This window comes from Erythrolamprus reginae, chromosome 1, assembly GCF_031021105.1.
Source record: "Erythrolamprus reginae isolate rEryReg1 chromosome 1, rEryReg1.hap1, whole genome shotgun sequence".
NCBI classification, from domain to species: Eukaryota; Metazoa; Chordata; class Lepidosauria; order Squamata; family Dipsadidae; genus Erythrolamprus; species Erythrolamprus reginae.
This window is the reverse complement of record NC_091950.1, coordinates 206,852,326-206,996,504: the sequence shown is the minus strand read 5'-3', so window position 1 is coordinate 206,996,504 and position 144,179 is coordinate 206,852,326. Positions and strand designations below refer to the sequence as shown.

The window sequence follows — 144,179 nt, the reverse complement described above, 5'->3', positions numbered from 1 at the left end:
GCTTAACTGGATAGATGGTGATTCACTCTCCTTTTCTCTTCTGAATTGATTGGGGGGGGGAACCTTTACAAACCTGCTGTTTTTCTTGATAGAACCAAATGAATCCCCTTTTTTAAAGCAACAAATTATTCTCTGAATTGGCTTCCTCATGGAAACTTAGGGGGTAGAGCAGGGATCACATGCTATTTGGAGAAGGAAAACAAAATTCCATATTAATTATAAACACAAGAAAGCTGTTGCAGCCAAGTGTTCATGTTCAGTTAAAAAAAAATTCTCCACCTTAAAAGAATACATACATAATTAACACATATACAGTGAATAACAATGTTCATGTTCTAAAGACTATAATTGCACGTTTTCTCTAAAGTATACACAGTGCTCAAAATAATGCATCATTTTAAGCATCTAAATTTCTTTAAAGAATAAAATACATTGCAATATATGTATGTATGTATGTACAGTGGTACCTCTACTTACGAATCTAATTCCTTCCCTGGCCAGGTTCTTAAGTAGAAAAGTTTGAAAAAAGAAGCAATTTTTCCCATAGGAATCAATGTAAAAGCAAATAATGCATGTGTTTGGGAAAACCACAGGGAGGGCGGAAGCCCTGTTTCCTCCCAGGATATTCCTAGAGGCCCCACGGAAGCTTCTTCCTTTTCCAGCCGTTTCCTTTCAGGAGATTCCTAGAGAGGCCCCACGGAGGCTTCTCCCTGCCTTTTCCGGTTACAGTTTCGGAGGCTTGGGTTTGTAAGTGAAAAATAGTTCTTGAGAAGAGGCAAAAAAAATCTTGAACACCTGGTTCTTATCTAGAAAAGTTTGTAAGTAGAGAGGTAAAGGTAAAGGTACCACTATGTATGTACAGTATTTATAAAAGGATATGTGTCTGTGAAGCAGTTGTTGCTCCAGGGCATAGATAGTCCTACTAACTCTCTAAGCACAAGTACACTCGGGTGGGGAAAACAATAATGGGAACTACAGGAGACAAATGTTATTCTTCCTTGTGAAAAATTGGGGTTGGGGGGACAAGAGGCTTCTCTAAAAGAAATTCTTGGAAATACTTTCAGGCACACGTTTGGATATGTTCAATAACCATGGTTATAAACAATTAGCGACGCATGTTTTAGGTATCTACTCTTTGTTTGGTTTTTAACACCTGGTAAAATAAATTGCTACATTTTAAAATTTCGGGGAGGATTCTTAAAAACCTAATGTGAGGCAGTACAAGTCAAGTAATTTCACAATTTTTTCTCTATAAATTAGAATCCTCTTGTTTCCATCCAATTATATTGAGGTCCTGAATTATATTATGGAGCAGAGCTTTTGCAGCAAACGTGCCTAGTAGTTCATCAAGCTCCTGCCCCATATTGCTTGCAGAAAATATTTCCCTGTGGATTTGAATGGGACAGAATTTTCCCAGAAGGTTGGGAGTTGTGTTTTTCTCCTTGGAAGAGGAAATGCGTCAACAAATAGAGATGTATAACATAGGTAAGTGCTAATTACATGTAATTACCTAGGCGCACCAGGCTAAAAACAGGGAGAGTGAGTTCTAGTTTTGTTTTAGGCATGGAGCCAGTTGGCTGACTTTGGGCCAACTGTTCTCAGCATTAAGCAGGGGCAAATCTGTTGTGAAAAACTTTGCTAAGAAAATGTACGGATGGCCGGAGTTGCCAGTGGACTAATGTGGCTACTGTACTTTAGTTGTTTTCTAGCTACAAATAGCAATTTTAGGACTTCTTCCATCTTATTTATTCACAGCCTGCCTTTATTACAAATAATTCAAGGCAGTGAACATATCCAACACACCATCATTTATTTTCATAACAACAACAACAACCCCGTGAAGTGAGTTGGGCTGAGAGGAAGGGAGTGGCCCAAGATCACCCAGCTTTGTCTTTAGGTTTGTCTTTAAAACAGGTCATACAGTACTTCAGTTATTTGTAAAATTGACACATACTGTAGAAGTTAGTCATATTTATCTTCCTTGTTTGGGTGTCTATCTGAGAAAGGGAGGCCAGGAACTGCTTCAACTGAGCAGGCAGCACTTAGTTCTATAACCAAAATTCTAAAATATTTGCAGGGAAAAGATCCCAAAATAATAGGCGTTTACACAAATTGCAACACAAAAAAGGAGAAGGATAAGTACAAGTTGGGAGTAGTTTCTGAATGGTACTGCAATATGTCTCAAGCATGGGGTCATTTTAGCACTCTTTCAAATGTCTTAAGACTTGATTCCTGAGATGGCTTTGTTCAGGGTGTTTATATAAGCAACTGCAGTGCAGTCAGGCAGTAGGGAAAGCAAGTAGGATGCTTGGCTGCATAGCTAGAGGTATAACAAGCAGGAAGAGGGAGATTGTGATCCCGCTATATAGAGCGCTGGTGAGACCACATTTGGAATACTGTGTTCAGTTCTGGAGACCTCACCTACAAAAAGCTATTGACAAAATTGAACGGGTCCAAAGACGGGCTACAAGAATGGTGGAAGGTCTTAAGCATAAAACGTATCTGGAAAGACTTAATGAACCCAATCTGTATAGTCTGGAGGACAGAAGGAAAAGGGGGACATGATTGAAACATTTAAATATGTTAAAGGGTTAAATAAGGTCCAGGAGGGAAGTGTTTTTAATAGGAAAGTGAACACAAGAACAAGGGGACACAATCTGAAGTTAGTTGGGGGAAAGATCAAAAGCAAGATGAGAAAATATTATTTTACTGAAAGAGTAGTAGATCCTTGGAACAAACTTCCAGCAGACGTGGATAAATCCACAGTAACTGGATTTAAACATGGCTGGGATAAACATATATCCATCCTAAGATAGAATACAGAAAATAGTATAAGGGCAGACTAGATGGACCATGAGGTCTTTTTCTGCCGTCAGTCTTCTATGTTTCTATGTTAGTTGGGTCATCGGGGAACGGGGAGAATGAAATTAAAGTGGCACTCCTTGAAAACCTGGGTCATTCATTCATTCATTTATTTGACTTATGCAGCCCCTCTCTGAGGAGTAGTATTTAAAAAATGTCTTAATTGTGTTAATATGCTGTAAATTGGGTGTCAAACTCATAGCGTCACATGACATATCAGGACATTCTACCCCTTTGCTAACAGTCCGCAAGTTTAACACACACACAGACACACCACTGTAAAGACACGAAATGGAAAAATCTCAGTACTTTTAACATCTAGTTGGCTTCAATATTGAAAACTTACAGAAATATTTAACTTGTTCACTTTAAAACCAAGAGAATAATAGTTTTGACTGGATTGGGCCTGAAAAATTATACAACTGGAAAATGATGACAAAGTATTTTTAAAAATCCACATAATCTACATTGCACAGTACTTTTTAATTATCAAACAACAAAATAAATCACCTTTTGATAGAATTAGATTATTGCTAAGATTTCAAAATTGGCATGAAGAAAACCCCCAAAGACCATTCTGTAAATTGTCCACAGCATCTCATCACTGTACAAAAAAAGGGAGGGGAATGGCTACTTTTTGTTCAGTAAATGTATTATAACACATATCAAGCAGTAGGGTGATATAATTGTGTATATTTTGCTGTCTAGTATAGCCTTTAGCAGAATATGAGATGGAAGGATACAGGTTTTCTTCATTTACTGACAGCCTAATTTAGCAACCATTTGCAGTTTACAAATGTGATGAAAAAGTAACTTTGTAATCAGGTCTGTAAAGCAAAAGAAAGCTGAAGTAAAATGGTAGGTGGGGGCTGCTTCACTTTGCACTAGTTTCAAAGGCAGCCACATCATGGGCCTGTTTCACCACTACATGAGATATTGCCTAAATTAGAAATATGATCCAATGAAAATTATAACCAAGTCAGAAGGCATTAAAATTAAAAGGGTATGGGAAGTTGAAGCTGCCTAATCAAGAATAATAATTTATCCAACATATTTCCAGGGACAAATTTTAACGCACTCAGGAGTTAATTCAATATTATTATTGAAAAATAATACAAAGTCGTAATATCCGTTCAAGGTCCAGATTCTAGACTATGGCTTCTTGTTGCATCTCTGTTTGTGTCAGACTTGATTCTGTAGTTCTTTTGTCTCCAGACAGATGTCATCAATGACACATCATTCTACAAAGCTCAAATGTTTTCCCTTACTGTTAGCTGTGTTTTCCATGCTGATTTTCATAACATCAAAAAGATCCATTGTTTTTCACATACTAATTCAGCTGTTTGCACGCTGCAGGGTGTCTGGGCTGTCTTAGACTAAGTTCTTACATGCTGGGTGAGGCCTAGGAGAGAGAGGAGTGGATCAGCCAATGTTATCAAGAGTGGAAAGTCAAGATTCATCAGGATCTCTAATGATCAGCATGTACCATCCACCCTACTTCTTGAATAATCTGTTCTGAATTGGTTCAAGTTTGATCAAATAGAAAGCCATACAGATGATATTAGGCAATCAAGAGAAGGATGTTTAATGGCAAGAGTAGGTGGCATTAATAAATGCTTAACGGTGTTACACTACACATATTGGCACTGATACAGCCCTAAAACAATTCATCCTTCCATTCCAAAAGAGTTTTAAAAATCAGTACACTGAAGACAATGAAAGGAAATATTTTACCATGTTGATGTCATGTTTGAGATTCCTTGCCAATAGTACATTTTTTTAAAGGGAGGATTTACTATCTAATACATAGTTAAAACAATAAAAAACCTAAACAAGGCTAAATTAAGGCTACATTAATATAAAATTTTCTCTCTCTCTCTCTTTCTCTCTCTCTCTGTCACACACACACACACACAAACACCAAGTCTGGGAACAAAGGAAAGTTTAAGGACTTTCCAAAACTCCAGAAGACTATGCAAACATAACTCTGGAGTCAGTGTTCCAGAGGGTGAGTCCATAACAAAAAAAGCCACACTTTCTTGGCTTTTGAGTATTAAATTGCATTGTTTAATACTGGAATAGGAGCAGACCTACACTGCTTGAACATATCAGGCAGGTAGAAATTTATTTATTATTTATTTTATTATTTATTTATTTATTGGATTTCTATGCCGCCCCTCTCCGGGGACTCAGGGTGGCTCACAACACATAAAATATACAGTACACAATATCTTAAATCCAAATTACTAATTAAAAATCTTTAAAAACATCACTTCCACTGCTTCACTGAGTGGACATGGGGTACAGATGTACAACTGGATGTCATCAGCGTACTGATGACAACTCACCCCATATGCTTGAATGATCTCACCCAGCGGTTTCATGTAGATATTAAACATCAGGGGGGAGAGGACCGACCCCTGAGAAACTCCACAAGGACCTAGGAGTCGACCTCTGATCTCCCACTAACACCGACTGCGACTGACCGGAGAGATAGCAGGAGAACCGTCGCAGAACGGTGCTTCCCACTCCCAACCCCTCCAGTTGGTTCAGAAGGGTACCATGGTCGATGGTATCGAAAGCTGCTGAAATAATTGAAGATAGACAGTCCCTCTAGTAATCTGGCCCTAAACCATTATGAGCTTTAAAGGTGAGGATTGCATCTCCAAGTTAGATAGCTAGATAGTTTTATAACCAAGGCAGCTTTTGTAGCCACAGTGACACATGAGCACAGTGAGAATTGTGCCTTACTGCTTGTGATGCTGCATTTTAAACCAGCTTTAGCTTCTAGTTGATTTTCAAGGCAATTTCACCAGAGACTTACAAGTTGTTTTTTGATCACAGAATCATAGGATAGAGAGATTTTAAGGACCCTTCACTTCAAAATTATTTGGTACAAGTGCAGTGCAAAATTAATTGCATCAAGTGCAGAAATACACAACTTTTGCATCTCTGAGACATGAGCCTCTGCTTAAACACCTCCAATGAAAAGAGACACTAAACTCCCAAAGCAATTTGGTCCACTGTTGAAAAATTCTTAGTGTCAGGATGTGGGGGGGTTTTCTCTAATGTCCAACTGAAATTTATTTTCTTGCAATTTAATCCTATTGTCTTTTGGCCTGTTTTCTGAAATAAGTGAACAATTCTGTTTTATTTTTTTCTGTGCCATTCAGATACTTGAAGACTGATTAGATCTCTGCAATCTTCCCCAGCTTAAACGGAGTGCCTCAAATCATTCTTTTTCCGCCCACTTCCAAGTCATTATGTTGATTGATGTCCTCTCAGGATGCCCCAATGCCCTTCCTAAAATGCACTGCCCCAAACTGGTAGTAAAGAAAATGACTTTTGATCTAGACATCATGGTTTCCTTGATACAATCTACAATGGCATTTATTTATTTTTATTTTATTTATTTATTCATTTGTCCAATACACAAATACATAGGAAGAAAAATAGACATGTGATAATATAAATGAGGGTGAAAGTGGACTTAGAGGAGAGGATATATGAAAGGAAGAGAATATATAAGATAGTTGAAAGAAATGAAAGACAATTGGACAGGGGACGAAAGGCACACCAGTGCACTTATGTATGCTCCTTACTGGCCTCTTAGGAACCTGGAGAGGTCAATCGTGGAGAGTCTAAGGGAGAAATGTTGGGGGTTAGGGGTTGACACAATTGAGTCCGGTAATGAGTTCCGCGCTTTGATAACTTGATTGTTGAAATCGTATTTTTTACAGTCAAGTTTGGAGCGGTTCGTATTAAGTTTGAATCTGTTGCGTGCTCTTGTGTTATTGCGGTTGAAGCTGAAGTAGTCATTGACCGGTAGGACGTTGCAGCATATGATCTTGTGGGCAATACTCAACTCATGTTTTAGGCGCCGTAGTTCTAGGCTTTCTAGGCCCAGGATTGTTAGTCTATTTTCTTTCTTAGCAGTTAAGCACAACCTATTTCTGAGGTGCAGATATTAATTCTGTTTCAATGTAAGCATGTGCCAGGATGTTGTTTCAGTGAGGCAATGTGAAATAGAAATTCTGTGGGGAGGTGAGTGCTGACCTAGAAACCAGTAAACTGTGACCTCTGGGCATGAAAAACAGCTGGGTGACTTTGGGCCAGTCACTCTCTGTCAGCTCAATCCACCTTACAGAGTTGCTGTTGTGGGGACCATACAAGGCAGGAGCATTTTGGGGTAGACCTGGAGTAAGCACATGGACACAGAACTGGGATTTATTAGTCACTTTATTAATTCCACCTGGACCTGCAGAGGTAACCAAAAGGGTTAACATCCATTCCCAACACTCCTGGGCAACTCTTGGGCGAAGGCTTCCTGCTGAGCAAGGGAGGGTCCCCTTAACCTTGAACTTGACCTTCCCTTGCTCTCTGCCATGCCCATGCATGTGGGAAGGCTCACCCACCCAGGTTGTCGTCTCTGGGCATGCAGTGGGTGAACCCCAAGAGCATCTCGCCGGCCCAGCCTTGTAATCATGACGAGGAGCGGCCCATCACCTTCCAACAGGTGCCCAAAGGAGATCACACAGTTGCTGTCTTCCCCATTTTTAGCCCCTTACCATTTATTCCCCATGACCAAAGGGATACGAGCTTGAATTAAATTTCTGAATTTAGCAGAATTAACCTAACCCTATTGCAACGAGATGCTAGACACCCCCTAACCGTCCCCTCCCCAACTACCAGTGTGGAGTAGGTGAAAAAACGCCCAGAATCTAATAGTGTTATGGCCGCCAAAAATTCCTACTCAGCCCCCGGAGGCAACCACCAGTCACACTGCGGCCAAGGAGGGGGTGGGTGGGTGTCTGCAAACCAGGCCGGCGATATTGCCGAAAAAGGGGGTGGCGAGCAGTGAGCCGTCCCCTTTGTACTGGGAATCGCCATTCTGCCACCTTAAAGCGCGTCCTGCCCTGCGACAAGCGCAGGGCATGCTGGGGAGGGGGCATGTTCTCAACTCACGTGCCGACATCCCCGCTCCCCTTGCATCCAGCCGCCGCCCTCCGTCTGCTTCCGCCAACACCACAATCTCCATCCAGCCTAGAAGCGGCTGGCCGGTCCTATATGTAGCTTCAGTTCCTATACACCAATACGAACAATTTTTCTTTTCTGGTAAATTGCAAATATTATTAAAATATTTATAAATTATGTACACAGAGAGGGAGAGAGACATAAGAATCTATTGGGAGTATTCTATATTCACCAAATGTGATTGGACACACAAGTAATTTGTCTCTGGCGCATAAGCTGCCATATGCAAACAACATGATAAATCATAAAATATTAATAGAAGAATAGAATAGAATAGAATTTTATTGGCCAAGTGTGATTGGACACACAAGGAATTTGTCTTGGTGCATATGCTCTCAGGGCACATAAAATAAAATACAGTATACATTTGTCAAGAATCATGTGGTATGACAATGATTGTCATAGGGGTCAAATAAGCAATGAAGAAACAATATTAATAAAAATCTTAGAATACAAGCAACAAGTTACAGTCATACAGTCAACATGGGAGGAAATGGGTGATAGGAATGATTAGAAAAACTAGTAGAATAGAAGTGCAGATTTAGTAGAAAGTCTGACAGTGTTGAGGGAATTATTTGTTTAGTAGAGTGATGGCATTTGGAAAAAAACTGTTCTTGCGTCTAGTTGTCTTGGTGTGCAGTGCTCTGTAGCAACGTTTTGAGGGTAGGAGTTAATAGAAGGTAATAGAATAGAATAGAAATGTTTATTTTTACGTGAAAGGACCGCCCTTTGCTTGCAGCGCCGCTGCGGCGTCCTTTTTCGTAAAAATAACAATGTTTACTTTTACGTGAAGACCTCCCTTTGAAGGAGCTGGGGAATCCCTCCCACGAAGAGATTCCAGGGGCGGAGCCTTGACGTCACCAGCAGGTTGCTAAGGACACCAAGGTGATCACTTCCTGGATTCCATGGAATTCAGGAAGTGATCACCTTGGCGTCCTTAGCAACCTGCCGGTGATGTCAAAACTTCGAACGCCGAACGCAACCCCGAACTTTGCCCGAAGTTTCAAAAAATTTCGGATTCGGGTTTGGCATACCAAACACCGCAAAATTCGGTATGGACCCGAATTGTGCAGGTTCAGTTCGCCCATCACTAATGTGCACGTGTGGGATAGCGTGGGCACTCGTGTCCACATCCATAATGCAGTGCCCTCCCCTGTGTATGTGCACAACCCCATGCTGTCCCTGCGCGCTGGCACAATCCCCTCCCCGTGCTCCCCCCCCCCGCAGATGCACACAGGCCTCACTAAGGCCTCCAGACCTCCACTAGGCCCTTTGGGCAGTTTTTCACTCTCCCCAGGGTTCAGAAAAGCCTCTGAAATCCTCAGAATGGTGAAAAACAGACCAATGGGCCAACCAGAAGTTCATTTAGGCCATTTTTCACCATCCCCGGGCTTCAGGAGGCTTTCCTGAAGCCTGGGGAGAGCAAAAACAGCCGGAAAAAAGGCTGAAAATCAGCTGGCCAGTGCGCGTACGGGCATTGGAGCTAGCATAAGTTTAATCAGATTTAAGTTTAAGTTTAATCAGATTTGTATGCCGCCCCTCTCCGCAGACTCGGCAATGATTTGTGTGCCCTCAGATATGGTACTGTGTGTCACTTGTGGCATGCGTGCCATAGGTTCACCATCACTGACATAAGATAGTAGTGTTGGAATTGGAGAGTGATGGCATAGAGGAAAAACTGTCCTATAGCAGCATCCTGAGGGGAGGAGTTGAAGGAAATTATGCCCAGGATGGGAGGTCTGTAGGTATTTTCTCAGCCCTTTTCCTAGCTTGTGTAAGTACAGTAACTTACAATAGTTAATTTAATGACCGTTCGAAGTTACAACAGCACTGAAAAAAGTGATATGACCATTTTTTACACTTATGACCATTTCAGCATCCCCATAGCCATATAAATCAAATTCAGACAGTTGGCAAATGACTCATATTTACAACAGCTGCAATATCCTAAGGTCATGTAATCCCCTTTTTGACAAGTGAAGTCAATCGGGAAGCTAGATTCATTTAACAACCGTGTTACTTAACACCTGCAATGATTCACTTAACAACTATGGCAAGAAACGCTGTACAATGGAGCAAAACTCTCTTAACAAATGTCTCACTTAGCGACATAAATTTTGAGTTCAGTTGTGGTCATAAGTAGAGGACTACCTGCATACAGGTATTCCATGGAAGGTGCCTATGGAGATTCTCAGTCATTAGAACAGTGTTTCCCAACCTTGGCAACTTGAAGATATTTGGACTTCAACTCCCAGAATTCCCCAAATGCTGGCTGGGGAATTCTGGGAATTGAAGTCCAAATATCTTCAAGTTGCCAAGGTTGGGAAACACTGCATTAGAACATGCATTAGTTTTTATTATTATTTCCCATGTTAGTGTGATCAGCTCTGAAGAAGCTTCTTAGATAAGAAGCGAAACCTGTGTTGGGTTCCAACCAGTATGGTCCATTCTGCCACCAATTACGTAATTTGCAGACGATGGCTCCAGTACCATCTTTGTCAAGCTGTCACGTATGCCATATTTTCCCCCCGAATATTTTGCTTTTTTTTTCCTTTTCTTTTTTGCTTCTTGCACATGTGCGGAAGGAAAATTTCGTGAGGGGATGCTCATGAGATTTCAGTGATTATTTGCTCCCACGCATGTGTTCCCCATGTGAGATTTTGCTTCTGCATATGTGCAAAAAGCAAAATGATACTTGCTTTTTACGTATTTTGCAACTTTGAAACGCCTTGTACTTCCTTAAGAGGGCTGTTCAGATCTTGCATGACTTTCTTTGATAAACTGTTCTGAACCTTTTGCGCAAAATAAACCGAGCTTATTTTGATTCTGAGTGGTCTGAGTATTTCATTCCTGCAACAGGAGAGTTTGATAAAATCCTAATTAGGATAAATAAATTCCTAGTATCTTAGGTAGGAAGTAAAAAATGATTGGCCGACTTTTGTGCCATTTTGCTTTCCATCATCTTCATTTTACTTTTCAGTGATTGTACTAAGAAAAATGGATTCTATCAAATACAGTACTTGAATGTTAATGTATCTATGCAAGAAGAATTTTGCCTTACAAACAGGGAAGGCTTATGGCAGGGCATGAAGCCACTCGGCAACTTGACAGCTTTTGCTCCATAAGTGGACTGCATTTCAATCTGTTTCATGAATAGGAGTCAATCTTTTTCTGAAATAGGCAGGGATTTCTAACAATGCTATGGAAATGAAAGTAAGCCATTCCAGACTGCCCGACATTTTGTCACTGTACAGTTCAAACTGTTTAACAAAAATAGAGGTCTTTCTAATCAGCCTCTAACAAAATGCATCTGTACTTACTGTCTTCTCTATGAAGAATAGAACCAATTAGGTTCAGTAATCTGTCTGTTCAAAGATATTATAAAACTTGTATAGGTGACTGGTAAATTACCAGAACAGTCTGAAATCTTCTTTAGCAAAAGCTCCTTATACAAACCCCAGGATTTAGATTTACATCTAATAGTAGTCTCAGTCAGTTTTTACCAAGTTCTCCTAGGAATGACTGTCAGTCTTCAACACAGGCAATCAGCTCAGGGAGGTTGATTCTAGGACCTTCTAAATCTTTCTGAAACACATCTTATCTCTCAGATCTTCAGCTGTTGTCAGCATGACTAATAGTGAGAGAAGGTTACAATGTCTGGAAACCACAATTATCAGCAAGCCATGCTATTTCTTCTGAGCCTATTAAAATAAACTGGAATATATTTATCTTTTAAAAGAGTCATTTGGGGAGGAATGAACCGACTATATAATACATATGGGTTAAGGTAGATAAATCAAGCTATTTTCCCCCACTGGGCTCATAATGAAAGAAGCTTACAAATGTATGATAATCTCTGCAGTGCCAGCTGAGAAAGTAAACAAATTGAGGAACGTTACAATCATATCCATGCCAGAACAGAAAAGTGACAGTAAATACTCTGCTAAACAAATAATTCCCTCACCGCTTTCAAATTGTTCACTAAGACTGCATCACTCACTATTAGTCTTCTCATCATTCCTATCACCCATCGCCTCTCACTTATGACTGAATGACTGTAACTTGTTGCTTGTATCCTTATGATTTATATTAATATTGTTTTCTGATTGCTTATTTGTACCCTATGACTATCACTAAGTGTTGTACCTCACGATTCTTGACAAATGTATCTTTTCTTTTATGCACACTGAGAGCATAATATGCACCAAAGACAATAAAGGATTCTATTCTATTCCATTCTATTCTATAAAAACAAGAGCTGCTACTGGTATTCCAAAACAGCAGATTAAGGTATCTTTGATTAGGAAAAAAAAAATCCAAATATTTCAATATGTACCTCCAAGAATGTTTGAAGAAAGAAAAAAAATTGCATCTCTAACAGCTGTTAGAGAGTCAGAGACAAACAAGAATCAAACAGAGTCAAACAAGAAAGTTATAGGTGGAGAAATCTATTTGTATCAGAATTCTTCCTGGAAATTGTAATGTGATCTCATTCCTGGAAATTGTAATGTGATCTCATTACAAGCAACTGTGTTCTCTTTGCAGATGATGTAAAACTCTTCAACACCACCGATAACACTACTACTCTCCAAAAAGATGTAGACTCTGTTTCTGATTGGTCTAACACATGGCAACTCCAAATCTCAACCAACAAATGCTCTGTCCTACACATCGGCAAAAAGAATCAGAACTCCAAATACTAACTGAATATAATCAAATTATCACAGATAACCCCCATTTGGTTAAGGACCTCGGAGAACTAATTACAAAAGACCTAAGTGCCAAAGCCCACTGCAACATCACCAAGAAGGCTTCAAGAGTTGTAAACCTAATCCTACGTAGCTTCTGCTCTGGAAATCTCACACTACTTACCAGAGCATACAAAACTTTTGCCAGACCCATCCTAGAATACAGCTCATCTGTTTGGAACCCATACCGCATCTCAGACATTAACACCCTCGAAAATGTCCAGAGATAATTCACCAGAAAAGCCCTGCATTCCTCCTCCTGTAACAGAATACTATACGAAACTAGACTTACAATCCTGGGCCTAGAAAGCTTAGAACTAGGACACCTTAAACATGATCTAAGTATTTCCCACAAGATTATATGCTGCAATGTCCTGCCTGTCAACGACTACTTCAGCTTCAACCACAACAACAAAAGAGCACATAACAGATTCAAGCTCAATATTAACCGCTCCAAACCTGACTGTAAAAAATATGACTTTAGTAATAGAGTTGTTGAAGCATGGAACTCATTACCGGACTCCGTAGTATCATCCCCTAACCCCCAACATTTTACGCTTAGACTGTCCACGGTTGACCTATCCAGATTCCTAAGAGGTCAGTAAGGGGCGTGCATAAGTGCACTAGTGTGCCTTCCATCTCCTGTCCTATTGTCTCTCCTATATCCCAGATATCTTCTCTTCTATCTTTCTTCTATTCTCTCATTGATTATTTTATTCTATACTCTCTCTTCTATTCTTTCTCTAATTCTATTTCCTCGAAGGTGTCCTCTATTACCTTCATTGTGTATTGGACAAAATAAATAAATAAATAAAATAAATTAAAAGGGTCTAATTACAAAGAGCCTCAGAAGCTTTCTGTTTCTACAAAGAATGAACTATTAAGAACACTGTTAAAAGAAACAGCAGAGGGAGCTCATTTTAGATGTTAAGTTTATTAAAGCTCAGACTGTAACAGGAATAAGAAAAACAAACTTCTGTACTGCAAAATATAATCATTCCTCCAGTTTGTGTTTATGAGAATCCCAAAAGGTAATAGCATTCTTAGCATCTAGCAAGGCAAAAATGGGGCTGTGAGCCTCTGTGCACAAGCTGAAAGCATTCTTCCCCAACATGATGGTCTGCTAAATGTGGATAGTCCTTGATTTATGACCACAATTGAGCCCAAAATTATTGTTGTTAAGTGAGACACTTGTTAAGTGAGTTTTGCCCTAGTTTACGAAGGTTTACCATCTTTCTTGCCACAGTTGTTAAGTGAATCATTGCTTCTCCATTAATTTTATTTGCTTGAAGGTCCCAAAAGGTGGCTACCATAACCCTGGAACACTGCAGCCATTGTAAACATCCGTCAATTTACCAAACATCTGAATTTTGATTGCATGATCATGGGGATGATGCAACAGACATAAGTGTAAAAAACTATATTTTCAGTGCTGTTGCAACTTCAAACAGTCACTAAATGAACCATTGTAAGTCGAGGACTGTGTATAGAAATCCCATGATCTACAGAAAGCAAAGGCTTTGAAGAATTCCAATCCGATGCAAGTAATGGAAGATTTTTCTAAAATAATAATGTAGAAAACTTTAGTAGTAACATTAGGGGGAGCATGTATAATGTAGGCAACAGCACTGCATGTTGGAGACTGAAGTATTACAGAGAATAGGATTCATCTCTATTGATTTAGTTCTTGAAGTGTAACATGTTTTACAAATTTGAATGGGTTTCAAGTAGATAGGAGGGACTAAATAGGATAAATGTTCATTACTCTTAAGCCTGAAACTGCACTATAGCAACAACAGTGATAACTCAAGTCCTAAGTGTTCCTGGCTACTTAATGACATGGCAAAAAAAAACATTTTCAGACATACTGAGACTGTCCTGACTGCCTCTGTTTTGTCAAAGCATAATCTTTTTCTGTACCTTTTTATCTGACTACCAACTTTCATTCACTTCTCATCCGTTCATCTATTCTAGTAGAAATTCATTCAGAATATATATTTCCCCCCACCCCTGCAAACTCCATTACCATCATTCACTGGATTGTAACAAGTTACTACCATCAACCTATGAATTCTTATTTTCATAGGCACTCACAACAATATCATCAGTAGATATCATCAATTCATATTTTAATACACATTTTAGTCATTTCATTCATAATTAAACATACACTTTCATTTTCCCTCATGAATTAATCCATTCTACAAGATCAAACCAGCTTCATTCAGGCCTATTGTATCATCCTTCTCTGCCTCTTGTTTCACAAACATGTAAAATATCAGTTTTCGTTTCATTCATTTCATTCTGACTAACTTACACTTTTTGTTTCTTCCTTATCAGGTTGAAGTCTTCCATATTTTATGGTCATTACCAGATGAGCCCAAAGATATTAACCTCCAGTGCCAATCTTGGTTTTGACTAATTGAGTTTCAACATTGTGCTTTTTTAAGTACCGTAAGACACAGAAATGGACTTTGGTTGCCAACCTTAGCTGTATTCACACTACATGTGACCTGCACACCATTGATTTGGTTAGAACTAGTCAGTTCTGGGAGAGAGAGGTTCGGGCTAATGGCAAGAAGTTTGATGGTGCTAGGGTGCTGGAGGTCCTGGGGTGCGCTGGGCAGATTGAGGCTTTGTGGTGTTCAATGGCAGTAGGAATCAATCACTTACGGTTTGATGTCTTGCCTTTGTCTTGCCTTGTTTCCTCGTGGAACTTTCTCTTCTCTGCTCTGCTCTGCTCTGCTCTGCTCTGCTCTGCTCTGCTCTCCCAGAAATGCTGATCGAAAATGTTTTTAAAATATTTATATTCAATAAAATTACTTTTAAAAAAGAAAGAAAGAAAAGGAAGGCGAGGAGCTGGCTCTGCTCTGCTCTGCTCTCTCTCACCCTCTCACTGATGCCTTCCGTCCCCTGTCCTATTGCTCTCCTATATCTCCTATACCTTTCTTCTATTCCTATATCTCTTCTTCTATTCTTTCATTGATATGTTCTATTCCTATATCTTCTTTTCTATTCTTTCTTAGATATATTTTACTATGAGAATCTCCTCTATAACCTTCATCATGTATTTTACTATGTGTGTGTGTGTGTGTGTTTGTGTGTGTGTATATATATATATATATATACACACACACACACCCCTAATAAAACCCTTATTGTATATTGGACAAAATAAATAAATAAATATAAATAAATAAATAAATAAATAAATAAAATTTTGCCCACTGGACGCCAAATGCAACCAAAGCCCCATTTTGCCCCATGCTACTAATACTAGCCTAAAGACTACACTGAAAGCCAAATTAGCATTCCTCACATTCCGTCAACTCCAAATATATGTTGTGTATTATGGAGGATGTAACACAGGAAACAACAAAGATATGTTCAGTAAAAGACCAGGCCTATGAATTATAATTTCTTTTTATACAAAACGAAAGCAGTTGCCTGTATGATGAATATTACATAAACTAAGTTACCCTTGTGAAGATGTTAAAAAAACAAACTGCCAAGCTTTTGTCTTAAAATCTTATGTCAGTTTCTTGGAATGGCACTTGGATGTGTTAGAATAGATGACTTGTATTTTTCTAGTAACATGCATCTTGTTTGCCTGAAGTTACAGGAGCCAAAAAGAACAAGACACCTTGTACGAACTCTTGCTGGCTGGAGTCTACATTGCCCCAAGTTTGCTACTGGTGACGCCTGAAGTGGCATAAACTGCAACTCACACAATTTGCTTGCTGGAGCAGAATAAAGTTGGGCATCGAAGTATCCCTTTTAGTTCACCCAACAGAACGCCTCATTAATTTTTGTTTGCATGATACGGAAGCTATTTCATTTCCAGAGCAATGTATGTTCCTCACTCTCCGTTCTTTTCTGATCAAGTTAAAAGGTATCAGAATAGAATAGAATTTTTAAAAATCATATTATACTGTTAAAAATCGTTAGTACAACAGTTAGAACATGAGGAAGTTTTACCAGGTTTCTGCATTTGCAAAATAATATCTTCATCCAGCGGAAGGAATTTTTACCATGTTCAAATTTAACCATTTCAGTTCCGTGTGAAATAGCCATAGCAACCACAAATAACATTGAACATTCTCACGTTTGCTTGATGTCATTGTATTTGGTCTCACTGTTCTCATTTGCCATTGTGATGGGGGAGGATATCAAAAATGCAAAGGATTCCAGTGCTCATTTGCCACCATGCCAGTTACAAAACTCGGGCTACTGAAACTCTCAAAGTGCAGGCTTGCTACCATGACAACCGCAAAGGTTTTTAAATGTACAGTATCTATTTACAAATTCTACCAACAATCTTCCCTCACCACTGTGCAACAGGGCAACCTTTCGGAATCAGTATTTTACCCATCCCTGGAAAAATGTAGACATTACATGCAGAATATTACATGGATAAGGCAGTAACAGTGATGGAAAAATGCCTGAAAGTCCTTTTCTTTTGATAGTGTAAGTGAAAGTAGTTGTGTTAATTCAGTGGTTCTAAACCTGAGGATCAGGACCCCTTTCGAGGTTGAACAACTGTTTCACAGGTGTTGCCTAAGACCATGGGAAAAGATAAATTTCTCATCGTGTTAGGAACTAAAACTTCTATTCTGGCAGCGTGGGAACATATTTTTATAATCCGACCAATCAGGCATTTACAGTGGAGGGTGTCCCTCTGACCTTCCTGCCAATCAGCTTAAAGCTCTGTTCGGAGAATTGGTGCTAGTCTTATGGTTGGGGGTCACCACAACATGAGGAACTGAATTAAGGGGTCGTGACGTTAGAGAGATTGAGAACCACTGTGTTAATTGATAGTTTCTGGAAGCTCAGAGGGGGAGCACAGCTGTTAACCAGGTTGGAAGCAATGGGGGTGGGTGCAGACTGGTTGACCTTTTCTGCAAAAAATGGAGACTATCATTATAGCATTTGAAAAATGTAGGTTAATTCAGAAGTTTTGTTTCTAAGTTCTAGAGAAAGAGGTTGGTGGTCAGGAAGGAGGAGGTGGAAAGTAGTTGTCTCAGGAATATTTTTGTGGGTTTGTCTGTTGTGCTAAGTTCATGTTGCTGAAATCTTGTTTGCCAGACTGAATAAAAACAGTTGTTCCCACATAATTAGTTGTTTAAACAAGCATGGAAGGCAACTCAGACTTCCAAACTGGAGCCTTGGTTTTCCTGATGAAGCCTGAAATCAAATCATAATCTAAAAGAAGATCATATGAACCATCTCATGGTTCCTGGGAGTGTGTGTGATGTTTTCAGATGATGAAATCACAGAGATGCAGAACTCATTGTTATATGACTACATGCTAGTCTAGGAAAAGGATGTGTGTTTTTGATTTAAAGTATTTTCCTCCCCTCCCCCCCTTGCAAAAAGCTGTCTCCTTCGAGCACAACATCTGCTTTCCATAGTGCTAACACCCAAACCGGGGACAGCAAAGAGGCTGATTGCATGCTCCTTGACCCATGATCCCTTCCAGTCTATTTTTCCCCCTTCCCCTGGCAGCGGTTTAGATTCTGCCAGCTTTGTCTGCTGTTATGGAAGCAGCAAAACCCTGAGAATTGGCTGACAACCACTCTCTCCTTCTCCAACTTCCCAGATCCCTTAGTTTTGAGACAAGGAGTAAATAGTGTTCACAAGAATATATTTCTCAGCCAGAACCTATTAAAATTGTTTTAACTGATAATGAATGGAATGAAGAGGTGTATCGTAAGTGCAAGGATCGCTTTGAGCTGGCACATTAGGAATTTCTGAGCAGGCATGTAAAGGCTTACCTGTTCATAAAATGTCTACTAATGGAAGACATTGCAAGTTACAAAGCATTGGTTCTCATACCTTCTAGCCAGGGCTGGGTTCTAACTCCACTTACTGCCGGTTTGCTTCTTCTTGTGCTGTGTGGGCGTGCTGCGTGAGTGCAAGCACACTTTGAGAATGCACACATGCGCAGTGCCGAAAATTTTTAAAAAGAGCCAAAAACAAGATGGCGACCACATGCACAGAAACTCAGCTTCTGCACATGCTCAGAAGAAAAACTTTTTTAAAAAAGATGGCGGTGCTCATGGACTGGCACCAACCAAACCAGTTCCATGATGTCATCATGATATCACCAGCAAGTCACTTGGTTTGGGCAAAAAGGTCCAAACCAGGAAGAACTCACCTCTGTCTTTAGCCCAGTGCTTCTCAAATGTTCTGTAGATGCAATGTTATTTATTTATTTATTTACTTACTTACTTACTTACTTACTTACTTACTTACTTACTTACTTACTTACTTACTTACTTACTTACTTACTTACTTACTTACTTAATTGGATTTATATGCCTCCCCTCTCCAAGGACTTGGGGTGGCTTACAACATATAAACCTTATTAAAGCCTTAAGTACCTTTATAATGATTTTATTCATGCCCCTTTGAGTTTTAAAAGTTAATAATAATTAGCTCAAGACTGTAAACTATCACAAATGCAACTTTGTGCTTTTAAGTTCTTCTTTCCTATAATCTGTTTGCTGATGGAAAAGATATTGCTTATAGAAACATGCATAAGCACAAGAATATGAGAAATGAAATTTGCAGATGGTGTAAAGATACGAATATAGCTGCCTTATTCAATTTACGTGTACTGATGGAATATGTATTTGTTGAACTTCTGTTTTCCCTTAATCAATTTCTACTTTTTCTTTATAAGGACATATTATTCTGTATTAACTATAACACTGGGGAACAATTTGTAACACAATTTCTGTTGAGTTTGATTTTTTCACCTTTTTAAGGTGAAAGTCTTCGGAGAGGGGCGGCATACAAATCTAATAAATTATTATTATTAAATTATTATTATAGTTAATTAGGCATGCTGGTTTCAAAACTGTAGTTAGTTTTCTTCTACCATGTCAAGGTTTTTTTTCTCTACACCTTATGAGAATTATGAGGTTATGAGGTTGCAACATGAGCATCAAATGCATTTTTTATGTTGCCATCTTGCTAACTTCCTGGAAAATCTTGGTGCAATCAGTGATGAGCAGGGTAGCGATTCCTGTCAAATCCGGTCAGATCCTGAAGATGAAACTTAAATATTTTGGCCATCTAATGAGAAGAAAGGACTCAACTGGAGAAGAGCCTAATGCTGGGAAAGATTGAGGGCAAAAGAAGAATGGGACAACAGAGAATGTGGTGGCTGGATGGAGTCACTGAAGCAGTCGGCATGAGCTTAAATGGACTCTGGGGCATGGTAGAGGACAGGAAGACCTGGAACAACATTGTCCATGGGGTTGCGATGGGACAGACACGACTTCACAATTAACAAAAACAATCATAACATTTAGAAATGGGCCTAATCTAGTGATGGCGAACCTATGGCACGGGTGCCACAGGTGGCACGCGGAGCCATATCTGCTGGCACATAAGCCATTGCCCTAGCTCAGCTCCAATGTGCATATGTGTGCTGGCCAGCTGATTTTTGGCTCACACAGAGGCTCTGGGAGGGTGTTTTTAGCTTCCAGAAAGCCTCCAGGGGGATTGGGGAAGGCGTTTCCAGGGAAGCCTTTGGAGCCTGGAGAGGGCGAAACGCGAACCTACTGGGCCCACCAGAAGTTGGGAAACAGGCCGTTTCCAGCCTCCAGAGGGCCTCCGGGGGATGGGAGAAGCTGTTTTTGCCCTCCCTGGGCACTGAATACTCACGCATGTGCGATAGCACACGCACATGCTTTTTCGGCACCCAAGGAAAAAAAGGTTCGCCATCACTGGCCTAATCCTGCTTGAGAAAGTAATCCTATTCATAAATAATCAACTTCTACCTCATTTTCTTCCACAGAACAGTGGCCATTTTCTCTTTTGCAATGGCCATGACAGACAAAAGCTCAGTGCTAGCTTCATGGCTGAGTAGGGATCTGAACTGGAATGTAAATGTTTAATAATTATTCATTTAAAAATGCTTATCTGAATTCTTTTTAAAAGCAGTAGTATATTCTCCTCCAGAAAAAGCTCTTTCGTTGAAACTAAAACAATCTGCTTTTGTATTAAATGTTCTACATTCAAACTACTGAAACTGGATCAAGGCTCATAGAAAATAGTTGCAGAGCAGCTGCCTTTTCTGCTCTGCAGAAATAACCAGCTGAACATAGCTTTATATTTGTGGAAAAACACAGTAGCTGATTACTTGGATGCAATCACTTTCTGAAATCCCACTGCCGCTGCCTGGAGGTCATGAAGACCTGGATAAGCGTTTGCCACATATCAACAGAAAGAGATTGCAAGGTTTTTCGGCAGAATGCCCACGTCTCCTATCTAGCCAACAACACTTTCTGGCTTTATAATTCTGTTCCCCTATGTTAGTTACATATACAAATGATGTAAATATTAATATCAACTTACTTATGTCCTGGGGTCTGACTGGAGGGGAATAAAGTCTCCATATTTCACTTTTAGCAAAGCTTAATTTGTCCATCAAGCCGTATCACTGGAGGGAAGCTTCGTGATCCTTCGGGTTTCCGATAGAGGAATTTATACACAAGACACACAGTTTCTCTTAGTTATCTCCAGAAATAAATATTTTTTAATGTTTACATTTCTCTTGATATAAAATGACAGTCAGTTGCTCTAAGATCAAGGTTTTCATTGCCAAGGATTGCGCCACCCTCCTCCCAGCTCTGAGCATTTGGTTTTATCTGGGGCCATGTCCCAGTGGGATTTTAAGAAAGAGGACTAAAGGGGAAAACAAGAAATATAAGTTCTCATAACAAGTTGATCATAATGCACGTTCTGACTACTTGAAGTCTTGTATCATAGGAAATAGTGAATGGCACAAGGTCAGTAATTTTAAAAAGCAGGTCCAGTGCAGAGAGGGAAAGTGTGATAGAGGCAAAGAGACTTGTGAAGCACGATCACCTATATTCCAAAGCATGGAAAACAAAAACACATTTAAAAACAGCTTGCATTCAGAAGCATTCCCTTTCTCCAACTTGGCATTCTCTAGACGTGCTGAGAAGCCAGTTCCAAGAAGTCAGAGGCAGGAAGCCTGGTACTCAGCTTGAAAGGATAGCTAAATTTAGCCCCAAAGATGAAGAAGTCATCCCTCTAACAATGAAATTCAGGGAAATGGGTGTTAAATATCCGTTGGGACATTACATATTAAACAATGGGAATCGGAAATACCTGCCAGATTATATGTTGCATTCTTTAGCAATACTGTAACTGGGGTAAGGCAACAGAGTCATGATATCACTGATATACAGTAATGGGCAGCCACATTTTTTACTGCCACACTGTGGGTGTGGTTTATTTTGTGGGTGTGGCTTGATGGTCATGTGACTGGGTAGGAGTGGCTTACCAGCAGTGATGGGCTACCAAAATTTTTACTACCACACTGTGGGCGTGGCTTATGCATTTTGTTTCAACATTTTTCAGTGCAAATTGGGTGCTCTGGGGTGGAGCTCTAAATTTTGCTACCGAAACTGCAACGCTGATTAAATGTGAAAAATTGTTGTAAATCACTTTTTTCAGTAGTGTCATAATTTTAAACAGTCATTAAACAAAGAGTGGCAAGTTGAGGGCTATATGTATTTATGGTCAGAGCCAGCTGTTTTTACATTATGCCATCAAGAAAATAATAAAAATTCTTAGAAATATAGCCAGTATATGATTAGTTTAGTCTTAAAATTATTTATACAGGTATGAATTTAATGACTACTTCTCCTAATATCAAAATGCAGAACAGCATCAGAAATCTTGTGGGCCTGTTTAATAACAGATTTTGTAATTTGTTCCTTCTAACCATTAAACAATTGAAGGGTAACTCCCAAATCATTTTTATAATGCAGGCAACCTTCCAATATTTAAATGGTTCTGCTTGTGATTCTCATTTTGTGAAGAGAGATTGCTTGGAGGAACACTAATAAACAGATACCATGTGCTCTTCACACTTCTAGACAAACTGACAGAATGACTTAAGTTACAATATTGGAAACAAGCACCAGTAAACCAACACAATTCTGTCCCCAATAAATATGAAGTTATGTAGTACTTGAAATATGCATATATGTTTCACATATCTGGCCTACTTCTTAATTTTAATTAACATATAAAATATATTTATATAAAAATATAAAAATACATATACATTTGGTTTTCATTTTTATACCATTTCCCCTTTAATTTTATAACTTCTGAATTAAATGCCTCAGTGGACTTTTTCTAACAAACTAATGGAAAAAACAATTCCTTGTTTCAGAAATGATTCTAAAAATAATTGCGTCATAGTCCAGTATAAACAGTAGGAAATAGTGCTTTGTGTTTTGTGAGATTTAAAAGGAATAAATCGGATTTAATCATGACTCTGCAATGAATTATGACAACTATATATGTGTATAACAAGGCTTCATGTCACTATATGTATGTTTACATATACTGATGCAATTAAAATGTAAAAACCCCTAGCCAAGGATGATAAAAATATAACATTTTCCTTCAGAAAATTAATTTTGAATTGATTTAATAAGATTATTGATAATATTATTTGAACTTAATGAATAAAGACTGACAAATAACCTAGTAAGAAAAAAAAACAAATAACCTAGTAAGGAATTTTTTTTTTTACCAGACTAGCCTGCAAGGGGGGCATTTGCTCAGGTTCGCCTGGTATACCAGTTGCAGCCCTACCTGGACCGGGAGTCACTACTCACAGTCACTCATGCCCTCATCACCTTGAGGTTCGACTACTGTAACACTCTGTACATGGGGCTACCTTTGAAAAGTGTTCGGAAACTTCAGATCGTGCAGAATGCAGCTGCGAGAGCAGTCATGGGCTTCCCTAGGTATGCCCATGTCACACCAACACTCCGCAGTCTGCATTGGTTGCCGATCAGTTTCCGGTCACAATTCAAAGTGTTGGTTATGACCTATAAAGCCCTTCATGGCATTGGACCAGAATATCTCCGGGACAGTCTTCTGCCGCGCGAATCCCAGCGACCAGTTAAGTCCCACAGAGTTGGCCTTCTCCGGGTCCCAGCGACTAAACAATGTCATCTGGCGGGACCCAGGGGAAGAGCCTTCTCTGTGGTGGCCCCGACCCTCTGGAACCAGCTCCCCCCGGACATTAGGATTGCCCCCACCCTCCTTGCCTTTCGTAAACTCCTTAAAACCCACCTCTGCCGTCAGGCATGGGGGAATTGAGACATCTCCCCGAGGCCTATATAGTTTATGCATGGTATGTTTGTGTGTATGTCTGGTTTTTTAAATAAGGGTTTTTAGATATTTTTAAATATTAGATTTGTTGTACATTGTTTTTTGTTATTGCTGTGAGCCGCCCCGAGTCTGCGGAGAGGGGTAGCATACAAATCTAAATAATAATAATAATAATAATAATAATAATAATAATAATAATAAGGTGCTGCATATTTCTTTTAAGGGCCTTCATACAACATTACTATAAATAATTACAATAAATCATGTCCTTTTAATATCTTTAATGTCTTTCAAGACATTATAATAAAATAATCTACTTAATAAATTGAAATTACTATTTATTGATTAAAGTTAAAACAAACCATAATAATTTCAAAACTGAAAATCAAATTATATTCCTAAAGTAGTATGTTTTAATTTAGAAAATATTGAGATCACTCAGAAAAAAACATACCTAAATGAAAACTTTGTAACATTTATAATCCCAGAATGCACAAGAAATCTCTTTTCTTAATTTCATGATTTTATTTTTATTCTGTTTTATTTTTTTAATTCTATTTTATTTTATTCTACAATTCTATCAATATTTATTTCAGCAATATATAAAAACCTTCCAGAATATTTGGCTTGCTGTTAAACTTTACTAGAAGGAATGAAATAATTTAAAACAATATGCATGCAAAATATGCATGCAAAACCCAAACCCAGAAAAATCAGATTGTTTTCTAATTTTAAACATCCTTTCCTCTGATTGAATTATTGTATAAATGTGCTGCCATGCAATATAAAATATTGTAGGTCTGGGCCAGGTTTGCACGCAAAAGACAGAGCTGAGGAAAACTTGGCTGAAACTCTGCCAGTGACTACAGAACAGTGTTGGGCAATAATTGTTCTTTAAATCTTACTGTTCTCAGAAATTCCAGGCAGTCTGATCATCTACAGGGAAACGTGGTTTAGCAACATTTGAAGGACATATAGAAAGTCCTTGATTTACAACCATAAATGAGCCCCCAATATTTGTTGTTAAGTGAGACAATTATTAAACTTGCCCCATTTAATGACTTTTCTTGTCAGTCATTAAGTGAATAACGGCAGCTGTTCAATTAGTAACACGGTTGTTAAGTGAATCTGGCTTGTCAGAAGGTCATAAAACGTGTTCACATGATTCTGAGACATTGCAACCATCAAAAATACAAGTCAGTTGAATTTTCATTATATGACCATGGGAATTCTCAATGGTCATAAGAGTAAAAAACAATCATAAATCATTTTTCTTAGTGTCATTGCAACATCAGGCACTAAATAAACCATTGTAAGACAAGGACTATCTATATGTTCTTTGCCTGACTTAATGTAAAGTAGCTTTCTCGATATAATTTCCCCATACAGTGGTACTTCTACCTAAGAACACCTCTACTTACAAACTTTTCTAGATAAGAATTGGGTGTTAAAGATTTTTTGTGTCTCTTCTCAAGAACTATTTTCTACTTACAAACCCGAGCCTCTGAAACTGTAACTGTAAATTGCTTCTTCTTACAAACTTTTGTACTTAAGAACCTGGTCATGGAACGAACTAAGTTCGTAAGTAGAGGTACCACTGTACTTTTCTGACTCTCAGGCTGAAGTTAAAATAAGATAAAGGTGCCATCAATTACACGTATTTGGTGCCAATTTTTGACTTGTGCTGCCAATGCTTAATGAAAGAAATTTTGCTGCCTCAGTTACGGTAAGTAATGTCTTAGGTCAAGAATTTATATGCATAAGGCACACAATCCTCTTTGAGAGCCAATCTGCTCTAATGGTTAAGGCATCAGGCTAGAAAGCAAGAGATTGTAAATTCTAGTCCCATTTTAGCCATGAAAACCAGGTAGGTGATCTTGGGCCAGTGACTTTCTCTCATCCCTTCACAACAGAGTTGTTGTTATTGTGGAGAAAAATAGGAGGAGCAAGTTATGTTGAATATGTTTGCCACCTTGAGTTATCTGTAAAAATAATAAAGGTCGGATCCAAATAAATACATCTCCAATTTTCCTTTTGGTAGGCTACAAGAGACATCTTTCACTGAAAAGGTAGTGAGGACCATCCCTTTGCTCCCAGTGAAAACTCACTAAAGTATGCTGACAGTTTCATCTGTTTCACTATATACTTTACGACTCTTTCTTCCAAATGAAAAAAGTCTGTGTGTTTGTGAGAAGAGCCTGTGTGGGGGTCTCCTGAAAGAAGCAATAATAGATGTAACTATAGACATTGTATATATCATCATCTGTGCACTTTGATTTCCAAAGATGAAATCTTTAAGCTGATTGACTGGTGATTTAACTCCATATAGTTTCTGTACACAGTACGGAAGTGATACAGTACCTGTATGTCATTGCTTTCCTGTAGGGATAAGAGGAATGATAAGAAAGCAAAGAAGGGGCTATGAGAACATTGGTCTAGATATTTTAAATCCAGCAAAATGCTTGTAAGTGTGATTCTGTTGATCTTATTGCCTAAAGCAGAAGCATCTAAGTTAGTTGGCTAAAAGCCTTAATGGGGTTTTCTGTCCATTATTTAATCAATTTTAGAGATTGCATTAAACTGATTTTAATATTTATTGAGCAGAGATTATTTTTCTTCTTCTGCTGATAAAAATAATCTTAACCAAGATGTTTGATACAAAACTTTAGAATGGTGAGTGAACAATATTAAAGGAATTTGTCAATAATAACTGTTAATGGAATTTGTCAACAGTTTCTCATTTAAAAAAAATTGGAAAGGAAATTATAAATATGGGTGGAACCCAATGTCTTGCCCGGTCTTCTAATATCTTTCCTTGGGTATAAAAGAAAAATAATACTTGAGTTAATTAAGCAAAATTAATTAATCTCCATCATTCTACCCAGGGATCATAACTAATACAAAGCTATACAGAATTACATTTTTTGGGAATTTTCATTACATAAGAATAACAGCACTGTCTCTATATAAAAAGAAATAAACATTCCATTTCCATCCAAGTATTAGATGTTTCAAATCATCCTAAAATCATAAGGTGACTCTCAAGTTGATTGCACCAGTGAATTTGTTTTGGTCATTGTTAAAGTATCAATTAGCTTTCATTATGCTTCCCAATCTACCTCAAAAGGCTAACATCATTAACTATAGTAATGTATTAAGTGAATATTTATGCTCAGAAATCTAATCGTTATGGTTACAAACTAGTGTAAAAAATTACAAGGTTCACATTTAAAATTATTAACATTTCTAGTATCAGCAAAAGAAAATTGCTCATTATAATGCAATAAATGTGAATTATAGACTACAATCTTAGAGAATCATTGATAAAACTTCCCTAAACAATGAAAAGGATTTAAAAACAATTTTGAGTAAGTTACTAAAAAGTTTACTTAATAACTTATTAAATATGTCTAAGCAAGTATGAGCACACAGGTGTGTGTGTGTGAATCAACAATAGGTGTAGTATAAATTGGATTATAAAATTGTGGAGTCCCAGGGTTAAATTTCCTGCATATTTACGTCTAAATTTGCTGCATAAAGCATTATGGTTGAAAGAAATTTTCTCACATGCCAACAGAGAGGGCACTGCGTGCCACCTCTGAAACACATGCCATAGGTTCACCATCACAGCTCTATGGGCTCCTCTGCACATCCTCTCCTCCTTGATCTTGCTTGAGTACAGCTCACTAGAGTAGATGTTTCTCGAGGACAGGAATGCACAACGCGTCAGCCTGCTCTGCGTCTATTGTAAAGGCATCTTCCAATAGTCTTTTCTTGATCTGCATCAGAGGTAGCATTTTCCATCTTTTATCAGCAAGAGTGGGGCTATAGGGTCAGCCTGTTTGGCTTCACTGTAGACAAATATCTATGTTCCAACTAGCTAAGGCATCCTTCTTTCCTTTCTCCATCTTTTAAATCAAGTGAAATAGACAATAGTTCTAGCATTGCCCTCCTAGACCAGTGATTTTCAACCTTTTTTGAGCCGCGGCACATTTTTTACATTTACGAAACCCTGGGGCACATTGAGCAGGGAGGGGGCGGCGGCTAAAAAAAGTTTGGACAAAAAAATCCTCTCTCTCTCTCTTCCTCCCCTTCACTCTATTTCTTTCTCCCTCCCTCTTTCTCTCCCTTCCTTCCTTCCTCTTTCTTTCTCACTCTCTCCATCCCACTTTCTTTCTCTTCCTTCCTTCCTCTCTCTTTTGCTCTCTTTCTCCCTCCCTCCCTCCCTCTGTCTTTCTCTCTCTCTCCTTCCCTCCCTCTCTTTCTCTCTCTCTCTCTCTCTTTCTTTTTCTTGTTTTCTCTCTCTCTCTTGTTCTCTTTCTAGCTCTCGCGCTCTTTCTCTCTTGCTTTCTTTCTCTCTCTCTCTTGCTTTCTTTCTCTCTTGCTTTCTCTCTCTCTTGCTTTCTCTCTCTTTTTCCCTCTCTTGCTTTTTTTCTCTCTGAGCTTCGCGGCACACCTGACCATGTCTCGCGGCACACTAGTGTGCCCCGGCACACTGGTTGAAAAACACTGTCCTAGACCATGTGATAGAAGCAATAGGAAAACTAATTGTTCCATTTCCCTCTCCCCCCACCCCATCCTGTCAGAATTAACTTTCAATTCCTCCCACCCTCCACTCAGAACTGATGAAGTGTCTTCGATGAGAAGTGAAATTATTTCCTCCCCAAGGCAAAAACATAGTCCAGTTAGCTTTTGAAAAGAAACCACTTTTGATACAGTATTTAGAAAGTGTTGGTATTTTTAATTACTTATAAGCTGACTGACCACAGATATTTTTTAAAAAAACACACAAAACAGAAGTGGGAATGACATAAAAGTGGCAAGCTTTGTATCACAAGAAAACTGTACTGAATATAAAGCAAGGCCACCAAGTACAGGGAATGCCACAGCAAACAGGTTCTGCACGTACATACATGGTTTACAAAAGCTGAGGAATAGTTTGAAATTCATACAATTATTTTTCAAGCTGGATTCCTTTCCACGCCATTTCAGCAGAAGAAACTGAGCACCTGAAGGTTGTTATATGGGACCCTATTTGGACAGTCAACCATGAAAAATAAGGGCAGATATTCTGAAACCACCTGCTTATCATTCTTTTACAATTACAGTATATGTTTAATAAAAACACCCTACCACTTTTGTTTTCTTGGGTTTTATCTTTCTTAACCATGGGAGCTGTCAGTCTGACCAGGTAGACCACACAGGCAACACAAGCAGGTAAGCCAATGATACTTTATTGCAAAGCAACCTTAAGAGAATTTTACAAATCTGAAAGTACAAGCCTCCCAACCATCTCTTTTACAGAAAATACTATAGGGAGGGTCGTTTCTAAGCCTCTTGCTCTGCCCAACATTCAGTTGCAGGCTAGATAAGCCCTCTTATCTGAATGATACCTAGGCAGCATTTCTCCCGCCCTTTGTCCCCCCTCCCTTTTCCATATGCCATTAGACCCTTGCCATTTTTTCTTTAGACCGGGGTAGGCAAAGTTGGCTCTTGTATGACTTGTGGCTTTCAACTCCCAGAATTCCTGAGCCAATCATGCAAGCTCAGGAATTCTGGGAGTTGAAGTCCACATGTCATAGAAGAGAGCCAACTTTGCCTTCCCCTGCTTTAGACTAATATGTTTCAGTCTCAGCAATTTTAAAGATGTGCCAGGTTTCAACTCCCAGAATTCCTTAGCCAGGCACACTAACTAGGGAAAGCTGGGGGTTAAAATCTCACATCTTGAAAGGTATTGAGAAACACTTGCAAAAAGCCAAATGCCAAGCTTCCAGGGGTTTTAAGTTCCCCAACTCTGCTCACCTTTCTGAACTACAGTAATACAGTATTCTGATTGTAAGTCTCTCTCTCCCTTTTCCCCTAAATAAAACATGCTGGGAAGGGCTTAATTCAGAGCCCAGCTCGTTACGATAAATCGTTTAAAGGCTTTACTCCCGACGAAGGAAAATACGCCCAATTTCAGCGTTTTATTTTATTTGGCTTCGCTAGCCGTAAAAGCATTGCCAAGACCACAGGATGGTCGAGCGATTCAGCCAATAAAGCCGAGCAGCAGCAGCAGCAGTCAGTCGCCAGAAATAAGAAAGAAGCCAACGTTCCTCGCCTCCTTCGCTCCCTCCCTCTGCCTCGCGCAGCTGGGCTGGGGCCGCCGAACTAGCCTGTCTTGGCAACATGGCGGTGAAGGAGGGGCGCCGAAAACCTCCTGCCGGGCCCTTCTTTTTCGGCTCCCCCGCAACTCCACAGAGACGGCCGCCAGATTCGGCCGGGCCGAAGGGGTCGCTCTAGCTCGGGCGGGAGAGCCGTCTCTATGCTCGAGTCATCCAGAGGCTGCGCCGACAGGCGCGCGAGGCTCGGAGAAGTCCCGGGAAGGAAGGAAGGGAGGAAAGGGAGGAAAAAGAAGGGCGAGCTGGAGCTCAGCAGACGGGCGGAGCAGCGGCGGCGGCAGGCTAGGGCGGGGCGGGGCGGGGCTTCGCGGCGCCCACGGGCCAGGCGCTCAGACTGGCAGTTTAGCAGCGACTCCCCTTTGTGTCTGGACTGAGAAAAGGGGAGCCGCTGCCAGCCATCCAGCCAAGCCCAGCTGTCGGAGGCGGGGAGGCGTCGCGACGTCGAGAATCTCCCCCCTCCCCGCGCTGCCTGCGTGAAGCCTTCCCTCCCAGCCGGAGGGCGATAGGAAGAGCCGGGCAGCTGAGACTCCCCGGTGTGGGGTGGAGGAAACGGGGCAGGGTCGCGAGCGAGCGAGTGAGTGAAGGTGCAGGAGGGCGAAAGGGCTTGGCCGCCGCGCGAGCGCTTGTCACGGGTTCCCCCTCTCGGCTTTCGGACCGTTGACGAAACCGGGCTCTTGCGAGGGAAGGGAAAAGTGGTGGGGGTGGGGGGGAGAGAAGTGGCTCCTCCCCTCTTTCCCACTGGGGCCAAGAAAGGAGGCGAAGGGGGGCAGGCGAGAAGAAAGTGCATTTTGCCAAGGGCTGCCTGAGGGGAAAGACCTCTGCGCCGGGAAGCCTGGAACTGCGAAGCCCTGATTTACTGCTGCTGCTTCATAGGAACGCCAGGACTTCCAGCCCTTTTCCTGGGTTTGGAGTTCCTTCCTTTTCCGCGTACTTGCCTGCCGTGTGGGCGCGCGTGTGAAAGCGAAGTGGGGCGCCGAGCGTGTTCAACTCGAGTGCTGGTGACACGCAATGGGGCAACGGGCCCTTCAGATTCCCTGTAGAAGAAGACGCCTTGTTGTTAAGTGACGGGAAGATACAGGCGCAAAGATTTGGATCCTGTTTTCCTGTGTCTTAAATCCCGGCCTTTTAAATCGGGCCGCATCTCTCTGCCCTTTGGTGGCGACAATCGATCATTTATTTGTGCGCGTGTGTCCTTTTCACCTCTGGATATGTTTCATTGGAAACCTGAGTGGTGTGGTGACCCACATGGGAATTAATTTCAACGTGAACAATGATGACCATCATCTTAAGAAAAAAAGAACATGCGTGTCGGTTTGAGAAAAACTCACCTCATGAGGCCAAGCCCTGAACCATGAAGGCAGATTTGCTTAATGGAGTAAAAGCTCAAACAGCTCCTCTTATTTATCAATTGCCCCTTTCAGACTGGATTGTAAACTGAGAAATTTAAGACACTGGGAAGACAAGGTTTCCTCTTGTCAGCATTTTTTAAACTATACACAGCTGGATTCCTCCAAATATGACTGACTTGCTGCAGCACCTTTTACTGGTGCTCTTGTTCTCCAGTGCCACCTTACAACTCAGCATTGCGGCTGGTAAGTAGCCAGTGGGTGTAACATGACAGCATGTTCTGCAAACAGATTAAATTGGATTACTTGGATTTAAACCTGTGGATTTCTGATAAAGTCCATAGGAATAAATGGTGGATTTGAATAATTTGATTTGGTTCTGGGGATCACATTCCTCCTTTTTTTCTTTTTTTTTTGCTAAAGGAATGTTGTGTGGCTCAGGGCTTTCAAAAATGCCTTGGAAATTGTTGTGTTCAAAGGTGTGTACTTGTCTTGCAGTATTTTAGATGATCAGTCTGTGTTCATTTAAAATATTTTTTATTTGAAAATATTTATCAAGATACATATTTTCAAACCAAAGTTTCTAAAAAAACAACATGATTAAAATTGATTAGTTGTGCATAAATCTTTGTTCATAACCATTGGACATGATCAGTGGTTTTTCAAGATCATTAACATATACAAATATAACAATATATACTCTAGGCATATTAAGTGAATATGTCAGTGTGTTGAATGAAATACCAAGAATGAATCTATGTTCTTATAGATAAAATATCAGATACATTTTGGCCAATTTTTGTTGGCATGTGCTTTGTTAATTGCTAATCATATTTTGGGCATTTTAAAAGAAATGGAAATTCTCTTCATATGTGCTTCAGGTATAATTTTGATTTTGGCATAGTCTGGTCTAGGAGTGTCCAAAATATTGTGTCTTCACTTTTTTTAATTTCAAGATTTTATTACAGCTACTAGGATGCATTACATTATTATGAATATACTGTACATGGTTTTCATTACTGGAAATGACAACCTCTTTTTATTTTCCTCTTAGCATATATAATTGTTGTATAGGACAAGAGATACTTCTTGGGAAATTTTTGCAACAATATTAGAAGGCTATTATCTTTTTCAAATACTATATATTGAACTAAAATGATATGGAATACAGTATTTGCTTATGTGGAATATTTCATGTCATTGGCATTTAAACTTGATGTTCACTATTCCTATCTCTGCTAATTCTATAGGCTTTTTCTGTGAAAACTGGCTTTATAAAACTTAAATGTTTATTGAAGTGATATAAATAAAATACTTAATTTGGAAAAAAAAATATTGTCAAATTTTCACAGCATTAGCAAAATGGTAAGATTTGTTTTTGTTATTTTGTAGTAAATGAACAAATATAATATCATTGATCTGTTACATTTGTGTGTTAACTGTGTTAACTGTTTACCTGCCACAATCTATAGACATATACAGTATTATCAAACTCCGAGTTGGGAAATTTCCAAGCAATTCTTACATAGATACAAGTATTTTCTTTTGAAACTTAGCCAAAACCACCATTCAAAATAATTATTGACTTTCTACAGAGTAGTTTTAATATGTTTAAATTCACAATTTTGAACACTGAATAATCAATATAGTTTTACAATATTTGAAAATATTTACAAAAGTGATGTAAAGAAATTAATTTTTAATTTCATAATATATATTTAAAAAACTTCTGTGTTGTTTACCATATGATGAAAAAAGGAAAAAGGGATTGAGGATTTAAACAGAAGTAAAAGTTTAGGCAAAAGTTCTTAATTTTCTCAGATTCTTAATGTTCTAAGATGCCTAGAATATTCAAATGTAATGCAGACTGATGTTGGAATTTTGGTAATCAACTGGAGTAGAAATAGGTCAAAAATGCTGATCTTTCAGATGAGCTCATTGAATTCTGACACTTCCTATCCTTTTTTTACTGCTTTGTTGAAGGAAAAGCCTGATGAAATGGCCCTGTGATTTGACTAATCTATCTATTAATTTTTTTAAAAAAGTGAATGTGCTTTAATATATATTTACATGAATAACATCTGCTTTCCTCTGACTTTACTTTCTCTTACCCAGATGTTATTTCATGGAAGGTTTTAGTTCTTTTGTTGAAATTTAGCTTTCTGTCATTGAATCACATCAATGCAATATGTTCTGTATCAATCTTATTTGAGAAAAATATATGTATTTAGACGTATTTAGGCTTACATTTATAATCTATGTTCACAAATATTTCTACTTTGGATAACATAATGTAAATGGATGTTTTAAATTTGCCAAATATAGATGTTTATATATGTTACATTTGAGGAGCCAGAAAGAAAAAAACTAAAATTTTATTAATTGAATTAAATCTTCAAACTAGAATTCTTACTTGTAAGATACTTCTCCACTCCTGGAAATCAATGCAACTATAAACATGTACAATACTATGTATTTCCTGCACTAGAGGGACATATTTTCATATTAATACATTTTGCATTTAAAGAATAACACTGATTATCTTTTAAAATTGGGAATATGTACTGTGTAAATCAGGAACATTTGTGGTTTATGTGGCATCTCTGATTTAGAAAAAAGTGAAAAAGTAATTTTTTTTCATCAATTCTGAACTTGAAACCAGAAGTAGCTTTTGTATGAATACTAATTTAGCAATTTTATCATAATATATACATTTAAAGTGATGTAACCTTTCTTTCTGATAGCTTATTTTTTGAGTACATGTTATATATAAAAATGTAATGCATCCAGTGAGCGAGAAAAATTTAAATTTCAGGTATTTCTCTAAGTGTTTGAAAAAAGAAAAACCTTAAGTTTATGTATTGAAATGAAAATCAGTGTGAATCTGGAACATTCAGGGTGGGTTTTATCTAGAGGGAGAGCAGTTACAGTTGATTTTAATTTTTAAAAATCTATAATTATTTTCATAGTCATTGACTAACATTATGTATACAGTATAACAAACCTAAGTGAATTCACACCTCATTTTCCTATCTTAGGAAGCTGAGGTATTATGCTGTGTGATAGCTGCTAGAGAAAATAGCTTTATGTGAGATGTAAGTGTAAAAAAAGGGTCATAAATCACTTTTTTCAGTACTGTTGTAACTTGAAGTGGTCACTAAATGAAAGGTTGCAAGTTGAGGACTACCTGTACTTCATTCGGGGGGAAATTGAGTCTTAGAATGTTTAGAGTAGGGATATATACTTGTGACTCTACTAGATTTGCTTCTTAATAATAGATTTTTAAAATGAAAGACCGGCATTGCTGCCAAACTGAACTTCTTAGTACATAGCAATGAACCGAACACAGGTAAATGAATTTACACATTATGTATTCTATAAATTGTATTGTATGCATTACCATAAATATAACTATGTATTCCAATTCAGTTGTTAGACTGCTAGAATCACTTATATTTTAATTGAGAATGGTTTTAATTACCATTTGATAAACCATTTGTCAAGATTGTACATCAAAAGTTATTTTATCACATGTAATGTAATCCTTAAAAATTCCATGGTATATATTTACTAAGTCAACAATTTGAAGGGATCAGTCTTCTTTCACTGTTTCCTAATGTTATTTTTCAGAGCTATGCACTGCTACTAGAAAGGCTGTTATTTTAATGTTTCTGATCCTTGTCGTCATAGAAATGACTAAGTTGTTATTGCCTTCCTGGGAATGATGAATTTCCACTTTAATTTTTTAGTGCGTTGCCTATCTTTTATCTATACTTGAGCTCAAGAAAATAGACTGATCATCACCTTAACTTCTTACCATTACTTCTTAGTTTATTTCACTAAATTGACATTAGCATTGTCTTTTCAAATTTTTAGCATTCTTAGAGGTTTCGTTTCTGACCTTTCTTGCATAATGCATAATAATATTTCTTTACTTTCAGTTAATGAAATGTTGTTACCTGAGTGTTTTAAATTATTACTCTTTCAGCATCCTGTTTTATTTCTATCATCTCTTCTGTTATAAACATTCTTATAACATTTGCTCTGTAAATCGAACATATACTACAATAGAAATTGTCTCATTCCTGTTCTCTTTCTGAACCAATCCAATGCCCCAAATTTGATTACTCTAGTGCCTTATTCATTATAAATGTTAATTAGAAGAATATTCAGATATACTGCACTAACACACAAATAACTTGAATATAGTCCACATTTAACATGTTAAGTATGAACTCTCCTCCTTATAACCTTTTAAAAAATTTCTATCTTCTATTAGGTAGCTGGTTCAATTTCCTTACATTTTGTTTTTTCAAAAACTTTCCTAATTCGTTTGCCATTGTTATATATAAAATCTTACATAAAACGTGGTGTGAGGAATCCGAATAGTGGTTCAGTAATTTACAGATTCTCTTCCCTGTTCCTTCTGTATTTGTCTACTGCTGTTTTTGAATTCATAGGTCACACAATCTTCCATGTATGATTATATAGAATGAAGGTCACTTATTGGACCGGTCTTTGAAGTTGTATCCACTGAAGCATCCCCGAGGTTATATGATCATGATTCAAGCATTTGGGCAGCTAGTTCGCAATTACAACAGTTATAGCATCCCATAGTCATGTGATCACAATTTGCAATCTTCTTTACTGACTTCACACAGAGTTAGTGGGGATTCCAACGGGTGGCAAATTAGTCCTGCAAGTTGCTCCTGCCACTTTTGAGGATCCCCAAGTTTATGGGAATATTGTACTCTTCATAGTACCCATCCACCTGCCTGTACTCTTTAGAACCTGCTTGCTATTACTCCATTGCGTTTGCTTGCATGCCAGTGTGCTTGTTTGGGACACTTTTCAATGATGTGCTTCTGGATTCCCTCCATTTGCCATATCACAGTCATGTAGGTCCTCATTAAACAAGCTGTGCGCTCCTCACTTAACAATGGTAATGGATAGCTGGGTTTGCTGTTGCTAAGTCATTGTGTTGTATAACTGCATTGCTTAGCAATGGCAATTCCACTAGCTGTCTTAACCAGAGGATACTGCCATGAAAACTCCATTTGTAAAATGTTTCATATAATCTTTCCACTTTCCTTTATCTTAATTTGTAGATTTGGTTACTAATGTAGTAATGAACACACAGTTGAGAGATCACACAATAAGGTTGGGGATGGAGCATCATGGAGAAAGTCTATATGATTTTTGTCAGCATTTCCCCCTGCTCGTATAGTTTTAAGCCAAATGCTCTAGTATCATCAGTTTTAAGCCAAATGCTCTAGTATCATCAGCGTACTGAGGTATCATCAGTACGCTGATGATACCCAGCTTTACATCTCCACCCCATGTCCAGTCAACGAAGCAGTGGAAGTGATGTGCCGGTGTCTGGAGGCTGTTGGGGCCTGGATGGGTGTCAACAGACTCAAACTCAACCCGGGTAAGACGGAGTGGCTGTGGGTTTTCCCCCCCAAGGACAATACCATCTGTCCGTCCATTACCCTGGGGGGGCAGTCATTGACCCCCTCGGAGAGGGTCCGCAACTTGGGCGTCCTCGATCCACAGCTCACATTAGAGAACCATCTTTCAGCTGTGGCGAGGGGGGCGTTTGCCCAGGTTCGCCTGGTGCACCAGTTGCGGCTCTATTTGGAACGGGACTCATTGCTCACAGTCACTCATGTCCTCATCACCTCGAGGTTCGACTACTGTAATGCTCTCTACATGGGGCTACCTTTGAAAAGTGTTCGGAAACTTCAGATCGTGCAGATTGCAGCTGCGAGAGCAGTCATGGGCTTACCTAGTTCACCATCACTCCGCAGTCTGCATTGGCTGCCGATCAATTTCCGGTCACAATTCAAAGTGTTGGTTATGACCTTTAAAGCCCTTCATGGCACTGGACCAGAATATCTCCGAGACCGCCTTCTGCCGCACGAATCCCAGCGACCGATTAGGTCCCACAGAGTGGGTCTTCTCCGGGTCCCGTCAACTAAACAATGTCGGTTGGCAGGCCCCAGGGGAAGAGCCTTCTCTGTGGCGGCCCCGACTCTGGAACCAACTCCCCCCGGAGATTAGAACTGCCCCTACTCTCCCTGCCTTCCGTAAAGTCCTTAAAACCCACCTCTGCCGTCAGGCATGGGGGAACTGAAACACCTCCCCCGGGCATGTTCAATTTATACATGGTAGGTTTGTGTGTGTGTTTGTTAGTAAATGGGGTAATTTTTAAATCTTCTTCAATATTTTAAATTATTTGGATTTGTTATGATTGCTGTATCTTGTTGTGAGCTGCCCCGAGTCTGCGGAGAGGGGCGGCATACAAATCTAAATAATCAATCAATCAATCAATCAATCAATCAATAACTTACTTACTTACTTATCCAGATAATATTTAGAGCCGCCCCGAGTCTGCGGAGAGGGGCGGCATACAAATCTAAATAATAAATAAATAAATAAAGAATAAATTGCTGCAGATATTCTAATGTTGGTACTTTTGCTTTAAGCTAAGTAATATACATCTTGGAAGAGTTTGAATGTAATTCAGTATGCTTTTCATTTGAATAGGCCTACTTTCTCATCTAATTAGAATTTTGTCTCCCCAATTGGATAATTTATTTTAAACCCATAGAATGAAATAGTGACTTACTTGTCCTTTCCCTATTGTTTTGCCAAAAGAGCAAACAATAAGAGGAGGATAAACAATTAGATGTTGATTATGATTTGGTTTTGGTTTGGATTATGATTTGGTTTCAAACATTGTTTGAAAATAATCATTTTGATTTTTTTTTTAATGTCAACTTCAACAAAACCAGAAATTAGTAATGTAAATTTATGCAGTGATAATCAGTATTTAACATGTCTTTTATTGCTAGTTGAATCCTAGTCCTTCCTTTCCTAGTTGCTGCATGGAGTCAGGAAGATGTACATGGAAATATGCAGGAACCATTACCTAGGCAAGAGAGGCTGAATCATTTTTAAAGTTCAGAACAAGAAGGTAATATCAGATTTGGCAAACATCGCCCTAATTCATTAGAATAGGAGGGGGGAAGGGAGGAGATTTGGCACAAGCAGAAGCACTTTTTATAGCCAATCTTAAAAACAAAGTAGTTTTACCTTTCTCTGTACTGTATCTAGAGTTGATTTCCTGGTCTCGCCTATCTAGTGGGGCTGACCTCATTTGTGCAACAATTTCTAAATGTTATCCTGTTGTTTTGGACTTTAAAAATGCTTCAGCCCATTTTGCCTACTTAATGGTTCCTCCATATCTCATCAAAGTCATCTTCTGTATTCTTCTATTCATGCCCTTTTAACCTTACTGCTTTTCTGAAGCAACGCATCCTATGTGAGGTTGCTACTGAAAACCATTCAGAAGCTTCTACTAATCCAGAATTTAAGAGATGTGGGTAATGAGGTGTTTGTGTTAGCATTCTCAAATGACACCTCGACTTTGTGAACCAAGCCAATGATTGCCATTGTGTTTCTAGGTGCAATTCAAGATGTTGGCTGTCAACTATATATGATTATATAACATAGGGTCAAGTGATTTGAGGTACTGCTCATCTCCTGTGATTTCTGCCTGGCTAGTACTACCCAATGGAGGGAGGATGGTCCAGATCCTCTCATTAATCAATATCACCTTTCAGAATCCAGGAAATAAGTTTTCTCTGTAGTGTTAATTGCTTTCTGGAATGAAATCCCCTCTGAGATGTAGACAGCTCCTGCTGGGACAGCATTCTCAAAGTCCCTGAAAAATTGGCTGTACTCCTAGGCCTGATGGCAAGGTGAATAAGGATCACCTTTATGAGATGTCATCTGGACTGCTATCTTGTCATTATCATATGATCCTTTTTTTGAATTAATTTCATTATATTCCCGCTTCCTGATTTTTCTGTTCTTTATTTGGTAAGCCACCCAAAGTTGGCTGGAATTAGGCAGCATCAAAATGAAATAAATAAGTATAATAAATATTTTATTAAATAATAGATAAATACTGCAGTAGAAAAAATGTTACTTTTCAAATGAAAAAAAAATCATTTTCAAATAATTTAATATTTTTGTCTTATTAAAAGGACAAAGTTTCTTTTCTTTTATTTATTTACCTAATTTATATGGCCACCATTTCAACAAGTGATTCTGAGTGACAAAATTAAAATAATATTATAAATGTGTTTCCTAGTCATTGGATATATAAAGTACTGAAGAGGAGTTACTAGCAAAGTAGCAGCAGGATTGCTTTAGTTTAAAACAAATATTTTTATTTTGATGTCACTTTGGTATCCTTGTAGGGTTGTCTTGCTTGACAATATTATACTGCAATCTATTGCCATTCAATGGCAGGAAGCGGGTAATTGGCTACAATGTAAAGAGAGAGTATTTATTTACATGAGATTGATTTGTTTTTCACATTGGAGGCTTGGGCTTTAAAAAGTGGCTTGGGGTGAAAAGATAGATGAACTGAATTATGAGCCAATTTGTAATTTCAGAATGGTTTGATTGATTTGATTTATATCTCTGCTCAACTCACAAAACTGTAGACATCTTATTTTTGATTAGAAGCAGAGGTGGTATTCAGCAGGTTCTGACCAGCTCTAGGGAACTGGTAGCGGAAATTTTGAGTAGTTCAGAGAACTGGTAAATCACCTCTGACCTCTGCCCCATCTATTCTCTGCCTCCCAAGACACCAGCTGTTTGGGAGGAAATGGGGATTTTGCAGTAATCTTCCCTTGGAGTGAAATGGGAATGGAGATTTTATAATATCCTTCCCCTACCATGACCACCAAGCCATGCACTCAGAACTGGTAGTAAAAATGTTTGAATCCCACCATTGGAAAAGCATAGAACAAAACCTAAAACAGAATAACTAACTGAGTAACCAAGGACAGCAACTGTATCAAGGATCTTCCATTTCTAGATAGGGCCATCCTATGCTCTGGCCAAATGCTTCTGTGAAGCATTCTCACTCTGTCCCATGAGATAACCAGAAATAACTGAAGACAGATAGTGGTGCCGATAACCTGGCCTTGTGCTGTGAAAGTCCAAATAGATAATAACTTGAATTATCATAATATTTCTCTGACTCTTTCTACCCCAGGAGAGTGACTCCAAACAAGGTCACTGGATGGCTAGTTGAGACAATTGTTTTTAAATGTAATTGCAATTAATGAGAGACACATTAAAAAAAGTGATTAAAGATTTTTGCCATAAAAATTGGGTGCTTGATGCATTCAATATCTAAGAATTCATGAGTTCTCTTTCTCATTCTGGTCATGAGTTGCTGTTTCTAGTAATTTTATTTACCGGTATTTACATTTTTAAATGCATTTAACCACTTAGAAACATTAGATCTGTAAAATATAATTTGTGCCTTCAACACCATAAAAACTAAGATGGAATAAAAATGTCTCTATTCAAATTTATTGTATTCTAGTTGGATATAAACTAGTGAAAATAAACTCAGATAAGAGCAGTGTGTTGATAAACAATGTTGCCTTTTGTACAGCAGCTGATGGCTTAATAGATTTGTGCTGTTACTCACTGTGGAAGAGCTGAAGCAAAACAGAAGCTTCTCTGTATTCTGACCAATGAACTTTGATCTTACCGTGTTTCCCCGATAGTAAGGCAGTGTCTTACTATCTTTTTACCCCCAAAAGCCCCACTGTGTCTTACTTTGGGGGTATGTGTTATATTGTCCCGGGCACCGGGGCCGGCTCGTCTTCGGGCTTCGGCCCGGGCGAGGCCTCTTCTCCTCCGGGCGGGCGGCGTTAGGCGGCGTTGCGCGGCAGGCGCGGCTGCCCGTCGGGCCCGGCCTCCATCCCTCCTGCGCCGTGGCGGGGCCGGTCCGCGATGCACGTCCTGGGGGCGCCCGGCTGGCCGGCTCCGGAGGCTGCGGCTCTTCCCGCTGCTGCCCAACGCCGAGGATGCCCCGCGCCCAGCCCGGCTACGGCAGCAGGCAGGCAGGCAGCCCCAGGCGCGGCGGGGAGAGCAAAGGCGGCTTCGGCCCAGGCGAGGCCTCTTCTCCTCCGGGCAGGCGGTGTTAGGCAGCGTTGCGCGGCAGGCGCGGCTGCCCGGAGGAGAAGAGGCCTCGCCCGGGCCGAAGCCGCCTTTGGTCTCCCCGCCGCGCCTGGGGCTTCCTGCCTGCCTGCTGCCGTAGCCGGGCTGGGCGCGGGGCATCCTCGGCGTTGGGCAGCAGGCAGGCAGGCAGCCCCAGGCGCGGCGGGGAGAGCAAAGGCGGCTTCGGCCCGGGCGAGGCCTCTTCTCCTCCGGGCAGGCGGTGTTAGGCGGCGTTGCGCGGCAGGCGCGGCTGCCCGGAGGAGAAGAGGCCTCGCCCGGGCCGAAGCCGCCTTTGGTCTCCCCGCCGCGCCTGGGGCTGCCTGCCTGCCTGCTGCCGTAGCCGGGCTGGGCGCGGGGCATCCTCGGCGTTGGGCAGCAGGCAGGCAGGCAGCCCCAGGCGCGGCGGGGAGAGCAAAGGCGGCTTCGGCCCGAGCGAGGCGTCTTCTCCTCCGGGCGGGCGGCGTTAGGCGGCGTTGCGTGGCAGGCGCGGCTGCCCGGAGGAGAAGAGGCCTCGCCCGGGCCGAAGCCGCCTTTGCTTTCCCCGCCGCGCCTCGGGCTGCCTGCCTGCCTGCTGCCCAACGCCGAGGATGCCCCGCGCCCAGCCCGGCTACGGCAGCAGGCAGCCCCAGGTGCGGCGGGGAGACCAAAGGCGGCTTCGGCCCGGGCGAGGCCTCTTCTCCTCCGGGCGGGCGGCGTTAGGCGGCGTTGCGCGGCTGGCCTCCATCCCTCCTGCGCCGCGGCGGGGCCGGTCTGCGATGCGCGTCCTGGGGGTGGCCGGCTCCAGAGGCTGCGGCTCCTCCCGCTGCTGCCCAACACCGAGGATGCCCCGCGCCCAGCCCGGCTACGGCAGCAGGCAGGCAGGCAGCCCCAGGCGCGGCGGGGAGACCAAAGGCGGCGGCGGGAGTAGCGGACGCCTCCCTCGCTTTTAGTACCGTATTTCCCCGAAAGTAAGACATATGTCTTACTTTCGGGGTATGGCTTATATTAGCCGACCCCCCTGAAACCCCCATATGTCTTACAATCGGGGGGGTCTTACTATCGGGGAAACACGGTATTACTTAGGATAAGTTCTTACTGGGTTTATTTTAATACTATCAAGTTACTTAATTATTTTTGAACAAAATCATTTGAGTTAGCAAGCCCTTTATGTGCATTTTGTCATATCTTTCTATTCAAAACTTGCTTTAATAGATAAAGCTAATAAAATGTAATAAATGGAGGTAGATTTAAAACCTGTGATATTAATATAATAATGTTGAAGAAAATTCTAAAATAATAGTAGGCTTAGATTGTTTTTGTAGTGTTGATTTTAAATCAGATAAGCAATTTATTTTGGTCCTAAATCATTTTGGCCTTATGATACTAGGCAATTGGCTAAATAACCCGTCCAACCTCAGAATATTTAACAATAATAAAAGTGAGGATTTCTTGGGACAGACAGACATATGGGACATGAACTTACCTTGTTAAAGAACTGCTTACCTCTGTTTATGTTAAGCTACCATGTTCAGAAGCTTATTTCTTTTCACTGTAACATTTTAGAGACATTTCCTGTATGTGTTCGAACGTGCCATTATTCAAATAATTATCCATCTTTCACAGTGTTCCCTGGTACTGACATGTACAAAGAATGACCTGCTGCTCAGAAATATCACTGCCATCAACAGAGGCTGCAATTGGGCTATAACTATATAAATTTCTATTTTTATTAAAGTTTTAAATCTTTTTAAAAACTGCCTGCCTGCCTGCCTGCCTGCCTGCCTGCCTGCCTGCCTGCCTGCCTGCCTGCCTGCCTGCCTACCTACCTATGAAAAATAATGATTGAATGATAGAATAATGAAGAAAAGTATCTGCCTACTTTTGAATTAAGTTCCGACCATCTCACCTCTATTTTCTTTTGAGGTAGTAGAAAAAACAGCTTTATTTAAATTTCAGCACAGAAATATTTACAAACTTTTTTTCTTTTTGAAAGTTCCCAGGAACGCATAAAATTTAGGGATATAGTTGGTGCTTAAAACTTTTGAATTTCTGCTTATATGGCAAGCTCCCTTGTTTAACTATAATACTGGTTTTTCACATAAGCATTACCATATAAAGTTGTGAAAGTACAGTACTACTACATTATTGTAAGCTAGTATCATCCCTTGGATACAATCATATTTGGGGTATAATATTGTGTAGTACAGATAGTCCTCAACTTACAACCACAATTAAGTCCAAAATTTCTTTTTTGGGGGGTGGGTGGGTGTATAAATGTTTTATTGTTTTTCACACCTTATAGAGATTCCAATTTACATACCTCAAATTAAAATACAATACAATACAATACAATATAAAATGCCAAATTCTTAATCAAATTAAGTCCAAAATTTCTGTTGTTAAGCAAGACACTTAAGGAAATTTTGCCTCATTTTATGACCTTTTTTGTGACGGTTGTTAAGTGAATTGTTGCAATTGTTAAATTAGTAACGTGATTGTTAAGTGAATCCAGCTTCCCCATTGACTTCGCTTCTCAGAAGGTTGCAAAAAGTGATCACATGACTGCAAGATACTGCGACTGTCATAAATACCAGTTGACAAACATCCGGATTTTGATCACGTGGCCATGGGGATGCTGCAATGGTTGTAAGTGTGAGAAATGTTCATAAGTCACGCTTTTCAGTGCTATTGTCACTTATGAAATATTACTAAATGAACTGTTGTAACCCGAGAAGTACCTGTACACTTGGGTGCAGCTTGTCTGAATTGTAGTTGTGGAAATTGATTCAGATACAGGAATGAATATTTATTTATTTAAACTATGTAAAGAGCCACCCATCTCACAGCAGTGACTTTGAGTGCATGCCATGATTAAAACCACAACAGTATAAATCCATTGCACCATGGTTAAAGAATAACCTCCAAGGCAAAATGCCGCATCACCAAGAGAGATCGCCTAAATGCCTGGCCTAAATGCCTGAGCAAACAATCAGGTCTTGAGAGCTTTATGAAAGGCTAACAGAGTCAGGGCGGATGGTATCCACTATAAATTTTACAACATTCCTTAGCAATCAATTTATTTTCTTTGCTCATTCCAAGACTGTCGCAAAGCTGAAATGCAGCTATTTGTAATGAACTCGTTATGAATTAGTGTCTGATACAGTGATTATCTAAATATGCTTAGATGTGATGGGCATAGAAAAGACATTATAGTACTGATATGGTGGCAGTAGCATCCTGAGAATAATTGTATTAGTTTTCTGGGCATATCTAATTAAAATGATTTCTGTGCAGTAATTTACTCTCATAGTATGGAATCTTTATTTAAAGAACATGTTAAGTTGCAGGAAATCATGCAACTTCCGTGTTAATTATAAAGAAAATATTATATTCCTTGTATTATAAGAGATATTGATATAATGGCTAATTACAAAATGTCTGTTTTAGCTGAGAGAGAATTGGTAAGCTTGTTTCATAGCAGACCATATAACTTCCCAGCATGTCATATATCTCCTCAACATTCCTTTGTAATTTATTTCTTTTTTTCTGTGGAGGTGAGCACACATTCAAACAAGGCTGAAGCTGCCCATTCTTTTTTATTTTCTAAGAATGTTTGTGCCTAGTGTCAAGTGATTAACTTTGCAGCATTCTATATTTAACTTCTTGTTAAATTAATGTTATTACAGCAGTTCATTTAGTGACCATTTGAAGTTAAAATGGCATTGAAAAACTGATTTATGACCATTTTTCTCACAACTAGCTTGGCAACTGACTGTGTAGCCTTCATGAATAGAATGTCTGGAAAGGTCTAGGAATCTTACTTGTTCTCAATAAGAGAACAATAGATTATTTATTTATTTATTTATTTATTTATTACTTGGATTTGTATGCCGCCCCTCTCCGAAGACTCGGGGCGGCTCACAGCATGTAAAACAAATCATAGTAATCAGACAGATTTAAGATATTTAAATATTTAAAAAAACCCAGATACTAACAGACACACACACAGACACACCATGCATAAGTTAAACGTGCCCGGGGGAGATGTTTCAGTTCCCCCATGCCTGACGGCAGAGGTGGGTTTTAAGAAGTTTACGGAAGGCAGGAAGAGTAGGGGCAGTTCTAATTTCCGGGGGGAGTTGGTTCCAGAGGGCCGGTGCCGCCACAGAGAAGGCTCTTCCCCTGGGGCCCGCCAACCGACATTGTTTAGTTGACGGGACCCGGAGTAGGCCCACTCTGTGGGACCTAATCGGTCGCTGGGATTCGTGCGGCAGGAGGCGGTCTCGGAGATATTCTGGTCCAATGCCATGAAGGGCTTTAAAGGTCATAACCAACACTTTGAATTGTGACCGGAAACTGATCGGCAGCCAATGCAGACTGCGGAGTGATGGTGAAACATGGGCATACCTAGGTAAGCCCATGACTGCTCTCGCAGCTGCATTTTGCACGATCTGAAGTTTCCGAACACTTTTCAAAGGTAGCCCCATGTAGAGAGCATTACAGTAGTCGAACCTCGAGGTGATGAGGGCATGAGTGACTGTGAGTAGTGAGTCCCGGTCCAAATAGGGCCGCAACTGGTGCACCAGGCGAACCTGGGCAAACGCCCCCCTCGCCACAGCTGAGAGATGTTGTTCTAATGTGAGCTGTGGATCGAGGAGGACGCCCAAGTTGCGGACCCTCTCTGAGGGGGTCAATAACTCCCCCCCCAGGGTAATGGACGGACAGATGGGATTGTCCTTGGGAGGCAAAACCCACAGCCACTCCGTCTTATCCGGGTTGAGCTTGAGTCTGTTGACACCCATCCAGGCCCCAACAGCGTCCAGGCACCGGCACATCACTTCCACCGCTTCGTTGACTGGGCATGGGGTGGAGATGTAAAGCTGGGTATCATCCGCATATTGATGATACCTCACCCCATGTCCTTGGATGATCTCGCCCAGCGGTTTCATGTAGATATTAAATTATAATTTTTGGATTCTGAATTGACAATTCTTAGAAGTTCATTTTATGCTTTGCAAATAGATAAGGTCTAAGAGATAACAATTTTGCCCACTGAAAGATTGATGTGCACAGCTCAGGCAAGTGGAAGCTCAGCTAATCTAGAAAAACCCATGAACTTCATTCTAGGTGAAAGATAAAATATTTGGTTTCTCCAGTTTTGATAAATGTTATGCAGCTAATTTGTGGCTCATATTTTACAGTCTAATACCGTATGTCTGGGAAACAGTAGATTGCTAAGACATTGAATCAGTCTTTTATTTAAAGAGAATAAAATTTAGAATTGAAAGTGTTTAGAAAAAATGAATAAACGGCATAATTCAATTTATGTTGTGCATGGTATTTAACAGTGTGAATGATTGTGCTTAAAAATACATATTCATTATTTAGCTTGAGCAATTCTTGTTTAAAAGGTTTGTGTATTTTCTGTATTCTGATAAGAGTGCATCAGTTGTGCCCTATTTTATGACCTTTTTGCCCCAGTTTTTAAGTGAATCATTGCAATTACCGTATTTTTTGGAGTATAAGATGCACCAGAGTGTAAGACGCACCTTAGTTTTTGGGGAGGAAAATGGGGGGGGGGAATCTGCCTACCAGATATTCATCTGGCTAATGTCCTTAGTCTGGTCAGCTTCAGCACATTATTTTATCCCGTCTAGGGCTTAAAAAAACTTATTAGGAGAGAGTAACAATGAAAGAGCTTGCAAGCCGGTAAGAGCTAGGAACATTGTTAGCATCTGGTTGGGGCTGGAAAGAAATATTTGGAGCAAATAGAGCAATGAAAAAAAACCTGGAAAAAACTTAGGGCCTGGAAAACATTATTTGTAGAGAGTAACAATGAAAGAACCTGCAAGGTAAGAGCTGGGAAGATCATTAGCAGCTTGTTTGGGCTGGAAAAAAGCTTGGAAAAAAGCTACATTCAGAGTATAAGACATACCCAAATTTTAAGCCTCTTTTAAGGAGGAAAAAGATGCGTCTTATACTCCAAACATACGGTAAATTTGTAATATGGTTGTTACGTGAATCTGGCTTACCACTGACTTTGTTTATCAGAAGGGTGGAAAAGATGATCATATGACCCTGTGATACTACAACATAAATATTACTCAGTTTGCCAAGCATCTGAATTTTGATCACATGACAATGAAGAGGCTGCAGTGATCATAAGAGTGAAAAATGTTCATAAGTAACTTTTTTTCAATACAGTTACATGCTTCAAACAGTCACTAAATGAAGTAAGTTGAGAACTATATTAATATATATAATCGTAAATGTTTATTGACATATACTACACAGAAAATAATTGGCCATTTTTGTTCAAAACATTTGTCTAATTCTTTGAAGTTAAATTATTTCACTTCTGTGTAAATTTGTGCATATATGATTAGATTTCTTTGCTTATTTCATTTCTTATGAAGAAAAGAAAGCAAAATATTGCAGTATTTTAGTTATATCTACCATATTTCTCAGAGTGTAAGACGCACCCTTTTACTTCCCAAAAGAGGGTATGTCTTATACTCTGAATGCTGCACCAGACATATCTGGGGGAGGGGGAGGGGGAGGGAGTTGGCGTGATGGCGGTAATAGCCATAATGAGTGGTAACAGATATCTAATTGGCGGTATTTCAGGAAATTGATCCATCCGCCAATCAGAAAGGTGAAAGGGGTCTGCAGAATTATTAGCTGAGGACTGAGGACCCCTAAGGACGTCTAAGCTATCTCACCGCCCCTCACCTGCCTGGGGAAGAGCAGCCGCTGCCACGTTGCTGCCCGAAGTGAGCCCTCCCTACTACTGCTGCATGAAAAACGCAGCTGTCCTTCCTGCACAAAGCCTGCTCCCGGACCACCTGAGGAGCTGCCGCCCCCATTGCTGCCCTAGTGAGCTGACTAACAGGTAGGAAGGAAGGAGGAAAGACAGAATGACTCCCTGGGCTGCAGCTAGAGTCAGCAGCAGTATGACCATGGGCACACTCATTTAGATTACTGGTATATCTGGCACAAGTCTTAAAGTTGCCAAGTTTGAAGACCCTTGCGGCCCTAATCCCTAACTCAGGGGTCTTCAAACTTGGCAATTTTAAGACTTGTGGACTTCAACTCCAAGACTATCCCCTCCAGTCATGCTAGCTCAGGATTGGGAGAGAAGTCCTCAAGTCTTAAAGTTGCCAAGTTTGAAGACCCTTGTAGCCCTAATCCCTAACCCAGAGATCTTCAAAGCTAGTTCCAATCTCTTGATATTTCCATCAACAAGCCATTCAAAGTGTACATGTGAGAAGAGTGGAACAAAAAATGGATGGCTGCTGGTAATCATGATCTGACACCCTCTGGTCTAATGAGGAAGCCCACTATCACTGAAGTTTGTGAATGGGTGAAAACAACATGGAACTCAGTGAAGGACGAAATTGTTACACGGTCCTTTAAAAAAAAGGGGGGCATTAGCAATGCCTTAGATGGAACTGAAGATGATATCCTTTATGAAGATAGCGAAGAAAGTGATTGTGAACAACTGAGCTGCCTAAATTCTAACACCAGCTATGATGAGGAGTTCTTGGGGTTTCCAGAAAATTAGAGTGCTTGAACCTTAAAAGTCTCTCCTCATTTGTTAATGACAGTGATGATGGTTCTTAATACCTCTGTTGACTTTATATGGTTGTAAAAAAGTATTCTGCTATACTGGTATTTTATTAAATAATATATTACTACACCATTTGGCTCAGAATGCTATTTTTCTTGTTTTCCTCTTCCAAAATGCAGGTCTGTCTTACACTCTGATGCGTCTTATACTTCAAAAAATTTGGTATATAACTTAAATACTGCATTGGCTTTTTTATATGGAAGCACAATGCAGAAAAACGTTCTATTAAGCACCTCTCATTCTTTTGTGTGAGGTTGAATTGCTAAGCTGATTTTGATCCTGTGGACCACAGATATGTTTTCTATCTTGAAGTAGCAAACCATAATTGTTGAATACTCTGTAAATAGCTGTAACCAGGGAAAATATGTAAATAAGGTTGCGCCTGATTGGTTGAGGCGCTGACAGCTCGTTTTAAGCGGGAACCAAAAATGTATAAAAGGAGCGGTTTTCTCCTTGCCCAGCTGAGACGCGTTCCAGCTGAGAGTCACTTCCTAAAGAGCTGAAAATAAAGAACCGTCTCGTTTACTTGCTGTCTCGAGTCACTTCACCTGGCGACGACGGAAGAAAGAGCCTTCATTTGCCGCTATGGATTCCCTGCCTGTCGGGAGAGCTCCGGAGTTCTTCGACCCGGAGAAATCTACATGGGACGCCTACCTCGCGAAATTCAAAATATTCCTCGAGGCTGCCGGCATGAGAGAAGCCGACAACGATCGGAAAAGAGCGATCTTCTTAAACTACTGCGGCTCGGAGATGTTCGATCTCGCCCAAACGTTGACAGACCCGGTACCGGCCAACTCCATCGCCTGGGACTCGTTGAAGGCAAAGCTGTCTGCCCATTTTAAACCCACGAAGCCGGCGATCGTTTTCAGGCACCAGTTCTCGCGAATGGGGCAACTAGAGTCGGAGAGCATCAATCAATACGCTACGCGCCTACGAACGGTGCTGTCCAAATGCCGTTTTGACAACCCGGAAGCCCGCCTCATAGATGCACTCATCTTCGGGATTAAAAATTCCACCGTCCGCAACAAGCTCCTCACCGAAGAGGAGCCTACACTACAAACTGTCATCAAATTGGCCCAGACTGCTGAGATCGCCGAAGCCGCTGCACGAGAGCTTAAACAAAACGACAAAAACGAAGTCGTTGCTCAAGTCACTTCACCTACTCGCCTCGCTGAGTCTCCTAGCAACTTAGCTCCATCCACACCTTCCGAAGACGACTGCTTCCTACTCTTTAGGAAGTGACTCTCAGCTGGAACGCGTCTCCAGCTCCTTTTTAAGGCAACCTCGCTCAGCATTTCCATGCCCAGGCTGCCGTGGAAACCATCCCCGCCAACGCTGCCCATTTCAGGATGCGATTTGCCACCGCTGCGGCCGCCGGGGCCACATCGCCAAAGCCTGCAGAGCCCCCGTGCCGGAGGAAACTTTCTTCACACAATGGGCACCAAGATTCCAAAACCAGCAGCCTCCACACTGCGATAACAGGGGATTTCGATCTTTCGGCCGAAAGAATCACTCAAACTTTAACCGTGACTACTCAAAAGGTAACTGGGACTTTTCAATCAATCACACGGTAACGGCAAACAAAACCAAAATTACTATTTCTTTACTCCTAAACTCTCACCCATGCCAGATGGAGCTGGACACGGGGTCTCGGTATAGTATAATGCCTTGGGAAAAAGTCAAACTATATATGCCTAATGTTGTCAAAAATGATTTAATATCTACTAATTTAATTATTAAGGATTTTCAAGGGGGGTCAATTCCAGTATTGGGAAAGCTAATCGTGCCAATTGTGTTTAAACATATAACCACTAATCTTCCATTAGTCGTGGTATCTGGTTCTAGGCACTCCCTTTTGGGATTAGAGTGGATGGCTCCCCTAGGAATAGAAATCTCGGGTGTTTGCAAAATAACAAATAACCTTGTCCCAAACTTTTTAAAGGAATTTCCGGAGGTGTTTAGCTCAACTTTGGGGTCCTATAAAGGCCCACCAATCTCATTCTCTCTTGATCCAAAAGTGCCCCCTGTTTGCCTCAAACCGAGGAGGGTTCCCCTGCCACTACTTCCTAAATTGGATATTCAATTAGATAAACTTATACATCAGGGCATTCTAGTTCCAGTAGAACAAGCTCCTTGGGAAACACCCATAGTAACTCCTCTCAAACCAGATGGCTCCTTACAAGTCTGCGCCGACTATAAATCCACCCTAAATAGAGCCTTACAACATCACCCATACCCCATACCTGTAGTACAACAGCTATTACACTCCTTGGGGGACGGGAAGGTGTTTGCAAAGATCGACCTGGCGCAGGCTTACCAGCAATTGCCTGTCGATGGGCCTACATCCCTGGCACAAACCATCGTTACCCATAGAGGGGCTTTTAGGTGCACCCAGTTACAATTTGGAGTAAGTGTAGCCCCGGGAATTTTTCAAAGTCTAATGGAGAGGTTATTGACAGGAATTGGGGGAACCATACCATACTTTGATGACATTTTAATTTCTGGGGAGGATCAGACACAGTTAAACCTAAGAATAAGGGAGGTTTTAACAAGATTACAGGACAAGGGACTTAGGATCAAGCCAGAGAAATGCATATGGGGAACCAGTAGTGTCGAGTTTCTGGGATATCGAATAGATGGCGAAGGTATCCACCCCACTAAAGAAAAGGTGAAGGCTATCAAGGAAGCCCCCGAGCCCAAAAGTAAGGCTGAATTACAGGCATTTTTAGGCCTTCTAAATTTTTACTCTATTTTTTTGAGACAGAAGGCCACAGCAGCGAAACCTCTACACTGGCTGCTTCAGAAAGGAGTTCCTTGGACGTGGGGGAGAATTGAAAGTGAAGCGTTCTCATGAATAAAGAATCTGTTAACATCCACAAGTGTAGTAGTACAGTATAGTACGTTGCTTCCCCTACGTCTGACGTGCGATGCTTCCCCCTATGGCGTGGGTAGTGTCTTGGCTCATGTGCTGCCTAACAACACAGAGGCCCCTATAGCATTTTTTTCAAGGACTTTGTCCAGCACTGAACGTAACTACAGTCAACTGGACAGAGAGGCTTTAGCATTAGTAGCGGGAGTAAAAAAGTTCCACAACTACCTTTTTGGGAGGAGGTTCGAACTTGTTACAGATCACAAACCCTTGTTGGGCCTTCTGGCCCCAGACAAACTGACTCCCCCCTTTATGTCACCAAGATTAATTAGATGGAATATATTCTTGTCAGGTTACCAATATGGATTAATGCATAGAGGAGGAACAACCATAAACCATGCAGATGGCCTTAGCAGGTGCCCCATTCCCGAAATAGTGGAGGACCCTGCCCCTTCCGCTGATGTATTACTTATAGAGTTAGAAGATAACCCCCTGACCACTGCCAAGGAAGTGGCCGAACATACTAAACAAGACCTGAGGCTAAGGAAAGTAATAAATTGTGTCCTAAGAGGGTGGACTAATGAACCTGATGAAAAATACCTGTCTGAATTTAAGTGTAAGAGATTTGAGTTGACTTATGTTTAAAGGATGTCTTTTATGGGGTGACAGGGTCATAATCCCTGACAGTCTGAAGACTAAGGTTTTAAAAATGTTGCATGTGGGACATCCGGGCATTGTCAGAATGAAGGGGTTAGCAAGGGGCCATTTCTGGTGGCCGGGACTGGATGCTTTCCGGTTCCGGCGGAGCAGCGAGAAGGAAGGGATACCGCTGCTCCGCTGGACTACGGCGATAACATCAAAAATATAGGTGGTTTTGAACTAGTTTGAAGGCCAGTGTGCATGTCCGGGAAGCTGAAAGTTCCTTGTCTCGGTGTCCGGTTCCTGTGCGGCGTCCTCTCCTTGGTTTGGCCGTGGGAGAGCTGAGAGCTGGGAGCCCCGATCAGCTGGGGCTCGGAAGATGGCGGCCGCCAGCGTGCACATTCTTTGAGCCGGGGTGCATATTCAGCGAGCCGGCGTGGATATTCAGTGAGCCGGCGTGCATACTCGGTGGGCCGAAGGTTCTTCATCTTGATGCCCGATTCCTGTGCGGCGTCCTCCCCCTGTTTTTTGCTGTGGGAGAGCGGAGAGCTGAGAGCCCCGATCAGCTGGGGCTCGGAAGATGGCGGCCGCTGTGGAGTGAGTGAACTGCCCCGCCTCCGAGTTCTCTCCCTGAGTTCCTCTCTCGCTCCGGGAATGTTCCCACGCCGAGATTGAGGCTGGGGGGACGAGTGAAGGAGTTTGGGGTGAGATTCGCGAATGAACAAGCTGGTGAGTCGGGTGAGCCGATCGAGTTGACTGTGTTGGAGGAGGACACTCTTGAGGACAATGCGACCAGCCAGGCAGACCGGGACGCTGAGCAGCTGTGCGGTGGGTGCGCTCGGCGCTGGAGGAGACCTGGCGGACGGAGGACCGACCATTGCAATAGGAGAGAGGAGACTGAAAGGAGACCAAGGGAGGAGGACTGGTAGAGCAAGGTCTGGTGGTGGGAGAGTTATACAGACATGGACGCCCCCTCCCTATTCTGGGGGGGGGGGAGAGAGAGAGATGCTGAATGATCCTTGACTTTTGAATAACCTCTGCCCCTGAGAACTTGGCACTTTGAGAAACTTGGCACTTTTGAGAAACTTGGCACTTTGAAAAACTTGGCACTTTGGGAAACTCAGCACGTTGAGAACTTTAGCACTTTTATTAGTTGCTGCTGACTGGATTCCCTAAATGAATTGAATCATTCACTATTACCTATATTTGTATTTTCTGTATTTTTATTGTTATTTTTATTCAGTTTTATATTTATAGGTTTTTTAAAATTTGATAAATTTAGATATTTTTCTTATTGTATTTTAATAATCAAGTTAATCTATTTTAATTATTACTAATTTAATCTTAATATTATTGGGGGGTTTCTTAATGAATGGATGACTGGGGTGTATGTAATATTGTGCATAGGATGAATGATTGGTGTGACTGTGATGGTTGGAGTGGGTGGGGTTGTGGTATGCATGAGATGAATGAAAATAGTATGAACGACAGATTTGGCCCACCTGACGCTCGGGAGACAGGAGAGGAAGGGGCACTGATCTCTGGGGTGGCAGAGGGTCGGAATATTCCAGTGTTGCTGGGGAGAGGCAGATATGGCGGGGGCCACAGAGTTAGCCGTTCCAGGGGAACGGGGGATCGTTGCTTAATAACGATCCCTTGTTCTGGCTCTGTGAGCCCAATCTTGGGTACTGGTGATGAATGTAACTCTGGCCCTGGGCTCAGGTTGCTGCTACTCAATGCCAGGTCGGTGGTAAATAAAGCTCTCCTCATCCGGGATTTGATCCTGGATGAGGAGGCCGACCTGGCATGTATTACTGAAACCTGGCTGGGCCCAGAGGGGGGTGTTCCTCTCTCTGAAATCTGCCCAGCTGGGTTTCAGATATGGCATCAACCTCGACCCCAGGGAAGGGGGGGAGGAGTGGCTATTATAGCCAGGGAGAGCCTTTGCCTACGTAGACTCATTGCTCCGGAAATTGCGGGTTGCGAGTCTCTCTTGATGAAGTTGGACTTAGGGGTTCAGGTGGGCTTATTTCTCACGTACCTGCCTCCCAGCTGCGTGTCAAAAGCCCTGCCTGTGCTACTCGAGGAGGTAGCCGGGTTGGCGGTGGAGTTCCCCGGACTCATTGTCCTGGGGGACTTCAACCTGCCGTCACTCGGCGAAACCTCTGGGCTGGCACAGGAGTTCATGGCCACCATGACAGCCATGGACCTGACTCAAGTAGTACAGGGTCCGACTCACGAGGGAGGACACGCACCTGACATGGTATTCCTTTCCGAGCAATTGAGTAATGGTCTGAGACTAAGGGGCTTAGAAACATTGCCTTTGTCATGGTCAGACCATTTCCTACTACGGCTTGACTTCCTGGCTCCAATCCTTCCCCGCAGGGAGGCAGAACCAATTAAGATGTTCCGCCCCAGACGCCTGATGGACCCAGAGGGCTTCCAGACGGCGCTTGGGGTTATTCCAGAGGCATTCGTCCACAGTTCGGCGGAGTCTCTTGCGGAGGCCTGGAATACGGCTGCTGCGGAGGCTCTCGACCGGATTGCGCCCTTGCGACCTCTCCGCGGCGCTAGACCCCGTAGAGCCCCATGGTTCAACGAGGAGCTCCGGGAGTTGAAACGCCAAAAGAGACGTCTAGAGAAGCGATGGAGGAAGAGTAGGTCTGAATCTGATCGAACACTTGTAAGAGCTTTTATTAAGACTTACAAAGTGGCGCTCAAGGCGGCAAGATGCGCGTACCATGCCGCCTTGATTGCATCAGCGGAATCCCGCCCGGCCGCTCTGTTTAGGGTGACCCGCTCCCTTCTTAGCCAGGGGGGAGTTGGGGAGCCCTTGCAGAGTAGTGCCGAGGATTTTAACACGTTTTTCGCTGATAAAGTCGCTCAGATCCGGGCCAAACTCGACTCCAATTGTAAGACAGAGTCGACTGACAACGAGTCAGTCGAGGTGACTGGGGCACGTACTTGTCCACCTGTCTGGGAAGAGTTTGATCTGGTGACACCTGATGAAGTGGACAAGGCCATTGGAGCTGTGAGTTCCGCCACCTGTTTACTGGATTCGTGTCCCTCCTGGTTGGTTTCGGCCAGCAGGGAGGTGACACGGAGCTGGGCCCAGGAGATTACCAACGCTTCCTTGGGGAGGGGAGTTTTTCCATCACTCTATAAAGAAGCGCTCGTGCGCCCCCTCCTCAAGAAGCCCTCCCTGGACCCAGCCGTACTTAATAACTATCGTCCAGTCTCCAACCTTCCCTTTATGGGGAAGGTTGTTGAGAAGGTGGTGGCACTCCAGCTCCAGCGGTCCTTGGAAGAAGCCGATTATCTAGGTCCCCAGCAGTCGGGTTTCAGGCCCGGTTACAGCAGAGAAACCGCTTTGGTCGCGTTGATGGATGATCTCTGGCGGGCCGGGACAGGGGTTTATCCTCTGTCCTGGTGCTCCTTGACCTCTCAGCGGCTTTCGATACCATCGACCATGGTATCCTTCTGCACCGGCTGGAGGGGTTGGGGGTGGGAGGCACTGTTCTCCAGTGGTTCTCCTCCTACCTCTCTGGCTGGTCGCAGTCGGTGTTAGTGGGGGGTCAGAGGTCGGCTCCTAGGTTTCTCCCTTGTGGGGTGCCTCAGGGGTCGGTCCTCTCCCCCCTGCTATTCAACATCTACATGAAACCGCTGGGCGAGATCATCCAAGGACATGGGGTGAGGTATCATCAATATGCGGATGATACCCAGCTTTACATCTCCACCCCATGCCCAGTCAACGAAGTGGTGGAAGTGATGTGCCGGTGCCTGGAGGCTGTTGGGGCCTGGATGGGTGTCAACAGACTCAAGCTCAACCTGGATAAGACGGAGTGGCTGTGGGTTTTGCCTCCCAAGGACAATTCCATCTGTCCGTCCATTACCCTGGGGGGGGAATTATTGACCCCCTCAGAGAGGGTCCGCAACTTGGGCGTCCTCCTCGATCCACAGCTCACATTAGAAAACCATCTCTCAGCTGTGGTGAGGGGGGCGTTTGCCCAGGTTCGCCTGGTGCACTAGTTGCGGCCCTATCTGGACCGGGACTCATTGCTCACAGTCACTCATGCCCTCATCACCTCGAGGTTCGACTACTGTAATGCTCTCTACATGGGGCTACCTTTGAAAAGTGTTCGGAAACTTCAGATCGTGCAGAATGCAGCTGCGAGAGCAGTCATGGGCTTACCCAGGTATGCCCATGTTTCACCATCACTCCGCAGTCTGCATTGGCTGCTGATCAGTTTCCGGTCACAATTCAAAGTGTTGGTTATGACCTTTAAAGCCCTTCATGGCATCGGACCAGAATATCTCCAAGACCGCCTTCTGCCGCACGAATCCCAGCGACCGATTAGGTCCCACAGAGTGGGCCTCCTCCGGGTCCCGTCAACTAAACAATGTCGGTTGACGGGCCCCAGGGGGAGAGCCTTCTCTGTGGCGGCACCGACTCTCTGGAACCAACTCCCCCCGGAGATCAGAACTGCCCCTACTCTTCCTGCCTTCCGCAAACTTCTCAAAACCCACCTTTGCCGTCAGGCATGGGGAAACTGAACATCTCCCCCTGGGCCCGCTGAATTTATGCATGGTATGCTTGTGTGTGTGTATGTTAGTATAGGGTTTTTTTAAAACTTTTCATATTTTAATTAATTGGATTATGTATTGGATTGTTTTTTCACTTGTGAGCCGCCCCGAGTCTTCGGAGAGGGGCGGCATACAAATCCAAATAATAAATAAATAAATAAATAATAAATGCTGAAATTGAAGGGTGGGTGGCCAAATGTGACCCCTGTCAGGAGTCAAGGCCAAAGCCCCCCAAAACTACACCCATGGATTGGGAGCAACCCAAGGGCCCATGGTCCAGAATACACATTGATTCGCAGGCCCCATTGGCTCACAGTATTTCTTAATTGTTGTAGATGCTTATTCTAAGTGGCTCGAAATAATTGCAATGCATAACATCACCACATGTGCTACTATAAAAGCGCTTAGCCATCTTTTTACAACCCATGGCTATCCAGACGTATTGGTATCGGATAATGGGCCCCAGTTGACAGCCAGGCAATTTGAGCTTTTCCTAGACCAGCTAGGGGTCAGGCACGCCCTCATATCACCTTTTTCGCCGTGGGCTAACGGATTGGCGGAGAGATACGTACGTGTAGCCAAGGAGGCCTTACGTAGGGCTGGTCCTGGGGAGGTACAAGCCCATTTAGATAAATTCCTATTGGCCCAACATATAACTCCAAATGCAGCAACCCACATGAGTCCTGCAGAAATTCTCATGGGGAGGAAACTCAGGTCAACCCTTGATAGGTTACACCCTATGTACAGTAGAACCCCGACTTACGAGACTAATTGGTTCCGGAAGGAGGCTCGTAAGTCGGAACGCTCGTATGACGAAACATTGTTTCCCATAGGAAACAATGTAAAGTCAATTAATCCGTGCAACAACAAAAAAACCCGCTGCCGCCGAACGCTTCCCCCCGAGCCCCCCAGGCTGGCTGCGATGTTTTAAAACACCCGCGCCGCTTCGCAGCTGTCTCCTGAAGCCGAACGCGGAAGTTAGCGTTCGGCTTCAGGAGACAGCTGCGAAGCGGCGCGCGTGTTTTAAAACATCGCAGCCGGCCTGGGGGGCTTGCCAGCACCCCCCCGAGCCCCCCAGGCCGGCTGCAACCTTTTAAAACACGCGGGATACGAGCGCCAAGGAGCTGTCTCCTGAAGCCGAACGCGGAAGTTAGCGTTCGGCTTCAGGAGACAGCTCCTTGGCGCTCGTATCCTGAATGTGAGCTCGGGAGGCGAACAAAAATGTCGCTCCCCTCCCAGCTCTTATCTCGAGTAGCTCGTAAGTAGAGCTGCTCGTATGTCGAGGTTCCACTGTATTGTAAAAATAATTTTATGTCTGAAAACGCTGAAAGGCATATGTTTTTAGGGCAAAGTATTCTAGCACGAAATTTTGGTGGAGGCCTAAGCTGGCTAAAGGGAACCGTGGTCCAACAAAAAGCGCCTAAAACATATTTAATAAGATTAACTGATGGCCGGTTATGGACTAGGCACATTGATCATTTAAGAAGGGGCCCGGACTCTGAACCTAACCAAAATCTTAGGACCGACTGTTTTACCCCGCTTGAAGTCGACGCACCACCAGCTGAAATAGATTTAAATATGGACTTACCACAAAGAAGCTGCTCAACCAGCGCCGCAGAACCATCTTCGTCAGCAGAGGTCGGTGATGTGCCAGCCAGCTCGACTCTGGGGGCCGGAGCTCAGCCTCGGCCCTTAGAAACCAGAGGAGGTACCAACGAACCGACCTCCTCTTCTGCCGACGACGAAACCCCAACTGAACTGCGCAGGTCAGCAAGGAACATACAAAGACCGCACCGATTGGATGACTACATCACATGGCTTTCCGATTAAACTTTTTTTTTTCTAGAGAGGGAGGGGTGTTGAATACTCTGTAAATAGTTGTAACCAGGGAAAATATGTAAATAAGGTTGCGCCTGATTGGTTGAGGCGCTGACAGCTCGTTTTAAGCGGGAACCAAAAATGTATAAAAGGAGCGGTTTTCTCCTTGCCCAGCTGAGACGCGTTCCAGCTGAGAGTCACTTCCTAAAGAGCTGAAAATAAAGAACCGTCTCGTTTACTCGCTGTCTCGAGTCACTTCAATAATGAAATAATAAATGTTGTTCTCACTTCAGCTTCTCTATCTAAATGCATATTAGAGCAAGAAAAAGAATAGATATCCAAGTAATTTAATCATTAATGTTTCTTTCTCAAAAAAGTGGGGCAAAGATCACATTTATAAATGGTAGGTATGAAACTGATATACTTTGCTTCTTTGATTAATAAAAACGTTAAGAGAGAAAAAATGAAATGCAGCTGTTAATTATATTTATTGGACAAGATTCTATTTTACACACAATATTGCTCAGGACTACAAGTAGGTGTGTAGCATGATATAACATTCTGATTTGAAGATAGTAATTATGGTTTGATTTAAAACTAAAGATAACAGAATTAGAAACAGAATAACAGAGTTGGATGGAACTCCCTACTCAGGCAGGAAACCCTATACTATTTCAGACAAATGGTTGTCCAATCTCTTCTTAAAAGCTTCCAGTGTTAGAGCATTTACAACTTCTGGAGGCAAGCTGTTCCACTGATTAATTGTTCTAACAATCAGGACATTTCCCCTCAGTTCTAAATTGCTTCTCTCCTTGATTAGTTTCTACCCATTGCTTCGTGTCCTTCCCTCAGATACTGTACTGTGGAGACTAGTTTGACTCATATGTGGCAAACCCCACAAACACTTCTGTCATGTCACCTCTAGTCCTTCTATTCATTAAGCTAGACATACCCAATTCCAGCAACCGTTCTTTATATGTTCTTTATATATCATTTGAGAGTGGAGGCGGTAAAGAAAGTCAGTGATATTTTAAGACAATACTGGCTTGTAATGTTCATAATAATCTATTTTGCTAATTCTGTTATTATCCAAAGAGTAATAAGAGGTCAAGAAAAAATAGCCTTCTTGCAATTCAGACATTGTCTTGAATAAAAAGTTGAACTTAAATCAAGAATGTGCTATATTAGATTGCATTCTTTTCAAAAGCCAGGAAATAAGGGCGGTGCTGTTATGACTCTAATAAGAATCTAGTTCTTTTACTCAGTTTTAATGGTTCAAGGCTTGATCCACTAGAAAAAGTGTATAAAAATTGTATATATCAGAAAAGCATGAAGCTGAGAGAACTCTATTTTTTAGTAAAATAAGTTAGTAACACACTGCTGTTTTCATACATTTTAATGGTGAGAGACACTGATGTCTATCCTCTGACAAAATAGAGGATCCCTGTTCTTACTAAATATTAGCTGGAACCTTGATGAAAGTTTCAGATTTGAAAACATGTGGAGCTATAGAGAAAAAAGAGGATGCAAAATATTGTTATTTAGGGGAAATGTACTGGATATAACCAAAATGACTGATAGAAAAAATACAACATTTGCTTACATGATCTTATGAAAACCATGCAAAATGTAAAACAAAAACAACCAATTTCTTCAGCTTCAGTGTGTGAATAGAATAAGCAGAATTGTTGGATTTCCTAAAGGTAGACCAGGAATTGCCCACGTACATCTGATCATTTCTTTGTGATCATTTGTTTGAGAAAAAAATCAAGGAAGAAACATATAAGGCCAAAGTTATAAAACTTTCATTTATTTTCATTTCATTCATTTATTGGATTTATATGCCGCCCCTCTCCGAAAACTCGGGGCGGCTAACAACAATCATGAACAATGTACAGTAAAAAATCCAATACTAAAAGACTAACTTAAGACCCCTTAAATGTATAAAACCAACATACGTATAATTATAATTTGAAGTGATTATAAAAATCTGGGATCAGTTCACATGGTCATTTTCTCAATGTGACATCATAACAGATCAGGAATTAATTGTGCAGGAGTTAATATTTGATGAGGTTTATTTATAGATGAAATCTCTCAGAAGAACATTTCACATGATGATGAAGTAAATCCAATTGCTATTATAGGATGAACTTCCAAGAGATCATTAAGATTACAGTGTTAAGGTTACACATTTGTTTTGTTCTTTCTGCTTTGAAAATTCTGAAACTCTGAATTGACCTTTGTAAATACCAGATTGCAGTTTATATTTTGTGTGTATATAATGGATTTCCATACTATTAATTACAATCTAACATATATCATGACATGTAGCATGTTTATCTGAATTTTAATTACAACATCGTAAGTTCAAAGGTAGTACAGTGGTACCTCTACTTATGAACTTAATTTGTTCCATGACCAGGTTCTTAAGTAGAAATGTTTGTAAGAAGAAGCAATTTTTCCCATAGAAATCAATGTAAAAGCAAATAATGTATGCAATTGGGGAAACCACAGGGAGGGTGGAGGCCCTGTTTCCTCCCAGGAGATTCCTAGAGAGGCCCCATGGAGGCTTCTCCCGGCCTTTTCCAGTTACAGTTTCGGAGGCTTGGGTTTGTAAGTGGAAAATGGTTCTTGGGAAGAGGCAAAAAAATCTTGAACACCCGGTTCTTATCTAGAAAAGTTTGTAAGTAAAGGCGTTCTTAGGTAGAAGTACCACTGTATATAACTAGTGAGGATTTGTAGGGATAAGAATTTGTAGGGGACACAAACACGTAACAAGAATATATAAATCCTCACTTTTCTTTTGAGTCACATCAGTTATATTTATGTTTAGATTCAAGAAATGAATAGTTTTTGTCATATCCTGTCTTTGTTTGTTGTCTCTTGCCAAGAACCAGAAAATACAGGGAAGCCGAGAGTTCCAGTGCTTCTGAGAATAAAACTGTATAAGCAATTCACAATTGTTAATCAGATGAACAAATGCTAGCTCCTTTGTCTTTAAAGATGTCTGAAAAATTCTCATATAGTATTGTCTCTCCTGCATATGCTGCAAATAAGCGAATAAAGTACATGGTGTTCACTCATAGTTTGGATTGATTGCTCTGAGATTTATGTCATGGTGCTCATGAGACAGTACAGAGTTTTTCCCCCCCTCATAGGCATGAAACAACTTTATAAATATTAACTCCCCACTTTTTAAAAAAGTTGTAAATAATTGCAATTTAGGTTATTCAATTTATATCCAAACTATGTTTTAAGAAAATTGTATGAAAAGTAATGAGTTATTTATAAAAATAATATAGATGGGATAAAAAAAAACCTTTAAAAAATTATACATTGTGGTTTAGTGACTCCTATTAAAACAGGAATACTTGTGTCCTTTAAAAACACAAACAATACTTATTACCACAGTGCAGAATTAGATGAATCCTATTAGAATAAGATGGTAACCATTTTTTCTTAGGAGAAGTGTGCTTTGAAAACCGATTGTTAAAACTTTCATTTGATCTCTTAGTCCTCAAGGCTTTTTTCTTTGTAATGAAACTGTTCCAGTAATCTATTGTAATCTCATCCCCACAACCCTTGTGCCTGCTCCCATCCCCCCACCCCCGCAAATTGGGTATCTGCAGGCCTTTCTCTCTGTCCCATCTCTGCAGATGGTTGCAAGAGGTTCTTCATGCTCTCTGCGCATGGTGGTTTTTTTTACAAACATTTCATTACCTAAATTAGGTAACATTTCAGTGCTAGTAGGGAGTTGGATTTCAGTCTTGTTTACAATTTACAGCCCAATCAAAGAACTAAGACCACTCCCACCAACACTGACAAATATAAATTGAGAGCAAACATCACTCCTCACAAGCACTGATGATGTTACTTAGTTTGGATAGTGAAATGTCTGCAATAAAACAACCAAGCACAGAGAGCACCAAGGACCCCTCATTTCAACCCTGAGCTACAAATATTCTCTCTCTTGTCAGTTGGTCGTAAGGGTGGGCAACCTATAACTCTGGGACTGGGTCATACATATCTTTGGGAGAGTGGTCTGCTACAACTTCAAATGGCCACTAAACTATTGATTAGAGAAGACTACTTGTACACTAGGCTCATAAACAAAGTAAACATACATTTATACGCAAGCCAGAATTGTAAATTTTGGGTTGCCCTCCTTTTCTCCATTGTGGGTGGAACTAGCACTCAGGATGGGTTTTCCTCATCCATTCAGAATGAGGACCGAGTCTGACAATTTTGACAGGATCTGCCTTGCCAGTGCAACCCAGCTTCAACTTAGTTGTCAGATTGGACAAACGTGGCTAACATTGGCTCTTTCCTATTTTGCTAGTTCTACCTGTTACCAGCTGACATATTTGTTTCTACAAGTGTGGGTTGATTTACCAAAACCCCCAGATACATTGTAGAGGAGCGGGGAAGTTCGGCAGTGGGGCTTCTGCCAAGGCAGTTTCTGCCATGCCTTCGTGGCATAACGCAAGATGCTGTGGCCCAGACTGTCACTTGAGCTTCGCGCTCGATGGGACTTACCAGGCACTTGTTTATTGAGATTCAGGTGCTCTTTGGCTCTGAGCTATTGAGCAGCACCTCAGTGGTCTGGGAGCATCAGCTCCTTCCTCCTGGCTTTTTGGACTTTTGAGCAGCCAGTTGAAGTGTTTGGGCGCCTGATCGAACGTACAGGCTCTAATTGCTGCCACGGTCCTATAAGCATTGACAGCTAATCCTCAGGCCCAGGGCAGGCCTCCTTTGGTGGCAGAATGGCCATTGCCAGGCCATTTTCAGGGCGAGCGGGCTAGCCAAGGTTCTAGGCAATATAGCCCTCCAATGTTTCAGATTCAGCTACTCAGAATTTTCTCCTGGCTAAGGCTGATCGAGTTGACCTTGCCCTATTGGAGGACGAAGAACCATTCCCGGAGCTGCCAACCTCTTCAGGTTTGTTTTTCCCAGGGCTTTTTAAGTCCCTTCTTTCCGAGGCTCACAAGGTGGGTGGCCTTGATGTTCCAGCTCTGTCCTCCGTAGATGTGCAGTCAGCGTGGACAGACCCTCTGTTTGCCAAGTTTATGCCCGAGATGGACTATATTCCAACTGCACAACTCTTCTTTGACAATGTCCAACACCAGTGGTCATCCATGTCAGGATTAGTACTGATCTGACGTAATATCCCAATGCAGGAAGGATTGTAATTAATATACGGTAATGATTGTAACAAGTAAAGAATGTTGAGTCATCGTGAATCTACAGAATGTGCTACAACCTGATTGGTGCATAAATGTATAAAATGTAATGTACCTTTGCATAGGTGTGGTTTGTTGCTTTTTGTGGGTGGTTTGTTATATGTAGCTTGTTGAATTGTGGTTGGCTTACTGTCTGCATTGTACAGTGATCCCCCGAGTTTAGCGATCTCGATCTTTGCGAAACGCTATATCGCGATTTTTCCACCCGATGACGTCACTCCCTTCCTTTCTCATCTTTCTTTTTCTTTCTCTTTCTCTATCTTGCTTCTTCCTCTCTCACACTCTCTTCCTCCCTCTCTCATCTCTTTCTTTCCTTCTCTCTCTTTCTCTATCTCTCCCCCTCTTGCTCTCGAGTGGCGGGCGGCACCCAGGGAAGGTTCCTTCGGCCGCCCACCAGCTGATATGCTCGGCAGCGCAGTAGCAGCGAGGAGCCGAAGATGGGGTTTCCCCTTTGCGTGGGCAACGGGGAAACCCCATCTTCGGCTCCTCGCTGCTACTGCGCTGCCGAGCAGATCAGCTCGTGGGCGGCCGAAGGAACCTTCCCTGGGTCTTCAACTCCCAGAGCGGCGGACAAGTGGCAGCCGGACAAGCGGCGGACAAGCGGCGGGCGGACAAGAAAAGTGGCGGCCGGACAAGCGGAAAAGCGGCGGACAAGTGGCGGGCGGAAAAGCGGCGGGCGGACAAGCGGAAAAGTGGCCGGACAAGCGGAAAAGCGGCCGGACAAGCGGAAAAGCGGCCGGACAAGCGGCGGGCGGACAAGCGGCGGGCAGACAAGAAAAGCGGCGGCCGGACAAGCGGAAAAGCGGCGGACAAGCGGCGGGCGGGCAAGCGGACAAGCAGCCGGACAAGCGGAAAAGCGGCGGACAAGCGGAAAAGTGGCGGACAAGCGGGCAGGCAGGCGGCTCCTCAGCTGCTGGGTCTTCCCAGGTGCGGAAGTAAAAACACCATCTGTGCATGCTCGGCCATGGAAAAAGGGGCGCGCATGCGCAGATGGTGTTTTTACTTCCGCACCACTACATCCCGAAAAATCGATTATTGCGAGGGGTCTTGGAACGGAACCCTCGCGATAATCGGGGGATCACTGTACTAGTAAGATAGTTTTTGCTATGAAGAAGTAAAATATTTTCTCAAGAACTCCTGCTACATTGTACGTCTTCAAGACTTCAATCTTGGTCTGTGGCTGGCTGGTTGGGCTGTATATCTTCTGCAAAACGTTACTCTAACAATCTCTGGCATTGGGACCCATGCCCTCTTTGGTAGACTGCAAGTATTTTAATGTAGCACCCGGGTTGTTTTCTCTGCTGGCTTCCCCTTTGGTTAATGCTCCAGTGGTGGCGCTCCAAGCAACCAATGCCATGCCAGGGGAGGCGCAAGAATCATTGAGTTGCGCCGGCCTCTGGGATGGTGGGGGCCCACGGGGGGTGGGGAGGGAGGGAAAGAGAAAAAGAAAGCAGGAGACAGCAGGAGAAGGGAGAAGGTGCTGCCTGGCAAACCCATCCACTGGCTCTTCAGGCAGGGACACTTTCTCCCTCCCCCCCACGGCCCCCACCATCCCGGAGACCGGCACAGCTCCCCAGATTCTCGCCCTGACGCTTCCTAGCCCACAAAGGTCCCGGAGTTAAGCCGGGAAGGCACAGAAAGAGTGGCTCCCTGCCTCCGTGCAGGCAGCAGTGCCTTTTAAAATGCTGCCACAGCAGCCAAGAGGAGCGTCCCAGTCCTGCGGGGAGTGCACGTAGACACCTCTCGCTTACTCTCTCTCTCCTGGCCAAAAGAGTGCCCGCTGCAGAAGGACCAGCTCCTGGCCAGGAGAGCAAGAGCAAGCCACTTTGCCTCTGTCTCCTTTGCTCGGCTCCCCCACCAATTTGCTTTAAAACGTGTTGCTGCCTGCACGGAGGCAGGGAGCTGCTTTTTCTGTGCCTTCCCGGCTCAGCTCCAGGATCTTTGTTGGCTGGGAAGCATCAGGGCGAGAATCTGTGGAGTTGCGCTGGCCTCCAGGATGGTGGGGGCCGTGGGGGGTAGGAGAGAAAGTGCACCTGCCTGAAGAGCCAGTGGATGGGTCTCCCAGCGCCGGCCAGAGCACGGAGTGGCAGTCACATCCCACAAACTTTCATGAACTCGTGAACCGATTTTGTCTTTGACCTATTTGCAACCCCAGAGAACTCCCAGCTGCTGATATTTTTCTCCCGATTCTACTCCTGAGGGATGGAGAAGGTCAATGCCCTTCAGGAATGTTGACCGTAGACCCTCTTGTATGTCTTACCCTCCTTCCTATCCTGCACAAGGTGATCCAGAAGGTGTTGGAACATTGGGCAGAAATCATTCTTCTGGCCCCTTACTGGCCCTGTGAAGCCCAGTTTGCAGATTTAAAGGTGCTGTCGGTAACTTTACCTTGGTCATTCCCCAGAGCAACTTGTTGCTCAGTCAGGGATCATTGGTAAACCCAGATCCAGAATGATTCTAACTGACTGCCTGATGATTAAGCAGAGCACTCTGAGTTGTCAACATTTTGATCCTGATATCATTGCTACCATCTAAGCCTCATAACTGCCCTCCACGGATCTTTATTCCCCGACATGGGCCAGGTTCTGTGAATGGTGTGATTCTGAGGGCTGTTTACTTCTGCAGGTGCCACTACTTAAAGTCCTCAAGTTCCTCCAACGAGGATTGAACAAAGGACTTTCTCCAAATACCATTCATTGACATGTAGCAGCTCTCATCTTCAGGGCTGTTCTGTGGGCACTTCAGGTCTCTGGGCCAGGTACCCACAATTCATCATTTTCTCCAAGGGGTTACCAATACCTGTCCATCAGCAGTTCAACACTACCCCACCTGGAACTTTCTTCAGGTATTACATTCGTTGATGGGTGAGCCTTATGAACAATTGAGATCAGCCAGTCTTAGGTTCCTGTATTACAAAGTGGCCTGCTTTGTGGCCATTATCTCTGCCCGGAGGTTTTCCGACCTACCCGCCTTGTCTGTTCGCAATGATTTGTGTGTATTCCATCAAGACTGGGTGGTTCTATGGCTTGGCCCTTCCTTTATTGCCAAGATTAATACTGTGTTCCACAGAGCACAGGAACACATCTTTCCCAATTTTTGGCCAAATCCCAGTCACTCTTTGGAGAGGAAGTGGCACACCCTAGATGTGCAGAGAGCCCTCCAAGACGGCTCTGATTCCTAAGACTGAGGCCCTCCTGATCACCTTTCAACTGGGATCTTTGGATCTCAAAGCTTCCTCATTGATCATTGGTCACTGGATTAGAGGCACGATTTCCAAGGCCTATGAGCTCTCTTCTGTCAGATGGCATCACAGCGTACACTACGAGGAGCACTGTGACTTCCAGGGCCTGAGCTACTCAGACCTTTCAAGGCAGTCTGCTGGGCAGCAACCTGGGCGTCTCCATCGCAATTCATCCGCTACTACATAATTGACCCTTTGCCTCGGTAGAGGCGGCATTTGGTCACAGGGTTATGGAGAGGGTTCACAAGGAGGCCAGTTAGATGGAGTACGACTGTTCCTGCCTGAAGGGACTTTTATCTTGGGTATGTCCCATCCTGAATTCTAGCTCCACTCACAATGGAGAAGGGGCATTGGTCTTACCTGATGCATCTTTTCTTGTGGGGTGGAGCTAGCACTCAGTCCCGTCCTTGTCCTGTCCATCTGTGAACTTTTCGGACAGTCATCTTGGTGGGGATCTGGGGGTTGCCAACAGTGACTGCTTGCTGTTCTAGACCATCAGAGTTGGTGTCCAGGAGCAGCCACATTGAGTCTATGTCTTTGGATTCATCAAAGCTGGGTTGTATTAGCAAGGCAGATCCTGTTAGAATTGTCAGACTCGGTCCTCATTCTGAATAGATGAGGAAAACCCATCCTGAGTGCTAGGTCCACCCCAACAAAAGAGGCGTATCAGGTAAGTCCAATGATCCTTCTTACACTGAAGAATAATCTTGCTATCTTCTTTCTGTTCCTTATAATTTAATGTTCTTTAAACCATTGTTTTATCAATACAGCATGTTCCAACTGTGCTATCCAGTTGTGTCTGGACCATTGTGAAATCAAAGTTGTTTTAATTGAATATGCTGTCACTTTGCATTTTAAGCAAACCAGATTCATCTTGTAGTCCTTCAAATACTTTAAAAACATAATTGGCAGTAAACTGATCTAAACCTTCAATTGAAGTCTTTTATTTTAGTAGTTTGTTGTCTATGTATCTGTCTATATGTCTGTTGTTATTTTAAATGTTACTCATTGTAAGATTATTTTTTCATTTTGGGGGATTTTCTGTTTTGTTTGGGGTAGTTGAATATAATATTTTATCTTTTCTCATCACCATATTCCCCCTTCTGTGTTCAAAATACGTACTTCCCAGTGGCACAGTACATGAAAAGTAAAGCAATCAAAAGCTGAAGGGATTTCATCACTTAACTGAGTAGTGATCCAGAGTGGTAATTCAACACATCATTTGAAACTGGAAATTAAGCTCGATTCTTTTTATCATATTCATAATTTAATATGCTTCAAAACATTGCCATTCGGGGAGTAATAGAATGTTTATAAATAAAAAGGAATTGTACATAGTGTAATTTTCAAGGAAAATTATTTTGTTCACACTCAAATGGATTGTACTTTTCCTTTTGCAGATAAATTCTGAAGTACCAAAATTGTTCTTCTGTTTTGTCGGCTGTGTCTTGTTTTAAATCTTGACATAATCTTAATAATAGTTTTAATTTTCTACTTTAGTTACACAAGATGAAGAGAAAAAATGTGCATATAGAGACTCCTACCAAAATGAACATGGAATTAGTGAAAGTCAGATTTCTCAAGAGAATGATACAATTTTATGTAAGGAAGGAAGTAACTGCTTTGGTCTCTGGGAGAAAACCCGAGGAGAAATACGTCTTGTGAAACAAGGTAATTTTAATCATAGTGGTGTTATTTTATTTTTTCTATGTGGTTTGATGTAATATTGTTAATGAAGATCTGCTATGGATTACTAACCTTTTTGTCACAGGAGGTATTTGAAAAATGCAGAGTTTATTATGGGAATTTCCCCAGAAATGGCTGCTGTTAAATATTAGCTTATCCCAAAACATCTATTTATCAGAAACCTGTAACTTCTAGCCTCCTGCGATATTTTCTGCTTACATTCTTTTTCCTGAGCAGATATACAGCTTCCAAAATTTTAAGATTTTATATCCAGGTGAGATATAAAAGGAACAACAACACAGTATTTATAACAATTTACAGTACATAGATTATACAGTACATGGATTATCTCATCTATTGTTACATTAAAGGCTACAGTCTCTGGACCTTTGATAATTTTTAGTCAGACCCACATTGCTCATAGTTTTGGCTCTTGTTCAAGAATCACTGTTCAGTTTGTAATATCATAAGCCAGGAGCTGATTTATTAAGGTATATAATGAAGAGTGTTATGCTTAGAGATTCTACTTACTCTTGTTTTGCACAAATGAATAAACATACCAAGCAGGGAATAAGGAACTTGGATTATAACAGAATCAACAGAAATGATTTCAGCATTCATAATCATAATCCCAAACTGATTGTTATTTAATGTGCTTTCTACCAAGCTTATATGCTTGTACAAAGGATATAATATATGTTATATATGTTCCTTGTTCATATTATAGCTTAAGATTCCTGGTTTATTACAAGCTAATAAGGCCGCAAATGAAACTCTATACTGCTGATGTACATACAATTTGTCATTTTATACTTATTGGTATTTTATTTACTGTTGTTAAGTGGTAACGTAAAAAAAAAAATCTGATTGTCCCAGTGGATTGTTTTTCAACTTTTTAAAATTTGGTTTGACTGGTTGGTTTTGTAAAGGAGCAAAGGATACATTTTAAACTTTACTTGATCTAAATTGGTAGACAATTAAAGTCTTGAAGAAGGAGGTTTTTATGGTTATATACCGTGTATATGTTTACATAGACATTGGCATATAACAGATCATCAAAGATCAATATATATGTATATTTTTCAATTATATTAATTAGGTTTTATTCTCTATAAAATTAAATAAGTTAGTTTAAAACGCATATTATATTAATTGAGAAAGTCATTTAAAGTGGTTGTTTAAAAAAAGTTGTCAAAACTTTTTAAAAAATGATTTTAAAATTTGTAAGGCTTTGAGACTGGACTTTGAACCAGGTCCATTTCCATGAAGATATTAGGTGATGGGGATTGAGCAAGCTCCCAATGTACTTAAAATTTGTAAATTTCTTGGTATCATCTAGTTCTGGTTCCTTGATACCATTTAGAATAAAATTGGACGAGTTTGGTTCTTGTTCTCCTTAGAGAACAACACTGCAGAATGAAACAGAGAAGCAGCCGCTCCATTCAGCATTCTGAATGGAGAGCTTTTGAATATACTTAGCCAGTGAGATATTGTCGTCTTTCTCCTCCTGGATAGAAAAAGGTTGTTTATGCAGAATAAAGTATGAAGTCTTACCTTCAATATATCAGGTATAATTACCCAGCCTTTTCTCTCACCTTGGGAAAGGTGACTCACAATATGAACTGAATGAAACTGATGTACTATTTTATTTGCCATTTATTTTAGGATGTTGGAAACATATAGGAGATCCCCGAGACTGTGATGCTGAAGAATGCATAGTAACAGCCACTCCTTCCTTGATTCAGAATGGTACATATCGTTTCTGCTGCTGTAGTACCGATCTGTGCAATGTCAACTTCACAGAGAACTTTCCACCACCAGTTCCTATAGATCCAACACCTTCCGGTGAGTTAGCCCAGACTGAATTACAATTAGTACTGAACAGCAATTGTGATTTAAGGAAGAGTATTTCTGCTATCTTTATGGAGTTGAGTTTGAGCTTAAAAAAATCCTATTTTTTTTGTTGATATGTAAATGATCCCATATTTATTTCATTCAGAAAAGCAGTGAGACTTCTTGGTTTCATCTAATACTCTTCATAAAAATTCATGATGCTGTGCTACAATGATGTAAGATTTCCACTTTAAATATAGGTTGCAATAAATTTGTTTCACGGTCATGTGGAAGAGTTCATCATATAGGTATAGAATTTTACTTGTGGGGGTTGGAATTGTATTTTAAACTTTAGTTTTAAATATGCTTTATTAGATATAATTAATTGTTACCTAGGACAGGGATTGGCAAAGTTGGCTCTTCTATGACATGTGGACTTCAACTCCCAGAATTCCTCAGCTAGCATGATTGGGCTCAACTAGGGCTCAACAGGTCTGCCCCGAAAGTGGACGGGCAAAACTCTTTAGTTTAAATTGTAAATAAACAGGAAAAAAATAACATTTGGGAAAAACTTCCAGGGAAAACATTTACTCTCTGGAGCCCTCTAAAATGAACCTTTGGATTGCCCTGCAATCTGAAGCTAGCTAGAGTGATTTTGCTTTGTGGGTTTGGCTAGACCCGATTTCTTTTTTCCATCACACAAAAACTGGATGCATATTTGGAGCGTCTCGTGCTGCTGAGGTGGGGGAGGGAACAAAGATAGCTCCTGCCATCCATTGGGCGATTTTGCCGCCTCTGGGGCTTCAGGGATGCTTCCCTGAACACTCCAGAGTGCAAAAAACACCACAATGGCAAACCCGTGTGTTTTTCCAAACTTACGGTTTGTCTATTGGGGGATTTTGGGGGGGGGGGGCGTGACTTAAGGGAAGCTTCCCTGAAGCATCCAGAGGGCAAAACGGTATTTCCCAAGGCCGAAAATCAGGAGCTGACATAGAGCAATGCTTCACGTGCCATCACAGTACTAGGAGATTGCCTTGTTCAAGTTAGGAATGTAATGGAGCCTGACAATTAGATTTGTAACTCAAGGATTGGTTGAAGTGAATCATGTCAAATGAATGTGATCACTCCCTGCTTTTGACCACGCATTCGCTAGTCAAAGGCATGGCTTGTCTGTGCACATGAGGTATCTCAGGGTGGGGAAGACCATTGGGGGGGGGCTAGCCTTGGAACCATCCAAGGCTTCCCCTGACCCACTGAGATACCTTATGCTCCTCCCCTGGGGTCCTCACAATTGCTCCCCCCCATCTTGCCACGTTGAGTCACTTACCTTGTGAAAATCTAGTGAGCTGTCTCGTCTCCAGCCTCTCTGCCATGGTTTCATTGCCTGCTTGCAGTCTCAGCGCTAAAAGCATTTTCCTGTGGAGACCCTGAGGCAGGGGGGAATAGTCAGGGCAATGTTGCAATGCCTTTGGAGTCGTTTGTAAGTGTGAACGACAGCTGTAGTGATGCAACATTCATAATTTCGGGACTGTGTCATAAGTACTTGGGGTGAGGTTATTTTGTAATTTCAAACAGACTTTAAATGAATTGTCATAACTTGAGGATTGCATGTACTTTACCACAAGATTGCTTATTTTCAAGGCATATTCTCATTGGCCATGTTTGTGTCATACTTTTTAATTACAAATCAGCATTTTTCTTCATACCTTTCAGAGCATGCTAAGGAATCATCACAGGCCTACCAAACTAATTATTGGTAGAAATGTAATAAAAGTACAGGCATTGGCCTGAGGATAATGAAGACTGTAGTATATTGTACATGATGCTTGTGATAAGAATAGAAATTGTCTTCCTTTTATTCTTATTCCCTATTCTCTTTTGTTTTAATATTTACATTATTAATGATAGTGGAAGAAACTGACAGTAAATGATATTGACCAGTACTATGGGATAATTCAAGTTTCAGCTGAAAAAAATTCAAATCAATATTCTTACTGTTCCCTCTTGGAAACATAAAGACGACTTTACAAGTGAATAATAAGAAAACAACAGAGTATATGCCCCTTGTACATTGATCTAAAATACATTAATGTATTTGAGGATTGAGTTCTCAGATATGCTTCCTGCATTGTTAATCTTAATCCTAAAAGCCCTTGGCAGATACATCCTGAATACTAATATGGCCTATTTCTTCTATTCCACGCTCTAGGAGAGTATTATCAGTATATGAGTAAAGAAAAGGCCATAGTGTTAAACAATTGTCGTTCTTAACCAGATAAAGAATTCATATTTTGAAAATCCAAGTTGATAATATTCATTTTTATGAAATTTGCTAGTTATAACTGAGAGAATGGTAGTGGAAGTGAATATATTTATTTCTAGTTTTTATTATTATTATTATTATTATTATTATTATTATTATTATTATTATTATTTTATTATTATTTTATTATTATTATTTATTAGATTTGTATGACGCCCCTCTCCGAAGACTAAGAGCGGCTCACAACAACAAAACAGTACATATTCAATGATTAAAAAAACAATTTAAAACCCTTAATATAAAAAACAGTCATACATCTCAGACAAACCATACATAAAACAGAAATGGCCCGGGGGAATCAATTTCCCCATGCCTGATGGCAGAGGTGGATTTTAGGGAGTTTGTGAAAGACAAGGAGGGTGGGGGCAATCCTAATCTCCGGGGGCAGTTGATTCCAGAGGGTCAGGGCTGCCACACAGAAGGCTCTTCCCCTGGGTCCTGCCAAACGATATTGTTTCGTCGACAGGACCCGGAGAAGGCCAACTCTGTGGGACCTAACTGGTCGCTGGGATTCGTGTGACAGAAGGCGGTCCCGGAGATATTCTGGTCTGATGCATGAAGGGCTTTATAGGTCGTAACCAACACTTTGAATTGTGACCGGAAACTGATCGGCAACCAATGCAGACTGCGGAGTGTTGGTGTGACATGGGCATATCTGGGGAAGCCCATGATTGCTCTCGCAGCTGCATTCTGCACGATCTGAAGTTTCCGAACACTCTTCAAAGGTAGCCCCATGTAGAGAGCATTACAGCAGTCGAACCTTGAGGTGATGAGGGCATGAGTGACTGTGAGCAGTGACTCCCGGTCCACGTAGGGCCACAACTGGTACACCAGGCAATCCTGAGCAAACGCCCCCTCGCCACAGCTGAAAGATGGTTCTCTAATGTTAGCTGTGGATCGAGGAGGGCGCCCAAGTTGCAGACCCTCTCTGAGGGGGTCAGTAATTCCCCCCCCCGGGTGATGGACGGACAGATGGAATGATCCTTGGCAGGCAAAACCCACAGCCACTCCGTCTTATCAGGGTTGAGTTTGAGTCTGTTGACACCCATCCAGACCCCAACAGCCTCCAGCCACCGGCACATCACTTCTACTGCTTCATTGACTGGACATGGGGTGGAGATGTACAGCTGGGTATCCTCAGCATACTGATGATACCTCATCCCATGCCCTTGGATGATCTCGCCCAGCGGTTTCATGTAGATATTAAATAGCAGGGGGGAGAGGACCGACCCCTGAGGCACCCCACAAGGGAGAAACCTAGAGGTCGACCTCTGACCCCCCAATAACACCAACTGCGACCGACCAGAGAGGTAGGAGGAGAACCACTGAAGAACAGTGCCTCCCACTCCCAACAGTGCCTCCCATTCCCAGACTGGACGATAGTTGTTAAGGATGGTTGGGTCCAGGAAAGGCTTCTTGAGGAGGGGGCGCACAAGTGCCTCCTTGTAGGGAGCCGGGAAGGGCCCCCTCCCCAAAGAAGCGTTAATAATCTCCTGGACCCAGCTCCGTGTTACCTCCCTGCTGGCCAAAACTTAGCTCTTCCTTAAGGGTCAGAAGAGAGACAGTCTGCTACAGCATGAAATGTTTCAAATATGATTATCCAAAAGATGCTTTGGAACACACAGAAGCACCTGTTTTCATTTTACCGCAACTATGTCTTTAAAATGTCACAGATAAGTGTGCTCAGTTGCCTATTTAGAAATCAAATCCAAAATGCTACCGCAGCATCGAGATGTGTTCTATTAATTGGAAGAGGAGAGTGTTCCTTTATTGTCTGCCAGTTTTCTTCTTTGTGTGCAGCTCTGAATGTGTCTGGCAGTGACCCTGGTTTTTCTGGCTAGAGAAAAATGGTGTGTATATTTGAAGTCTGGGAAATACTTCAAATATAACACCACAGTTTATTGAATGGGAAAATGGTATCAGGAGTTAGTTTGACTTTTCTCAAAAGGGCAATTGCTGTTGCAAGCAGGATGCAGATTATATAGTGGAATACATTGCTTCCCTAAAAGATTTTTTTCAAGCTTTTCACATTCCTTGTGCAATAAAAATTAAATGAAATAAATTGATTATGAAATGTAAAGTGTTTAAAGTGTAATTAGTGGTAAAGATACCTCTAAGGCAGTGGTTCTCAACCTGGGGTCGGGACCCCTTTGCGGGTCGAACAACCATTTCACAGATGTCGCCTAAAATCATGGGAAAAGACAAATTTCCCATGGTGTTAGGAACTAAAGCTTCTATTCTGGCCCCTGGGAACATATTTGTACAATCCGACCAATCAGGTGTTTACATTGGGGGTGTCCCCTTGACCTTCCTTCCATTCAGCTTAAAGCTCTGTTGGGAGAATTGGTGCTAGACTTATGGTTGGGGGTCACCACAACATGAGGAACTGTATTAAGGGGTCGTGGCATTAGAAAGGTTGAGAACCACTACTCTAAAGGTAGAAAAACATTTGATAGTAGAACTAATCTAAAACATTTATAAATGTAATTGCCACCATAAGGTATAAATATTTGCCATTAATATAAAAATAATCAAACATACAGTACTTATTAAATTTAGCACCTGTGTACAACCATGACTAATGATCTCCATTTTATGAGATGGCATTACATAGGAAAAGTCAGCAGCATAATTGTCATGGATGCCAATTACCTGCAACACTGCTAAGTGGTATTCAGAAATATCATACATTAGAAAATACAGTATATTAAAATTTTCAGAAATCAGTAGATGGTGGAATTTTAGGCAAGATAACAAGAGATCAATACATTTGATCAATCAATCTAGAGATAGCGACCTAGAGCAGAAAAGATTGATGTTCAAATCATTACTGAGTTTCATGCAGATTGCAGTTCAGCCTTTCACTGCTAACTCAGAGCATTTACAATATTCATTTGGCAACTCTGACAGGCAAAAAAAAGCCGTTGGCAATACAGGAGGATCTAAGTTCATTTAGAAATGCATTTGATGTTCATGAAGAACGATGAAAATCCCCAAATGGTAAATCAGTCACATTCATGTTGGTTTAATTTTGAAATATTCTGAAGTACTGTATCCTAGAAAAAAACAAAAGAGCTCTAGTCTTTTGAACCAATCTAAAATCTTAGAATAGTTAATGTTCTGTTCCCACCCACCCCTATTTTCCTAATTGTTGGAAAACAAGCTTCCTGTTGCACCATAGCCACATGGAGAAGAGGCAGGATTTTTCTGTCCTCCTCTGTTCTCCTTGAAACAGAAGAAAACCTGGAAGCCCAAGAAATAAAATTCTCCTTACAAATGCTACAATAAATAGCCAAGAACCTTTTTTTTCTCCATCATGGGAGGAGCCAGCAGTCAGGATAGGTGTTATTACTAGTCATATCAAAGGACTGAGTCTCTTATTTAAAACAGGATCCGCCCACTGGACTCCCAGTCCTGACTCGGTCCTCAGCATAACAGGACATCATGAACACACCTCATCTCGATTGCTAGTTCCTTGTCTCAACAGTTTGTCTTAGGATATGTGAGTGTACTTAAATTTACACTTCTGGACATTTTCTCCTTTTGGTGGACAGTGGCATTGACTGAGGGCTTTCAGCCCAGCCTGCCATTGAGAGGTAAGGCTTTTGTCCTCCTTGGAGCATATGCCAGATTATTCACCTAAATAGCGGCTATAGCTCAAAGCACTTATCGCTGTCCTTCCCACTCAAGCTTCTGGCTGACTTGAGTTTCGAGGGTAGGAAAGTTCTGTTGGCCATAAGCACAATTGCTATTGCCTGTGCCACTGGGTCTCCAGCTGATTACAGCCAAGAGGCTCGGATTTCTCAGCCATGGCCCGCCTGTTCACTGGAGTGTGACATTGCTGCCTCAGCCGCCCGGCCTCCAGCTGGTTACAGCCACAAGGCTCGCAAATTACAGTCGCGACCGACCTGACCTTCAGAGCACACTCAGAATCACCTCTGAGCTTGGCCTCGGGCTGGTGACAGCCTTGAGGCCCATTCCAAGTCAACAGTCCCTCTCAGATGTGCCACTAGGTCGCGGTTCTCCTGTTTTTCCTGCACAATCTCTGCATTCGTCCTGCTGGTCAAGACGAGGCCTGTTTACTACTTGGGATTTTTAGCTGCAACAGCATCACCATGGCTCTTTCCCTTTTACTCATTGATCACAGGGAAGAGTGGAATTGCAGCAGTAGTCCAGTCGGCATTAGGGGATCTCCTTATTGAGGAACCTGCCAATTGATCGACCATTTTGGTGTTTTTTTTTCAGGCAAAGAATTTTTTTCTTTGATTGGAGAGAAAAGTTTTTAAAAAATTATTTGCTTGAATTTTTATGTTCCAAGCTCTAGGCCTATTTACTCACACCAACCTATATCATGGCGGATGGAGTTTCCAATCTGTCAGGTAAACCGGGGGAGCGGGGGGAGAAGAGTTCCAAAAAGAGAAATAGAGCCACCTTTGAAGCAACCAACAAGGCAGAAAACCGCAGGGATTGTGCCCTTCAAAAAATTTGTAACAGAGCTGCAAGATCCATTTCACCTCAACAGGGTCCTACCAGGGCCCCTGCGGAAGGGGCCTTATTCTTGGATACCATGGGTCCCTTGGTGGTTTCAACCAACCTCTGGGGACTTTCAGGTCTGAGACACCAGGAGGCTCCTCAAGCCCAGTCTGCCCCAGCTCCAGTGGGCCTGCCTCAAGTCAGCCAGGTCCTACTTGATCTGTCCCCCTCCAGTACCCAGTTGCAACCAGGCCCCACCCCTGACATGGAATCTCCAGAGCTTCCCCCACCCCCTTATAAAGCATTACAAGATTGACAAATATGCATCAGCCGACGCTGCCTTTGGGCGTCAAGTTCTACAGCAAGTGGTGGAGGACGGTCAGTGGAAGAATCCAGAATGGATTAATATTCTAGTGTTGTATACACAGATTTTAACTTGCATCTGAGGTTGTTTTCTCTGGATTCCTAACAGTTCCATGAACTCCTGAAATAAATGTAGGGATATGCAAAGTTTCCAAAGGAAACAAGAAGTCCATTCCATTGGTATTCAATCCATTTAGATAATAGCAAATAATAGTAGAAGTATTCTTCCTTAAAAGCTCCCAAGATGATGGATACATATAACTTTTTAAAAGAATTAGATCCAGTGAACACTATAAATTTGAATTTTTTTAAAAAAATTGTCTGATGTCTTGAAGATGATTGGTATTTAATATTAGGATGTACAGTACTCTTCTTTGGTAGATTATTATTACTTGCTTGACATTGGCAAATAATATTTTAAAAGTGTAAATAAAAGGAACATGGCTCAGTTGCTATAGAAACTTATCATTTTTGCAGTGAATGGGCTTTTTTGTGTGCTGTATTTTAGTAAGTGCTAGTTCAGTGACAAGTCTAATATTAATTATAATGTATTTTTGTATAAATAGTATTCACGACAGAATAAATTAGAACGTGTTAGATTAAGAAGAGATGGATGTTTCTTTTTCAGTTATTGTAGAAATCCTTGGATGGACTCACATATATGCATTCCTGTATTTATTGAGTCAATATGTGATAACACATGGATTTGTTTAATGTTCTTTGGATTGTAACTGAGATGGCAAAATCATTCAAGGCTATCCTGAGGTTTTGCAAAACGGATAGCTTCCACATTTCAACAAATACTGTTTTTTAGAGCATGATCTAATTCTTTTCAATAAGATATTGAGGCAAAATAGGAAATAGTGTCTATGAAACAACATTCTTAGGTTCAGTTCTGAGTATTGGCTCTTGCTGATGCTGGGAAGCACCAATGACTTGCTTCTAATGGAATCAGTAAGGCAGAAAACTGATAGGTACAATTAGAAGTATTAAGAATTTTGAGAACCAATTTGTGGGTAGTGGTTAAGACATCAAGCTAGAAACTAGGAGATAGTCCTGCCTTAGGCACAAGTCAACTGTGTGACTTTGGATCAGTCATTCTCTCTCAGCCATGAGATCAAACCATTTCTGAAAATGCTGTGACAAAGATTGTAAGGATTAATTCAAGCAGTCGCCAGGCATCAACACTTACTTAGTGGTTAAAAAAAACTAAGTTTTTCAAACAGAAACCATCTGGAATATGCAGGGATTTGAGCCTTTTTGCTTTTGCTTTGCTTTTGCTCCACAACAGACTTTAAAATAATAGCATAACAGGGTTGGAATGGACCTTTGAGGCCTTCTAGTCCAACCCCTTTCTCAAGCAGGGAACCTATACAATTTCAGACAAATGTTTATCCAATCTCTTCTTAAAAACCTCCAGGGTTGGAACACCATAATTTCTGGAGGCAAGACATTTATCCTTAGTTCTAAGTTGGTTCCATTGATCATCCATTGATGCCAGATTTTGTGAGTTGAACAGAAGCATATTTCCTTGTGGAAAAATATAAAAGGTTGACAAACTTGAATAGGAATGCCTTTTTTAAAAAGACTGGCTGTAATGCTGTGGCAAGGGACAATACCTGACCATTTGCTGTTGGAACCTATGAACAAATGTATAGAAAGAATACACATTCCCTCAAGTTGTGAGAAAATGTTAATGGAAAGAAAGTTGGGTTTTCCAGTGCATTGATGTTGTTAAGTTTACAAAAATGATTGTCTCAAAACTAAGGGGATGGAATTTGAAGACACATTTAGTGACTATTAGAAATTGCAATGGCACTGAAAAAAGTGACATGACTGTTTTTCACACTTAAGATTGTTGCAGCATCCCCATAGTCAGTGGATCAAAATCCAAGTGTTCTGACGAGCAAAGTTAATATGGAAGCCAAATTCACTTAACAACCATGTTATTAATTTAACAACTGCAGTGATTTACTTAGCATCTGTGGCAAGAAAGGTTGTAAAATGGGGGTAAAATTCACTTAACTGTCTCACTTAGCAACATAATTTTTGGGCTCAATTGTATTATTTACATTGAGGATACGTGTATGTGCAATGAGGCACAGCTCAAAATAATCTTTGAAGCAAATTAATTACCTAAGGCGGGTATTTAATGCAAGGTAGTGTACTTAATTAATTACTCAATTCAGCAGCATTTTTTCCTGAGCCACCCATAAGCATAAGCCCAGAAAAAAGAAAATATTCCTTTAAGGAGCAGTTCACGGATACAGAAGCAGTGCCCTTGCTGGTAGTGAAGTTCTTTGTCCAGATCTGAATATCATACACTTTTTAATAAAAAGCAGAAGTAAAAGACTGTTAAATCTGTGCCAGATTGCAAACCAGGTGTAGTACAAAAGATAAATTGAAAACATTTCTGTCAAAACTAATAACACTAAAGACATGAAATTATGAAATTGAATATTACACACACACACACACACACACACACACATTCTATAGAGGAGAATGTTTAAAAAAAAACCCAAAGTATATTTTGGATAGTGGAGAAAGAAATGTAATTGTTCTGTCTGAAAATGTGAGGATTTTGGATCAGTTCCGCAAAAGAGTAAAGTAATTTTGGCTGGAAGCCTTTTTTAAGACTTGCCGCTGAGGAAAATATAAACACCGTAATCCTTAAATTATCTTTTAGAATAAAATTGGTGGGGGACCAGGGAAAGGGAACCCAGGATAACCACTATAGGAAAACTCTACTTTGCTGCGTGCATATACAGAGTTGTACATTTTGGAACAGTAGTACTAGACAAAGGCTGAGTGTAAGCAAGGAAGCAGACGGCCCGCCTCCAGCCAGTGCCCCGGTCTGGCTCCAGAATTTGTAAACAGAAAGAGGCCAGGCTCCAATAAGGCAGACAGCGGGTGGCTCTCCCTCCCTCAGATCTGCATGGAGGAAATGCCTACTTGTACAAGTCTTTCTATTACATAAAAGTATCTATGAGCTATTTAAATTTGTCAGAGTTGCCTTTCTGTGAATGCTGAAAAAGAGTGTAGCATTTAACTGCTTAAAGGATCAAAGTATGTTTCCTGAGCAATGCTTTGAAACGCAGGAGATGGTGTCTGTTAGTATCTGTAGTTATAAAGACATCACCTATCCCAGTGATGGCGAACATTTTTTCCTTGGTTGCCGAAATAGTGTGTACACGCACTATTGTGCATTCATGAGTGCCCACGCCCATAATGCAGTGCCTGGGGAGGGCGAAAACAGCTTCCCCCCACCTATCCAGAGGCCACCTGGAGGCCGGAAATGGCCTGTTTCCCAATTTCTGGTGGGCCCAATAGGCTCGTGTTTTGCCCTCCCCAGGCTCCAAAGGCTTCCCTTGCTCTCTGGAAGCAAAAAACATCTTCCCAGAGCCTCTGTGCGAGCCCAAAATCAGCTGGCCGGCACACACATGCACATTGGAGCTGATCTAGGGTAATGACTCGTGTGCCAGCAGATATTGTTCCGCATGCCACCTGTGGCACCCATGCCATAGGTTCGCCATGATTGACCTATCCCCTGCCCCTGAATATAAGAAATAGATAGACCTCTCCCACCGCCGAGAGAAAGGAAGCACCTCACATGCCCCATTCCTTTTCTCTCCCCTAATTTAACAATCCTCTTCATTCCCCTGTTCACTGTTTGTTTGCTCTCGCTCTGTCCCTCTCCTCCAATCTTGAATCCACTTACAGGACTTGGAAAAAACTTTAACAAGCAACCACCACGGCTCCTTTTTCAAGTTAAGGGGGGGTGCATATGTGTTGCAAATTGTAATTTCTTTTGATGAGGACACAAAAACTACCTTTCCAAAATACCAGATCTAATGACTATAGAACAAGTCTTTTAGCTCTCGCTCTCTCTCTCTTCCCCCCCCTCTCTCTCACACACATGCACAGTTGCTATGGAGAGGAAAGCTTCTGAATGAGTGGAGGGCAAGGGAAAGAAAGAAGCAGGTGGAGATCAACGCCTGTAAACCCTGCTCCGGAGCCCAATTGCCTGCCTTATCAATGTTCCGGCTTCCCGTTTTGCAAAACTATGGGGCAGCTCGGAAAGAAGCAACTTTAACAAGCAACCGCCATGGCTCCTTTTCCAAGGGGTGTGTGTGTGTGTTAGGAAGTGCATTCCTCCTGGCTGGGCAGCCAGTACCTGCAGCGGAGCTGTGTGTGGAGGAGAGACGAGAAGTGGCTCTCCCTCCTGCCTGCCATCTCCACCTCCCCGCCTCTTTCCCCCCAATTGAAGCTTTGCAGAGAGAAGGCAGTCTTTGGGGGCTGCTTCCCTATCACGGCTACCATGTTTGGGGGCGTGTCTGGGGTGTGTGTGGAAATGCCTACAGCCACGCCCCCACACAGCTGCGGCGTCAGGTGATCTAGAATGTCGGATATCCGAAGGATGGATAACCGAGACGCTACTGTATTTCAAATGGAACAGTTGGTTCACACTGAAGTAAGAATTCTTTAGAGGACAATTAATATAAATCCAGACAAAGGAGAAAGGTATAAAATATTTGCCTTCCTCCCCTCCACTTCCTTAGCCTCCCCTCCCCCCTCAATGCAGAGAGGAACAGTTGGTTTACTCGGAAGCAAGTCTCATCAGGCTAATCACATAGCTCTGCACCCTGCCTTGTTTTCCTTTTGCACACTCACACACAACCTTCTGCACCTTTCATTTCTGCACTAGGATTCGCCAGCCACAGGATGGGGCTATGAGTTCAGGATCTAGCGAGGGAGAGTCAGACGCTCGCTGGGTTAACCTTAAATTCAGAAGGGTCCAAAAACGTAGAGAACAGAGGTCTGGAAGAAGATATTAAGGAGAGGAATGGGTTAAATACTGTAGTGATGTATTTGGTATGTCAGGGGGTCAGTGGGGAAGAAGGGTGGAGTTTCAACGTTGCCGATGAGAAAAATGGATGTTTTTCTTGCCATTTTCAAGTAAGCAAAAGTATTCTATGTGATTAACAGTCAGGGCTGCTGTTTTTAGAGATCATGCATTTAGGAAAATAAATCTTGTTAAGTGGAGAAGGAGAAGGAATGTGAGAAATGCGGTCAAGGGAGATAACGGACCAACAGATAAGTGCGTGTATGAAATATGTTTGAATTCCAGAAGAGCAGAGAAATAAATGGAGTTTCTTTATTCGTGATATAATGCATTTAATAAGAGTTATTTGTAATTGCTAAATTTATACCAGAAACCAGAACAGTGGGATATCTTAGTGATCTCAATTGCCCCCACCCCTGCTAAAAAGCACATTTTCTCCACTTGAGGAGAATCCCAGTGCAGAAATGGAAAGGTGCAGAAGGTTGTCTGTGAAAAAGGAAAGGAAGGGATTTCCATTCTCTCCACTTTGCTTAACCCGGATTCCAACCCTCTCTCTTCTCCACACACACACCCCTCCTCTGCAGACAAAAGGGAGAGGCTGCACAGCATTTTCACATGCTGGGTTGGGAGGATATGTATATATGGATTTATATTAATTGTCCTTTAAATAATTCTTACTTCCAAGTAATCCAACTGTTCTATTTGAAATACAGTACTATTTCAATCCTAGCATTGAATTTGGTGAGACTGAGTAAACCAAGTGTTCCTCCCCTCTGCCCCCCACAAAATAACCTGGTCTCCAGTTCAGCAAAAAGATCACTAGATTATCATTCCCTCACCTTTTGCTGGATTTGTATTGGTGGGGGAGAGAGTAGGCCCTTCTAGCTGATTGGTTGGGCGATAATTGTCGGAAGGGACGGAACACCCAGGATGGATCCTTTTTCTGTGAAAAAGCTGTGTCAAAGGGTGTGGGATGCAGATGCCGGTCACCTATTGCCTAAGGCAGGGGTAAGCAAACTTGGCTCTTCTGTGATTTATGGACTTCAACTCCCAGAATTCCTGAGCCAATCATGCTAGTTCAGGAATTCTGGGAGTTGAAGTCCACATGCCATAGAAGAGCCAACTTTGCCTACCTCTGGCCTAGGGCAAATTGGTGAAGGTGTGTCACCTGAGGAAATAAGTTGGGGGATAATCACCTGAGGAGAAACACCCAAGGAGAATGAAGGGTTGAAGAGTCCGAGATGAAAATCCCATTCCGCCTTGGGCATATATGTTCAGGAGGAGGATTGCAACAGTTAAAGCAAAAACCCTTTGTCTTCATGGATTTCCTGCCTCCAAGTTCCCTTCCCATGGCAAGCCTTGTATTTCCTCCCAAAATGAGGTTTCCTTTTGCCTGCACATGGAGGAAAAAGATATTTGTTGTATAAAAGGGTGGATGGGCTGTTTTCTTCTTCCTAGGAAGTTAATGATACAGAATTATCATTTATCATTAACTGAACCACATAGCATAGAGCCATGATGGCGAACCTATGGCACGTGTGCCCAAAGTGGCATGCAAAGCCATGTGGCCCGGTACTCATGGCCTTGCCTGTTTGTCTTCTACTTTTTTTTTAAGTAAAAAGATTACCAACTTCTGCACTGCTACGTTCATTGTTTTCTAATTTTGAATATGTAACCATCCCAAAGAAAAATAGTAAGTACAGATTCACATTTGCAGAAATATACTATGCTCAATTTTGTACAATGTATAATTGTTCTGCCTTCAGGTGTTTGGGAGAATAGCCTTCTTCTTTGTGGCATCTCCTCAAATATTGGAACACTGCTATCATGTCACTCCTAGAACTTTCTTTTCACTAGATTAGACATTCCCAATTCCTGCCACTACTTTTCATGTGTTTTAGCCTTCAGCCCCCTAATCATCTTTATTGTTCTTCTCTGGACTCTTTCTACAGTCTAAATATCTTTTTTATATTGTATCAACCAAAACCGGATGGAGTATTGCAAGTACAGTGGAACCCCGACATACGAAATTAATTGGTTCCGGAAGGAGCCTCGTACGTCGAAAAGTTCGTATGTCGAAACATTGTTTCCCATAGGAAATAATGGAAAAGCGATTAATGCGTGCAAGCCCGAGGGCTGAGGGGAAAAGATGTCGGCTGAGGGGTGCCCGGTGCTTCCCGGCGAGGAGGAGGAGGAGCTGGAAGTTCGCCAGGAGTCAGCAGAGAAGCGGCGCGCCTGTTTTAAAAGATCGCAGCCAGCCTGGAGGGGCTTTCCAGCAACCCCCGAGCCCGGGTTGGGGGCTCGGGGGTTGCTGGAAAGCCCCCCCAGACCGGCTGCGATCTTTTAAAACAGGCGCGCCGCTTCTCCGCTGACTCCTGGCGAACTTCCCCGCTTTAGGAGTCAGCGGAGAAGCCGTGCGCCTGTTTTAAAAGATCGCAGCCGGCCTGGGGGGGCTTTCCAGCAACCCCCGAACCCCCAACCCGGGCTCGGGGGTTGCTGGAAAGCCCCCCCAGGCCGGCTGCGATCTTTTAAAACAGGCGCACGGCTTCTCCGCTGACTCCTAAAGCGGGGAAGTTCGCCAGGAGTCAGCGGAGAAGCCGCGCGCCTGTTTTAAAAAATCGGAGCCGGCCTGGGGGGGCTTTCCAGCAACCCCCGAGCCCCCAACCCGGGCTCGGGGGTTGCTGGAAAGCCCCCCCAGGCCGGCTCCGATGTTTTAAAACAGCCGCGCCGCTTCTCCGCTGACTCCTGAAGTGGGGAAGTTCCTGAAAGGGACGGAGAAAGCCCTCTCTCGCAGCGAAAGCGCTCCCAGCCAGGGGGCTGCGAGAGAGGGCTTTCTCCGTCCCTTTCAGGAAAGCGCGCCGCGCCCCTCTCGCAGCCCCCAAGAAAGGGTTTTTTGCTTTTTTTTTCCCCACCTCACGGGAGAGAGAGCAGCGCCCTGTCAGTTCCGAGGTGTGAGAGGGGCGCGGCGCGCTTTCACGAAAGGGACAGAGAAAGCCCTCTCTCGCAGCCCCCTGGCTGGGAGCGCTTTCGCTGCGAGAGAGGGCTTTCTCCGTCCCTTTCAGGAAAGCGTTCAGATCCCCCCACCCCCAGCAGAAGCCAAGGACCCGCAGAGTGGGGCGGCAGGGGAGGCGACCGCCTCTCCACTCACCAAGTGCCGGGATACGAGCTGAGAAGAGCCGGGCTGGTTTGCTTTCCTTCCTTCCCGCGCTGATGCAGAGCAAAGTGTCACGCCCCCCTGACGCTTTTGGCGGCAAAAGAGCCCAGCGTTGCTTCGGAAGCCGCCGAAAGCACCAGGGGGGCCTGACGCTTTGCTCTGCATCAGCGCCGGAAGGAAGGAAAGCAAACCAGCCCGGCTCTTCTCAGCTCGTATCCCGGATTTGAGCTCGGGAGACGAACAGAAATGTCTCTCCCCTCCCAGCTCTTATCTCGAGTAGCTCGTAAGTAGAGCTGCTCGTATGTCGAGGTTCCACTGTATGGTCTTACCAAGACCTTATAAAGTTGTACTAACATATCACATGATCTTGATTCTATCCGTCTGTTAATGCAGCCTAGTATAATTTTTTTGGTAGCTGCAGTGTATTGCTGGTTCATATTGAAGTGATTATCTACTTAGAACTTCTAGATTTCTCTCACAGTTAACTGCTGTTGAGCCAGGTTCTACCTATTGTGTATCTGTGCATTTGTTTTTTTCTTGCCTATGTGTAAAACCTTACTTTTCTCACCATTTTGTTACATAGCACCAAGTGTTCAAGTTTATCAAGATTGTTCTGGATCTTGAGCCCATATTCTGGGGTGTTATTGGCTATTCTTGCAAATTTGATGATTTCCCTATCTATCCCGTCATCTAAATCATTTATGAAGTTGAAGAGTATTGGGCTTAAGAAAGAACCTCGGGGAACCCTGATGCATACGTCCCTCCTTGTAGATGTAGCTCCATTAAGGAGTACATGTTGAGGGCGGTTGGTCAGCCGGTTACAAATCCATCTGGTGGTGATGCTGTCTATCCCACATTTTTCTAACTTACCAAGAAGCAGGTTGTGGTCCATTTTGTCAAATATAGCAGTAGCAATAGCACTTAAACCCTCTCAAAGTGATTTACAGAGTCAGCATATTGCCCCCAACAATTTGGGTCCTCATTTTATCCACCTTGGAAAGATAGAAAGCTGAGTTAACCTTGAGTCAGTGACATGGGGGAACAGAGACATCTCCCCTTGGCCTATGTAGTTTTATGTATGGTATGTTTGTGTGTATGCTTTTTAAATAATGGGTTTTTAGATTTTTAATATTAGATTTGTTATTGTATATTGTTTTATTGCTGCTGTGAACCGCCCCGAGTCCGTGGAGAGGGGCGGCATACAAATCAATCAATCAATCAAACAAATAAACAAACAAACAAACAAACGAATGAACAAACAAACAAACAAATAAATAAATTTGAACTGCCAAATTCCAGCCAGTCAGCAGAAATAGCCTGCAGTGTTGCAATCTTACTGAAACATCTTACTGAAATCCAGAGTTGGGTTTCATTTTTCATTGCTGTCAGTTCACTGAGTGCGCTCTGTGCTCACATGTGCAGTTCAGAGGGAATAGAACTTCCATGTTGCAAACTAGACAAAGAGCACAAAAACCAGCTGCAGAGCAGCAATTCAATCTGCCGCCCCTGATCAGCTAGGCTTCGGAAGCAGAGATAAAGTTCAGTATAACCCAGGGGTGGGCAGGCGAACCCACTTTCACGGATACAGGGAACCGCTTCTCTGGAGTCAGCGCTACCAGTTCTAAAGAATCGTTCTGAACGGCAGCAATCCACCACAGTTGAAATCCAAGTATACTATGTCCATAGCATTTCACTGATCCATTAATTTAGTCACTTTGTCAACAAATGAAATAAGTTCTCTGGTGCCCCAGTATCTTTGAAAGAAAAGGTTCAGTGGGCCCAAAATTGTGTTTGCCAGTGTCTTTTACAGTTCTGCTTTTGATAGATTGGGTCATTTTTTTTCTTTGGCATGAAAATAATGCAAATGAATTAAATAGATCTGCTTTCTCCTTGCTGCCCATCACTTCCTTGACATCTCTCTTTGGTGAGCCAATTGTTTCCTTGACTTTTTTCTTGTTTTTGTTGAAAGAAACTTTTAAAAATTATTTTTGATATTTGTTGCAAGTCTTACCATATTTTTCGGACTATAAGATGCATCAGTGTATAAGAGGCATCACGATTTCAAAGAGATAAGTAAGAAAATAAGTTTTTGTCCTCCCCAGCTCCCCAAGCCCTCTGTGCTCCCTGTGTTTTGCAAAAATGGACCTGTTTTTCACCTGGTTTTGTAAAACATGGGGTGGGCAGAGGGCATGGGAAGCCTGCAGAGAGCTCCTGGGGGCTGGGAAAGGTAAAAATGCCCCAATTTTTGTGAAAAATGGGCCATTTTCACCCATTTGTTTACAAAAATGGGGATGTTTTTGCCTTCCTGCAGTCCTCAGGAGCTGTCTGGCGGTTTCCAAGACCTTCTGCCTACTCCATTTTTACGAAAAATGGGTCCAGTTTTTGCAAAAAAGGGATGCAGGGGTGGGAATTCAGGAGGCTAAAAATTGTTGTATTTTGTGTATAAGACATACGAACATTTCTACCCACTTTTAGGGGGGAAAGGCTGCATCTTATACTCCAGAAAATATGGTAGTTCATTCTGAGATTTGGCTTTCTTGACTTCGTCTTCAGGCTATATGGTAGTATTCCGCCTTAGTTATATGTCTCTTTTTCCATTTTTTTATACTAATCCTTTTTGTCTTTCAGTTGATCAGAGAGAGTTAATTGTAAAATCGTGGTGGTTTCTTTTTGGATTTCTTGTTTTTCTTTTTCAGTGGTATTGGGCTGACTTGGTTTTTATAATCTCATTTTTCAGAGTTTCTCACGAAAATTGCCTGTTTCCCAGCTTGATTTGCCTTTGACCTAGAAAACCACTCAGTTTTTTAAGTCTCAGTCTCTGTTCTCTTCTATTCTATGTCCGTCTGTCTGTCTGTCTCTCTCCCACACACACACACAGCATTGATCTGCAGTTGTTCATGTGCAATGTGATCAGTTTCTGTAGCTTAAGTCAACTATTTTGTGAGGCAATATTCTTCATTCAATGTTAGCATATCCTCCTGCCCTCAGCCTTCACAAATCTCTATGGCAAGAGTTCTTCAAACTACAAGCCATGATCCCATACGAGATGTTAAGTAATTTAGGGAGGATTCACAATGTTTTTTAAAGATTGAGAAGGTTGGCACAGGCAAACTCGTTCTTATGCTGCCTTGGCCTGCCCATCCGGAATTTGCACAGGCAAAGTGAGAAGCAAATGCAGCACTTTGCCTTTAGCAGTCAATGCATGGAATAATGTCTGAGACAAAGTGAAACTTACGTGTCTAGCCATTTGTCAAGATCACCTGCCAATTAAGATCATTTTATTTTTATTTATTTATTTTATTTATTTTATTTATTGGATTTGTATGCCGCCCCTCTCCGGAGACTCAGGGCGGCTAACAGCAATAATAAGACAGCGTACAATAATAATCCAATAATAAAAACGATTAAAAACCAATTAATATAAAAACCAAACATACATACAGACATACCATGCATAAAATTGTAAAGGCCTAGGGGGAAAGAGTATCTCAGTTCCCCCATGCCTGGCGGCAGAGGTGGGTTTTAAGTAGCTTACGAAAGGCAAGGAGGGTGGGGGCAATTCTAATCTCTGGGGGGAATTGGTTCCAGAGGGCCAGGGCCGCCACAGAGAAGGCTCTTCCCCTGGGTCCCGCCAAGCGGCATTGTTTAGTTATTTATTTACTTGAACTTCAAAATTACAAAATTAGCTGCCTATATTCATTTATCATTTTAGTCATTTGCATTATTGCACCATTTGGGAACTTGCACTGTTATGAGGTTCTGTGTTTTTGGCTTAATTTAAAAGCTAGAATAAAATGCTAATCACATTGCTAATCAAGTCAGTTAACTGAATTGTGCCTGATTTTATGACCTTTTTGCCACAGTTGAGCAAATCACTGCAGATGTGAAATAAATCATGTGGTCATTAAGTGAGTCTGGTTTCTCCCATTGACTTTGCTTGTTGGAAGTTGCTTGGAACAAATGGAAATTATGTGACCCTGGAATTCTGCGACTGTCATAAATACAGATGTGTTGCCAAGCCCCCAAAGTTGATATGGTGTATTCGGTTTCAGACTCCTTGATGCACAAAAAACATTTTCCATACATCTAGCCAGAACATTGGCACTAGAATGAATGAAGGAATTAGGACAAAGAAGAATGCCAGCATATGGAAGAGAACACGTCCTGTATCCAGTGTGATCTAATCTTAAGGACGTCTCTGCCATTTAATATTTTTGTCTGAACATCTTCAGGAGAATGGGAGAGAAAGATCATGTGGGACTCCGATTAACTAAAATGTTTACGAAATAGACCTCCTGGTCTACCTTCTCAGGGTTAAAAAGATTATTTCTGAAGTAGTATACAGGATTATGGACACAGCAAGGCAATCTGATTATAGATGGTCTTTTAGCTATCTTTCTCCTTTATGTGTAAACTATTACCTGCTCAGTAGCTTATATAATTAATAGTTCCAGCTCACAGAAAAATATTTCCTTTGTCTTGCTTCCCCCCCGCCCTCCTCTTCAGCTCTTTGAGAGGAAATCTCAGGAGATTTATGCCCCTGTGACAATGCGCAGATAGAAACAATGGGACTACATACTTTTGTTTTGCAGTTTTATAGTGCATATGTCATTTTTATTTGCTGTCACAGAACTTGTTTATCTTTCTGTTTTTTAATCGGTCAGTGACTATAATCAAGTTTACTTCTATTTCTATTACTACTACTACTACTAGTAGTAGTAATATATGTATCAACTCATGAAGCCTTCTCGACCTGCACTACAATATATAGTGCTATTTGAATACCATGATCACTCAATCCAATTGTATATTTTTATACTTTTAATTAATACTGATAGTAATTATTTTTTAAAATGGAGTGTTGCAAAGATCTATGCAGCAACATGTAACTTGGGAGACTGGTAGATACTACCTCCTTTGTAGGTATATAGATACTAAACTTTAGTGAACTTGCATCTTTTATTAAAACAGTGTTCTGCTTTAATTTTGTTTTTATATAGGATTCTAATGATATAGATTGCATTTTATTTCCAATTGCTGTAGGAATTATACTAGTCAAAATACATAATTTGTTTGATTGTATCATATATAATTATGTATATAATATGTAATCATTATACGCACGCACACACATACAAATTGACTGTAAAACCACCATAGCTATGTATCAGTAATGGGTTCTACATTTTTGCTACTGATTGTTACTGGTTCGACGCATGCGCAGTAGCGTTCCAGGCAAGTGGCCAGAGCCTCCCCCCCCACTGCTGCTACTGTTTCGGAGAAATGGGAGCAACCCACCATTGTTATGTACAGTGATCCCTCGACTTTCGCGGCTTCAAACTTCGTGAAACGCTATACCACGGTTTTTCAAAAAATATTAATTAAAAAATACTCCACGGTTTTTTTGCTATACCACGGTTTTTCCCACCCGATGACGTCATACGTCATCACCAAGAGTCACTTCTCTGTCTCTTTCTCTTTCTTTCCTGTCATTCTCTGCTTCAATCATTTTCTCATTTCTCTTTTTTTCTCCCCTTTTTTCTATCATTTCTCTCTCTCTCTTCCTTCCACTCTTCTCTCTCTCTCTTTCTTCCTCTCTCTCACTCTCTTCCTTCCTTTCTCATCTCTTTCTTTCCTTCTCTCTCTTTCTCTATCTCTCCCCCTCTTGCTCTCTCTCTTTTTCTCACTTTCCCTCTCTCGTGCACCCACCAGCCTCCGGAGAATGCCTGTCCCGCCTCTCTTGCAGCAGAGGAGAAAGAGAGGTGGAGCGGGCGGCGAGTGGGCGAACGGGCGAGCGAGCGGCGGCGGGCGGGCGAGCGGCGAGGAGGCCGGAGGCACTGGGGGGGTGGCCGACATTAAAAACAACCATTGCCAGCCTCCGAACTTTCATCGCTCCCCGCCTCCACCTGTAAGCCCTTGCGCGGCCATGGAAAAAGGGTGCGCATGCGCAGATGATGTTTTTACTTCCGCGCCGCTATATCGCGGAAAATCGATTATTGCGGGAGGTCTTGGAATGTAACCCCCGCGATAATCGAGGGATCACTGTATGTTTATGTGGACTACCAAATGTCTTGCTAATCAATGAAGATCGGTTGGCATCTTCAGGCTGAAATAGTTGCAGTTCTGTTTTAGACATCTAAATACCTATTTTTTTCAAATAAGAAGCATTGGTCATTACTAAGCCTGTTATTGAATCACAAACTAATGGTTAAAGAAACTTTTAATCCTCCATGAGATGACTCAAGATATAAACACAGCTGCTTTTCCACTGCTTGGGGTCTTCTTTAGGAAAACAAAGGCATTGCTTAGCCTGTAAATACATTGTCATATACCATGTTGTGTAATAATTAAAAATAAAACTACAGAAATTTGGGGAATTTTTATATGTGAAACTGTCATACTGCATTGAGCTAATTGAAATGCTTTTTTCTCTAGCTCCTGTTTGTTCTGTGTTAAATTGGCCAATTAATAGGATTTCCTTATTTCATAAAAAGAGCAACAGATTCTTCAATATATTTTTCTAATTGACACACTCATGTAAAATTTTATAGAATTTAGAGGCTCACCAAAACAAAAACTTTTAAGATTATTGCACAAAGCATTACAAATAATGGTAATTTTAGAAAAGTAAATCTTGTCTCATCAGAGCAATAGAAATAATAGGCTTTTCTGATTGCTGTATCATTCCGTGCCCGCATTATCTCCTTCTTTCCATGTTATTGTTAAAGACCTCTTGGCAGAGAAATGTTGCTTCCTTGCAGTTTCTTCCAGAAACATTCTGGATGATAACATTAGCCAGAAGATCTTCCAAGGGCTGGATGTGATAATTTGCCGGCTATTTCATGTGTATAAAATCATCCATATTTTGTTCTAGGCTAGGTGCCATATAGATATGAAAGATACAATAGAGGCAATATTTGATATTATCTTTGATATTTTTGAGCCTATATATCATGTCAGTGAATAGAATCCTTTGAAATGTGAGATCTACTTATGAACTTAATCTTTGTACCACCAGGATAGTTAAAGTTTGGGGTGGTGGGGAACTGACTAAAAGTTTATTCTAATTGTAATCAACTCCTCATTCAGGGAGGGAGGCAATCTAGTAGTTGTGAAAGATATGCTGCTCTGTGCTGCTTCTCAAGTTGCTTGCTCCAGATTCAACAATATTTGACAGTTTTAGTCCTATATTTAACTTGTGTGGATATACAGTGGTACCTCTACTTAAGAACGCCTCTACTTAAGAACTTTTCTAGATAAGAACCGGCTGTTCAAGATTTTTTTTGCCTCTTCTTAAGAACCATTTTCTACTTAGGAACCCGAGCCCGGAAAAATTTCCCAGGAAATTTGAAAGTGGCACGAAGGCCTGGCCAGTTTCCTGCCATTCCCCCTTTAATACCAGCCATCTCGGGCTTTTCTGGGCTGCCAGAGGAGTCTTTCAGTGGTGTTTAAGGAGGCTTTGGCAGTCCAGAGCAAACGAAGCATTTTCCTTTCTCTGGGCGCTTGGACAGGGAATAAACTTCTGCCATCGCCCAGAGAAAAGAAACACTCCCTTCGCTCTGGGCAGCCAAGGAGTCACCACAGTGAAGGAAAGGCACTGGCTACAAAGCAAGCGAGAGGAGAGGGGAGCCCTTCAACATGGGAAGGAAGAGGCAGCAGGCAGCAGCAGCCAGTGCATGAGAGGCAGTGTATGGGAGGCAGCCTCGCACCAGGTGTATTGGAGGCGTCTCAGAGTTCCTCTTTTTTTAAAAAAAAGCCTTAAAGTTTTGGATTTTTTTTATTCACCTCACCTCACTTTCTTCCTTCGACAGCGACTGTCGTCCTCCTCTTCTTCCTCCTCCTCCTCACACCCAAATTCCAAGCTTTTATTTCTTTCCTAATGGGTTTGCACGTATTATTTACTTTTACATTGATTCCTATGGGAAAATGGCTTCTTCTTAAGAACATTTCTACTTAAGAACTTGGTCACTGAATGAATTAAGTTCTTAAGCAGAGGTACCACTGTATTGTATATATTTCACTTTGAAAATAATGAAACAACTATTAATACCAGTATGTGTTTTTCATGTTCTTTTGTGTATAGGATTTTATGGAAAATATGTAGTATTTGAAGCAGTTCAGAAATTACTAATTCGAATTCTAATACTAGCTAGTACAGATTCATATTAGAACATGAACATATGTGAAGAAAATCCATGGCTTTATCAATGAAATAAACTGCTTGTACCTCTCTATTCATAAATGTCTATACACTTACAGAATTATGGTTTTGAGACAACCAATTTTTAAGGCTTGCTTTGAATCCAATTTTCTACTGGTAGTAAATGGAAATAACGTCTTAGACTAGAGAAGTAGTTTGGGCATATATTTTTTTCATCCCCACCTCCACATGGCTAGCGACAAATAGAACCAGTTAGAAGTACAAGAATGGAATGGAATAGAATAGAATATCTAATCTCCCTTCTCTTTTCACCAATACATCACGTTGAAAATGAATTTCTAAGCACATGTATCTTTCTAAACGATAAACTCTTACATTACAGGTTCCTATGTAATCAAAACATCCTCCAATATTCTAGAGCCTTCTCAAGCTAGTTTTCTAATTTAGATTTGAGTATATTAGAAGACAAAGATGTTATCAGAGGAATTAGTGACAACTTTCCAGAAACTCTTGCATTCAAATGACTTTCTGTAAGGAATTTTTCATAAGCATTTCTTATTGGTGTGGAGATATGCACTAATTACACGGTTAATATTCCAGTTAAAATAATGACATTCTAAAACATCAAAACGCTAAATTACAAAATGAAAGAAAGCAAGAAAATAAATCAAATTGAAGGGATGGTGACAAAGGTTGGCTTTGGTAGCATGCTGAAATGTCAATAAAGAAGTAGCCAATTTGGCTTTTCAGACAAGGAAGCTTCTCAGCCTACATATTGCAAAGTTCATGGTATTTTTAGTGTTTTAGACTTGATAGGCAATGAGTAGCAGTTTCAGTCACACAAAGAAATAAATTAGCTATGACGGCAGCTTTTTGGCCAGTGGAATTTTCTATCATCTCTAGAAGCAAAAGCATTCTTTAATCCTTTGGAATGTCTTGTTAAGTCAATTTATGTCTATAATAATATATGATGGAACACCTGGGTGAAAAAGCAATCTAGCCAATTCCTTCTTGACATTTGTTACATATTTATTAGTAGTGAAGCTTATTTTCATAGATTGCTGAATTGTATTTAATTACTCATTTAAATACATGAAATTTGCCCTTGATTATTAAAGTCACTATCATGTATTGAGTTGAAAGTTGAGACAGAAATGACAAAAAATTGTATATGGGAAGAGAAAGAGTTTAATAGCCCACAGTGTTGATCAGTACATGTATAGAAAAGAGGGTAATTGATGGGAGTAAGGCAAGTTGCCTGGAAGGTTTTATCTGCCAAGAACTTGTCAGAACTTATATACTGTGTTCTTATTATGATTTAGACCAGTGGTTCTCAACCTGGGGATTGTGACCCCTTTGGGGGTTGAATGACCACTTCACAGAGGTCATTGATAAGTTTCCCGGCCCCTTTTTGCAAGGCACTGTGAGACATATTGTTTCTGAATATCTGGTTACCCACTTAAGCGCTTTAGTGGGGTTGGAGGAACAGGACAAGGAGCAAAGGAAGGTGTCCTGCAAGCTTGATTAAGATATGGGGGGCAGTGCTCTGAAGTACCAACTTCAAGACAGGAAGGCTCACTGGAGGGAGATTAACTAATCTAAAAAAACCCAAGTCTTCGGAGAAGGCTGGCCTAAGTCCGAATAATAAATGAATAATAATAAATAATAAATTTTTAAAAGTTTTTACTACAGGTTCTGTGGTCATAGCTTGGGGGCATTGCTTGGGGGAGTTCAGGAAACTCAGTTTTGCAGCAATTCTTCTCAGCCCCAAGAAATTTAGAATCAAAGTCTCTCTCTCTGTCTCTCTCTGAGTGTGTCTCCTTCTCTCTCCCTGGTCTCTGTCTCTCCCCCCCTCTATATATAATACAGTATATATATTCGTAGATTTTCACGGGTGTAGGTATGTAGATCTTGGCATATAAAATATTCCCCCCCTCTCTCTATCTTCTGGAGGAGGGGGAGGTGAAAAATTGGGTCATTTTTCACCTCCCCCACCTCCTGAAGCATTTTGCAAGCCAAAAATGGGAGAAAATGGCCCATTTTTGTCCCAAACCAGATGAAACGGCCCATTTTTTTGCCTCCCAGGGCACCCTTTTTTCACCTCCCTATCTCTGCAGGCGAAAAATGGTGAAAAGTGCCATGTTTAGGGCCTAGTGCGGGGGGATGTGCACTTACTGACATAGGCATACAGATGTGCTGCGTGCGCATCCTGGCAATCCAGGTGCTTGCACGCCCGCACGTGCAATTTTGCTTCAGCACATGCATAGGAAGCAAAAGGCCAAAAAAAATTTTGGGGGAAAGATGGTGCTCCCAATGGACTGGCGAAGACGGCAACGGAGCAGTCGTGCACAAATTGCACAATCTGTTGGCCACTACCGGAACAGCGCACCCTAGCATACCGGTAGGAACCCACTCCTGGCCTAGTGGGGCTCCCTGCACTTACCTGGCAGCAAAAACAGGGCATGTGGGAACTCCTGGAAAGGGAGGGAAAGGGCCAGCCAGAAGTGGTATTTGCCGGTTCTCTGAACCAGTCAAAATTTATGCTACAGATCCACCAGAATTGGTCTGAACCAGCTTAATACCACCTCTGCCGCCCACACAATAACATCAGCTACAGACCCTCCCATTGCAGGAAGAGAGAGTTGTATCTTTCTAATTTTGTGAATGTTGCATGTCCTTAATGTAACACCAAAGTACTGTAAGAACATTTTCCCCACACAGAACATTTTAGAAGCTATCTTGACTACCTTTAATCTTTCAGAAAATGCTATTTGCCTTATTTTTTCATAATAATTTAGTTTTAGACGCAGTATCTGCAATGGTTAAAAAAAATAGCTTTCAGTGTTTCTTTGTTTTGTTATAGTATAAGCTGATCCATAGCTATAAATTGAAAATTGATTTGTAGTTTCTTGTAATTGTATCATTTGTTGACTTTCATGTTGATTCAATTTAGTTGGCCTTTGTGACATCTGTTGTTTATGTAGTTTGTGTAGTCCAAAGAAATAACATTCCTCTTATGATACTCCATTGTACAACTTTGAAAAGGTGAAGTTACTAATACCTATAAGTATTTGTAATTAAGGTGGGATCTCGAATTTGTGGAAGAAAGGGTGCTGTTTTTATTAACAATGCTTCTGATAATGATAAATGATGGTTGAACTATTTACATTTATTTTCCCTTATTCATACAACTGATTTGCCCCTGAAGAATTGAGGGAAGGTGTCCAGTCTAGCGGAAGAAGGGAAATAAGGAAAAATTCTCCTGATGCAAGAGTCTTCTGTGGACTCTGCTTATTGGATTTCAGTCTGTGCATTTTGAAAGTTACTTTCCTGCCTCCCCTCCCACCAGAAGGAGGGAGAATAGGCGTTGATTGCTTACCTGAACGCCTCTTCTCGTACGGTGAGCGGGTACAGCAGTCACATGGGTTGCTCATGTCCAATCCGGTGGAACTGAGCCTAGTGTTAAAAAAGCTTGCCGGATCCGCCCCTTCCCCAGAATTCGCGAATCCATAGACTAGGCTCAGCTGTGAAGCTCTGTAGTGTTCAACTCTCATTGTTAGAGGAAGAAAGATATAGAAAGGTAAAGAAGACACATACAAGGGCGGGAAGTGACTGCTGTACCCGCTCACCGTACGAGAAGAGGCGTTCAGGTAAGCAATCAACGCCTATTCTCCGTACTGAAGGAGCGGGTCCAGCAGTCACATGGGACATACCCAATAGATGGTCCCTAGGGTGGGATTAGATTGCTATCGTGTGAGATAACGGATTGGAGTACCCTTCTGCCGAAGGCAGCGTCCGCTGAAGCGTAAGAATCAATCTTGTAGTGCCTGATGAAGGAATTTGGCGAGGCCCAAGTGGCTGCTTTGCAGACCTCCTCCAACGGGGCTTGAGTCGCCCAAGCGGCCGAGGTGGCTGCGCTCCTGGTGGAATGCGCTGTGATGTTCCTTGGAACTGAGAGGGAGGCCGACTCATAGGCCTTAGATATAGTCCCTCTGATCCAACGGCCTATTACTGTTGAAGACACTTTGGCCCCCATGACTCTGGGGTGATAGGCTATAAAAAGTGCTTCTGACCTCCGAAAGGGTCCTGTGCGTTGGATATAGATTCTCAGCGCTCTGATGAGATCCAGGGTGTGCCATCTAATTGCCAAGGGATGGTCTCGTTGGAGGCAGAAGGAAGGTAGGACAATATCCTGAGATCTGTGGAACATGGAACTGACCTTGGGTAAGAAGGTGGGGTCCAGTCGCAAGACTACCTTGTCCTGATGGAATTGACAAAGGTCCTGCCTGATTGAGAGGGCAGCCAGCTCCGAAATGCGTCGGGCAGAGGTAATAGCCACCAGAAATGCTACCTTAAAAGATAGGTACCTGAGGGACGCCGATTTTAGGGGTTCGTATGGTGCCTGCGTGAGGGAATGGAGAACCCGTGGCAAATCCCAGGATGGATACCTGTGGACCTTGGAAGGTCTGAGGTTGGCTATGCCCTTGAGGAATTCCTGAACTTCAGGGAAGGATCGGAGAGGCTGTCTGCGGGGACCCCCTAGGACAGATGAAATGGCTGCCAGATGCCGCCGGAGGGTGCTGGTGGAAAGTCCTTTATGGAAGCCTTGCATAAGGAAGGAAATAATTCTGTGTATGGGGATGCACAGAGGGGAGAGACCTTCCTGTAGACACCACTGGTGAAACTTGGACCACGTGTGGTCGTAGATTCGATTGGTCGAACCCCTTCTGGCCTTTAAAATGACCTCCACTGAATCGGGGTCATGACCACGCAGTTCTAAGTCTCTCCTGATAACAGCCAGGCGGTGAGGTGGAACCACTCCGGGTCTGGATGGAAAGAGGCCCCCTGCCGCAGCATATCCCCCGAAACGGGGAGTCGCCAAGGGTCCTGGACGGACAGCTGTTGGAGATCCGCGAACCAGGGCCGGCGGGGCCAATGAGGGGCGATTAAGATTATTCGGGCCCTCTCGGTGAGGACCTTGTGAATCACGTCCGGGAGAATTGGAATTGGAGGAAATGCGTAGAGTAGGCCTGGAGGCCATGGACTCCGGAGGGCATTGATTGCTTCCGCTCCCGGGGATGGAAATCTGGAAAAGAAGCGAGGGAGTTGGGCGTTCGCATTGGTCGCGAAGAGATCCAGGATTGGTAGGCCGAATCTGAGGCTGATTTGATGGAACAGGTCTTGATGGAGGTTCCACTCTCCTGGGTCTATCGTTGCTCGAGATAGCCAATCCGCCTGGACGTTGAGGCTCCCCGAGATGTGATCGGCTAGGAGCGACCGAAGATGTTTTTCCGCCCAAAGGCCTAACTTGAGGGCCTCCCTCATGAGAGCCTTGGATCTCGTGCCCCCCTGTCTGCAGATATGGCTTTTTGTGGCAATGTTGTCGGTGAGAATGAGAACGTGCCGGTTGGGAATGCGAGGAGAGAAATGCTTCAGAGCCAGGGAAACGGCTCTTAACTCTAGCCAATTGATTGGCCTGGAAGCTTCCTCCGGGGACCACGTGCCCTGGGCTATCATCCCCTGGGCGTGGGCGCCCCATCCCGACAGACTGGCATCTGTGGTGATGACAAATTGATCCGGGCACCTGAACGGGGATCCTTTGTCCATGACCACTTGAAGGATCTGCGAACACTTGGTGGGATGACAATGCGCCGATTTGAGTTGCTGTGCCCCGATCTCTGAAAGGGTAATAGGAGCCACTGGAGTTCCCTAGCATGAAGGCGAGCCCAGGGAATGATGCCTATGCATGACACCATCTTCCCCAAAAGGGAAGACAGAGTTACTATGGATACTGAAGAATTAGATAAAATGTTAGAAATTAACTCCCCTATACTAAGTTTTCTCTCGGGAGAGAGAAAAACCTGGGAGGATTCTGAATTGATAATGGAACCCAGGTGAGAAATGGATGTGGAAGGTTGGAGGTGACTTTTTTCAAAGTTGATGGAAAATCCATGGTCCTGAAGGACTGACATGGTGACAGAAAGGTCTGTTTTCACTTTCTCTAGGGAGTTCCCATGAATCAAAATATCATCAAGATAACATAAAATGTGGATGGGAGACGCCCGGATATAGGCCGCCAGGGACCCCAAGAGCTTTGTAAAGACCCGAGGGGCCGAGGAAAGGCCAAATGGCATCGCCCTATACTGGAAATGCCTGCCTTGAAAGGAAAAACGTAAAAATTTTCTGTGGCATTTGGCTATAGGAATGTGAAGGTAGGCCTCAGTGAGGTCTAAGGAGACCATGAAATCTCCCGTGTGAATGGCGGCCAAAATAGAAGATAAGGAGTGCATCTTAAACTTCCTATATTTGATGAATAGGTTTAGTTTCTTTAAATCCAGAATAGCTCTCCAACCTCCGGAGGACTTTGGAACCATAAATAGGATGGAGTAAAAACCTAGGCCCTTCTGACCGGAAGGAACCGGTTGAATGGCTCTGATGGACAATAGATGGGAAATGGCCTCCTCCATACGGTTACAATCTGAGGAGGACCTGGGAGAAGGGCAGGAAATAAAACGTTTAGGGGGAGGAGAAATAAATTCTAAAAGAAGGCCTGTTTGAACAGTGTCAATGACCCAGGGGTCCTTGGAGGTGAGACGCCAATTAGAGGCGAAATGAGCTAGGCGACCCCCTATGGGAATAGAGGAAAGATTACCATCTAGGTTTTTTTGAGGCCCTGTTAGAGGAAGCTCCCCTTTGGAAGCGAAAACCTCTACCCCTGGAGTTCCTACCTTGGGAACGAAAGCGGGGGGAATACTGACCTGGAGATCTCTGATAGGAAGCCGCTTGATCTTGCTGGCGCCCCGGGCGACGAAAGGACTGCGTTTTGGTAGCCTTTTTTGTGGTTGGACCCAAAACTTTCTTCTTGTCCGTGGTTTCCGTGAGGAGTGGATCCAGAAGATCACCGAAAAGAAGGTCGCGCTTTAAGGGTCCCTGGGATAACTGCCACTTCTGGCGTACTCCCGCTTGCCAAGGGCGAATCCATAGGAGTCTCCTTGCCGTTGTAGAAGCTGCAATAGACTTAGCAGAAAATCTAGTAGATTGCAAGGTGGCATCAGCCACGTATTGGGCAGCTGCAAAGACCTTCTTGAAGTCTTGTTGACCTCTCAAGTCATCTGGAGGAATATGCTGTTGAAGTTGGCGAAGCCACAGCAGCGTGGCTCTGGAGAAAAAGGAGGCTGCTGCAGAACTTTTAATGGCCCAGGAATCTGCGGTGAATCCTCTTTTGAGCATTTGTTCAATACGCTTGTCCTCTGGGCGGAGGACTTCCTCCGCCTCTCCTGGCACAGCCGCTGCCGAGTGAAGGATCTTGACAGGTTCATCCGGTTTGGGAAAGGATAGAAGCTCTTCATAGGAAGAGGAAAGTTTGTACAACTTTCTGTCTTTGGAGGAGGGATTAAGGCCAGAGGCTGGGAAATCCCACTGTTTGAGTAAGGCATCTTTAAACAATTTAGGCATAGGAATTACCTCGTTATCCTCCTGTTCCTCCGTGAAGTAAGGTAAATTCTCCTCCGGGGGATCAGTGGAAGTGGAGGCTTGTTTCTCCTGGGCCGCTAATCCCGTAGAAATCCTAGCTTTGAGGAGGAGAGATTTGAATAATTGAGAAGGGAAAATGGTAATTGGAGAAGGAACCTTTATTTGGGATTCCTCATCATCTGATAGGCCTTGAAAAGGGTCCTCATCATCCTCCATATCCTCATATTCGTCCTGAGAGGAATCTGAATCATCCTGAATAGGAGCTCTAACCGCTGGGGAAGAACCCAAGGGGCGGGAGGGACGAGAAGGAGGAGGAGGTAAGGGAAGCTCATTGATGGAAGAGAGTTTGGCATCAATGGCCTTAGACAACACAGCAAAAATAGATTGGAACTCAGGAGGTAAACTAGAAATATCAGCAGGAATGGCAGAAGAATCCCTAAAGGCCTGGGAGGATCCTGGCTGGGGGGAATCTTCAATAATATCTGGTTCCTCTGGACCTATGCCCCATAGGTTAGGTTGGGGTCTGTCTAGGTTAGGCTCATCCAGAGATAACACAGGGACCCCAGAAGGAGGTAGACTAGAAGCCTCTGGGGGGTCTTGACTACTGAGTACTTGGGCCTGCACTTTTAGACGTTTTGCTGATTTGTCATGGATTCTTTGTAGGGCTAGGTCCCTTCTCTTCTCGGCCCTGGTGACCTTGGTCGAGGGGCGGGCCCCTGGAGAAGAGGAGGAAGAGGCCTGGGGGATACTAGTAATCTCATCGCCTGTAGGCCTGGCCTCTCTGGGACCTTTAGTTGTGCCTCTCTTGGGAAAAGTAGCCATAGTCTGACAATTAACAGAAGACAAGGCTGAGCCAATAACTGAATAGATAAGGAGAAGAATTTCAAGGACTTCCCAAGAGGAATGGATCCTGCTTCGAGGCCTCGAAGCTGCTGAGACGTGAGGACAATCTGGGCAAACCCAGAGTTCGTGTCCCCAAATCCAGCGGGGCCAGCCTCCCTAAACTTTATAATTAAGTAAACCAAGGCACTCTGGTTGGAGGCTTAGCCGGTGGAGAATTTAGCCTGGGCGTCCCAAGGCCCGCTCCGGGATCCACGCGGTGGACTGAGGCCTACGCGGCTGGCAGGAGGCCAACACGAGAGGCCTAAATTTAAAAAGGGCGCGAAGGCCTTCGCGCCGAAAAATCGCTCCGAATATGTCTTAAAGGGGAAGCGATCGACTAAGTCCAGGAGACTAGAAGCCGTCTCACTCCGCAGGAGGTATTTCTTAAGCCCTTTAATATATATATACAATAAAGAATCAATAAATCAATAAATTAATACTTGCACCAGAACCTCCAGGCCAAAGGATTAAAAGAATCCACAAGCGGCCGCGGGGATCGTACACGGCAAAACCGCCGGGGGAAAACGAAACCGCAACTTCTCCAAAGGAAAAAAGCCGAGCCGCAAACGGCTGGCGCTATTAGTGCAAGTAAATAATAATGGTAAAACAATTCTTACTACTTTTGAAGAAAAAGATCGAAGGGAAGGTGTTAGAATGTTGAACGAGCTATCACAATACAACCGCAGGATATGCGAACTGAGCGAATTCTGGGGAAGGGGCGGATCCGGCAAGCTTTTTTAACACTAGGCTCAGTTCCACCGGATTGGACATGAGCAACCCATGTGACTGCTGGACCCGCTCCTTCAGTACGGAGAAATGACAAGATAATTGATAGCAATTCAGAATATTAATTTAATTTGTCCTGAAAAATTTATTATACTCATACATTTTGATTTCTTTCAGATCCTCCCCAACGAGATGACACAATTATAATAATTCTGGCAACACTATCTGTAGTTGTTGTTTTGATGGCTTTTATTTTCTTTGGATACAGGATGCTAGGAGGTAAGCTTTGATAAATAGATTTATATTATAATATTTTGCCTCTATTTTTCCTTGAGATAAAGTTCACATTCTTATATTTATTTTCTTTAGTTATTTCCTCAGTTTTGGTATTAAATATTTTAAATATTCTACCTACCAACTCCTCAATATGTTACAATCTATTAGGCAGCAATTTGCAGCTGTTCTATTATTAGACATTCACAGTTGAATGGGGGGGGGTTGTCTTTAGGCATTACACTTGAACTGGAGCCCCTTACATTCCAGAGGATTTTGTGACAAATTGCTCTAGATATCAGAGCAATGGCATTGAGTACAGGACCTGAAAAATTATAAAGTCTGGACCCTAATAATAATATCATTGCTACATATTCTTACTGCAGCTTCACCCTTATTAATGCTCTTTTTCTCAATTTTGGTTTCCAAATGTTGCACTATAATTTGAAACAAAAGTAATGGGAGAAGTTCACAGAACGTCTTATAGTTTCTTGTGTTCAAGAAACTTCTTATCTTATAGTTTCTTGTGTTCAAACAAATCAACTTTTGTCCATCAACAATAGATATGATATAAAACCATCTTATAGTTTTGACTAATATGTATGCATAATTTTGGATTCAGACATCACACTAAGTCTCCTGTGCAGTTTACTTATTCTGCCATGGGAAATAAAGAAGGAAAGCACTGTAAGCCTACATATGACCTACATATCTCATTCACTGTGGAGTTTATAAGAATTGCAGAGCTATTGAAATAAATCAAGTCTGATCAACTTGAAGGACAATATAATTAATGTCTTCATCTTTCCTTAGGGATCCATAAAAAAGGCCTGCATACTATGAACATGATGGAAGCAGCAGCTCTAGAACCATCATTAGATCTGGATAGTTTAAAACTACTGGAGGTGAGTTTACCATCTGCAATTTCCAGTTCTGCGTCTTTATAATTCACATGATTTATTAATAACATTATGTAATGCAGAGTCTTCATATTAACCATTTAGGGTGATTTAGTGAGAACAAGAAATCTGAAGAAGATACAGTTCAATTTCAGTTAACAACTGAATTAGAAAATGTATTATTTGGGGATTAAATTCAGTGTGCAAAAGAAAGGCTTCAAACAATGAACACATAAAATGCTGAAGGTCATTAAAATCAATAGATTGAATGTCTCGAAATCTAACTTTCGTCTTTTTTAATTCATAGCTTATTGGACGAGGGCGATATGGAGCTGTATACAAAGGATCTTTAGATGAGCGTCCAGTGGCTGTAAAAGTATTTTCTTTTGCTAATCGCCAGAATTTTATAAATGAGAGGAATATTTATAGAATCCCACTGATGGAACATGACAATATTGCTCACTTCATTGTGGGGGATGAGAGATGCACTGCAGATGGACGAATGGAATATTTATTAGTAATGGAATATTATCCCAATGTAAGTAACTTCTATTCTTTCAGACAGCTGTAAGAAAATAAAGATAAGAGATATAATTAATTTTAAAAAGATTATTTGAATTGCCTTTTCAATAATCTCTGGGTGCTATTCATATGTTAAACTTTTCTTAGAAAGGCATATTTTTGGTCATTGAAAATCATAATAGACTCATTTAAATATTGCCATTCATTTAGTGAACATATCCATCATAGTTTCTAGTTTGCAAATCAATCTTTGAGAGCGAGCTCCAAGTAGAGCAAATGCAAAACTACCGTAGCATTTTTGTCTTCCTCCAAGTTTTCTGTCATCTACCAGAAGTTGTTCCTTCTTCATCTGTGAGGTAGACTGAATGCTCCATTACCTGCCCAAGATCCTCAGGAATCTTCTGTCCTAGTGTCAGCTTGGAAAATAGCCATTATTAAGGTTTGTCCCACCCAAATCTAACCACAGCTAAAAAGGTAGAAAAAAACCCTGTGTCATTGCATTCCTGACTCTAGTTCTGGCAACCTTTCTACAGTGGCCATCCATTTTCTACTGCTTTTTCAGTTCCTATGGTACAGTCCTCAATGACTCTTATTTAGGCACAGAAGTTGATCTCAGAAAAAGGAGATTTGTAACAGATTCTCCTTCAATTTTAGTATTCCATTCTGTTCTCCTATCTGTCTCGGAAAATTGTCAAGTTATGGCTGTTCAAGAAAGTATTTGTAGATAATGAAGATTAACTTCGTCCCCATTAGATGGTGCAACTGGTGCATGGGTTTTTTTTGTATAATCTGACTGTTGGAATTATTTTAACCAAAGTCATGTTGATTGGGAGCTCTCCTCCTAACACTCTAATCACAACTGGGAACAACCAATAGAACATGTACAGCAGCATCTTATCACAAGATAGCAGCATAGATACAGATGTCAAATACAGAATTGATAATACTTCAGCAGTATTCCAGCATTTATGACCTATTTGGTCACCCCCAACAATAGAAAAAAAATTACCAATACCATTTATCAACAATGACCTACGCCAGTGAAACATGGACAGTAACAGCATGCACAGCACAAAAGCTCAATATCAGTGTTACCTATGGAGAATTCTGGACATCACTTATCACAACCGTGTCACCAATGAAGACGTTTTCCAGCAAAGTGGATCTTTGAAGCTGCAGATCATTGTGATGGAACTGCGAATGTGCCTAGCTGGCCATATTCTTCGCTTGCCAGAACATCAATGCCTGAAAAACATTGTACAATAGGAGCTGCCAAAGGGAAAAGGGAGGGGAGGTATCCATACAAAATTTGGTGACAGACATTATGGGCAGTGGGCATCAAATAGTAAGATGCTGAAGATGCCATGCAAAAGGAAGCATGATGATGACAGCCTTGTTATTTATGGATGTAATATCCCTGGGGAGCTGAGCAGCGTATAAACCATACTAAACATCAGGATAATCAAAATTGAGAATATCCCTTTCAGCTGATGCCAGTTCATTGGAATTGTAGTTGGTCGCATCATCTCCTTTCTGGATCCTGGAATCTTACCAAATGGGGTAGATTTTAGCTGCAACAGGACATCTTTATAATAAGGACAGTGTAGCAAAATGTGGATTAATATTTCAGGAATTCCTTCAGAGGCAGAATCTTTGTTTGGATTGGATACACTGTCATTTTCCATCAAAACATATCCCATACTGACATATCCCTCTGATAAAGTTTGAAGCATCTGGTAGAGTTACTTTCTTGGTACCTTCTGTTACCTTCTTGGAAGCCTTTCACAAAAGTTTTTTCATGCAGCTAAACAGAAGGTTTTTGAAGACCTTTGACTGGAAAAAACAATTTTAATCTTGTTTGGATCTCTTGCTTTTATTAAACCAGTGAGATCTCCCCTTCTCCGCAACTTCTTGCAACTATATTCTCCTTCCCTGTTCACCCTTTGGAGGGAGGTACTTTTTTCCCTACCTTCTGAAAAAATAACTTTTATGGAAACGCTTTCATAAATCCATTCTCCAATATCCACTCCTATTAGCCTGCTGCAACCCTCTTATTCTCTGTGGTAACATTGGAAATATCAATTTGTTATTTGGATATTCATCACGCTTTCACATTTTACCTGGACTATACAGCACTGTTTCACTAAAGATAGTGTTTATTTCTTGTTTTACTAGACCAAAGCAAACAATAACCACAAGTGCATTATTCGTGTTGACTATCACTACCCTCACCCTCCATGCTTTCAAATGTTGAAATGGCATCTTAGAAACACAGAATATGTAAACACATGCAAAAGATAAACACTGAGTACCTTCCTATTTTCTCCAGGGTTCTTTGTGCAAATATTTGACTCTCCAGGCTAGTGATTGGGTGAACTCTTGCCGAATGGCGCATTCTGTAACTAGAGGCCTGGCATATCTTCATACAGAATTACCACGAGGAGGTAAGATAATAATACAGGTGTTATACAGATAATAATGTAGGTGTTTTGATTCTGAATTCTTCCTTTAACGTTATGTTAAGCTATGATACAGTTTGATACCTATTGTTAAACAAAGTATTTCATGTACAAATGAAAGATAATACAAAAAGCTAATAGAAATGACCACATATGTTATTAAAAATATAATCTTAGAATCATGGAGTTGAAAGGGATAATTTGGACCATGAAATTCAACTCTTTGCTTATTGCAGAACAGGTGCACTGAACAGTTTAGAGGAGCAATCTAATATGGCAGTTGAAACAGGAGCTTTGAATCTTGGAGAATATCCAACTACATCCTAGCTCTGTATATGGAAATGCCACCCAATTAAGAACCAAAGGTGAAAAATCTGTGGCACTGAATGAGCCATGCATTCATAGCCATTCAGTTTTGTCAGGATTGAGTGTAAGCCAGTTTCTCCCCATCCTGATGCAGCAGCCTATCCACAAGGACATCATGATCAGTGTTATCCAAAATTACTAAGACATCAAGATGAACCAGGATAGTCATATATTGACAGATATGACCTCGTCAACAAATATACAGTATATGGAGATTCTCAATCATCCAGATTATGGTTGTCCCAAAGGTGCTTTTTCAAAAAAACTAGCTAAGCTTTCTTGGGTTTTTTCCCTTTAAAAATGTTTTGCTTCTTTATCAGGGAAGCTTCTTTAGCTTCTTAATTGAGAAGCTAAACATTTTCAAAGAGAACAATAAACCAAGAAAGTTCAGTTACCTTTTAGAAAAAGTAATTTTGAGACAAATATTATTGGTGCTTTCTCAACACTAACACCCAACAACTGAAATAAGCCTAGATAGAAATTGTTTATTTATTTATTTATTGGATTTGTATGCCGCCCCTCTCTGTAGACTTGGGGCGGCTCATAACAAACATAGAATACACAATAAAACAATTTGATCCAATTAATTACAGTTAAAAGACATGATTAAAAAAGAATTATGATTTTAAAAACCCTGAATCAGATCATCCTATAATTAGTCGAAGATGAAAACCAGATATAATGTGTGATCATTGGTGTGTGTCAGGCTTTGATTAACTTGAGGTTATGTCCATGGTTGTACATAAATATAAACAAATATCAAAATACTCATTTTCCCCTCTTCTTTGTTAGAACTAATTTTCTGATTCATATGGAAAATTATTCTTTATATGGTGGAAAATAAGCCATTCTTTTTTAATCATACATTCCCCTCTGAACTTAAATATGTAGTTGGGACCATATTCTAATTATACTGACATAAATATTAGTTTTCATGTGCTTCATGATATTTATATTTAGTTTCTTAGATTAAAATATTTTCAACTACAAAGAGTTGGTTGTCTTTGAAACAGTAACTTTCAAATGGCAACTAGAATTTTAAAAATAAAAATTCTACTAATTAAAAGTTATACCTCTCTAGGCAACACTGAGATCTACTGCTCTGAAATAATTATTGAAAGTGTAGACTTTCCAGTTTATAGAAAAAGATGACAAAATGCCTCATAAAGCTCCATCTACAATCAACCTCGTATGGTTACTTGTTTGGCTGTATTTCCTGTGCAGATATAGATGTTGATACAAATTAGTTTTCCCTTACTTGAACCTGGATCTCTGCTTCTCTTAGGGCTAACAGTATTATATTGAAGTGACTCCTCTATTTAAAGAAGGTTAATGTACAGCTATTCTGTGTAACAGTGCTTTATAGTATGTTTTTTTTAAGGTAGGTGTAATATTCCCATTCATGCAGCATGCAACAGTGGTCAAGCAGTGGAATTCTTAAGTGATTTTGCATGATGATGAGGCATAATTTTTTTAAAAAAATAAAAATAACCCAAATTGTGTAAGAACCCCAAATCTTTCCTGGAGATCTAATGATGTCATGATATATCAAAAGTCTTGTTAAGATTTCTGGTAAAAAATCTAAAATCTCACAAAATCACAGTGTTTAAATTTGGCCACTTAGTTTTATTCTTATTTTGCATAGGTTTCTGCAGATGTCATTTGGGAAGTTGCAAGAAATTCATGAACGTTATATAGGAATTTGTCTGTCCTGGTCCTTGCACATTTGAAAAATTAATAGATTTGTTACAAATTTTAAAGGTATTTTATTATGAAATACAGGCTTAGGGCCAGACTATTTACAGGACTGCCTTCTGCCTCACACTTTCCTGCGTCTGATTAGAGCCCACAGGGAGGGCCTTTTCTGTGGCGGCTCCAGCTCTCTGGAATCAGCTTCCTCTGGAGATTAATACCGCCCCCATCCTTCTGGTCTTCCGGAAAGTTTTAAAAACTTGGCTTTGCCAGCTGGCCTGGAGTCGTTAAGCAATAGCATCTAGCTCTGACCTACAAATGATGAATGTTTTTATTATAGGTTTTTAAAAAATTGTTTATATTGTTTTTTTAATTTGCTATATGCCGCCCAGAGTCCAACAGGAGTTGGGCAGCCTATAAATTTAATAAATTTAATTAAATTAAATATTGAGTTTGAGTGATTCCAGCATAAAAAGATTAAAATAAATCTATACATAATAAATATTATTTAAAGAGATTTTTAAAAAGTGGTTGTATTAAAAAAGCTGAGTGAAGACAGAAGTGGGTTACAGGTGATTTTGGAAATGAAAACAAATAATGAACAAGCTAATTTAAATAGAACACAAAGTTAAAAAGCAGCCATTGCTGTTCGATTAATGTTTTAAAGAGCAAGTGTACACAAATCTAATTTATAAAAGAACAAAAAATAGCATGCACTTTTTAATAATAATAATTTACTAAACCTACAGTATATGCTGTGTAACTCCCATTGATTCTAGATTGTTATTTATACCCTAACCCTAATTTGAGGGGAAGCTAATAAAAATGAAAGAAAGCTTTAGTAAAGGTATATAGTCAGAGGTAAAATTCAAAACTTCCCTACCGGTTCTTTGGGCGTGACTTGGTGGGTCTGGCAGGGGAAGAATACTGCAAAATCTCCAGTCCCACCCCGCTCCAGGGAAGATATTGTAAAATCTCCTCCTCCCCCCCCCCCAATTCTGGGGCCAGCCAGAGGTGGTATTTGCTAGTTCTCCAAACTACTCAAAATTCCCACTGCCAATTCTCCAGAATTTGTCAGAACCTGCTGAACTTCACCCTGGTTATATTTCACATTATTAGTTAAGTAATCTATGTATCAAATTGCTTGGAAATTCGATGACTTTTTAATGCTTAAAATGTTAACAGTACAGTGTTACCTTGTCTTATGAATTTAATTGGTTCCAGGGCGAGATTCGTAAGGTGAAAAGTTCGTAAGACGAAACAATGTTGCCCATAGGAATCAATGGAAAAGCGATTAATGTGTGCAAGCCCAAAATTCACTCCTTTTGCCAGCCGAAGCGCCCGTTTTTTGCACTGCTGGGATTCCCCTGAGGCTACCCTCCATGGGAAATCCCACCTCCGTGTCGTGGGAGGAATTCACTGAGAGAATCAGCCCGCATGAGCTGAAATGAGACTACCACGGAGGTCGATGGATTTGAGCAATGAGGAGACCTTCATAACGAAGTTAACTTTATTAGAAAAGTAAAAAATGATAATAATGCCTGGAGCGGCAGAAAGCATGTCCTTACATTTTAAAGACTAAAGAAAGAAGATGTCTGCTCCTTCTCTTCCTGTGTAAGCAAGGAAGTGAGGAAAGCAGGGTTACATCATAGAAAGGGAGGAGCTGCATTAACAAACAAGAGTTAACCATTTAAACTACAGGATGTTTCTTAATGTCTTTGGAGGCTGTCAACCCACAGCGTGACACTCCGGACTTCCGCATTTTTGCGATGCTGCAGGGGAATCCCAGCATTGCAAAAACAGGCACTTCGCTGGCAACAGAAGGTCCGGAGGTAGGGTTTCCCAACGAGGGGAGCCTTTGCCTGGCAATGGAAGTCCGGAGGCGGGGCATCCCAATGGCGGCGGCAGGTTCGTAAGGTGAAAATAGTTCGGAAGAAGAGGCAAAAAAATCTTAAACCCCGGGTTCATATCTCGAAAAGTTTGTATGACAAGGGGTTCGTAAGACGAGGTATCACTGTATTAAAATATTAACAGAATTTCATACAGTTCTATGGTACATAGAAGGATTTTGATATTTCATGCATTACTAATTGATATGTAACTATGACATTCTTTAACAATTGTTTAATTGCATTAATATACATGAATTGCCATCACAATAAAACTGATACTATAAAAGAGCTTATTAGTTTTCTTGAAGTGTCCATGGTCTGTTTTTTTATTATATGAAAAAAAGCCTGTAGGAATGGTAAAACAATGTATTTATATATTTAAACAGATAATTACAAGCCTGCCATTTCCCATCGTGATTTGAACAGCCGCAATGTATTAGTAAAGAATGATGGAACATGTGTCATTAGCGATTTTGGCCTTTCTATGAAGCTAACAGGGAATAGACTGGTGCGCCCAGGTGAGGAGGATAATGCTGCAATTAGTGAGGTGAGTAAGACAGTCAAATACATTTTGGAAGTCTCTTCATTCATTCATTCATTCATTCATTCATTCATTCATTCCATTTGTATGCCACCCTAGGGACTCCATAGGGACTTACCATATCCACTTTCAAATAAAAAGAACACTCAGTTTCAAGCATAGCTTTCTTATTTTGATTTTCAGAGGCAAGAATATTTTTTTCCCTTAAAGTGAGAAAGTGAGAAAGCCTACTTGAAACACTTTTTAGTTGCTCATACGTTAGACAACAAATGTTTCTTACTAGTTTGTATCAGATTGCTGTAGGTATTTTTGTCAGCTTCAGATTGCCTGACTACTAATCACATCTGAACTGTAAGAGAGAATATTTTTTTCTATTTCAAATCACAAGAGATTGACATAGGGAGCATGGAAAAGATGGTACAATCAATAGACTAATGGGTGAGCTACATTTCCTTAGAATCAATTAATATAAGTTAGTACTTTGCATAGGCTAATTGGTTTTTTAGCATTTGCAGGGAGTTTACCATAATTTGAAAGATGCTGAGAGTTATAACTTTCTTAAGATGATTAACTAAGAAAATCTGTAGCTGAATGGGAAAAATCAAGAAAAGAATAAGTTCTCTTTATTCTTTCTTGTTCCCAATTCAATAGTCTAAGGATACTCCTAAAAATTAAGAATGCTCCACAGGACTACAATTTTAAAATGTAGTTTACACTATGTAATTTTTCCAATTTATATTATGCAAAGATTATTTTTTTAAAAAAAGATTGTTGATTAGTGAGGGGGTAGATAAACATAGGATTTTAACATTATTTTTGATTACGTTTTATTTATTTGTTTAACATAGAGGTTTGTAATAAACAAAGAATTTGGAGGTATAACCCCATTGTCTCTGCAAATGAGGAGAGTAGAATTAAATTACAAAAGGAACTCAATGGATTTTTTAGTATTAATGCAACAGGCGAGATTAAAGAAACAATAGTCTGGGATACACATAAAGCAGTGATGAGGGGTAACTGCATTAGTACGGAAGCTTTCCTTAGGAAATCCTGGAATGTTAAGAGAAATAATTTATTAAAAGAGATAGAATTAATCCAAGAAACCTTAAAAATTACAAGAAACAGAGAATGGAATTTATTATTATCATTTAAGAAAAAGCAATTACAATTACTTGATGAGGAAAATTGGAATAAAATGAAGATGATTATGAAACATAGAATTAGAAGTTGGAACAACAAATCTATGAAGCAAATGGTACATTATTTGAAAAAAAGAAAAGAGAAATCTTTTATCTCTGCTTTAAAAGATAAGGATGGTTTAATAAAACGTAATACTGTAGAAATGGAAAAAATAATGAGAGATTTTTATGGGGAATTATATAAAAAAGAGTATGTTGTTTCACAAACTTCAGAGGTTAAAAAGCAATTAAAGAAAGAGGACAGTCAAATGTTAAATGCAAAAATTACAAGTGAGGAGATATCTAGAGTTATTAAGGGATTGAAACCTGCTAAAGCTCCTTGTCCAGATGGTTTTACAGCTGAATATTATAAAGTGTATATGAATGAATTACTACCGTATATGGAGAAATTGTTTAATAATGTAATGGAAACTTTTGAAACTCCACAGACGTGGAAAATGTCAGAAATTATAACGGTCCCAAAACCAGATCGTGATTTAACGGATCCTAGTTCCTATCGCCCCATTAGCTTGTTAAATCAGGACTACAAGATATTTATGAAGATATTGGCAAATAGGGTGGAGAATATATTACCAAAAATAATTGGAGAAGATCAATATGGATTTGTGAAAGGAAGGAAAATCTTTGAACCAATAAGAAACGTGATTAATGTTTTACATCATGCTACCAGTACCAAAAGGAAATTAAGCATTTAAAAATTAGATGTTTATAAGGCTTTCGATAAAGTTAATCATGAATACCTATTTCAACTATGTAAAGATTTAAATATGGGAAATAAATTTTGTAAAGTTATAGAAACAATATATAAGGATAATGTAGCTCAAATTAGAGTAAATGGCAATAGAACAGAAATGATTAAAATTCAAAATGGAACTAAACAGGGTTGCCCATTATCCCCAATGCTATTTGCATTAGCAATCGAGACCTTAGCAAATAAAATTAGAAATGATAAGGAATGGAGAGGCTATCAAATAGGGGAACTTGAATTGAAATTAAACTTATTTGCAGATGATGCTATAGTAATGTCTGAAACCCCAATTGAAATGATGAAAAAAATAATGATATTACTTCAGGAATTTAAAGATCAATCTGGGCTTAAGGTTAATATAGAAAAATCAGAGATAATATGTTTAAATACTGGCCCCAAAGAGCAAATTGAAATTCAAAAAATCTCAGGATTGAAATTAGGTTGTAAAAAAATGAAATATTTGGGAATTTGGTTATTTAAAAATCCATCAAAAATAACAACGGCCAATTACAACTTAATATGGAAAAAAATCCAGAAGCAGATCAAAAATTGGAAGGGTAAAAATTTAGGAAGAATGGCTAAGATTAGGGCCCTTAAGATGATGATAATACCAAAGATGATGTATTTGTTTCAAGTTTTACCGGGTAGTTTTCCTGAGGCAAAATTAAGAGAATGGGATAATAGACTAAACTTTTGGATTGAAGGAGAGAAAAAATCTAGAATAAGGAAGCATTGGCAGTATGCACAAGAAAAAGAAGGAGGTTGGGGAAGCCCATCCCTAGTATTATATAGAAATGCATTTCAAATCGAAAGGTTAATTGAGCTACAGTTATGGGGGGGAAAGAAATGGGTAGAATTAGAAAGAGAAATTAATAATATAAATAATAAAGAATTATTATTTAAAAGTTGGAGTAGAATTGAAACCAGTACCCTAAGTGATTCTTTTAAAGCATGTTTAGAAATATGGCTTAAATGGCAGAGGACAAGTGCAATAAAGATATCCAAGCTATCAACGTTACATGTACTGAATATAGGGGACGAGGCTAATTTAACTAGAATTATTAAAATATTAAATAGTAAAGGGGTAATGAGAATGGAACAGTTATATGAGAAAGATGGAAGAGCTAGTAGAACTAGATTGGAATGGTGGATCGGTAAACAGCAATGGTTGCAGATTAATGCAATATGTACATATTTAAATAAAAGTGAGAATAAAGAAGCCTTCTTACGAGAAGAAAATAGCTTGGAAAAAATAATAAGGCTAAAGATAAATGAAAGTAAAGCACAAGCCAGTAACATATATAGAATGCTATTGCAGAGGGAAGAAGAAGTAGTTAAAAGTTTAACAAGATGTTGGCAGGATGACTTACAAATAGACAAAAGAGAAATGGAAGAAATAATAGTAAATATATATAAGATTAAAAACACGAGAGTTAAAGAGATGAGAAGAAAAATCTTACATAAGTGGTACTATACACCTGTACAACTTGCACACTTCCAGGGGAAAGAGAAGGGTAAATGCTGGCATGGATGCCAGAAAAAAGGAATTTTTATGCATATGATCTGGGAATGTACAGAAATACAGAAATTCTGGAAGGTAGTCCAGAATGAAATTAATAAAATGTTAAACATTAATTGGATAATTACAAAAGAAACAGCAATCTTAATTAAATATAGGGAACTAGGAGAATCTAAAGAAATTAAAACTGTAGCACTGGAAAGTGCTCAAGCGGTGATAGTATTAGGATGGAAAGACTCTACAAAATGGACACTACAGAATTGGTACTGGTACATGGTGGATCACATACATTTTGAAATTATGGAAATAAGATTAAATAATTTTGATGAGAATAAACTAGAGAAGCTGATGGTGCGATGGAACAAGGTAAAAGATTATATGTTAAGTAGAATCTGTGATGTAAATACAAAAAATAAATTACAATCACTCTTTTAGTAAAAATCGTTCAAGATAGAGCCAAGGATCAATAGATAAACAAATAACTTAAAAGTCTTTGAATCCTTCTATAGGGGTGGTGGGGGTGACGGTGTGTGTGTGTTGTTTGGTGATGGGCACATGCACTGTGCACTGTTATATGTTTGTTTTTTGTAAACCTATAAAATCAATAAAATTTATTTTTAAAAAAAACAAAAAACATGCAACTTTCACCTTTTTTACTGGTCTTTTGTTGGAAAGAACAGACATTACTTTAAATGCAAATAATATGATTGGGATTCCACAGAATGGATCTCAAGGAAGCTTTATGTCAGTGATGGCGAACCTATGACACGCGTGTCAGCACTGACACGCGGAGCCATTTTAGGTGACATGCGGCCGCCGGAGAAACAGGGAGCTTAGAGTGGTGAAGATGCAAATCTCCCCGCTTTCCAATTTCCCACCGACTGCAAGTACAGCAACTGCAATTATTATTATTATTTTTTCCTCTCCCCTTAATTTTGTTTTGCACCAATTTTTTAAAAAATTGCGCCGGTTGCAATTTTAATTTCACTCCCAGGGCTATTTACCCGGGGTCCTACTCTGCTTACATTAAACTGCTCATCCCATATCGCTCCGCCAGGAAATCTACTCCAACCTCCCCTCCCCTCCTTCGCTTCTTTCCCTCCACGAGCAGCGCATGGTGTCTCCTCACCTTGGGTCGATCGCATCGGGGAGGGCTGAATAACTTAATTGCCGTTTCTCTTATAGCTGTTACAGGTAAACCCTTACCGGGTTATTAATTTGTAATTTTAAAAAATCATGCCGGGCTCGCAAAAAAGAGAGTGAAAAAAAAACCCTGCGTGGACGTCGCACCATTTTCTTCCTCCTTTGGCGGCTCATAACTAGATTTTCACAACCCCCCCACCCCCCTTGATAAGCTTTTTCTTGAGTCTGAACAGTTTGGGGGGTTCACCAAAGAGAAAAGTGAAAGAGAGGGAGAGAGGAAGAGAGGAAGGAAGGGTTAAATATAAAGGGAGAGAGGGAGAAAAAGAGGGAGGGGAAGAGGGGAAGGATGAGGGGTTATTATTAATTTGTAATTTTAAAAAATCATGCCGGGCTCGCAAAAAAGAGAGTCTGGGAAAAAAACACCTGCGTAGACGTCGCGCCATTTGCATCCCCCACCGCGGAGGGAAAGCATTTGGCATCGGCACCGCCAACCCCCCCCCTCCACGAGCAGCAAAAGCCTGAACGACGGAGCCGAAAGGCAAATGGTGCACCCCCCCAGAAGCAGCAAAAGCCTAAGCGGCGGGGCGTGCCGTTTGCCTTTCGGCTCCGTCGTTCAGGCTTTTGCTGCTGGTGGAGGGGGGGTTGGTGGTGCCGAAAGGCAAACGGTGCACCCCGCCGCTTAGGCTTTTGCTGCATCGGCGCCCACCCCTCCAGAAGCAGCAAAAGCCGCCCTAAGCGGCGGGGCGCGCCGTTTGCCTTTCGGCTCCTTCGTTCAGGCTTTTGCTGCTGGTGGAGGGGAAGGCGCCAAAGGCAAACGGCGCGCCCCGCCACTTAGGCTTTTGCTGCTTCTGGAGGGATGCACCGTTTGCCTTTCGGCTCCGTCGTTCAGGCTTTTGCTGCTGGTGAAGGGGGGGTTGGCGGTGCCGAAAGGCAAATCCTTTCCCTCCGCGGTTGGGGGTGCAGGGCAGGCGCAGTCAGCCCCAGGAGACAGAGGGAATGAGAGAAAGGAAAGAGAGAAAGGGAGGGAGAGAATGAAAGAGTGAGAGATAGAAAGGATAGAGAGAAAGGGAATGGGAGAAAGGAAAGAGAGAGAAAGGGAGGGAGAGAAGGAAAGAGTGAGAGATAGAAAGGATAGAGAGAAAGAGGGAATGAGAGAAAGGAAAGAGAGAAAGGGAGGGTGAGAAGGAAAGAGTGAGAGATAGAAAGGATAGAGAGAAAGAGGGAATGAGAGAAAGGAAAGAGAGAAAGGGCGGGAGAGAAGGAAAGAGTGAGAGATAGAAAGGATAGATAGAAAGAGGGAATGAGAGAAAAGAAAGAGAGATGAGAGAGGAAGGAGGAGAGAGAAAGAGAGAGAGGAGGGGTAGCGAATTATGGATGTCAGAACTCATGCATGCGTAGTAGCGTGCGCCCACACTTTTTTAAAAATTTTAAAAGAACAAGAGAAAGCATGAGAGAAAGAGTGAGAGAAAATAAGAGAGAGAACGAGAGAGAGGAACAGAGAGAAAGAACAAGAGAGAGAAAGCATGAGAGAGAAAGAACAAGAGAGAGAGAGAAAGAAAATAAGAGAGAACGAGAGAGAGAGAGAAGGAAAGCAAGAGAGAAAAAAGATAGCAAGAGAGAGAGAAAGCAAGACAGATAGGGAGAGGAAAGGAGAGCGAGAGAAATGAGAACAAAAAGGGGAGAAAAAAGGAGAAATGAGAAAATGATTGAGGCAGAGAATGAGAGGAGAGAGAAACAAAAGAGAGAGGTGATTCTTGAAGCATATGGTAAAAAGCATCCAAATAATAAGAACCCCCACCCCCAGCCCACACCTGTTTTTGAAAAGAATAAAAGATTAAAAAAAACCAGCCCTCAACTGGTTTTGGAAATGGTTCGAGTGTATACACACACACACATAAGGGGGGGAGAGAGACAGGGATGGAAAAAGAGGAGAAGTGAGAGGGAGAAGGAATGAGGGGAAAAGGGAGGAAGAGAGAGAAATGAGAAACATGAGAGAGAAAAGGGGGAAAGACAGGAGAAGTACCCAGAAATGAGACAGTGGTATAAATTTCAGGAGGGATGATTGATGATTGACTGTATTTATAGGGGGATGTTACATGGGATTGTATATATGAGGGGGTTATTTATGTATGTATGTATGTATGTATGTATGTATGTATGTATGTATGTATGTATTTATTTATTTATTTATTTATTTATTTATTTATTTATTAGATTTGTGTCATTTTGGTTGGTGGTGTGCCCCAGGATTTTGTAAATGTAAAAAATGTGCCGCGGCTCAAAAAAGGTTGAAAATCACTGATTTAAAGCATATGGTAAAAGCACTTAAATAATAACAGAGAAAGAAAAAACCCAACCCTCACCTGTTTTTATTAATAGTTATGTTTTTGAATTTGCTGGTTTAGTTTTAATAGTAATAGAGTTTGGTTTTGTTTTATTATTAATTTCTTTTAATAAAAAAGAAGGGATTTATTATTTATTTATATTTATATTTATTTTTTGTTTGTTTATCTGTCTATCTACCTACCTACCTATCTATCTATCTACCTATATATCTACCTACCTACCTACCTACCTACCTACATACATACATACATACATACATACATATATATATATACTTCTATGCCGCCCAGTTTTTTTCTCAAGGTGACACACCATCCGAGTTATGCTCAGTTTTTTGGTGAATTTTGACACACCAAACTCAAAAGGTTGCCCATCACTGCTTTATGTTCTCATGTTAATGCTGTCTTGAGGATGAAAGTGAATGTAGCTTTAAAAAAATCTCTATTGAATTACTTGAAGAAGAGTATTTCATAAATACCAAGCCAATGTAACAATGCAACAACATGTCTTTACAGGTTGGGACAATTCGCTATATGGCCCCTGAAGTGCTGGAAGGAGCAGTAAATTTAAGGGACTGTGAATCAGCTTTGAAGCAAGTCGATATGTATGCACTTGGTCTAATCTACTGGGAGATTTTTATGAGATGTACAGACCTCTTCCCAGGTAATAGAAGAATTGTTGGGATGCTGCATGCTTTTTAAATTATAACAACTATTCTATTTGTTTATTGTTATTGTTCTCTTAACTGAGCCAAAGTCTCTAATTCATTAGTACAAAAATTTGGGTATGTTGGTTGTCAGATTTTTTTTAAACTCATTTTTTGCTTTGCTTGTCAAATTAGTTCAGTGCCATCTAGTGTTACAGGGTAGTATCCATCTTTCTGCTTTATAAAAAGCATTAATTAGCCTTGCCAATAAGCATTAGGTATTGAGTAAAGGCATGCTTTTGAGAAGATTTGTTGTTGTTGGTAAACATTGGCACATCACTCAAAATGTCATGGTGTGCCACCTTTGATATGTATGTCATAGTTTAGTTCTGGTAATGAAAATCAATTCTGGGGATGGTGTATGATTGGAAGTACCACATATCCGTTTTAATTCTGACTACAGCCTTTGAGTCACCAGCTGGGTTCAAAGAACATGCTTAACCATTCGGTTATGAGACTGCTGCCATGCACAGTATGCTCAGCTGTGATGTTTTGATTTTCCCTAGGGTGAGGGAGCGGCTCAGTTTATTCTGTCAGCCCAACCATTTGCCAAGTGGTGTACTGTATATAAGATAGGATGGGCAACCTTTTTGCTGACAGTTTCCTCTTTTTATTAGTGTTTTTCAATCAGCATTGAATATTTTGGGAATTATCCTCAAGTCCCTGCTTTTGGGTGGGTTGTTGAGGGTGAGATACATTGAACTACTGTGGCTAAGCTTTAATTAGACTTTTCTTTTTTTTTTCTTTTTTTAGAAAGGGGACATTTAACCCACTGATTCAATTTGTCAGTTAAACATGGCACTGCAGTTTGCTATGGTAGAAAAAGAAGTGGGGTGCCGGGAAGGAACCACATTCTGTCTTCCTCTGATCAAAGAGATCAAATGAAAAATAAAAATATATGCTTCAGATCTGAAGTCTGCCTACCACGTAGCATTTCCTTCCCTAAAAGATTCAATTTATTTTTCAATTGAACTGTAAAGCTTATGTATTATATTAAAGGTAGAAAGAATTCTGAAGTGATTTATCTTGGTCTGATTTTTTACAACTTAAAAATCTGGCATTCTAACATGGCTATATAAACTCTCTATAGCCACTGTATTTAGATTTCTAGTTCATATTATAGTATAGACCAGTGATGGCAAACCTATGGCACGGGTGCCACAGGTGGTATACGGAGCAATATCTGCTGGCACGTGAGCCATTTCCCTAGCTCAGCTCCAATGTGCATGTGTGTGCTGGCCAGCTAATTTTTGGCTTGCACAGAGGCTTTGGGAGGATGTTTTTGGCTTCCAGAGAGCCTCCAGCGGGATAGGGGAGGGTGTTTTTACCCACCCTCGGCTCCAGGGAAGCCTTTGGAGCCCGGGGAGGGCAAAACACGAGCCTACTGGGCCTACCAGAATTTGGGAAACAGGCCAATTCTGACCTCCAGAGGACCTCTGTGAGTCGGGGGAAGCTGTTTTCGTCCTCCCCAGGCATTGAATTATGGGTGTGGGCACTCGCGCATGTGCTGTAATGTGCATACACGCTCTTTCAGCACCCGAGGAAAAAAAGGTTCACCATCACTGGTATAGACTCTTTTTTCTTAATATGACTGTAAAATGCTTATAAAGTGGTACCTCTACTTAAGAACGCCTTTACTTAAGAACTTTTCTAGATAAGAACCGGGTGTTCAAGATTTTTTTGCCTCTTCTTAAGAACAATTTTCTACTTAAGAACTTGAGCCTGAAAAAATTCCCAGGAAATTTGAGAGTGGCACGAAGGCCCGGGCAGTTTCCTGCCATTCCCCCTGGGTTTCTCTCTCTGGTGCAGTGTATGGGAGGCAGCCTCATGCCGGGTGTATGGGAGGCGTGTGCTCCTCCTCGCAGCCTCTGAGTCCATCTTTTTTAAAAAAAAGCCTTAAAGTTTTGGATTTTTTTGATTCACCTCACCTCACCTTCTTCCTTCAGCAGCGACTGTCCTCCTCCTCTTCTTCTTCCTCCTCCTCCCACCCAAATTCTCAGCTTTTATTTCTTTCCTAATGGGTTTGCACGCATTATTTGCTTTTACATTGATTCCTATGGGAAAAATTGCTTCTACTGTACTTAAAAACCTTTCTACTTAAGAACCTGGTCACGGAACAAATTAAGTTCTTAAGTAGAGGTACCACTGTGTATTAAAATACCAGTTATCTAAAGATTAATTTTAAATATCACATTTATTTATTTTGAAAAAAATAGTTCTTATTCCTAATTTTTTGAACTTTCACAATCTTTAATTGATTTCTTAAAATATAACAGTAACATCTTCTTGATTCTGAAATGTGGCCACTAAAACTAAGCAAATGTTTTCTGCATTAGAAAACCTGTTCCACCATGTGTTCAAAGTATGTAGAAGTACTGTATAGTTGTAAATGTAAAGAAAGTAAACCAATCAGTTTAAGCAGTGTAGCTTCTAAAGATTGCAAAATGTTAAAGGGATCTGTTTGGAAAGAAATAAAAACCGAAAAGCTTATAATATTCTGGATGTTTACGCCTGGAACTGGACAATACATAAAGTTTTTAAAACTCTCCTTATCCTATATTTTTTCAAGACGAAAAGGTGGAAAATTTCCCTAACTTCTTCAGTACAATAAAGCACAATAGGAAATGATAACCCAGGCATAATGAGGTCACAATACAAACCATATTTACATTCAAACAAATGACATATATAGAACTATAAGATTTAAAGTATATAAGATAAACTATTTTTTGTTTTGTTTTTTTAAACCCAGAGGTGTTCCTTCTTTTTTTATAATTCAAAAGGTATTCCAAAATCAGCATTCTAAATAATATAAGTATGGAGTATAGGAATGTGCCACTAGAAGGTTTTTCAAATGTTTATAGAATAATTAAGAATTTTGTTTAATTATTAGCTTTAGTTAAAACTTTCAGAATATTTCCAACTGTTTAGATAACATTTCCTTATGCATTAACTTGTCTGTGAAGTAAGAAGAAACAATCTGATAAATACATTTTTGCTAGACTCCCAACATTTCAACATCAATGCTATTTGTTTTATTTTTTTCTGTTTCCTGATAACATTGACGTACCCTTTTCTGCAAGCAGGAGAATCTGTGCCAGAGTTCCAAACAGCATTCCAAGTAGAAGTTGGAAATCACCCCACTTTTGAAGATATGCAAGTCCTTGTTTCTAGAGAAAAGCAAAGACCAAAATTCCCAGAGGCCTGGAAAGAGAACAGCTTGGTAAGAAAAGCAAAAAAAAAAAAGTTCTGTTGCTTTTTTCCCCCTTCAGTTGAAGTTGGTGGAATGTGAAGGTAGAAGTAGAGCACTTTTATGAAATTGTAAATGCTGTAACAAACATTTAAGTACAAAAGAGTAAAGTATATTATGATGACTTGTATTTTTGTTATGTAAAATACATAGATCACTAATAGGCAACAGGCACAGAATTACAATTTTTCAATACAGTATACTATTTGAGGTTATGAAGAGTTTGACATGACTTAACAGTTGAACAACAACAAATAAATCATTACTTATTTGTTTGGAGAGTTTTGTCACATTAATGACAAACTAGTCATGATTCATGAAATCTTGGTAGCATACTTTAGAATATCAATGTCAAGGAAAGAATATTTGAAGAAAGAAAATAGTTATTTGTCTAATGTCCAGATTTTTCTTAACTACCTAGTGAGCTGTTTTGGGAAACAATGTTAGAATGGATAAGTCTTGTGCAATATTATTCTTCCTAGACTTGCCTGTTTTTAATAACACAATGCACAATGCTCATTAGCAGTGGTATTGAAGAAAAAAGGTTTTTAAAAAAAGAGGTTGAGAAAATGTCCTGTTTTCTTTGGTAGGCTGTGAGGTCACTGAAAGAGACAATCGAAGACTGCTGGGATCAAGATGCTGAAGCTCGGCTGACAGCCCAGTGTGCTGAAGAGAGGATGGCTGAACTCATGATGATTTGGGAGAGGAATAAATCTGTCAGTCCAACTGTTAACCCTATGTCTACAGCTATGCAAAATGAACGGTATTTACTGCCTGCCTGCCTCCCTATTCCTTCCTTCCTTCCTTCCTCCCTCCCTCTCTCTCTTTCCATCCAAGGTCCACATTTATTGCACATGCTTTTTTAAAAAAAATTTGGTTTCATTGCAAGAACATCACATTTCTCTAGCCCTTAATTTTACCTATATGGAAAAACTGTTTTTCCAATAAGTAATGCCTTCCTCTAGTGCTGATTATTCATGAGTCACAGGCTGTAATTGTTGTTTGTTTCTGAAGTAATTCCTTAAGAATTGTTATCACATATACGGTACCTGCATATTAGTTACATATCTGAAAAAAGGAACCTGGCCTCACTATCCCAATATTGAAATCATGGTGCTCTTTAGGTAAGCATAGAAAAATATCTTCAGCTGCACCAATGCTCCTTTTATAGGTCGTTTCAGTATGAAACTGAAAATAAATCCAGGAAAGCATTTCAAAGGGAGTTATATACAGTTACCGTGTGTTTACTCTGAAAGATGCCTAGTGAAATACATGGTGTGAGTTGAAAATATCCTTAATTTGATATGAAAAGGAATCCAACAAAGATTTTTTTTCTATTGCTCAGGAAGGCAGGAATTACATTTGCAGATTTTTTTTCTGAGCTTGGTTCTGCTGTACTCTGCCCCAGTTCTTTCCTGCTGTTTCCCTAGGTGTGAATTTTTATATTCTCTGTATCTTAGTAGGTTTTAATTGAGTGATCTTTTTCTGACCTGTAAATCAGGTATATGGTCCATAAAGAAGGAATAATTTTCTGTAGTGATTCCCTCTGTCATGTCAGAAGTAAGTAGTGTCATTCATTCATTTCAGGAATGTGTTCAACCTTCATTCTTCTCAAAAATCTTTCATTCCTCTAGGCAGAATTGTTATAACCTAGATACAAGATTTAAAACTCTCATCCAAAATCCTTCAGGTGCACAAAATATCATAAACAAAAAGAGAGACATATTTTATTTCAACTATAAGCAATATGATCCCCATGAACCTTGGGGATTTATTGTGGGGATTTATCTTTGTGCCTGGCAATATCCTGTCATGCTTCCTCTTTTTAAAAAGAAATATTTTAATTTTAAAAAAATCAAAAGCACATTGAAGCATCTATATTAACAAGAATGTTTCTGGACCTCATATGGGCGTAACATTTTCTGAGCAGGTCCATAACATAATCTCCAAATTTCAAGGTATCCCAGGCTAGAAATTCTTTCTCCTCTCTTTCTCATTTCCAGTCACCTCAATTCCATGACTTCAGTTTCTGTTTAAATCAACTATGGGATTTTAGACATACAGTACCAAAGTATTTAAGAACCAACAGCTTGTCATTTCAGGATAACAGGCTCATCCGGAGCTTCTTCTCTAAAGTATCCTTGCAGAAGTATGTAGCACTCATCAAGGAGCTTGTACGGAAACCTGTGAAATACCAACACTATAGAAATGCTCCCATTTGTACTGTCCCCCAGTCATTATGCTTCTTGCTTAAAATATCCTTTTTTACATTGAAATGCTTTCAAGATGAAATATTAAGTGCTCTTAATCCTATTGTCTTTTTGTTTTCCTAAAGAAACCTGTCACACCATAGACGAATGGCAAAGATCAGACCATATCAAGAATATTCTTCCTCATCTTTCATTGAGGATTCAATTAATCACAGCGATAGCAAAGTGAAGAACATTTCATCTGAATTTTCAGTGTCTAGCACACCACTGACAGTTGGGGAAAAGAACAGAAATTCCATCAACTATGAGCGACAGCAAGCACAAGCTCGTATTCCAAGCCCTGAGACTAGCGTTACCAGCTTGTCAACCAACACAACCACCACTAACACAACTGGCCTTACTCCAAGCACTGGCATGACCACCATATCTGAAATGCCTTATTCGGGTGAAACAAACATTTGTGCTACAAATGGCATACAATCATGTGGGCCAACTCCTGTTTGTCTGCAGCTAACAGAGGAGGACTTGGAAACTAACAAGTTGGATCCAAAAGAGGTAGATAAAAACTTAAAAGAAAGCTCTGATGAAAACCTGATGGAGCATTCTCTTAAGCAGTTCAGTGGGCCAGATCCACTTAGTAGCACAAGTTCCAGTTTGCTGTACCCACTGATAAAATTGGCAGTAGAAGCAAATGGACAACAGGACTTCATGCAAGTTGGAAATGGCCAAGCGTGCCTAATTCCAGATGTTCAGCCTGCTCAGGTCTTCCCTCTTCCCAAACAACAGAACCTCCCAAAGAGGCCTACTAGCCTACCCTTAAACACCAAAAATTCAACAAAGGAGTCTCGGCTGAAATTTGGAGGGAAGCACAAATCAAACTTGAAGCAAGTAGAAACTGGAGTTGCCAAGATGAATACTATAAATGCTGCAGAACCTCACCTAGTGACGGTTACCACAAATGAAGTGGCAGGGAGGAGCCATACAACAAACTCTCATACTGTATCTACACAGTATGTCAATGGGACAGGGCCATCAGGCCAAACAACTAGCTCAGGGACACACAGAGCCCAAGAAATGTTGCAACATCAGTTCAGTGGAGAAGATAGTCGTCTTAATATCAATTCCAGTCCTGATGAACATGAGCCATTATTAAGAAGGGAGCAGCAAGTGAGCCATGATGAGGGCATCCTCGATCGACTGGTAGATAGAAGAGAACGGTCACTGGATAATGGCCGGACAAATACCAACAACAACAACAGTAACCTGTGTCTAGAGCAAGGTGTTTCAACCCAAAGCAGTGAGAGAACGGCACCAACTTCTGGACCAACCCACACTAAAAGAGCACAGAGGCCTAACTCCCTGGATCTTTCTGCCACAAATATTCTGGATGGGTGTAATATTCAGTGTGAGTTCTGCTGGGATACATGAGTGAATCTTGGCAAAATTATTTTCAGAATTAAGCATGTTGATTTTAAGTGACAAAAGTTGTGTGAACCCTTCCCCTCCAAAAAAACAAAGTAAATGTTCTTTGCTGTATTTATTCCATTGCTGTCTGCCTCATTGCTCAATTAAATCACCTCTTGTTCTTTACAGTGAAGCATATCCTTTCATCTTGTAAGCATAAATATGTGCTTATGCTTATGGGATCTAAAAATAATTTGTGCAGGCTTTCTTTTTTCTAAGAAAGCTGTGGCTTCAAGAAGGTGCTTTAGCAAAACTGATCCCACCCCCCCCAAAAAAAAAACAACATTTGGTCTTTGGCTTGTTATACATTCCCAATGTTATAATAGAGTCCTTTGAAAGGCAAAGAATTAGCAAGGGAGATCTCCTATCAGTGTTTTCAAGTTTCATGAAACAGAGTGCTTTCAAGGCTTGAATAAACTTTCCATTGCTTGATAGATGGCTCATTACCAATTCATTATGTTATTATATTCTAAATCACTCTGAGCAGAAATTCTTTTACATTTAGAAAGCTTCTTATCCTGTAATAAGCTGCATAATGAAAGAACAGATATACATATGCGTTCACATATCCTCAATTCTAGTTGAATACCATCAGAATAATTTATTTTTATCTACATAAAACAAGCTTGTTATTTTGTATCAGATTATCAAGTACAGTGGTCCCTCGATCATCGCGAGGGTTCCGTTCCAGGACCCCTCGCGATGATCGATTTGTCGCGAAATAGCGGTGCGGAAGTAAAAACACCATCTGCGCATGCGCAGATGGTGTTTTTATTTCCACCGCAGCAGCGAGGAGCCGAAGATTGGGTTTCCCCGCCGCCTCGCTGCTGCTGCTTGTCCGCGTGCGTGCCGCCCGCCCCCCCCCGCGCTGTTGCTGGGGCCGCTTCTCAGCTGAGAAGCGGCCCTGGGGTTTCCCCGCGCGCGCGCGTGCCGCCCGCCCCCCCCGCGCTGTTGCTGGGGCCGCTTCTCAGCTGAGAAGCGGCCCTGGGGTTTCCCCGCGCGCGCGCGTGCCGCCCGCCCCCCCACGCTGTTGCTGGGGCCGCTTCTCAGCTGAGAAGCGGCCCTGGGGTTTCCCCGCGCGTGTGCCGCCCACCCGCCCACGCCGTTGCTCGCGCCTTACCGGGGCAAGAGGGGGAAGACCCAGGGAAGCCTCTGCCCGGCGGGGAAACTCCACCATCTACGCATGCGTGGAAGGGCACGCATGCGCAGATGGTGGAGTTTACTTCCGGGTTGAAAACTCGCGATATAGCGTTTCGCGAATATCGAGATCGCGAAACTCGAGGGACCACTGTATCAGATTTGTATAAAACATTGCATTATTTGGTTTAAGTAGTTTAATTTTAAAGAAGGAGCCTTCTTCCCATTATGGTTCAGTAGGAACTGAGTAATTCCTTTGTTATAATACAGATAGTCCTCATTTAGCGACCACAGTTGGCTAGGTGAAGCAGTCACTAAGTTAAACACTGGTGGTGCTTATGATTTTACTTCAGCTTTCCTCTGCTTTATAGACATGTGAGGTTGTAAACATGAGCATTGATCACAAAATTATTATTACACCACTGTAATAACTGAAAACAGTCATTTTATAAGGCAGTTGTTATCAAGTACTATTTATAGTTCAATAAAGCCTTCATGCTAACTATGCATTAAATATATTTTAGAACTTTATGTTTGAAATGTCAACCATCAAAGAAAACCCATGATTTAGAATATTTTTGTATACTTTAGTTTTTTCATAACATAGCAGTTTGACAGTTCAAATCTTAGCAGGCTCAAGGTTGACTCAGCCCTCCATCCTTCTGAAAAGGGTAAAATAAGGACCCAGATTGTTGGGGTCAACCACTTTGATAGGGCTGTAAAGCACTGTAAAGCTGTATAGAAGTCTAAGTGCTATTGCTGTTACTATCAGTCTCCTTAGTAGTAATTTTCAGACGCAGAGCTAAGAATTTAATTAGTCAGGTTAGACATGCAGCAATAAATATTTCAGCAAAAAACTTCCACAGATTATACTATTTTTAGAGCAAAATAACTATAATTTTTGATGCTTTAAAAAAAATAGTAATTGAATGTTTGATGCATCTCTGTTTAAAACAATTCCTACACAAAACAAATTACATCCTGGAAAGCTATGGCCAAAGAATTTGATATTCTTTGTATTCCATTGTTTTGAGTTGTTTTCATAGTAATAATGCATTCTCATTTGCAGTCTAGTGTGAACTACACATTAAATGTCGTATTTATTTTGCTGATATCTGCCATTCAAGAATAAATCCAAAATGCCTTAAAATTTTTAGTTGTGAAAATAATGCAAAATAATAATAATAATAGTAATAGTAATAATAATAATAATAATGAACATTTATCCTCTACTACCATGTTTCCCCCAAAATAAGACCTTGTCTCATATTTTTTGAATCCTGAAATAAGTGCTTGGCCTTATTGCCATGCACTCAAAAGCCCAATTGGTCTTATTATCAGGGGATGTCTTATATTGGGGAAAACAGGGTACAGTACTTATCACAGAATTTTGCTCTTTTTATTGTTTTTATGTTTTTCAACCTGTGTGGTAACATTGTCTATTCTTCCTTTTCAGTGGGTGAATCATCTCTTGACGGGAAATCTGGCTCAGGCGAAAAGATCAAGAAACGTGTGAAAACGCCTTATTCCCTAAAGAGATGGCGCCCTTCAACATGGGTCATCTCCACAGAACCCCTGGATTGTGAGATTAACAACAATGGGGGTGACAGAGTGGTTAGTTCTAAATCCAGCACAGCTGTTTACCTTGGAGAAGGAGGTAGTGCAACAACTATGGTGTCTAAAGATGCAGGAGTGAACTGTCTGTGAATTGTTTAAAAGCTTACGCAACTGACATTATTGCATTCTGTTAATGAACATGCAGAAAACATTTTATATTAAAAAAAAATTCCTGCTTTCTTCTGTCAGTACTCCTTACCAAGGACTTGCTTTAAATAGATTTCAGCTATGCAGACAATTTTTAGCTTATGCTTCCATATTTTAAGTTTGTTCTTTTTTTTACATTTTGCACTTTTTATTTAGAATTGCAAACTACATCTGTTCGTCTTTGACCACAGAATTCTATATGTATGTATCAAATACTGTGGTCTCAAAATATTTTTTTTAATCAAAAACAAGAAAATGTATTGCTGATAATCAGTCTGGACCGGTTTCTAAAGGTCACTAAAAAGCTAAGCCAGTGGACTATGGTGGCATCCACTCTTCATGGTTTGAACTGTGCACAAATCATTTGTATGTTTCTGTGTAACAAGAGTGTATTACTTTCATACTTTCTATTTTACACCTGTATTATGTTGAAATGTGCAATAGTCTGTAGTTCATAATATACTTTGTGTTTCCATTCCTACAATACGTTCTTTTTGGAGTTAAAAATGTCAATAGCTGTGTTTAATCTGGTAATTTGGGAGCCAGTGGTTTCTAACCATGAACTCTGTAAGCATAATCAGCTTGAAGTAACTGCATTTATCAGTATATATCTCTAAGAATAGAGTTAATGCATGATTTTTTCATCTCCCTTCAGACTTAAAAAAAACAACTGAAAAGAACAAGTCTTTTATCTTTCATACTTCCAAATTAGAAATTTAATTTTTCTTCATAATGAATGACAAAGGTTGGAAAAATTTTAATCAAGAAAGAGTTTAAGAAATATAAGAAATCAACAATTCTCCATAATGTGTGGAATTATCATCCAGGATGGGTTGACCTCATCCAATCATCTGAGGACTGAGTCTGTTAATTTGAATTCAGGAGCCCACCTTGCCTGGACTCCCCAGAAATCAAGAGTTATCTTCCTGATTAGTGTGATACTAATTAAATTAGGAAATTTACAGGGTAAAGAAAGTTATATCTTGGATAGGTGATTTATGGTTTATTTTCATCAAGTCAAGATGCACACGAGAAAGAGGTACAAAAACAGAAAGAAATAAAGTGGGGTGTGGTATGGAGGGAGGAGAGCAAAGATAAAATATCTTGCATATGCTTTTGGGTGGTTGGATGTAGCCCCTTATGTGTGCATTTGTGTGGCTGGCTGTCATTCTTATAGTGCAGTATAGTTTATTCAATTTGTCAGTTAAATATAGCATTTATGTTTATTTTTCCTTAATGGATGCTTTTGATGCTTGCTGGAAATGTATTTTTGTCTCATCTTTGTAATTTACCTTAAATACATTATGTACAGGCTGTTTAGGCATATTTTTATGTAGAAAAGCTAAGACTTGGATTAATTTGCTTGATTTCTATGTCTTGGTTATCGTCACAGCCAAAATGAACTACGTTAGGTTGCCTGTTATATCTGATTGGCCATATAAGAGTTTACTGAAAGGATCCAGTTCATCTTCTCTTTCTTTTTTCATTAGTTATTGTTGTGGAATATGATTTACCGGTATGCTTATCTCAAAAGTCTATAAGTCTTTGGTTGTTCTGACCAGGAATCTTAGAAGTTGTAATTCAATGCTTCTGGAAATCATCCAGTAGAAAAAGTCATATAGAACAGGTGTGTCCAACCTGCAGCCTTGGACAGCTAGTAATGAGGCCCAGAGGATATAATAAAAGTATTAAAAATAAAGGAAGTTAGTCATTTATATACATTAACTATATTATATATTTTATACGCAGCCCAGGAATAATTTCTTTTCATTCAGTGCAGCCCAGGCAAGCTAAAAGGTTGGACACCCATGATACATAACATATATAGAGCCATACATAATTGTGCATTACTATTACAAACTCTGGGCCATTATCTTGAAAATAGGCAGGGGCATAGCTCAAACCCAATTGTTATGCAGACAGGTAGATTCATGCACACACACAAAGCACTTAACATGACAATGTTCTGAGTGAAATAGTTTTATTCTAGTACTATTTTTCACCCTCTTATGGCCCACGTATAATTTTAAAAGTCACCTCTTTTTCATTGAATTCTATTATTTACCCTTTTTCTAAAAGTATGTTGCTTTTATTCTTAGTCATAGCCTGCCTATACCTTGGCTGCCAGTCTTCTTAGGATTTTGTCCCAAATTCATGCAATAACACATTTATAGAAAGCTTGCTTTTTATTGTATAGCTATTCATAGAATTAGATTTTTTAAATCAACATTTACACCGAAATGTTCTGGAGGAAGAGAGGGACACAGTCAGTTTTTATGGTGAGCAGTTTTACATGCTTGAATCTGTGGCTTGCTTAAATAAAGCTTTTCAAGGCAAGTTTTGAGGTATCCACCTAAATTGCTATGCAAGCCTTAAATAACAAGTTTAGAATTTTATTTATTTATTTTTTGCTGCTACACTTCTCAAACTGATTTCCAAGGTAACAATATTCAAGCCAAGAGGAAATTTCATAGTGGGACGTAAATACCCTTCCAGCTGCCCCACAGTGCTCTACTCCAAAAAGGTATATCAGAAAAGAGGAAGCCTTATTTTGAAAAGTGAATTGCCTAAATGTCCATTAGCCTGAATGGGCCCAATTTATCTGTCCGCTTCCTTTTTATATTTCAAATATCCAAAGGGTCATGGAAGAGATGGGTCTTATTTCTAAACTTTGGACAGATGCCACTCCCCAAAAACAGAAGCATGACATGTTTGCTTAAGCATTTTCTAGAGTTTATTTAAATGTAAAAAGCAACTAATTAAAAAGAAAGCAGAAAGGAATATGGTGCAAAGAAGTCTCTGAAAGTAGTTCAGTTCCACTTTAGATCTGTTTGGTATTAAGTGTATCAAAATATATTGAGAATGATTAGGCCATTATTTCACTGTGTCCCATATCTATATAGTTCAATGGCCCAAATTTAAAAGAGAAAAAACATAATTTATAATACTGTACTATGTTTCCCAAATATGATGTAGTATAGACATTTTGATCTTAATAAACTTTGCACAATTATGGAATTTGATGCTCTCTTCCTTAAAATTACATTACTACCAAATGATCACTTCCCTTTATCAATATTTTGAATGAGAAAATATTGCATGATTAGGTACATTATTTGCCATTTTGTAAGAACAAATTTTAAAAATGGTGTCAGAATTCCATTACTTAGCAAATCAAATACAATTTATTCTTCTAATGTAGTATGTTCATTGTTTCACTGTAATTTCACCTCCATCCCACCCATAATGTGATGTAGAAGGAAAATAGTGCGCAAGTTAAACAATTGCACTCTTATTGTATAATAAGTGAAGAACTTTTTAAAAATTAAAGATACATTAATTGCATTTTAATTCATGGAGAACAATATGAAAAGCATGTATTTTGTGTTAGATATAACAGGATAATTCAGCTACCTTTGTTATCATTTGAAAGTTGTTCTGCTCAGTAGTCACGTTTATTTTAGTTGAATGAACAACATAAAATGCATAAATGCAAAATTGTGCATTGTTCCTCAAAAGTTGTTGTAATCACAAATACCCATACATTAGGGGGAGGAACTCAAAATAGGTTCGTGCTTGAGAAAGGAATTCTTTATCCACATTATTTGTGATATTCTAGCAGTAAGTCCTTGCACATGTGCTGCACCTCTAAGCGCTACTCCTTCAGATGTATTTTTCCTCAAGATTGTTTTTTAACAAAACATATTAATATAAAACTTATAAAGCCTATTTCATCAAAGAATTATAATGAAGAACAATTTGTTTCATTTTTACCATACTTTTACCATATCTTTTATTACTGGTACTTTTTTCAGTTAATACTATTCTGTTCTCTGTTGCAATTTTTAAATATTAATTTTGTTAGGAAAATATGTGATATAAAGAATAGTTTAAATACTTTATCTTAATTTTTCCTTGATAATTTGAAAATAGGTCTGATAAACCTAAAATTAATTTTGAGCCATATATAATCATCTGGCCTAGACTGTCAGTAATTTGGTTTTAATTTCTTTTTTGCAAAGGAATTTCAAATATGGCTTTCATCTCTTTCTCCTAGAGTACAGATGTCAGACTCAATCACGTGACATATTATGTTTCTTCCATTTTCGGAGCTGGGGTGGGCGTGGCCTGTGCATAAGGTATCTGGCCCACGGGCCCCCAGTTTGACACCCCTGCCCTTGAGTAACAAGGAATTTGGGCAAGCAATTTTGAGATAAAAATTGTTGAGCAATCCAGTTTAGAGACCTTTGTTATTGTTTTGTTTTGTTCTTATACTCTAAGTCCATTCAAACATCAGAGTTATGATCATAGCTTGCAGAATCTAAATTGTGAAGACCTTGGGAAATAACTGAAACTATATCTTGCATTTGGAATCCTTGTTGAACTGTGACCAGTTTTTTAAAAAGTTTTTTTGGGAGAATTGGCTAGATTCTCTGCAATGAGGCATACTTGTTATAACTGCTGTTTTAGCAGCCTCTGGAGAAGGCAGCAGTCATTTTGTATTTTTCATCAATTGGGTCAGCATTCTGCCATTTAAGCTGAAAAGGGATGATCTTAAAGTATGCAGTTTAAATGCTTGGAAAAGCTGAAGGTTTTTTTTTGAGAGTTCCAGAGTGCTGCAAGAGACTTGTAGCCAAAGTATTGGCTGCTTCTTGACCAATACAAAATGATGTGCCGTGGTACCTCTACCTAAGGATGCCTCTACTTACGAACTTTTCTAGATAAGAACCAGGTGTTCAGGATTTTTTTGCCTCAAGAACCATTTTCCACTTACAAACCTGAGCCTCTGAAACTGTAACCAGAAAAGGCAGGGAGAAGCTTCCGTGAGGCCTCTCTAGGAATCTCCTGGGAGGAAACAGGGCCTCTACCCTCCCTGTGGTTTCCCCAATTGCACACATTATTTGCTTTTACATTGATTCCTATAGGGAAAATTGCTTCTTCTTACAAACTTTTCTACATAAGAACATGGTCATGGAACGAATTAAGTTCGAAAGTAGAGGTACCACTGTACTTTGAAGCCAAAGGCAAGAGAGGGTAAAAGCATGAGCTCTAGTAGCCTTCATTGAACCTTTTCAACAAATGTCATTGTTTATTCCACTTTAGAATAGAATAGAATAACAGATTTGGAAGGGACGTTCTCCCCTGCACTGTTCGGAGAGTCCAATGTGGGTTGTTCTTCAGCCTCATTGGCAGGGACTGAGTTAAAAATTAACATAATTATGTCCCGCCCCCCTCTACCTCCTCAGGTTCAGTCTTAAAAACTCAGTCATAGTGTAGGGACTATGAGTTTTCTTCTCACAGTATGTGAGATTTATAGGATGTTTACTAACAATAATTTTTTCTCCTTTTTTTCCCTTTCTCTATAGGAGGAAGACCTGGATCTCGAGAACCACTGCCCTCCGGGGTATTGTTCTCCGTCTCTTCAATCCCTGAGAGGCCACTGCTCTCCGGAGTATTGCCTTGCTGAAAGGGATCGCTGGATTGGGGTCCCTGACGCCCGCGATCAGACCCCCCCCCCCAACCACTCTTCCAGCGCAACGAGTCTCCGAGTATCGGTTCTTACCGATCAGAGGAGCAATCAGTACACAGAATTTCCCCATGGGGGGAAATCAGCTGTAAGGCGATCCCAGCAGCTCCCAGACAGCGTTCCTGCCGATCGGCAATGGAAAAAGAAAAAAAGATCAGCTGTTCGGAGGCCCTTTGCAGCCACCTTGTTCCCGATCGCTCAGAGGAGCAGAGATCGAAGGAATTGAAGGGGGGGTGTGTGCAGAAGGTGATTGCCGAGCTGCCCGAAGTTGCGCCCGCCATTTTGGCGCAGGGCCAAAGCCTCTGAGTCCCCCTCCGGCCGTTTGAGAAGCAGAGCTTTTCCCGCCTGATGTCACGGCCGCCATCTTGTTTGCTAAGGGGTCAGAGTGACTAGGCTCTTTTCAGCCTATCCCAGGGCCGCCATCTTGCTTCAGGGCGTTGCCAGGACAACGAAGCTATTATGGGCTTCTACCTAGTATCCAGCCAATCACGAGCAGGAAAAACAGATGACATGTTATTTAGGGGACACCAGCTTCCCTAGTCCACCATTTTACTTGCTTTTAAGCAGTAACCTCGTGTTTTTGGCTCGGTGTTGTTACAAACATGTCTCAATCCAGTCCCAGCGCTCCTGTGCCCTCCTCCTCCAAGAATAAAAGTAAGGACAAGGGGCCCAGCTCAAAATCTAAGGGGAAAAGCTCTCAGTCCTCCAATGCACTAAAGGAGGCTGAGAAGAAAATAAAGGCCCTCGAGGCCCAGCTGGACAAAGCAAAACCAAGACAAGGGCCTAGCCCCTCAGCCATGGTTATTCCACCCGTTTATCAAAGCCCGCTGGGTCCTCCTCCCCTGTCATCGGCCACCTTCGAGGGGCCTCCCTTTCAAAGCGCTGGGGGTCTTTCACCAGACCGCCCATTAAGTGCCCCCCCACCATCTGAGGGATTTCAGAGATCAGAATGGAGCAGGCCTGCCTCTCAACCTCCAGCAGCTACAGCCACATTCACGCCCACAGCAGCAGGGCTCAGGGGCTCTACAGATAACTGGCAAGCCATGTCTCCCTCGGTACAAGACATGATTGCTTCAGCTTATGCACAGGGCATAGCAATTGGGGCCCAACAACAACATCAATCCCCACTGCCACCTCGCCCCAGCAGGCAGGATATCTGGTCAGCTCCTGCACCTGCACCTTCCCTGCATGACTCTTTTCAGGAGGAGCAAGAGTTCGGAGAGGCCTTTTCAGACCCAGAGAATGAGCTGTCGGGGGATGAAGCCACCTTACCAGAACAGCCTGTATTAGCAGGCTTATTCAAGGCACCTCTTTTCAGGGTTCTCCTAAACAAGGCCAGAACCACACTAACTTTGACCAGTGCCCAAAAGACGGCTGACCAGGATGTGGGCACATTACCCGCTTCCAGACTCATTAATGAGCCTCAAAGGGACTCAGAAACTATCCCTGCAGTGCCCATATTTGCAGAAAACATAAAGAGGCCCTGGCAGCAACCAGCAGCAGCTCTGGGTCCCTCAGCTCTGGACAAGAAGCTTTACTCCTTCGATCCAGAAATAGAGGATTTGCTCCAATACCCGGCTGTGGATACCCCGGTTACCTCGCTAATTTCCAATGCCCTTGTTCCATCGGAGATGGCGGATGGTTTGCGGCCCGATGATAGGAAGGCCGAGAACCTGATCCGGAGAATGCACCAGCTATGTGCCTGGTCCTTGAGAGCTGCTATGGCAGCCTCCTTCTTCAACCGGGCCTCAATCCTTTGGCTTCGAGACATCCTCCCCAGGTTGGGCCCGGAGGACGCTCGCCTTCGCCAAGACATTAATAAATTGATCGCCTCCACAGAGTTCTCCGCCGATGCCACCTTGGCTGCTTCTAGGTTTTCATCCAGGGCGATGGCTACCAACCTTTCCACTCGACGCCTAATATGGCTCCGCTCTTGGCAAGCGGACGCCAAATCGAAATGGCGTCTTGCAACCGCGCCCTACCAAGGGACCACACTTTTTGGAGAATCACTAGATAAAGTCTTGATCGAGGATAAAGACAAGAAAAAGGTGCTGCCAAGGTCGGCGAGGAGGCAAGACAGGCGGGCGGCCCCATACTACAGAAGGCAGCCCTTTCGAGCGGACACGGCCGCGCCTGCGGCCTCAAACACCAGGCCATATGGACAGAGCTCCTACACGCAGCCATCCTTCAGGTCCGACAGAACAGGTTATGGAGACAGGAACCGACAGTTCCAACAGCCCCGCAGATCCTTTCGGGGCGGGAACAGAGGAGGGTACCGAAAACAAAAATGACTTACCCATCCAGGTACCCATCGGTGGACGCCTGCAGTCCTTCTCAGGCTCTTGGGTGGCTATTTCCACCGACATTTGGGCGCTAGATACCGTGAAGAATGGTCTGCGCATCAACTTCCTACAGACTCCTCCGGACAGATTCCTACAATGCCCGTCGCTATCTCAACCAAGATGTTCCCTGATTGCCAGGGAAGTACAACACCTGTTGGACATTGGGGCAATAGAACCGGTGCCAGTACATCAACAAGGACAGGGGTTCTACTCTATCGTGTTCTTGGTCCCCAAGACGTCCGGCGGCTACCGCCTGATTCTCAACCTCAAGCAGCTGAACATCTATGTTCGCTACCAACGTTTCAAGATGCATTCCTTACAGTCAATCCTGGCATCCATCCGACACCACGACTGGATGACCTCCATCGACCTCAAAGAGGCGTACCTGCACGTACCAGTTCATCCACATCATCGACGTTTCCTCCGCTTTTGTATACAGGACCATCATTTTCAGTACAGGGCAATGCCCTTCGGACTTTCATCGGCCCCCAGAGCTTTCACCAAGCTTCTGGATGTACTGACAGCCGACCTGAGAACCAGATCCATTCGTCTCATGGCCTATCTGGACGACGTAATCATCTTGTCCAGCAGCCCTCAACAGGCCAGACTAGATCTACAACGGACAATACGTTCTCTAGAGACCTGTGGTTTCACGATCAACTATGTGAAAAGCCACCTGAATCCAACCAAACAGCTCTTACATTTGGGAACTCTGATAGACTCTGCAGCCGGAATCGTTTACCTGTCATCAGAGAGGCAGCAGAGGGTGAGGACGCTGATAGCTTCTATTCAGCACCGCACCAGGGTCCCCTTGGCCCTTCTATCCCAGCTGCTAGGAGTCTTCATCTCCTGCATCAGCATCGTCCCATGGGCGCGGCTGCATGCCCGCCCGCTTCAATGGCTCCTCCTCCCCTTCCAAAGAGCACGCATGAGCCACTCCAAACACCAGGTACGTCTCACGTTACCCGTCCGTCACTCTCTGCCCTGGTGGACGTCCCAAGCGCTGACCAGAGGCTCTCCCTTCCTACACCATCGGGAGGTGACGATCACTACAGATGCGAGCCTCTCCGGCTGGGGAGCACATTGCGGCTCCAGAGTGGCCCAGGGTCTCTGGACAGCAGACGACCTGAGGGACCCCAATATCAACTTACTAGAACTAAGGGCAGTCTTCAAGGCACTCCACTCCTTCAAAGACCGGGTAGAGGGACAGCATGTCCTCGTCATGACGGATAACGTAGCAACAAGGGCCCATATAAATCATCAGGGAGGTACGAGGTCGGGCCGTTTGATGGAGGAGGCTCACTCCCTGATGTCTTGGGCGGAAACACACCTGGTCTCGATCCAAGCAGAACACATCTCAGGATCAGACAACACCCAGGCGGATTGGTTGAGCCGCACAACCATCGACCCGGGGGAATGGTCATTGAACCCGGAGGTTTTCCAGGACATTATACACCGTTATGGGGAACCGGTAGTGGACCTGTTCGCGACCCACCTCAACAACCAAGTGGTCCGATTCTACTCCCGGTTCCCGTGCCCGGGAGCCGACCGTATCAATGCGCTCCTCTCTCCATGGCCAAGGGGTCTACTCTACGCCTTCCCTCCGACTTGCCTTCTACCCAGGGTAGTCTCCAAGATACTCTCGGAGCAGGCGGAGGTGATTCTCGTCGCCCCCTTTTGGCCCAGACGACCATGGTTCGCGGACTTGATGGACCTCTCAACCTCCCCGCCATGGAGGATCCCATACCACAGACTCTCCCTCACCCAGGGGTCGTTGGTGCACCCAGAGCCTCAGTGGTGGAGGCTTGCCGTGTGGAGATTGAGGGGGACCGCTTGAGGGCGGAATCCCTGTCGGAAAAGGTCATCCATACCATCCAATCGGCTCGACGCCCGTCAACAACTCGCATTTACCAAGCGACATGGGCAGCGTTTTGTAGATTCTGCAGAGCTCGAGAGATCCCCCCTCGCTCAGCCTCCATCTTACATCTATTAGACTTCCTACAGAAGGGGCTGGACGAAGGGCTGACCCCAAACACCCTTCGCAGGCAGGTGGCAGCTATCGCCACGGTCTTAAGACCAGACCACCTTCGACCGATTTCCCATCATCCATGGGTTAAAGACTTTCTCCGAGGAGCCTCGAATCTTTCTCCTCCAGTTATCCATCACTTCCCATCCTGGGATTTGACTTTGGTCTTACAGGCCCTTACAGGACCTCCTTTTGAACCACTGAGAGAAATTACGCTTCGCCTTCTATCAATCAAAGTAGCGTTCTTAGTGGCCATCACATCTGCTCGCAGGGTGTCGGAACTCGCGGCATTGTCAGTCCGGCCGGACCTTTGCGTGTTCCACCCAGATCGGGTTACTCTTCGGTTAGATCCCAGCTTTCTGCCGAAGGTCAACACAAGATTTCATAGATCCCAGGACATAATATTACCGGACTTCTGTACCCACGGTTCACACCCGTCAGTCTTACGCTGGCACAAAGTGGACGTCCGTAGAGCTCTAAAGATTTACATTCGACGGACCAGCTCTTTCAGGAAATCAGAAGCATTATTCGTTTCCTTCTTCCCAGGATCCATGGGCAACAAGGTGTCCTCTAAAACTATCAGCCGATGGATCCGGTCCTGCATTATGGAGGCATACAGGACACGTGGGACACCTTTGCCAAGGACAATCACGGCTCACTCTACCAGAAGTGCAGCCACCACTGCCGCCTGGAACACACAGGCGTCAATCGATGACATCTGTCGGGCCGCAACCTGGGCGGCCCCCACGACTTTCATCAGACACTACCGTATAGACTCATTCGCTTCATCGGAAGCGGCATTCGGTCGCAGAGTGCTGCAACGGGTTTGTGTTCAGACACCCCTGGTCCAGCCTATCCCGCCCTAGTTGGTTTGCTTGGGTATATCCCACATTGGACTCTCCGAACAGTGCAGGGGAGAAGGACCGTTGAACTTACCTGAACGGTCTTCTCGCTGCACTGTGAGGAGAGTCCAAACCCTCCCGGCTTCTTGGCCCAGGGGTTCAGTTCGTTACCAGTTTAACTTCTTAGTTAATAAAATTGGTTTGTTTACACTATTCCTTCGTTTTTTCTTGACTGAACCTGAGGAGGTAGAGGGGGGCGGGACATAATTATGTTAATTTTTAACTCAGTCCCTGCCAATGAGGCTGAAGAACAACCCACATTGGACTCTCCTCACAGTGCAGCGAGAAGACCGTTCAGGTAAGTTCAACGGTCCTTCTAATCCAACCCCCTGCTTAGGCAGGAAACCCTACCCCACTTCAGACAAATGGTTATAATAGTTTAACCCATGTCTTTACTTTGCCAGGACTACAGAATTTCTATTATCGGCTCAAGTATGTACCCCATTTCAGGATGCACTGCTGAGTTGTAGAGGGAAAGCACCTCAAACTAGAGATAGGCAGTGATCCTGTCTGCAGATTTAAATTGAAGCATTGCTTTTTCAAGCATGTCATTCAAAGCCCCAAAGTTTCACTGCCCACTCTATGCTTGCTTCTGATGTGTAAGTCTAAATCTAAAATTACACAGATTCAGGCAGAAAGATTTTTTTTTTGGGGGGGGGGGGGGCGTCATTTAAAAAGACAAGTAGTTAAAATGCCCTCTTAAATCAATCTGTTTCTTATTTTGTTTTAGAGAATTTATTTGGTGACGTAATAGTTAAAAATCTGGTCTAGGATTATTCTCCTTCCTTTATATAAGATATTCAGTTATTAAATACTTGATTATTCCTTCTCAATAGGGCTTACAATGCAGGGGCTCTGAGAATCTATTTACAAAACTATTAGAATATTGTAAGTGAAGCAAAGATGCCAGGGAGTGCTTTAAAAACTACCAAATTTATTATGGCATGAATTCAGGGACATATGCTACATAAAGTAGAAGACTAGCCTCAATGCAGATAGGGATTACAACCATTTGCTTAGCAACCATTCAAAGTTACCGTACTATGGCACTGAAAAAAAGGGAGTTGCTACCAGTCTTTGCACTTATGACCATCACAGTATCTCCATTATCCAAACTCATGTGCTTGGAAACTAGCATGAATTTATGACAGTTGCATCATTCCCACGTCATGTGACTGCACTTTGCAACATTCCCTGCCAGCTTCCAACAAACAGAATCAATGGGGGAAGTTGGATTTGCTTAATGGCAATATGTTTCACTTAACTGTGGCAAAAAAGGGTTATAAAACCAGGCCCAAGTCAATTAATCATTAACAACAGAAATTCTGGTTCTAACTGTGGCCGTGAGCAGTACAGAGAAATAGAAGTAGGGAATTCATCTATTTGTCCACACCCAAAATGGGAATATCTCAGGCTCTAGCATGTAAAAATATACAGTATATCTTCGGAGAAGGGCGGCATACAAATATGTCAAATGTTTTTTTAGCTGAATTTGAAAATTAAGGGAGACTAGGATTGATCTATTTCGGCCTTATTTTGGCCTCATCAGCTAGCCATATATATATATATAAGTCACGTTTTTTTGCTGAATTTGAAAAATAATATATATATTTCTAACTGCATTTATATATATATATAAATGCAGTTAGAAATCAGAAAGTGCCCTCTTCTTTGTCAAGAAAATAGTTTTTTCCACATTTTTGGTGCACTTAGTTCAGAGTGTTTATTTTAGTTTTAGGGGATTTTGCCAAATCCCCCAAATGCTTCTATGTAATGCTTCTGTTTGTTAGTCCTAATATTATGGTTATGTTTTTTCTTTTAACTCTATTCCTGGTTTTTACAGCGCTTAGATTATTTGCCCATGGAAAAAAAATCCAAATTAAATGGGAAAGGCAACTAGAAATTCAAAAAAAAAAAAAAGAGTCCATATCTAATTTTTTCCCATCTTAGTTTGTATTGGTTACTCAAGATCGAGTGATATCAGTGCTGCACATTTGTTTTCTTAGACTGAAAGAAATGTACTGGCCAGCATGCAAGATTAAAACACACCTTTCTTTGCTTCAGATTAAATGTTTTCTAAAAAATGTATTGGGGCAATAGCCAAATACAAGACAATATTCACTGAAGCTGAAATGTGAAGCTATATATATCTTCTAATTACAAAAAATACTACTGTACAGTCTTCAACAGCCAAGCCCCCAAATATTTCTAGAAAGTAAGATGAGCTGAAGAATGCTACTTGTCATATTGTACTGTCTCCCACATTACTGCTGAAATAGCCAGTTTATAACAATTAGTTTTATTATTTTTGTATAAACTGTTCAATATTTTGCTATGCTATTTAAGTTGTGTACTACAGGATGTGACTTAATTACATTTATTGCTTTTTTTAATGTTTTATGGAGGCCACTAAAAAGCTGACATTACTGAAAGCCACTTTAGAGTTTTCTATGAATTCTTGTAACAAAATGCCTTGTGATATATGAATCTGAATAAACAGACTGTTTTAATGAAAAGAATGGATCAGAACATTTAAAAGCTATCCTTTAGGGTTTGTGGAGAGGGGAAAGGCTTGCTGTAAAATTATGCATTAATCCATTTAATAAATATCGTTTCATGAAAGTATGAAGTTTGTATATGTGTGTCACTTAAACATCTCTAAATTGACCAATAGGTGTCACTCTTACATGCAAAAATGTTTTTATAGTGACCTGATATCTTTTCTTATGTTTTTCAGTTTTAGGGAGTTTTCAGTTTTTCAGTTTATCCCCATAATTGCATAATAGAGAAGAATGCTAAAAAAAATGTTATCAGAATAGGCCATCTTTATATATTATTCACCAATCCTTGTCTTTATGCTTACATGATCTTGTAAAAACAGTATATGAATAATAGCTACTTGGATATTTGAATTTTGAAAAGTGCTTGCAGACAATGAGTTGAAAAACTTTTAGAAAGAGGAAATTTTAAAGAGAAAATCTTTCATTGTTCATAGGACACTGAGGAATAATGCAGATATGTCTATGGGATGAGCACTGACCAGTTTTAAAAGACTTGCCATAAATTGGCCTAAAATAGTAATACTGTTATAATTTATACAGAATTCTGGAATAAAAATGTAATTTGAAGGCATATTTTATGAAACAAACCTACCTAACTCACAAGACTGAAGGAGAAGCACATACAATTGTCAGTTTAAATCTACTACACAAACTTAAAATGTCTAGGCTATTGCATACCAGTAATTTGTTTTACAATAAAGGCAATTTGACAATTACACTTTCAAAATCAATGCGGGTCTTTATCAAAAGAAAAAGATGGATGCAAATGTTACTGCTTTTTCACAACTGAAGTTTGTTACATAAATCAGCTCCTTTACCTCCCGAAACTGGGGAAACAATCATAATTTATCCTGGGTAGAATGTACTGGCTAGATCAATTCCAGTGGCAGAAGGAAGTCCTGCAAATAACGATATTGAGCCATGTAAAGCTTTATGGGTCAGCACCATTTAAATTATACTCAGAAGCCTACTGTGTAATGAATGTAGAGCCTGGAGCACTAGAGTAATACCGTATTTTTCGGAGTATAAGACGCACCTTACTTTGGGGGGAGGAAAATAGGGGGAAAATCTACCTACCAGGTATTCATCTGGCTAGTGTCTTTAGTCTGTTCAGCTTTAGCACATTAGTTTATCCCCTGGTTAGGGCTGAAAAAGCCTTTTTCAGAGGGAGTAGGAATGAAAACAAGCCTGCAAAGATTTAGGGCAGGAAAAAATAATCTTCAGAGGGAGAAGAAAAGCGATCATTAGCACGTGGTTAAGGCTGAGAGGAAAAGCTGAAAAGCTACATTCCAAGTATAATATGCATCCAATTTTTCAGCCTCTTTTAGGGAGGAAAAGGATGCATCTTATACTCCCAAAAACATGGTATGTTTGCACCAGGAAATGCCAGTTAACACACGTGTTGCA

At 41.3% G+C, this 144,179-nt stretch overlaps 1 protein-coding gene and 1 long non-coding RNA gene across 2 annotated transcripts; one reads left to right on the top strand and one right to left on the bottom strand.

Annotated features, from left to right (window-relative positions):
• The first annotated feature begins 29,981 nt into the window (after positions 1 to 29,981).
• On the top strand, positions 29,982 to 132,432 carry BMPR2 (bone morphogenetic protein receptor type 2). Its single transcript, XM_070732000.1, has 13 exons — positions 29,982 to 31,572; positions 68,865 to 69,035; positions 70,716 to 70,895; positions 103,462 to 103,563; positions 104,371 to 104,462; positions 104,764 to 104,994; positions 107,308 to 107,422; positions 111,774 to 111,934; positions 119,399 to 119,546; positions 122,676 to 122,812; positions 123,430 to 123,602; positions 125,175 to 126,454; positions 129,107 to 132,432. Exons 1-13 carry the CDS (start codon positions 31,497 to 31,499, stop codon positions 129,355 to 129,357), a joined length of 3,117 nt encoding a protein of 1,038 aa, XP_070588101.1. The 5' UTR covers positions 29,982 to 31,496; the 3' UTR covers positions 129,358 to 132,432.
• On the bottom strand, positions 104,652 to 106,205 carry LOC139156425 (uncharacterized). Its single transcript, XR_011557314.1, has 3 exons — positions 106,074 to 106,205; positions 105,267 to 105,394; positions 104,652 to 105,021 (listed from the first exon to the last, which is right to left on the bottom strand). It is a non-coding gene; the product is annotated as an uncharacterized lncRNA (long non-coding RNA).
• Positions 132,433 to 144,179: the final 11,747 nt, after the last annotated feature.

Coding starts and splice junctions, on each gene's coding strand:
- BMPR2 (XM_070732000.1), top strand. CDS start 31,497: ATGACTGACTTGCTGCAGCACCTTTTACTGGTGCTCTTGTTCTCCAGT. Junction 69,036..70,715: donor AATACGTCTTGTGAAACAAG/GTAATTTTAATC, acceptor CATTTATTTTAG/GATGTTGGAAACATATAGGA. Junction 104,995..107,307: donor TAATGGAATATTATCCCAAT/GTAAGTAACTTC, acceptor TATTTTCTCCAG/GGTTCTTTGTGCAAATATTT.